Below are 102818 nucleotides of genomic sequence, written 5' to 3'. Positions count from 1 at the left end.
TGGCTAATATCCACTTATAAATGAGTATATACCACGTATGTGTTTCTTAGTCTGGGTTTTCTAGTTCCATCTATTTCATGATGTCCTTGTTTTTAATTTGAATCTCTTTCCCCTGGCTGGGCTGCCTTGTCTGACCTCAGTGGGAGAAGATTCACTTAGTCTGCTGGAGCAGTTGTGGGGGAAGAGGAGGGGTGAATGGAGTAAGGGGGTAAGAGAGGGTGGGACTGGGAGGAGAGGATGGAGGCCGGCTGTGATAGGGATGTAAAGTGAATAAATAAATAGATTAATTAATTAACTAATTATTTAAAAATAAAACAAAATCACCTAGGAACACTCTGTCAATAGCTATAGCCCTAGGCCTCAAAGTCCCTCTCTTTGTGTAGATGAAGGCAGGGGGACTTTTTAAAATCGTGTTGTGCTGGCTAGTTTTTATATTAACTTGTAACAAGCCAGAATCCTTTTAGAAGAGAAGCCTCAATTGAAAAAATGTCCCAATTAGATTGTCCCGTGGGCACGCCTGTGGTACCTTTTCTTGACTAATGTGATATGGGAGACCACAGCTCATTGTGGGCAGTGCCTACCACCCTGAGCTGGTGGTCCTGGCTGCTTATAATAAACAGACCAAGAAATCCATGAGGATCAAAGCAGTGATCAGTGTTTTCCATGTCTCATCCTTCAGTTCCTGCCTTGCGTTCCTCCCCTGGCTTCCTTCAGGGATGGACTGAGATGAGGAAATGTAACTCTTCTTCCTAAGTGGGTTTTTGTAATGGTGTCTTATCACAGTGTTGGAAACCTAAGAAACACCACCAGCTTGAGTTGACTTCAATTTCTATTGTTTGTCTTGAATTTCTTGTGTTTTTGAAAAGTATGTAAATGAACTCATAACTACCGCTTATCGGTATGGTACTGGCACAAGTCATACCAACCTGCTTTGGTGGTCGGGACTATGGAGTTTAGTATAGAAGCTGAATCTAAAAGAGTATCTATCCACTGTGTTGTTTAACACCCTCTTAGTTAGCACAGCCTCTCCTGTTCTTATACCATTCGCCTCTCTGAACTACCAGAAATAGGCACCAGGAAAGCTAGCAACAGTATCTAAGCACCTACACTCTGGCTCTCAGCTCCAAAAAAAAAAACCTAAGGAAGTGCAGATGACCTAAGGAAGTGTATATGCAAATACAATCAGTATGTTGTCATGAAGTATGTTGTCATGGGCTCTGAGAAATGCATCATGGGTTATCTCATTACTGTGTGCACAACACAAAGAATAACCAAGACTGAGGTGGTGCAGCATCACAGAGTAAGACAGGCTTACTTATCAGGTTCCCTGGTGTACACAAGCGTCCTATCACTGACTAACATACCGGATGATGCAGCACATGCCACTATTGTGGTTTGAGAGGCTAGTATCTCTCACAGGTCCATGTGTTTAAAATACCAGGTTCCCAGCTGGTAGCGTTGTCTGGGAGGGTATAGAACCTTTAAGAGCTGGAGGATCATGGGAAGAAGTAGGTCATTGGAAGCAGAACTTGAGGCTTTCTAGCCCAGCTCACTCCCTTCACTCCCAGCTTCCCACCAGTCACTGCAGTGTGACTAACCAGTGTGTGGCTTCTGCCTCCATGCATTCCCCACCTGCTGCCATGTCTTCCCTGCTATGCTGGAATGATCCTAAGTGTAAGCCACAGTAAACCTTCTTCATTTTAAATCACCTTTTCTCAGGTCTTTGGTCACAGCATCAAGAAAGTACTTAATGCAACCACTAATATTATAAAGCAATTTACTGTGTTTGAACTTTGAATGATATAAAGTGTCACTCTACTGTGTCTGACTTTTTCATGGTATATTTGGAATGTTTCCCATGCCCATTGCATACATGAATGTCTTTGTTTCATGGTCATCAGTTTGTACTATCCCATTGTCTATCTATCTGCTTATAGTTTCTACTGATGATGGGCAATTAAGACTTTGCTAGTTTGAGGTTGTTTTCACATTTCAATATGCATTCTACTATACACAAGCAAGTATTTTGTATGCTCTGTAATCATGGGCTACATAATGAGATTTCTAGTCAACAAAAGAGCATTCAAGGATGGTCCCATAAGAATATATCACCCTGTGCTATGATAGCTATTGTAAAGTATGTAAATTCCCCCTGTGATGGTCACACAATGATGAAGTCACCCAAGATCTAGTTCTCATGTGAAGGTTCATGGGTTCCTAAAACCAAGCATTCATTGAAACCAAGGAATAAACATATACAGATGCCAGGCAAAAATTAATTCCATTTTCATCTGTGTATATGTATATATGTGATATATTCAGATATATGAGGTAGGCTTGTTGAAGATGAATGTGCACACACATGTGTGCATATCAAGGACAGATGACAATATGGACAGTATTTCCTCAGGCACTGCCAACATTTAAAAAAATTTTTTTAAGTATTTTAAGTGTTCTTTGGGAATTTCTACCCAGTGTGTATTGGTCATATTTGCATTCCCACAACTCTTCCCAGATCCACTCCCACATTTCCTATCCAAATTACTACTGTATGTAAAAATGGTCTTCCAGTAGAGCATGGTTAACTTACCAGGGGACTACACTCTTAGAGAAAACTGTTCTTCCTTTTCCCAGATAATAACTGCTAATTGCTCCATGGAGAAAGTGGTGTTGTGTGCCCAACTCCCCTCTCCATGCTGGGATTTGGTCTGTCTTGGGCTTGCACAGAGTTTGTGTGCACAGTCATACCCACTGTGAATTCATGTGTGCAGCTGCTCTGTTGTGTCCAGATGTTTCATTGTAATCATCTGCTACCTCTGACCCTCACATTCTTCCTGACCATTTTCCACAATGATCTTTGAGCCTTGGGAAGGTGGCTCTGATATATGTGCTCCCTTTATAGCTCAGCATTCTGTAGTCACTCCTCTCTACATCTGGGCCAGTGGTAAGTCAACAGGTTAGTCACCAACTACTACAAATAGAAGTTTCTTAGATGAGGACTGAGAGGAGCACTGACCTATTGGTAAAATGATAAAATCATTAGGAGACATTTTAATATTGTCCATTTAGCAGAGGAATATTAGTAGGTTCCCCTGGGACCTAGCCATAGGTTTGAAGACTGATAATAGTGTCATGTGTGGGTTGTATCTTGTAAAGTAGACTTAAATTCAATCAGAAAGCAGTTGTTTGCTCCTGTGATGTTCAAGCCACTATTATTTCATTGGGCATGTCTTCTTGCCAGACCAGTCATTGTTGTAGCTTACACAGCACCCATCTGGGTATAATTAATAATTACTCTTCTCCTCTGATAGCTTGCATAGCATCTTTCAGTGCTATGAATGCTAGCTATCGAGAGGAAGCATCTAAGTCCATCACAATTTAAATTCTCCGTGTTCTATGACACAAGTATGTATATTGTCTCCAATTTTTTTCAGTGTCTTGAGATTTTCATTGTACAAGTCTTTTATCTCCTTGGTGGGATTTATTCCAAGATTAAAACACACACACACACACACACACACACACACACACACACACACAAGCAAGCTTGACCAGCATTGCTTCCTTGATTTCTCTACACACACCAGGGCTTACAGAGTACCAATCCTCATGAGGCAAGAAGGAAATCAAGTTCAATACAATTCAGTAGCTAGCAGTGATTCAAACTTCTAGAGTCTGACACTGGAAAGCCATATTTAAGCACAGCATACTTTTGGGAAAAGGGTTTTATGGTCATAATTAACTCAATCCTGTGTGTACAACAAAGTTTAAGACATGTTTACACTGAAACTCTACAAAGTACATATAGCCTCTTCCATTAAGATAGAGTCTATTTACTACAAAACGATGCTCAAGGTAAGGGTCTGGGGGAAATGGTTGAGATAAACATAAAAGTTTGTGTGAATCAGGAGCGGCCTGTCCTTACTGAAAGCACAGAGATTAGCTATGCTCTTGTGAAGTACATGGGACATTTCCCATGAGAATGGATTATGTTGATGGGGAATGCTCAAGATAAGAAAAGGCCTAGGGGAGAAGAGTCTGAGATAAACCTAACAGTCTGAGGGACTCATGTGAGGGCTGGTCCTACAGAGAGCACAGATCACCAGGCTATTAACTGCATCCATTCCCAGCTTCCCAGGTGGAAAACAGGTATACATCTCCTCCCATGAGGAGAAGCCCAATAGGCATTTTCTCTCCCTCAGTGATGCAGCTATAGGCCAGATTAGACCAGATTAAAAATAGATAAAAGCAGGTTTATCGTGAAGCAGCTCTTGCATGGGTTTACTAATCTCACAGACAGAGGTCAGTGAAGTCACACATCCAGGCTAAAGCAAGGGGGTTTTATAGAGCTTAGGAGAGGAGTGATGACACACCAGCTAGGAGCTGGGTTTGTGTTCATACATGGTCAAAAACCAAGCCCCTGGGTGTGCACTCTTGGGTGGGTTGCTGGAAACTGGGAGACAGGGAGTGATGACGTTAGCCCAGAGTTTTCTCTAAGCAGACAGGAGAGTTTTCTTTCTGTGGGTGGGGTTGGCGGAAGGATGGCAGAAGAGGTTTCCCAGTTTGTTCAGGGGATGAACAGGGGTTTCAGCCTAACCATGCCCCTGTGTGTTTAACATTCCTGGTTTTTCTAGTACTTATCTGTGAACACAGGACTTTGTGCCCTGCAGTGTCCCTTCTCAATGCATTTGTCATTTATATATATGAAAGCTATGATTTTCTGTATGTGGATGCTGTATCCTGGATGTATTTATCAGCTGTAGGGACTGTCTGGTAGAGTCTTTAATATATAAAATCATATCTGCAAGGAAAGATACTTTTCACTTCTTTCCCAATCTGTATTCCCTTTATCTCCTTTGCTTGTTTTATTGCTCTAGCTAAGTCTTCAAGTACTGTGTTGAACAGGAGCAAGGGGAGTAGACATCCTTGCCTTGCTCTTAATTTCAGTGGAAATGAATTCAGTGGAAATTTATTTAGAATGATGTTGGCTCTGAGATTTCTACATCTTGTCTTTTTTTATTGAGATAAGTTCCCTGTGTACCTAGTCTGCCAGAACTTTTACCAGGAATGGGTGTTGGATTTCACTAAAGGCCTTGCACTGGTTCGTTTTGTGTCAACTCGAGAAAAGCTGGAATTATCAAAAAAAGAAGGAGCATCGGTTGAGAAAATGTCTCCATAAGACCTGGCTGCAAATTTTCTAAATTAGTGATCAATGGGGAAGGCCCACACCAAACTTATCTTATTGTTACTGTTGCTGTGATGAAACACTGTGGTGAAAACAACTTGGGGGGAAATGGTATGTTTTTTTCACTGTTCCATGTAACAACAGTTCATCATCAAAAGTAGTGAGGGCAGGAACTCATGCAAGGTAGGAACCTGGAGGTAGGAGCTGATGTTGAAGCCATTTAGGAATGCTGCTTACTGACTTGTTCTCAATTGCTTGCTTAGCCTATATTTTTATAGATGCAGGACCACCAGCCCTGGGATGGCAATACCCACAAAATGCTACACATTCCACTATTAGCCACTAAATTAGAAAATGCCTATCAGTCAAATCTTATGGAGACATTTTCTCAACTGAGGCTCCCTCTATAATGACTTGAGTCAGAGACAGTAGAATTTTGGACCAAATTTATAGGACTCTTGAAATTTTTAGTTGGGAGATTTTTAACTACTTATTTTATTTGGGTGTTATTTATTTCATCTTGATTTAATTTTGGCAGATTGTATATTATATATATATTCATTTCTTTCTTTTAGATTTTCAACTTTAATAAAATATAGATTCTTTTGTAAACTATATCATTATGACTCTGAATTTCCTCAGTGTCTGTTGTAATATCTCCTTTTCTCATCTGTAATTTTATTAATTTGAATCATTTCTTTTTGGTTAATTTGGCTAAAGGCTTAATCTTTTCAAAGTATTAATTCTTTGTTTCATTGATATTTTTGTATTGGGCTTTTTTTTTCATTTCTATTTAATTTCAGCTCTGCATCCAATTATCTCTTCCCACTGGCTTTTGGATGTTTTAGAGCCTTAGTTTGCACCATTAAGTTAATTTGAGATATCACTATTTTAGACACATAATGCTATGAAATTTCTCTTATGACTGCTTTTATTGTTTCACTGAGGTTTTCGTATGTTGTGTCTTAATTTTTATTCAATTCTAGGAAGTTTTAATTTCCTTCTTATTTTCTTCCTTGCTCCAATTGTGGTCTAATGGTGTGGTTTTAGTTTCCATGAATATGTGTACTTTTTTCTTTTGTTGTTGCTATCCATCTTTAATGCATGGTGATCAGATAGAATGAAGGATATGATTTCAATTTTAATTGTTGAGACTTATTTTGTATCCTAATAAGTGTACTATTTTGAAGAATTTTCCATGGGCTGATAAGAATGTCTTTCTATAGTGTTTGGTGGGATATTCTGTAGATATCTGTTATGTCCCTTTGATTTATAATGTCATTTAACTCCAGAGTTGATCTAGTTAGCTTCTTTTCCACCTGATCTGTATGTTGGTAGAAATGGGGTATTGAAATCACCTGCTGTCTTAATCAATGTTCTATCGCTGTGAAGAGACACCGAACACAGCAACTCTTATAAAGTAAAGCATTTAATTGGGACTTACAGTTTCAGAGGTTTAGTCCACTGTCATGAGGATGAGAAGCATAGTAGATACAGTGTTGGAGACATAGCTGCAAGCTCTGCATCCAGATTCACAAGCAACAGGAAGAGAGAAACTTTGGGCTTAGAATGGGCTTAGTGAAACCTCAAAGCCCACCCACCCCCAATGGCACACTTCCTCCAGCAAGGCCATGCCTCCTAATCTTTTCAGCTGGTACCACTGCCTGGTAACCAAGTATTCAAATCCATAGGCCTTTGAAGGCCAGTCTCATTTAAACCACCACATTCCACTCCCTGAGCCACATAGGCTTATATACATATCATAATGCAAAATGTATTTTGTACAACTTCAAAAGTCCCCATCGTCTGTCACAATCTCAACACTGTTTAAAAGTCCAAAGTTGAAAGTCTCTTCTGACACCTAAGACAATCTTTTCACTGTAACCCTAAGTAAAACTAAAATAAAAAAGCCAGTCACACACTTACAACACACAATGGCATAGAATATACTTTACTATTCCAAAAGGGAAGAAAGGGAGCATAATGAGGAGACACTGAACCAAAGCAAGACTGAAACCCAGCAGGACATTTCAAATTTCAACTCTAAATTCTGAATCTCCATGCCTGACATCAAACATTGTTCAGATCCCCAGTGCCTGTTACCTTCGTTGACTGCAGCACACTTCTCTCTCTCGGGCTAGTTCCACATCCTGTTAGAAGCTTTCCTTGTCAGGTATCTCATGACTCTGGCATCCCCAACATTTTGGAGTTCCCAAAGTAATTCAGGCTTGACCTTTGCAGCTTCACAAAATGGCCTCTCTGGACCTCCATGCATATAACACTACACACACACACACACACACACACACACACACACACACCTGGCCTCTGCAAATTTCTTTAGCCATGGAGGGAGAGTTCTCAACCCTTTCCTTGACTCTAAAGCCAGAACCACTTAGCTGAGGATTCCGAGTTCTGCTGTTTGCTGGGTGTGGAACGTGCCCCTCCCCCTTCAATTATATATTCATCAAATTTCTATTGTTGATGGTTTCCTTTGCTTAAAACTTTAATTCCTTTATAAGTTAGAAGTTTAGCTGGGTGGGGTCTTGGCCTGAGTTTACCACTCCCTTTATTCCATTTAGCCTAAGATATTTCCTTAAAAACCTTTAATCTCTTTGAACACTGTACTTAACTCTGTTACATTTTCTGATGCTCCTTTTCTTCTCACACTGTACATTCTGTATTTTCCTTGCTCAGCTTGTTCCTTTTATAGAGCTACATAGGAGTGCCCACTGATAACAACATGGCAGAGTCAATCCTAGACTGTCTTGAAATCTCTTCTGCCAATGACATTAATCAGAAACTCTTCAATTTAGCTTGAATCAGATATTTTGGATAATGGCAAAAGGAGACACATTCTTCATCAAATATCACAATAGTCTTTTGGCCACTTATTAATCTTATCCTTTTCTGAAATCTTTCAAACCAGGTATCATAATCTACATTGCTCTTAGCACCACTGTTTCCATAATCTATGAGAATGCCCTGTTAAGCCCCACTTGAAGCATTCAACTGCTTTCCTAATCCAAAGTCCCAAAGTCCATATTCTGCCAACAAGCAGTATGGTCGGACCTGTCACAGCGATACCTCACTCCTGGTACCACCTTCTGTTTTAGTGTTCTATTGGTGTAAAGAAACACCATGACCACAGCAATCTATATAGAAGAAAAGCATTCAAAACACCACACCTGCTATCATTATGTTAGTGTGGTTTTACGTCTAATAGTGTGTCTTTGTGAAGTTGCCTGCTCCTATTTTTGGTACATATATACCTTTAGGATTGGACTATCCTTTTGGTATATTTTTCCATTTTGGTTTGATCTACTTTGTCGGATATTAGACTAACTATACCTGATTGTTCTGTTTGCTTGGAAGATCTTTTCCTATCCATTTACCTTACATGGTAACTCTCAGCTATGAGGTATCTTTCTTTGAGGCAACACAAAGATGGATCCTGTTTTCTGATATGATTTGTTAGACAAAGTTCCCTTTATTATAAGATTGGCACAATTAATATTGAGAATTATGATTGAACAAGGTGGGCTAATTCCTGTCATGTTGTTCCTTTTTGTGGTTATTTTATTCAATGTCTTCTGATTCAGTGTTTGGCCACTACTTATTTGTTCCTTGTGTCTTCTTGAGTGTGTTTTGCCATTTTTTTCATACCTAAGTTTTTTTCCAGTATCTTTTGTAGTGAGGAACACAGGCAATGGAAGAAACTCAGATTTACAAGCTGACTCCATCTTGAGCCTGCTTGTTCCCAGTTTGAACTATGGTTAATAGAAATACCACAAAAAATTCCAGGAAGAAACTGCCCTGGGCCTGAGCCAAACAGGAAATAGAGGGAAAGTGCCTAAAATTCCAGAGGTTATAGACAAATTGCTCAAGCCAGCTGAAGTCATCACTGAACAATCTCTGTACACCAAGATACCCCTTGCCGAATAAGGTGAGTTCCAGGCTGGAGACCCCAGTTTCCTTCTCAACCCTTGCCAAATAGGGCAACTGCTAGGTTAGAGACCCCTATTCCCTACTCAAACTGGTATAAAAACCCTGCCTAATTGAGGCTTTGGGATCTCACCATGAGTCTGCTGCATCAGAGTCTGAGGTTCTTAGCTTAAGCTTGAATAAAGTCTCTTTGCTTTTTCATCCAGATTTGTTTGGGGGACCCTGGAATCTGGACTCAACAGTAGAGCTGGTTTAGTATTTATAAATTCCTTTAATCTGTTTCTGTCATAATGTTTCCTTTCGCTTTCAAATATGACTAACAGTTTTGCTGGGTTATAGTAGTCTGGGCTGACATCTGACCTTCTATAACTTGTAGACTATCAGTCCAGTTTCTGGCTTTCATGGTCTCCACTGAAAAATCTGTTATTCTTATAGATCTTCCTTTATATCTTACTTGATCTTTCTTGCTGTTTTCAGTACCCTTTTTTGTTCTCTACAGTTACTCTTTTGACTTTTATAAAACATGGAGAATTTCGTTACTAATCCTATTTGATGGTCTTACTCCACTTTGATTTCTTTTTTTTTTTTCTTTTTTTTTTATGGTTTATTTAGAGCTTTATTGTAGAAAAGCAGGGAGAAAGGAGAGAAGGTAGAAAGAGAGAGAGAGGCCAGCCATGGTCGTGTGGAGAGAAGGGGGAAGAAAGAGAGAAGGAAGAAAGGCTAGAGAGTAAGAGAGGTAAAAGCTTTCCACTTTGATTTCTTACAAGCAATTCTTTCCTTAGATTAGAGAAGCTTTCTTCTATGATTTCATTGAAAATATTTCTCTGCCTTTGACCTGTATGCTGTTATCACTGCCAGCTTTGTTTCATTTTGGTTTTTTCTTCTCTTTACCCAATTCTATTTTTATATCTTGAACTGTTTCTGTTATTTCATTCATTTATATTTTCACAGTCTTCATTCTAGCATCTATTAATATTCCTATTGAGTTATTTGATTATGTTTATTATTACACTTTTGAAATCATCTTGTAAGTTATCTTAGTGTGTTTGCTTGGGGACAACTAATGGGAATACAAAATTTTAGTGGAAACTTATAATTTTAATTATTCACAATTTGTGTATTTAGAATTGGACAAAGACAAAGAGATAGGTTGTTAATACTATTTTTTGGTATGGAAATCCTGCCTCTCTTTTGTTAGGTATTTGGAATAGGTATTTGGAACTGTTTCCTGATACCTTAATTTGTCAGGTGGTTGACCAACTATATGGGACTTAGGATTGATTTTTTTGGGCTCTTCAGTGTTGATGCTCAAATAGTCCTGGCTCAGTTTTCTAGTTTTCAGGTTTCTAGTATAGGAGCAAACCTTCTGTAGTTACAAAAGTGATTACTCAGAGTCAATCTTCAGCAAACTGGGGAAGATACTGAGAACTTAAGTAAAGAGTGTTGGTGGAGTTGATGTTATGAGTCTAATCATCTACTAAAAGATGAGGGTCAGGGAAGAAGCAGAAGGCAAGTGTGGGGCAAGTAAGATTGGGAGTAAGTGGAGTTACTGGTTTGGATTTAGTGCCCTTCGATGGAAAATTTTAATCCTCAAGTGTGTGTGTGTGTGTGTGTGTGTGTGTGTGTGTGTGTGTGTACATGAATACTCACATGCACATGGTTGAGTGTGAGAATCTAGTGTCTGCCTGTAGAAGGAACCAAGTGTGTACAACTGGAATAGGTGCAGTTGTCATGAGTGAATGGAGTCTATATTCCCCACCTAGGCATGCGGGAAGGGCACTCCACTATGTGTATTAGTGGCATGGACTGAGCTCTTTATCTGATAGATGGACATGGAAAGGGACACAGAAGAGTAGATGGGATATATGAGTGGGTAAATTACTGGTGTGAGTCTAATGAGCCTCCCTGGAGCTTCAAATCTATACTACCTTGATTTTTGAGTCAGGGTCTCTCACCAAACAGGAACTCACCAAATAGGCTAGACTGGCTGGCCACAGAATCTTGAAATTCATTTAACTCCACCTCTCTACCACTGTGATTGTGAGTTTGCACCACCACACCTGCTTTTTTTTTTTTTTTTTCACATGGGATCTGGGAATCTAACTCAACTCCCCAAGCTTTCAAAGCAAACATTTTACAGCTGAGCCATCCACCACATCACTCAGGTTAGCAACACCAGGTATTAACCACAGCAGAGAAATAGCTTAGACTTCTGAGTGTTCTGCCTGTTTCTCCATTACCCAGACTTACTACATGTGAGGAGCAGGTGTGGCAGCAGTCCCAAGATGGCGCCAGGGACTGCAGCCAAGTCTTACGACTTGCACCTGACTTCCTCATACACCTGAAAATAAGCCGCATCCATCGTGAGAAGTGCGCGGGTGCACCATGATGTAGGATCAGACCATATGACGAGTGATGATTCTGGCCAATGGACTGCTGTTACGTGGACTGGGCTGATGGGACGTGGTTGAGGGGTTATATAAGGGATTGCGATTGGGGGCGGGATAGAATAAGGATTACGAGAGAGATTTCTGGAGAAAGATTCCTGCATGCATGTTGAAAGGTTCCTGAATAAACTGAGAAGAACGTAGTGTCGTCGTTCCTTTCTGCTGGTCAGAATCGGAGGCGACAACTACATTTATGTTTCTGTGTGTATAGATGTAGGCATGTTTGTATGGGGGCTAGTATACACATGTGTGCAGCAGGCACATATGCACATGCATGTGCATGAAGTTAACCTCTGGATATCTTTTTATTCATCTTGTTTTTTTGAGATAGAGTCTCCCACTTTGCCTGGAACTTGTCCTTTCAGGTAGGCTTGCTGGCCAACAAACCCTAGAGATCAGCAGGTCTCCCATGGGACCATAAGCACATGTCACCATGCCCAGTTTTATTTTCACATGGGCTCTGGGGGTGGAATGTGGGTCCCTGTGGTTGTTCATCAGGCAGTTTACTGATTGAGGCATCTCCAAAGCCTCTGCACATGTCTTCTGGTCATGCATATCACCCTAAATATGGCACCATTATTCACTACATTCTTCCCATCATTGAAGGCCTCAGCAGAGCATCCTTTCCTGTCATCCACTGTTGATCTCATGCATGAGGAGTGACTACAGGGCTCTTGGAACATGCACAAGCCACAGAGAGTCATTTCTGGGGAAGAAACTGGCATGAAGTTGATAACTCATCCCACAGTGGAACCAATGGCAGTATTAAAAACTTCTCCTTCTACTGAGTCTGAGCCAAGTCGTCACTGGCCCAAAATGACTCAGTCAAGAAAAAGAATGAAGAACTCGTATGCTGTGTGGCAACTGCTATTTCTGAGCCAGCATGGAAAACAGTAATTAGGAAACCCGATCCGCGGAAATGAATGTTTGTTATTCCTGTAATGGAAAAGGACAAGACACATCTGATTCATCTGATTCCAACAATCATTAATAGTCACTGAAGTCTTTTTAAAAATATTTAGTGTGTGTGTTTGTTTGTTTGTGTGTGTGTGTGTGTGTGTGTGTGTGTGTGTGTGTGTGTGTGTGTGTGTGTGTTTAAGGGGCAGTGTATACTTGAGTGTATGTGCCACAAAGGCCAGAAGAGAGTGGTGACATTCCCTGGAGCCAGAGCTACTAGCTTGTGAGCTGCCAGACATGGGCTGGGCGTTAGAATCAAACTTGCATCCTCTGTAAGAGCAGCAATCTGAGCCCTCATCCAGTCCCACAGCGTCTTCATCCAGTCCCACAGCGTCTTCATCCAGTCCCACAGCGTCTTCATGAAACAGTCCCATAGGATGTTTATGTCGATGCTGCTTTTTTAAGGGGAACTTCAGCGTATAGAAATCATTCTTTGCTGTTGTTCTTTTGAGGCATGCCTTGCTCCCTGCTCTGTGCTAGCATTGGAAGCACCCAACTTCTGAGACCGCTCCGTAAACCACATGAAGAACCTTTTCTACATGAAGAAACTTTTGTTCTACTGAGGGGCCCTGGGAGTTCTCTGAAAAGACGTTTTATGAGGCTGGCTGTTCCTTGTGAAGCTTTTACTGTTTTTGGATTAGCTCAAGATGGGAAACTTACTTTGTAAGGCAGAAGGTGCCAGAACCTCTGGACTCTACACACACACTTTCCATTGTTCACAAGCTGGATATTTCTTTTCTTTATATTCCTTACTCGTGACAGAGGAAATAGAGCTGAGTCCACAAAGGCACAGAGGGCTAAGGGCCCTGGCGGCATGTTTTCAGACCAGCTCTACATGTGACTTCCATGTAAGCACGAAGTCCTCACACATCAGAGCTCTGAGATGTAATATATACTGAGGATGAAGCCAAATCTTGCTAAACAAAGAAGGGAGGGAGAGAGGCAGGAGAGAGGAGAGTGAGGAGTAGGAGAGAGGATAGGAAGGAGAAGAGAGGAGAGAGGGGTGGGAAAAGAAAAGAGGAGAGAAGAGAAGAGAAAAGGAGGAAGAAGGGAGGGAGAGAGAGAAGAGGAGGAGAAGGGCGAGGGGAGAAGAGGAGAGGGAAAAGGGGAGAGAAGGAAAAAAGAGGGGGGCATGGAAAATGGACAAAATCTATGCACAAACTTCTTAGATCTGAGATGGCTTTGAGTCAATCTTAGCTCAGTGTGAGTGTACATCTCCTTTGAAAAGAGCTATAGAGTTAGTTTGTGTTTTCTGAGTCTGGGTCACTTCGATAAATGGGTTTTCAGACCCATCCAGTTTCCTGAAAAGTCCATAGCTTCATTCCCAGATCTCACATTTAAAAAGCAGTTGTACTTACTGAGGATGCAGAGATGGGGTCCTGGGACCTGAATGGTAGCTTACCAGCTGAATAGTCAACATCAAGGTTGAGTGAGAGACTGTCAAAAAATAAAATGGAGAGCAGCTGAAAAAGACACCTGCCATCATTCTCTGGCCTCTACAGGCATATGCACCATCATATACATAGGAAGAAACTGAGGAGAAAGGAGAGGTGGGGGGGCAATATTTAGATCCTTGAAAGTTTTCTGTGAAGGAAGAATAACCCATTGGTCTAACACAGCAAGGCTCCCAAGCCATGTAGAGCTTTCCCTGGGCCTGCAGTCCACTCACAAAAGCACTGTTCCTTTTAAACTTCTCTGGTACAGAAAAAAAAAATAATAAAAGCAAAAGAAAACGAACAAACAAAAAATGACAACTCCTGGCTTTCCAGAGAACAGCTAGGAAAGGGGGGCTCGATTCCAGGGAATATTCACTAAATCCTAAGAGAAGTTAGTGTGGACATAACTTCTCTTATGTAGAGAAGCAAAAGTGCATTCCAGTGGCAGTCTCCTAAGTCAGGGCCTGGTCTTTTGTTAATGGCACTGACCACCCCTCCCCCAGGTAGCCAGCACTTCCCACGGGGAAGTCACAAGTAAAACAGCATAAACTGGGCTCTCTGTAGAGGAATTTTAATCCAGCAACATAACTGCCCTGGCAGGGGATCATATACAAAGATCTTCTATGTCTATGTGAGCCAGCTGGAATACAGACATACCTTTAATCCTAGAAGACAGAGGCCACCTTGTCATAAAGCAAGTTTCAGGTGAAGAAAAGCTATGGTCCAGTACAAGCCTTTAATCCCAGCACTCAGGAGACAGAGGCATGGAGATCTCTGAGTTCTAGCCAGTCAGCTCTAGTCAATCGGTTGAGTTCAGTGCAGTGGAGTTCAGTTTGGACAACTGGGAGTCAGTGAGTGCAGTGCAGTGCAGTGGAGTCTGTTCATGAGTTCGTGCAGGTCACTGTAAGTCAGTCAAGGCTGTCGAAGCCAGAGAGCAAGAAGCAGTCAAAGGATTGGACCAGATCGCCAGTTAGAGGCCAAGCAGAGCAATTCAGTAAGAAACTGAAAGAAGCCAGATCGAATCAGTCAGCTTGGAGAGGAGTTTGAGCCAGAATAGCTGAGTTGAACCAGCCAGCCACAGTTAGAAAGAAGGGGTAAACTTATTCAGGGCTCTTTACTGAGTCCGCTGCGCTGCACTTTTTTCTAGGTCTAGCTGTGGTCACAACACCTCTTTCTTGTAATGCGACATCTCTCTCCCTATCCCCAGTAAAGAGGCAGTAGGGGGAAGAAAAGATTAAGGCTGTTGTCAGGCAGCAGCTGTCTGAAACCCAAACACAAGTCAGCGGATGAAAAGAAACTCTTCAAACCCTGATCTCCGGGCAGCTTCCAGCTCCCTTCGTGTCTGCTGCCAGCAGCAACAACAGTGAGGAGGTGAGAGGACAGCTGGCGGCATCCTGGTGCTGTAGGACTTGGGTCTGCAGATCGTTTGGTCAACAGGTGTTAGCCTATGAACAGTGTGTAAGCTTAGGAAGGCCAATGCTTTAGCCCTTGGCTACAGCTGCCTTTGCAACTTCCAGGCAAGCCTGGGTTTCAGGATTCCTAGGAAACCAGAGTTCCTTAGACCTTGTTTGAGGCTCACAGGCAAGCTTCAGCATCGAGATTCCTCAGCCCTTAGCACTGGGCTGTGTGACAGCCCAGAACCCAGGATGTATGAGACCTTTGGTCCTGAGGACTTCACCATTCTCTAGCCTCAAGTTTCTCTTCCCATTCTCCCCAGAAGCATCCTGAAGCACAACTCTCTGCCTCTTTTTGCCCCCAAGCCCCACCTCTGCTACCTACCTCCCTGTCCTGGCCAGATAGCTGCCTCTACTCAGCTGTCAGCAGGCAGCGACCTTAGCGCTCACCACTGGACCTGCCAATGGCTCAGCTGCTGCTGACCAGGACTGGGCTGGGCTCCTTCCTGTTCTTTTCCTTCCCATTCCCCACTCAGCTCACTACTAAAAGTGGTCAAGGAGAAACTACCTAAGAGAGATAGAACTGTTGTAACCTCGGGGAAGTCACCACTGAGGGTTTCTCCCAGGGGACTCATTCACGGAGCCTCAGCAGCCTGATTTTGTAGCCTGAGAAGTGGTGTTTGGATTCATCTTTTCTCTTAGCACCAGCCAAGGCCTCAGAAGCTTCTGTTTGATCCAGTTGTAGTAATTCCTCATCTGGACCACAAGAGGGCGCATGTGAGAGTTCATCAACCCTTCCTGAGCCAGTGCTTGCAGGACTCAACTGCCAGTGCTGACAGAAGGGTAGTCTGACAATCCTTTTACTCAGTTCAGCAAATGTACTGAGAGAGTTCAGTGGCGACTATTAGGGAATCGAATTACCGTATCCTTTAATATCTTTGCTTGTTGACAGGAAAGTGAGTATCAGCCATGCTTAAAATACAACTCAATAAATCGAGCGTAACCCTGATCTCTTTCATACATGTGTATGTGTGCATGCATGTTTCTGTGCACGCAGGTGCACGTTCAGGTGTATGTGTGTGCATGTGGAGGCCAGCGGTTGCCCTCAGTGTTGTTTCTCAGGAGCTAGCCAACTTGTTTTTCTGAGACAGGGGCTTTCATTTTTACATGCAGTTTGCCAATTGGATTAAACCAGCTGGCGAGCAAGCCCCAGGAATTCATCTGTCTTTACCTCCCTGTGCTGGGAGTGCGGGAGTGGACCATACCTGACTTCTTTGTGTGTTCTCTGAACGCAGATCCTCATTATTGCACAGGAAGCACGGAATGGCGTCACCTAACAGTGAAGACTGTCAGAGTGCCCAAAAGCTGTCCAAAGTCCAGAGGCAGGGTCCCCCTGACCTGTGTCTGTTTATTTATCTCCAGGGCCCTTACCTGTCTCTTCCTTCTTTCCTTCCTTCCTTCCTTCCTTCCTTCCTTCCTTCCTTTCTTTAGCATATGTATATTCATGTGTTCATGTTCACTTGTGTGACAGCACACATGTAAGGTGAACATGCATGCTTATATACATGCATGTGGAAACCCAAGGTTGAACTGAGAATTTTTCATGATTCTTCACCACCTTACTGACTGAGTCAGTGTGCTGGACAGTTTTTGGTCAACTTGACACAGCTAAAGTCATCTGAGAAGAAGGAACCTCAATTAAGAAAACACCTCTGTAAGATCAGGCTGTGGGTAAGCCTGTGTGGCACTTTATTAGTTAATGGTTAATAGGGGAGGGTTCAGCCCACTGTGGGTGGGGCCATCCCTAGCCTGGTGGTCGTGGGTTCTATAAGAAAGCAGACTAAACAAACCATTAAGAACAAGGTAGTAAACAGCACTCCTCCATGGCCTCTGCACTAGCTCCTGCCTCCAAGTTGATGTCCTGTTCGAGTTCCTGCCGTGACTTCCTTCAGTGATGAACAGCAATATGAAAGTGTAAGCCAAATAAATTCTATTCCTTCCCAACTTGCTTTTGGTCATGGTGTTTCATTGCAGCAATAGTAGGTGTTTCATTGCAACAAAGACAGGCAGGGTCTTAACAAACCCAGAGCACAACAATCCAGGCCAGACTGCCTAGCCAGCTGCCTCAAGGGATTCCTCTTGTCCCGCTTTCAATTATAGGCAGGGTGCCATGGTCACCTGGCATTACATGGGTCCTGGAGATCTCAACTCTGGGTCTCCAGTTTATGCAGCCATCTCCCAAGCAGACATTTGTAAAGGGATTTTACTCCAGCAATATGGTTACTCTGGCTGGAATACAAACACATGCTTAATACACACTTGTAATCCCAAACGATGAAGGTGAAGTTGGTTTGTAGAAGAAAGCATCCATGTTTGAAAGTGATGTGTACTTGAGTGGCAGACAAAGTGACAAGTCAGAGAAAGAATAGACAGAATAGGATATGACCAACTCTCACTAACACACACACACTCAGAGAGAGAGAGAGAGAGAGAGAGAGAGAGAGAGAGAGAGAGAGAGAGAGAGAGAGAGAGAGAGAGAGAGAAAGAGGATATTTAAGGGAGAAGCAGTGCAGACAGGGAGGAGAGAGGAGGATAGTTAAATAGACATGGGTTGCAGAGAGAGAAAAAAATTAGACACAGATGAAGACAGAACAAGCCAAAGAACGAGAAGGAGCCAGAAGGTTAGAACATATTGCTAGTGTTAGTTTGAGGCCAAGCAGAGCGATTCAGTCAGAAGCTGAAAGAAGCTAGTTTGACTCAGTCAACATAGAGAGGAGTTTTGAGCAAAAACAGTTGAGTTGACCGGCTAGCCAGAAGCCAGAAAGAGCTAGAAAAGGTAAGCTTACTCAGCAGTAAGTCTCAGAGGCTGAAAACATTCTAGGCCAGGATAAGATTGTACGGAGGCTAGAAGCTTCAAGGACTAGGCCTAGGTTAGTAGATGGAGGCAGTAAGCTTTGGAGACAATTACTTCAAGCAAATAAAAGTTACTTTTACCATCATTTCTATAATGCTTGTCATGGAACTATGCTGCTGCTTCATTGACTGCAAAGTGCTATCAGGACATCCACAGAGACAGGAGACCGGGCCACACTGAATCCTGCACACGGGTGGAAGGGTTTTAAGGATCTCTACAAGTTTGCTAGAGACTCTGACAGACCTCGGCCACATCCTGTGCTCCATCAGTTAACCAACAGTTCATGCTGTCCAGACACCCAGGCTGGTTTTCTTCAGGATGCTCATGGTCAGAAACTATGTCTACATGTAGAACAGGAATCCTTGGTGCTGTGTGGGATATGGTCACGTATTAAGCTCTTCTTCTTGCTGCATGGGTTTCTTGGTTCTGGGATGGTTTGGGGTCAGCCTTCGCTCACTGTGTTTTTCTTTCTGTTTCCCGAGTCTGGGTTACCTTAGTCAATAGACTTTGTAGGTCCATCCTATTTCCTGTATATTTTGTTATTTTAATTTTTTACAGCTGAATAAAATTTCACTGTGTGCACGTATAGTGAACTTTGATTATCTGTTCCTCTGTTGATGGATATCCAAGCTGCTTCTGTTTCCTAACCACTATGAAGAACCCAACATCAACCAGGGATGTTACACCCAGGCAGTACAGAAACAAATCACATATTTGTTAATTTTTTTAAAAAGAAATATTTTTAAAGATTTATTTATTTATTTTGTGTATATGAGTACGCTATAGCTATACAAATGGTTGTGAGCCATCATGTGGTTGCTGGGAATTGAACTCAGGACCTTCAGAAGAGCAGTCATTGCTCTTACTCACTGAGCCATCTCACCAGCCCAATTGATAATTTTTTGAGAAAGCTTCCCGCTGGTATCCATAATGGCCACCCCAGTTCCCACACCCACCACAGGTGACTCGGAGTACTTCTTCCCACACCCCCTCACTAAGTACTTGTTGTCATCTGTTTTCTTGATCTTAATGGTCCTGACTAGGGTACAATGATGTATGAAGGTGGAGGGTCATGTGTCACAGTGCATTCAGAGGTCAGAGGACAGTTCACAGGGTCTGGTTCTCCTTCTAGAGGATCAAACCCAAGTCTTCAGGCTCTGTGGCCTAAACCACTCAGCCATCCAGCCCGCAAGCTCAGCCATGAAATATTAAAGAAGTTTCCGTTTCTGTTTCCATAGTCGATAAGGATATTTCATACTTTTTAAAAGTCCACGTTGGCCATTTGTTTTCTTTTAGGAACTGTCATTAGCACATATCCCACCCCCTTTTAGGAACTGACAGTCATTAGCACATACCCCGCCCCCTTTTCATTCCTCACTGGCTTGGTTGGGTTGTCTTTATGTTTGTTTTTCTTCAGTGTTGGCTTTGTGGTTTTGATATTTAATTTTTACAGTCCTTTATACATTCCAGACATCATCCCCCTATCTGAGGTTTAGCTATCAGAGACATCTTCTTATAATATAGATTATTTACTCTGTCAATAGTTCCACTTGGTGAGTAGAAACTTTTTAACTTTTTTTATTTTATTTTTCACGTGTGTGTGTGTGTGTGTGTGTGTGTATTTAAGTGCAGACAGCAGCTGGAGTTACAGGCAGTTTGAGCTCCCATATGTGTGCTCAGAACTCAACTCAGATCCTCTGAAAGACTCTGAAGGGCGCTCAACCACCAAGCTGTCCCTCCAGCCCCGTAAGCAGAAAAGCTTCCATTTCCATAGCCCTGTTTCTTGCTTCTTCGGTATCTTGAAGTACTTCCTATATTTTCCTCCAGCAGTTTCAGCATTCTGGGTTTTAAGTTAAGGTCTTTGGCCCACTTTTCTAGAGTAGATTAACTAAGTAGAAAGACTTGCTCCTATGGTGGCGGCTCCATTCCACAGGCTGGGGTCCCAGACTGAATAAAGAGATTCCAAGCTTGGCACCAGCGTCCCTCTTACTCAGCACCCTGACTAGGGATGTAAGATGACCTGACACTTCCTACTTCTGCCGCCACGCCCTCCCTGCCGCGACAGGCTGTAACCCCTGGAACTGTGATTTTCATCAGGTAGTTTGTTACATAAATGAGACATGTAATCGTCCTGGTTGCCTGACTCTGAATCTCCTGGTTGACAGGGGCCCTGCAATGCCCAGCTCCTGGGTACATGGCCACCATCAGGAATAGTGGGACAGGCCTATAATTTCACGATCAGAAGGCTGAGGCAGGAGGATTACAGTCAGCCTGGACTATATAAATAGATCTTGTTTATTCTGTTTTTTGTTGGTTTTTTTTAAGATGAAGTGGGGGGTTGGGCAGGTGGGGGTAGTAAGGACAAGAAGCCCTTTTGACGTATCTTTGAATCTTGAAGTACAGTAAAACCTAATGTAAACATTCTAATTGCACTAGTTTTTAGTGAAAATGACTGAAAATCTTCCACACTGAAGACCCTGGCTGCAAACCCCCATAGAGCAGAGGTACCCTGGATTCTCAGCTCAGATCTGGGCTCCAAACCCAAGTCCCCCAAGGGAAAGGACCAGGGGAAAGGAAGGAGAGGAAAGCTATAGCTTTCTAAGCAAGTGACTAGAAACGATGATCTACAGCTGTGTCCAACCATCTGACATCAGGGCAAGAAAGAAGTCTTCTATGACGTTCACACCTCCGAAACCATGAATTGAACTACCACACAAGACTGCACAAGCAATCTTACACCACTTTAAATAAGCTGTATACTTTTGTATCAGGCCACATTTATAGCTATCCTGGGGTTTTAGTAGCCCACAGGCTGCATGCTCCCACCTAAACGGTTACTTTGATATAGCTGGTTCTATTTGTCACCCAAAGAAGGCTGGGGTTGGAGCCCACAGCAAAGCAGTCCAGTCCCCTGTAGCAAGGCACGGGACTTCATGCTAAAGCCAAATCCCGATGATGCCAATTCATCCTTCTCTAGAGGTCTGGGTGTTTCTGCAGTCCTGGGTACTGAACTACTCCTCCATTTAGTCATGAGGCAAACAGCAGTAGCTGTGTCCAGAGGAGCCACAGGGAGAGAGCGGAGAGGGGAAATCACACAGCCGGTTCACCTTCCGGTATACCCTGGCCCTTCCCCAGCAGGACTCAGGCTCCGCATGGGGTTTGAAGTTCCCTTTATAGCCCTTGCAGGTTCCTTCTATTCCTTAGTCCTTGGGGCTAGCGTTCACTGAGTGGTATCCATCTATCTGCCCATCCCACAAAGCTGACGTGTGTTAAAAAGTGACCTAGGACTGTACCCAGAGTATCCACTACTTGGCCTCTAACCCACCATCAGTGGAAACCCCAGGGAGCTTGCACCATGAGTCCAGGGGAGGCTATCCACACAAATTTCCCCAGCCCCAGTACCTCAGGGGCACCAGCAATCAAAAAGCCTCAGTTGGCCTAGATCCCACGCACACAATAGAAGCAAAGAAAGACACGCCTCGTTCTGGGTGGTTTTGTCAGGTTTTTCTTTTTTGTTTGTTTCGCTGCATTTTGAACACTAGGGCTTATTTTCAAACAGCACACGGTTGGTCTGCAGAGCGGAACCAGGCTGGGCCAGTGTGCAGGCCCTGCCCAGGGCAGCTGCCAGAAGAGGACCCAAGCCCTGCTCGGTGGCGCAGCCAAGCGTCAGGCAAGTGTGGCGGTGGCTCTGCACCCCCGGCCCGCCCTGAACATGCGGGCATCGGGAACTCAACTAGGGGGGGACACAGCAGCTTCAGGAACACTGGAGAAGTCCACTGAACGGGGTCGGACGGCTCTTTGGAAAACCACCTCATCTTTGGGGGTATACCTCTTGGCTTAGGTTTCCGCCCCCCAGTTTCCCGACACTTTTCAAGAATTTCAAAACAAAACAAAAACAGAAAAGAGAGGAAGAAAAACAAAGAAAAGAAAAGCACACATCTTTGGGGGAAAGGTTCTTCACACTCGGGAAGGCTCCTCCGTCACTGCACCCGCTCTGTAAAATTCTCCGGGAAGACGCCGCGGCATTTCTCCAGTTCCTTGTGCTGATTCCAGTCGCTCTCCTTCACACCCATGAGCCAGCCTTCATCCTGGGGCCAACAGAGCATGGCTAACACAGGCGCACCACACAGCACTCACCAGTACACTAGGACCTAAGCAGACCTCAGAGGAGCCAGCCCGCCTGCTATTCGGACTCCCCTGCACCTGAGCATTGCACTGACCTAAGCCTGAACTGTGTCCCTCAGCCCTGGCCCACAACCATCTGCTGCTTGCAGATGCGTCCCTCTTAGAATCCAGACCCTCTAGATACTACAAACGACCAGGACCTGCCACATGCAGCTGCCGCCACTGCTCACCGATGCTCTCACAGCTCTGACAAGAGCCAAGTCTCTTTCACCTACCTGTTCTGGGATGGGGTCCACAGTGAAGCCAGGCAGTGACAAGTGATAGCTGTCACACTAACTACTCCACTATTCTTCTAGACAGTCCTTGGGACCTAAAATACCTGCCTCAGTCAGAAATACAGGCTGAGCTAGCATCTCATAGTCTAGTTTGGTGGCAGATGATCCTGGACACATTCCCTTGTTCCACCCTCTCCTCCCTCTTTTTGTCCCTGTGCCCACCCCATCACTCCCCAACTCCCTCCACCCCACCCCCCTGCTGAATCTTCCTTCAGAGCCCACTGCTTTGTCAACTAAGAAATCTGGAGGGCCTTCTGACTCCTGTGTGTCTCTCTGCACCGGGTTTCTCAAATCCTAACAACTTCCCCCTCAAGTCTTCAGACTTCTAGAAACATCTGGAAAGTTCCTTAAGTACTAGCAGTTAAGAACATCTAGTCAGACCTGTTAGCATAGGCTTGCATTCCTAGCTATTCTGAAGGATGATTGCAAACTCAAGGCCAGCCTGAACTAGAGTGAGTCCAAGGTCACTTCTGGACAATTTAGTGAGATTCTGACCCAAAATTAAAAATTAAAAGAGAAGGCCGAGGATATAGCATGGTGGTATAACATGCATGTGGCCCTTGATTCAATACCCAGCACTGAAAAAAAGAAAAGAAAAGAAAAGAAAAGGAAAGGAAACGGGAAAGGGAAAAAGGGAAAAAGGAAAAGGGAAAGGGAAAGGGAAAGGGAAAGGGAAGGGGAAGGAAAGGAAAGGAAAAAAGAAAGTGAGGTGACCCCCGTGGCTTGCTGCCAAGTCTAAAACCCTAAATTAGATCCCTGGATCCTATGTAGAGGAAAGACTGAAGACTCCTGTAAGTTATTCTCTGACTGCCACACATAGTCCATGTCACATGCACATACACGCATGCACACACACACACACACACACACACACACACACAAAACGTGATAAAAAATTTAAAACCTCTAACAGACGCATTCAGACACTGTGACAGCTGCTGCCAGCTACAAAGTTTATGCCTGAGAACTGTGCAACCAAGTCGAAAACATAAAGAACAAAAGCAAGCAAACAAACAAATCCCATCCCACTAGGGACTGGGATGTGGGTGGGTTGGCAGCATGCCAGCCTGACATGCACCAGGTTCAATTCCCAGCACTACAAGAACCACGCATGGTAGAGCACGTCAGTGACCCCAGAACTCCGGAGGCAAAGGCAGGAAGAGCAGGATTCCAAGACTATTCTCAGCTGCATGGTAAGTTCAAGGCTAGCCCTAGACACATGAGACCTTGTCTCAAAACAAACAAACAGAATCTCATAACTTTCTAAATAAGGTTGCTGTTTTATGTTAGGTTTGCATTCATAGCTATCCCAGGACACATAAGGACCATAGGCTACAGGCCAGACATGCCTGCCACAAGGTCCTGGATCCATTCTATTATGGACTCCGATTCCATCCTACTCTTCCTTCTGACACTAACCCTCAGGGATTGTCTGTGTAGGCCCTCACTGCTGGAGTTACAGTGACTGTCCCAAAGCTGCACCATACCTGGCACCTCCCTGGACCTTTGCAATTTTATTCTAACATTATCAGTGCTCTTATATTTCTGTGCATTTTTATCAATCTCCTCTATATACCCTCTTTCAACCCCTCCAGTACCCATACACAATCACCCTGTTGGCTGGTGACCAGGGTTTATGCTTCTCAAAATCTCACCCAGCCAGCTAGGAAAGACCAACCGAAGTGGCCAGTAGATACGCAGGGCTTTGGGAGCAGCAGGAGATGGGGCTAGAGAATTGGCTCAGTTAGCAGTGTCCTTGCCACTTATGCATGAGGATCTGAGTTCCAACCCCAAAACCCAGGTAAAAAGCCAGATGTAGGGGGATGTATTGGAACCCAGCACTGAAGAAGTAGAGACAGGCTGACCCTATCTTAAAAAGTTTAAGGTAGATGGCTTCTAAGGAACAAAAACTAAGGTTGTCTTCTAGCCCCCCCCCCCCCCCACACACACACACACACACTGCAACAGTAGATTCAAGCCTGGACACTCCCCATAGCTCAGCCCATACCTCCTCAGGGCAAGAGGTCAGCCATACAGAGTGGAGCCAGCCTAGAAGGCCAATGTGAGCCTAGTGCTCCGTCACAGCAGGCCTCATGGCCAAGAGCATGGCAAAGACAAGAAAGGAACTCAGATGCAAAATCTTGCAGGGCATCGGGAAGAGATGGAATGCACTAGCACAGACGGGGACAGGGCGAGGAATATAAATAAGGTTAAAGAAAAGTGATGCAGGTAATTGGCAACCTAGACATGCCCTGCGCCATTGGGCCTTTGCTGCCCCCTGCTGGCCATGCCCACCATTGCATCAGCAGCCAGGGGATTCCCCACACCCTTGCTCACCTGCTCCTCTGGGTTCTGGAAAGGAATCACCAACACCACATCGCCAGCTTTGAGTTGCAGCTCATCAGTGTCAGTGGCCGTGTAATCATGCTGGGCTTGAACCTGTAGAAATTAGGAGGGCATGTCAGGGGGCTATGCCCCCCATCTAGCCAGCAAAAGACAGAGCCCCGCGCGCGCGCGTACACCAGCTACAGCATAAAAGAGACTTAGAGGCTGCGTTCTGAGTGGGCCACAGGGCTCCTGGGCTAAGTGTCTTATCCTGTAAACAAGGGTGACCCCCCCCCCCAAGGCACCGGAGACAAAGGCTACAGAGTTGGCTAGCCTACGCTCACCTTGAACATGAATCCCGGGGGCAGGTCCAAGCGTCCAGTCCCAGCGCTGCCCTCCACCGCCCCATTCACAGTTGCGGAGAAGGTCTCCACCACCACAGCCGGAAGAGAGCTCTGAGGGATAGGGGATGAGTCAGCTGGACCAATGGCCATGTAGGAAAAGCCACAGGAAGGAAGGGGTTGTGTTCGTGTGTCTTGTGCCAAACTACCCTGCCCTGTGCTCTTCCAGAGAACAGTGCCCTGCACCAGCCTGGGTGAGGAACACAGGGAAGCTGCAGACAGGCAGAAGACAGACAGCACTGGGCAGACAGACAACAGGGAAGAAAAAACAGGGCCCGGCCCCTGCCGTCTTACGGAGGTTGCTTCACTGGCTGCTGTCTCCCCTGGCTCCTGGGCTCCACCCACCACCTCGGAGGCCTCTGCTGGCTGCAACATAAAATGCCAGCAAGGGATCAGATACAGAGCAGGATGCATCCACAACACACCACAGGAGGGCAGCGTGCAAGTGGGAGGGCCACAGGTATTGACCCGGCTGGCCTAGAAATGTGTCTCATACAATCCTTAGAGCATCCGGCAGGACACGCAGGTATAGAGAAAATGCTGGCTGACACAGATGAGTGTGCAGTGAACAGGCTACATCTTAGTGAATAGCATACCCCTACCTTTGCCTTACAAGCCCTTTCCTTTAAATACCCCTCTTTGTCCTGCCCACTCTGCCAGCCCCTGGCAGGCTAGCCAGAGCCTGGTGGATAGCCTGGACCCACCAAGCATGCTTAGGATATCAAGCAGGACCTCCAGTCCGGGATGCTGTCTTCTTCACAGAACACTACAGTGGACCATGACAAAGGCTCTACTGTGGGCTAACCTCTACCAACACCCAGACTCAGCCACTTCTGAGCACTGGACCCTAATTATTCAACCTTCCAGCCCTCCACTTCCTCAAATGTAGCAAAGACAAAAGTTATGATGAAGACAAGAAAATTCTGGGAAATGTCTAGAATAACCTGTTAGGTCATCTAAAATGTCCCCCCACTTTCCACCCTGCAGGAGTTACTTTGAGGTAAAAGAGTAGAAGAAAGATGTGACTTGAGCCACGATCACCCACCTTAGGGACCCTCTAGCGACACCGTCCCAGGGCCACCAGGCCCTGTCCATACTGTGCATTTCCTCTGGCTCTCTGACCATGCTACACCCAAGATGGGAAGCCGCCGGATGGGAACAGGAGGAGGGAGCACTTACTTGGGCGGGCCCTGGCTCGGCTGTCTGGCTGGGCCAGGCCACAGCAAAGCTGCCCTCAGCAGAACTGGGCTCCCCGGAAGGCAGGATGCCAGCTTGACTCTCTGTGGGCTAGTGACAGGCCACCAAGATGGGGTAGGGGTTGGGGTGAGAAGGCCAGGTGGGAAAGGTATATTGGACAAAGGCAGGAGACAAGAGAGGGTGGTCTTCAGTGCCCGGCATTAACAAGGGATGTGGCTTGAGGTAGCATTTTGTGGGGTCAACTGCCTCCCATTCCTCTTGTCCTGCCACTACCAGGGAGTCAGGAAGGTGTGACATCACCACACAGCATAGCATCTACCAAAATGGCCAAAATGGCCCTGCCAGCCCACTCCAGTCTTATTTCTCTGGTGATGGCAGAAAAGATTCTGTGTGTGTGTGTGTGTGTGTGTGTGTGTGTGTGTGTGTTTAAGTGTATCTGTACCACATGTGTGCAGAGGCCTGTAGAGCCTAGAAGGAACTGAGATTATAGGCAATTGTGCACCACCTGATATGGGTTACTAGGACTAGAACCCAGACCTCTGTAAGAACAGTAAGTGCTTTTAACCACTGAGCCATCTTTCCAGCCCAATGCCTGGGATTTTTTTTTTTTTCAAACTCAGCTAGCACTTTACAGAATGAAGCTCTTTTATAGAAACTCTTGAGTCCCCAGAGTCCTGGCTGCGGTTGGCCCTTCCCAGATTTTGTCCTGGAGCCCTGATTTTGTTATTCCCCAATCGTGAGCACATTCCAAGTGTGAGTCTCTGAATCTCCAGAGATCCCAGGGATGGGTTCCCAGAAAAACAGCTTTCTAACCCTTCACTGTAGTCAGGACTCCTTGACCAAATAGCCACGTTAGATGATCAGCTGGCTACTTGATGAGGTGAACACCAGCAAGTCCTGAAAGCTAACCAATGTAAGTCCCAGGCATGAGCTACCAAGGAGCCCCATTACCAAGGTCCTGATAACGAGATGCAGTCTCCCTGCACCCTGTGCATATGAGCACAGATAAGCAAGTGTGCTGTGGGGAGACTGGGTAGAGGAGTGAGTAGGGCTTCGCACAAAGAGAGGCAGCCCCCAGGGGTGCAGGCAGCGGTGCAGAACAAGTGTGTGGCTTACCTCCCAGAGGTCCCATGGGATTGACTGAGGCAGCAGTAACAGCAAAAGGACAGAGTCAGTACACAGGTTAGAGACAGGCGAGCACACCAAGGGACCCCACTCACACCCCAACCCTGCAGGCTCCAAGCTTGGCTCCAAGGGCTTCAGACCCCAGCTCAGGGAGGCCCACAGGGTAGCTAACGAAGGGACAGGATGCTGGAATGGCCAGAGGTTATGACATGTGCCCTGAGGAAGAGCAGCCCAGCTAGCCCACCTCTGTTCTCCATCCGAAGGAAGTCAAGCAGGCTAAGGACTGGGCTAAGGGCTAGGTCACTGGGCAAAAGGCCTCATCCCCCAAAGACTTGAGCCTATGTGGTTCATACAAGCACAAGGCTTAGTCCTGAGGCTGATGAGCCATGGGCACTGCTGGGCACAACCAACCTGACCAGAGGGTGTGGGTGCCTTCACGGGGCTCGCCACTGGTGGAAGGGGCTCGAAGTCCAGGTCTAGTAGACTGGCCTGCTCTGAGAAAGGCCCAGGGGCCTCAAACTTGGTGACAGCACAGCAGAGGAAGGAAGCAGTTAGTAACAGATTGGGCCTATGCCTTGTGCACACAGAGAAAAACACACACACACACACACACAAGTACCGGCTACAACTACACAAACTAGTACAGGCCCTCACCTATGTGAAGATATCTGATTGCCATTAGGACATCCAACTACTGCCCAGATTTGGTTTTGTTTTGCTTTTACTGTTGTTTTGGGGTTTGGGGGGTTTTATTTTTTTATTTTTTGTTCCTCCCAGCCAAGATGAGATCACCTCTATCTCTTCTCTGCCCTTTGCCTCACAAGCTCACCTGACCTTGCTCCCAGTCAAGAGCAGCACAAGGCTGTGGCCTGGTCTGGACACGCCCACCTCAGTCTCCCAACCAAGAGACTCCCCGGGCCAAGGGCCTGGTACCCAGCCAAGCCACCCTCAGGATGCCCCAACCTGTTATTCAGGTCTAGGGATGAGGAAAGACTTAGCAGCACACATGCCCCAAGGGTGTCTTCAGTATGGGATCCCAGTGTCAGCGAGCCTTGGGGTGCCTGAATTACAGCTACAGACAACACCACCTCCAGATTCCCTTTTAGGGAGCCCAGCTGCAGCTCAGCAGTATACATGAAGCTAGTATCCCAGCAACAAGATAAAGCTCCAATGTATCTCAGACAAACACATCATGGGAGGTATCTCTCCCCAGGCCTATGAGGGAGACCTCTGGATAAGTTGATGGCAGCTGACTAGGGTAAGTGTTCAAGGCTGGGAGGATGTTGGACAACATCAGTGTGTGAGGACAGGCTGACATAAAGAAGTTGCCATCTTGCTTTGCTTGTGGGCTTTCTTCTCAGAGCTATGGAAGGCTCCACGCCAGTCTAAGCAGGAAGATGGTTCAGGATGCCTCTTCTGACCTCCGCCTGCTTCCCATGGGAGCCCAACTCTCAGAGAGGGCATGCCAGGCCCGTGCCTATCCTGAGGCTCCCACCAAGAAAGGCTGGAAAGTTTGTAATGTGGCCTGTGGCTCTTCAGAGGAGCCTCTACAGTCCTGAGGACACTAAGGGCCAGCTGGTGCACAACTGGGCCAGGCCAAGTGGCCTCAGGCCAACCTTAGAAGTTTTCCTGCTTTCCTTCTGGTCCAACCTCGTCCAAAAGCTGGGCTAGAGATGCCGTGGCCTTAGGACTTTGAAGTGCATCTCATTCATGGGGGGCAGGCACCTCTGTCATTTAGCCACCGACCTTACCCCTTCCACACTTCTTAGAAGTCACCCAAGCCCAGACAGCAATACACCTGAAGTGCTATAAGCAGAAGACCCCAATCTTCTCTCAAACCTGCCTGTGGCAAATGACTGTTTCTCACACAGGACCAAGAGTCTGAAGGGATGCAGATTACGCACCACATCACACCAAACAGCCTGTTGGCACCATGGACAACATGAGCCCACCTCCCACTCATGCAATACCAACCCAACGCTCTCTTCCACCCCCTAACAGACCGGTAGCCCCGGCTCCCTGCAGATGAACATAAAAACCAGCAAGCAAAGCATGCAATGACATGAAGGAAAGGGAACACGTGATGGAGCCTGGTGGGCCACTGCATGTTACACATGACCATGGAACAAGCTGTAGATCAGGTCCCTCGACAGATAAATGGGTATGTCCCCTCACAGGAAGAGTTTGAAAATCAAACAAGACAGTGTAAATACCATCTCCCCTCAGCATACGCTAGCTCCCGTGGTATCCCATCTCTCTCATCTTAAACACATGCTGGTCAGCTGCCCAGGTACCCTCAAGCCACAGGCATGCACATAAAAAAAAGGGAAGGGTGCCAGCAACAACCTAGCCTGAAGATTACCAGCTTCTGTTATTTGCGTGTTATTACCAGACAGACTATTCCTACCTGCCTCTGTACCACCTTTCTGCACAGGGGCTGAAGGCCCACCCACTCTAGGTGCCTGTTGGAGTGGCCACTGTTCTCCCTTCCAAGTTGTTTCTTCCACACTCCCACCCTCAGCCTCTGTCCCCCTTCTCCGGGAACCTGGGGAAGAGCCCTGGGAGGGAAGGGCTCTCACTAAGTCCCCTAGGGTCTGGGCTAGCCACCTCCATGAAAGGGAATCCCTACACAGCACAGGAGGCTAGGAGGCTTAAGGTCACCTTGAAGCAGGGAACTGATCTCCCTAGGCAGGTCTGACTGTGTGTCAGCCTACTCCGATCTTAACAAGATGCTCTTCCTCCACAAAAGGCATGACTCTATCACCATTTGAGGGTGGGCATTTCATGACACAAACAGCCTCCTGACACGTCGCTGCATCTTGGTCATTATGGTATCCAACGGGGCTCCACTTGATTCCTAGCATCGCCAGCCACCTGTACCAAGCAGTGAGCCTGTCTCTTAGCCCTTCTGGCCTAATCCGGCTATCTCTAGTCAAACCAATGTCTCTGTGAGTCCTTCTCAGGCAAATGTCACCTGCACAAGGAAACACCCCATGTCTGCCCAACCATTCCATGTTCCCCATTACAGCATCAATCACTGTGATTGATCAGCACCATCAAGAAACGGGAAGACCTGTCACAATCATGACCTCTTATCTAGCCATGGTGCATGCTTTGATGGGGGGGGGGGAGGGGTGATGGAGATGACAATGATGATGATGATGGTAATGGTGATGATGATGATAAAAGAATGATGGAAAGGGGAGATGGATGGATCAAAAATGGAGGCTCCAGCCTGTCTCTCCAGCCTTGGCTCTTGAGAGAAGCCCAGAGTTTCAGGGTGGAGGATGAAAGACCATGCATGCTCTGAGAGAAAGAGTAATATCAGGGGAGAAGGCTGGGCCGCGGTGGACACAGCTGACCTGGGAGGGGGTGGTCACGCTGATCTCAGGGACAAATGCGTCATCAAAAAGGCTGAGAATCTGCTCCTGCTTCATCTCCTTGGATGGGGTGTGTTTGGGAGGCGGAGGGACAGGTGGGCCTTTCCGGAGCTGTGGGCCAGCAAGGGGGAAGCGCGGGAGGCGGATCAGAGCACGGCACAGGGAGATAGAGACAAAGCCAAGGTTAAGTTAGTCACTCCTGGGCCACGGCCCCACCCAGGCCACTGGGAAGAATAAATGAGTTACCGCTCCCCTTAACAGACATCAAGATGATAGGACACCCCTAGGGGAGACCCCAAGACAGGCGGTTCAAAACCACTGTGCAAAAAAAGAAGGAGAAAGAGGAAGTGGATAGAAGCAGAGGAGGTAAACAGAGACAGAGCAAGACCTATCTGGTCCTGACCCTGACAAGCTCCCATAACCTACAGGAGAAAGTTTTCCCTGCCTATCTAGGAAGGAACTTTGAGTGAAAGGCCAACTCCCCTGCTAACCTCTGCCCTCCCACAGACCTTCCTTCCACCTCCCTAGGCTGAGACTTCCCAAAAAGAGCCTAGAGAAGTCAGCCTGAACTAGGTCCCCACGAGGACTACCCATAAGTAGACCAGGTGAAGGACTGCCTTAATCTTCGTTTCTATCCACTTGCCCCCAGGGCAGTTGAAAAGAGTCAGTGAGCAGAAGTGTGGCCAGCACTTCCTGGGATCCAACCTCAGCAATGGCAGCGCATTGCTCAGATTGGGCTCTTCCTGCCGCTCTTGGCATCACTGGCCTCATTTCCCATGAACAGAGGCTAGAGGACTCATTCCTTTCAACCCCACCCAGCCGCCGGTTCCTGGGACCTCTGCAGGAGCCCAGAGGGCTTGGTGAAATGGGACAGGACAGAGAGGATTGAGGCTCTGCACCTGAAGGCTGCCCCCACCTCTCCTCACTGAGATCAGACTCTGTTCCTTTGATGATCTTGTGAGACCAACTGATAGGGTTCCTCCCTCAGCCCCTGCCAGAGAAAGGGCTAGGGCTCCAGAGTCTGGAGAGAGACTGGATACTCAGGGTCTGGACACCCAGGGCAACTATCTAGGGAGAAGAGGTGCCAAGTCAAGGAAACAGGAGAGAGAAACAGGGAGACATGTAAGGGGAAGTCCTGCACTTCTGTGGATGGGAACGTTTACAAATACCATTGTGAAGTAGACCGGGGCCATAGGATCCGTGTAGCCCGCGCAGACTGAGGTCAGAACTGGTCCTCCAGGGAGAAGAGCCTCAGGCTCAAAACCCATTCAGGCCCAGGTAGGGGATTATAGAGAAAGAGGGGAGGATAACAGCAAGGAAAGAGAAAGAGAAGAAAACCAGGACATAGAGATAACAGTCGTGCCTACCTGAGATGGGGACTTGGGGATGGTAGCCCCGGGTGAGGCCCCACTGGCCGGCTCTGGCTCATGGTTCACTCTGATCTCAGGGGTAGCAGCAGGGGAGCCATCTGGAGGAGGTGACGGGCTCTTGTTCCCTTTCTCAGGGGCATTGTCACTGTAAAAGAAGGACAGACCGAGAGTGGTATCAACAGAACAAAGAGCCAGAAGGCACGATGGAGCAGTCTATGAGCACCTGGTGGGTGCCCACAGGGAGTTACATGTATGTATGCATGAATCCACATGTAGAGCTCTGTATGCATGTATGAGCTCCAATGGATCCACAAGAGGACGTGTGTGTACCACATGTGTGAGGCCCAGGGATCCACATGTGAAGCTGTGTGCACATGTGAGGACAATGGCCCCATGTGTAAACCCATGCATGTGTGCATGTATGAACCCCACAGACCTACATGTGAAGAAAGTCATATGCTGAAGCATTGTGTCCAAAGAATGTATTCATAAGCATATGTCCTATAAGTCCATATATATAACCTACGTTTGCATGTGAGCCCTTAGGAATCCCTTTATGGAATTCCATGTCCGTATGCATGGGCAGAGTAGAAGTGTGAAGACCAGAGCATGCTTCTGTATGGTTCATAGGGGGCTTGTCTTGGAAGCAAGGGTGCAGCAGCGAGAACCAATCTCCTCCCCACCTGGGCCTCATAGCACAAGCAAGCCAGACATCCTAGAGGCAAAGTGAGTCTCTTACATCAGACAGGAGCCTCTTCACTCAGCCTACTCCCTAGTCTGCTCCGCAGACCTCTGTAGCATCTCCCACCTGTCCCTTCCCAACTGCACAGATGTGACCACAACCCAGGAGCCCACCCGCCCGCCCGTTACACTTTCCTTCCCATAGTTCCTCAGCTTAGTGCACACCCTGGAGAAACATCCAAACATAGCAAAGCTGGCATGGATGGACCGGTGGCTTCACTGCAGAGAGGTGATAGTTGACAGAGCGCCAAGCCCTGAGCAGCAGGGTCTCCTTGGGAACACGCGGGTCAGGGATGCACACCTCAGCCACTGGATATGCAGGGGGAGGGGATTCATCCGTGCGGGCAAAAGGCAGCAGCCAACAGTTATCATAGGCCTACTTAATTTAAATAAACTAGCATTGCCAGCTCAGCTTCCAGGATTGCAATGGACACATTTCAGCTGCTCAAGAGCTACATGAAGCAATCAGCTATGGTGTTGACATGTGAAGATCTACAACATTCTAGAAGGACCACTAGAACTGTTACCCCAGACTCCTGATCTGGAGCAGTCTTGTTTTATGAGGGTATACTTGCCTCCCTAAAGAATACATAGCAATATAAAATACAGTGTGTATGGGGAAGGTTTAAGCAAGTGCGGCTCCGTGTCTCCACTCAGTACCTTTTGCACGCCTATACTCATGGTCGATCAGCAGCAGCCCAGGGCTGGCTTTAGCGTATGCAAAGGACAAGGCTAGACTAATCCTCAAACCACATGCCAGTACCTTCTACCTCCCTAGTATCCCAAGTCCGCCATGCCCTCCTGACACATGTCCCCAAGCAACAGGACACACGGGCAGGTTAGGGGTTAGTGGGCCCTTCAACAGGGCACAGTCACAAGGCGCATGCGCAGTCAGGGCGGGGCCCAGAGGCCCGTGGCACTGCACTCAAGGCGGTACCTGTTCTTCTTTCTGCGCAGCCGTGAGAACAGTTTAGTTTTCTTTCTGTGGGGATGGTGGAGTGTGGATGCTTCATTTGGAGAAGCTAGGAGAACTAGGCTTTCCTCCGCCACCTTCTCCTTCCTTCCTGCTCAGGGGCCTCTAACAAATGGCCACTACCTGCCCTTAGTCTGCCCTTCAGCCTGCTTCTGACCTTTTCCACCCAGCCCATTCTGGACCTTCCCACACTAACCTCAGCCTGCACATCCTCTACCTGTTCCCAGCCCTCCTCCCACTGCTCCTCCCCGGAGATTTCCCATCTATCCCCAGCCTGCCCTGATGTCTCCTGCCTTTACCTCTGTCTTCTAGTCTCCCCTCTAGGACCTGCCCTCAATCTGCACTGCATGTCCCTGTCTGCCCTGTGTCCCTGTCTGTCTGCAGGAGGCCAGGGTGGGGCACAAACAGGTAACCTTAGCGGAGAGTATGATGAAGAACCTGCCCATCCAGCCTGGGCCTGACAATCTTTCCAACTGGGCCAGGTCTTTCTAAGGTGACCACAGCCTAGCCTCATCTCCCCTTCCCCTCCCCCAGGCTCCCCAGAACACCTGCAGGCTCCGCTCTGTCCATTCCACATTCCATTTTCAGAGGAGAGAAAGGAATAAGGCTGTTCACTGAAGCCTTCCAAAGTTCTGGCCAGCAGACCAGTTACCCAAGAAGCAGAGACTTTGCAGAGCAATGGAAAGATGCTGACAGCACTGTCTACATGTGTGCACTCACTCACACTTACACAAACATACACAATCAATACCACACACCCCAACTCTTACACACACACACACACACACACACACACACACACACACACACACACACACACACGGAGTAAGAAGGGAGAGACAGAGAGGGAGGGAGGGGGAAGGCGTGCAATCCCAGACTCCAGGTTGTTTCTATTCCTTCCCCCTCATGACCTCCCTCAGGTGACAGGAGCTCCTGGCAGCTGCCCAGGAAAGGCAGCAAAGGACAAAGTACCAAGGCACTGCTGCCATTCTTGGACCTTACCTTGAGCAAGAGGCAGGAAGGCCTGCATGCCAGGAGCCACAGCCTTGTGTCAACAATAGAGCCCCATCTCCATCTTGACCTCTATTCTACTAAGGCTCTGGGATCTACAGGCTCCCTGGCCACAGACCAAGACTATAGGAGCTATTTCCCTGATGCCAGGAGGCAGAGTCTGGAAGATTTCCAGAGGCCCGCGAGAAGAACAAGGAAGGGTCTCCAGAAGCTGCTTCTGTGGCGCTGACCATCATGCCACAGGGCCCCACTGACCTCACCCTCCCTGCCCTAACCTACCTGGGTTGGGCCTTGACTGTGAAGGTGTTGCTCCCGTGCTGCTTCTCTAGGCTGACCAGGACATCATTGAGGTTCTGATTGAGCTGCAGGAGGAAGAGTGAAGAGAAGCAGGCTTGGACGAGCATCTTCGTCAGGAATAGTTCCTCGCTCCTTCCCCTGCCTCTCCCAGGAGCAGCTTCCCCTGACTCCACCAACGGAAGATGATACCAGCACAGTGAACCCAGAAAGCCAACTGATGGCATAGAAACCAGGGGATGTGAGCCGTATTGCTCACAGCTACTGACTCTGGGGTCATCTTTTCTCTCTTGCTATTTAAAGGGATATCCTAAATGCCACACAAGAGTCTACTGTTTGGGGCAGGGGGAAGTAGAATACCTAACATATTCAAAGCCTTTGGCTGAGCCAAAGGCTTTACATGTTAGGCAAGTACTCTACTACTGGCCCACAGCCCCAGCTCTTTTTGTTTATTTTAGTTTGAGATAATCTCTCAGAAAGCTGCCCTGGCCTCAGACTCACAATTCTTTACCTTAGTCTTCCTACTTGCTGGATTTAAAGCATAAGGCATGTCGACATTTTATTTCTTAAACCTTGTTTTTGAAGATTGCAGGATTTCATGTTAATCCTGGTTATTAAGGTCATTTTGCCAAGACGCCTCCAAACCTAACTACGACTTCCAGAAATCCCTCCAAAAGCACAAGGTAACAGAAGAAAGGGGTTGTCCCATGCAAATGGTGGGGCTCATCACTGAAAATGTTCCTCTTTTTACTTCGGCCACTAGAAAGTACAGAGATTAATTTTTCTCCTACTTATACATAATTCTGTCTTTGGTGTCTTGAACAAATTTTGCATGAAGGTTTCCTTCCCTAAAATACCTGTTTGATTTTTTTTATTTACATATTTCTTATTGGGGGAACACAATTCTGTAGAGTTACGTCTCTCCTTTCACCATTATTTAAGTTCCAGGAACTAAACCTGAATCCCTAACCAGGCTTGTGTGGCACCTTTACCCATCTCAACGGTCTTTTTTTTTTATAAGATTTATTTATTTTATGTATGAGTACACTGTAGCTGCATCAGATCCCATTACAGATGGTTGTGAGGCACCATGTGGTTGCTGGGATTTGAACTCAGGACCTCTAGAAGAGCAGGCAGTGCTCTTAACCGCTGAGCCATCTCGCCAGCCCCATCTCATCAGTCTTAACTGTTGTATGATTTGCCTCAAATCTTCAAGAAGAGGAAACACGGGAAGAAAAGAGAGGCCTTAAACGGGAGGGTGGCAGTCAGGAAAAGGCCCCAAACCAGCTCTTTCTCTTCAGCCCCAAAACCTGGAATCATCATTCACTTCATTCCTCTGGGTCCAAGGGACAAAGTCAGAACAGCCACCATATGGAGTGGGAGAGCTGTCACACCAGGTATCTCCGACCGCCATGTTACACAGCTTCCATTCTAATACAACATAAAAGTGTGAGCTTTATCGCGCCCCCTATGCCAGATGCGGGAAGAGAAATATCCCATTTCCCTACCTTAAGAAACACGGGAGACTGTTTTTTAATTACAAAAATTCTGGTAACTTCTTTATTATTTATTTTTACTGCGGAAAATATCCATCACTATTTCTAGCCCTGAGCTAGATCATAGTCTGAGAAGGGGCTGATCACATTTCCAAAATGTGGTCCAGGGAAGACATACAGGACAGGGCACGGCAGGCTAGGGCTGGACTGAACCACCCACAGCTGCCCCAGGTCACCATAGTACCCAAGCTCCCCCATCCCTGCCTCTGACTGATCCTCTGCACAGCCCAGTCCCCCTGGCCTACCTTACTCATCTCTTTATGGAAGTTTTCCTCCAGACCCGCGATGCTCTGGAACGTGTTGACATAGAAACCTACACGGCTGCCAGAGAGATAGGAGGTGACATGGTGAGAACCATATGCGACGGGATGCTGCATCCTCAGAGACACAGAGCCCTGAAGTCAGTAGACAGACACAGGGCCAGGCTGAACGCCAGGTTCCTGGGCCCCTCCTGACTTTACCTGTTCCACAGGGATGGCAGCTCCTCCTGCAGATCCACGTTCATCTCCTCGAACACCTTCTGGGCTTTGATGAGCTCCTCTTCTGCCTGGGATGGAGAGGCAGTGGGGTACGTCAGCGTCTGTGTGGAACTCTACCCTGGGGAGATGAGCCAGACCTACCCCCCACAGCTGGTACCCTCTCCAGTCTGGATGCGGGACCCAGGGCCTGAGCAGGATAGAGGCAAGACTGAATGTGGATACCCACCCCAGAACTTCCCATTGGAGCCCTAAGGGGACACTCTGGGAATGGGAAGGTTGAGCTGCCATTACAAAGAGAGGGTTTGTCGAGATGGCCAGTAAGAAGGCTGGGGAGATGGTTCGGTTGATAAAGTGCTTTCAGGATGAGCAGGCGGACCTGAGTTTGCTCCCCAGCGACCCACGTGAGAAGCCAGATGTGGTGGAACACCCTAGAAATCCCAGTTCTGGGGAGATGTGCACAGGAAGATCCCCAGAGCTCACTGGGTAGCCTGCCAAACTAAACCAATGTGCCTCAGGTCCCAAAGAGAGATTCTGTCTCAAAATATTAATTCAGACAGCTTCCTAGGGACAATACCAGAACTTGACTCTTAACCTAAACACACAGAGACACACACAGTGGGGGGAGGGGAGCTTGAAAACAAACAACCTAGAGAGTTGGAGTGCAGAGGCAGGCCCCAGACTCAGGCAAACCCTTCCTATCCCCACATCAGTTCCCTTGAGTCAACTGTCAGCCCTGAGATTCAGCTACCGGCTACTGCTTTCTATGGCCCTTCCTGGAGCTCCTGCTTGCTCTCTTGGGGCCAGAGCCTGCTTCCCTTTGGTGTCCAGTTTCTCATTACTTTCATGGGAAAGTTTTTTTTTCCCCACACGTCCCTCTCCTATGATCTGTCCCAACCAAGGACAAGAGGCAATGGGTCAGCACCTCTAAGATGAGGCTGAGAGGACCCAAGTGGCCTGAGATGCCCCTGCTCAGTGGCCATGGCTCTTCCTACATCTCTTACTCTACCAAGAGGTGGCACTAGACCCCAGCACCATGCAGATCTGAGTTACACAGGCAGGGTTGGCTCATATTCAGTTCTGACTCACAACCCAGGCTCCCTGGGGCATCAGGCTCAGGGAAAATGTGAGGCCAGCAGCCTCCCGTTCTAAGGCTGGCGTTGGGACCACAGCCGGCCAGAACACCACTCAGACAGAAGCACACCTTTTTCTTTCTCTCCCAGGCCACGCTGGCCACTTCACCCAGCTTAAGGCACACCAGGACCAGTCCACCGAGCACCCAGCCCTAGTGCACCCCAAGCTGGAGCCTTGGATGGGATATGAGAGCTCTGTGACATCTGACCACCATATACGTCAGGCAACACATGGGCTCCTGAGCAGCCTTTTTTGTCTAATTTTAAAATGGGGGAAAACACACACACACACACACACACAAAATAAAATAAAATAAAATAAAATAAAATAAAATAAAATAAAATAAAAATCAATAACAAGCAAAACCCTTTAAAGGTGAGGCTGGAAAACAGCTCTATGTACAAGGACTTCCGTTTGACCCCCTAGAACCCCACTTTAAATTTGGGGTCTGGGGTCAGAGAGATGGCTTAGTAGTTAGGTTAAAGGCTGCTTCCTGCTCATCCAAAGGACCAGATTCTGTTCTAGCACCCACATCAGGAAGGTCACAACCCCTTTTAATTCCAGTTTCAGGTGACCTGACACCCTCTTCTAGCCTCTGAGGGTACCCTTCCAAAGGTGGCATACACATAGACAGACATACACATAGACAGACATACACACACACACACACACACACACACACACACACACACACACAGAGCAGGACCTGGTGGTATGTGTTGTCCAGCAAAGAGTCAGATGAATACCCTCCCCATTCCCCCTCCCGCCCCCCCCACCCCCCAGCCAGTCAGCCCAGCCTATTTGGTAAGTCTTGGGCCAGTGAGGAAGCCTGTCTCATGTGGTACAGAAACTCACCAAGAAAAAGCACTTGCTACAGGAGCCTGGCAACCTGAATTCAATCCCTGAGGCCGATGTAAAGGTAGAAGAAAAAATGGCTCCACAAAACCTTGCATTTGAACTTTAAGTCTAAAGTGGGTCCTGGGGGTCAAACAGAAGTCCTTCCACATGCAGAGTTAGGTTAAAGGTGCTTCCTGCCCATGTCTTCCCAGCCTCACCCTTAGAGGCTTTTGTTGGATTCTTCTGTGTTTTAATTTGATTCTAAACTGACCTCCACATATGCATGCCCTGCACACTAAGTAATAATAGCAATAATTAAATAATAACAATAATAAAGGTCGACAGTACCTGGCTGGATAGTTTTATGTCAAACTGACACACGAGCTAGAGTTATCTGGAGGGAGGGAACCTCAGCTGAGAAAAGTCCTCTATGAGCTCGAGCGGCAGGCAAGCCCACTAGGCATTATCTTATTAGCGATGGATAGGGAAGGGCCCAGCTCATTGTGAGTGGTTTTGTCCCTGGGCTGGTCATCCTGGATTCTATAAGAAAGCAAGCTGAGCAAACTATGAAGAGTAAACCAGTAAGCAGCACCCCCTCCCGGCATCTGTCAGCTCCCGCCTTCAGGTTCCTGCCCTGTTGGAGCTCCTGAGCTTTCTCCAATGATGGATAGCAATATGGAAGTGTAAAGCCAAATAAACCCTTTCTCCCCAGCCTGCTGTTTCATCAAAGCAATGAAACCCTAATTAAGACAGTATCCGAGGACCTACTCCTGTGGTCAGAGAACACGCCGCGCGCGTGCGCGTGTACACACACACACACTCACACATTCACCCGCACACAGTTAAAGGTGAATTGAGAGGGTGACCTAAAGACAAATGATTCCTTTTGGACAGGTCAGATCAAAGCTGTGAGCCTCTCAGCACAGATAGGTCCAGGGTCCCAGCAACACAGCATAGAACAAGGGCATGTCCACTTTAAATTCCCCGAAGTCAGGGCCTGTGTCTTTTGATGCGTGCCTCATATCCCTGCCTTTTAGGAAGTGCTTGGAAGGCAACTATGTACACCATACCACAAATACCACACCTTAGGAAGCACTCAGAAGTGACAGAGGAGGGAAGAGCTGTGGATAAAACAGACCTCCCAGGCCCCACACCACTCTCCATTCAAAGAAAACGAGCTGACTGGAGAGTCTAGACCTGTCTTGCAGGCAAACCCAACAGGCTGGAGCAAGTCTGCAGAGCTCCCAGGACCAGCCAGGGCCATAGGAAAGCCAGTCAGGTCTACAAGCACAGCCAGCAGAGGATACACTGTCCCTTAAAGTCAAATCTTCTCTCAGGGTGGATTAGGGTCCCAAGTTGAAGCTCACAGCTTGCTACTGGCGCCTACTAGTGACAAGGGTAGCTGTAAAGTTGCTCTAGTTTTCCAGTTAGGCATTAGGAGGGGAGAGACAAGAGGGAGGTGTCCCATGGGAAATGTGAATTGGCCCAGTATCTGAAAGGTGACCCTGTGGCTCAGCCTCCCCTGCTGCTCCCCCACGGTGACCTAAGAGGCCCTAAAGCATCAGGCAGACCCTGTCCCAGGGCCTAAAGTGTCCCTGGGGCCGCTCCAATTCATTCAAAGTACTCCACTTTGAAGGGGAAGGAACGCCCGAATGCCAGCTCCAGCTCTAGCCCCTCCCACCACGCATCCGTCCTCGTATTTCTCCTGCTCTACCTCCCAAGGCTCAGTGGGCGTTCCCAGAACTGTAAATCCACACCCACAGGCTCTGAAAAGCCAATCACCTTAATCCTAACCTCAGTGCCTCCAAAGTTAGCCCCAAGCCTTGGTCTTCAAGATATTAAGCAGTGGTTCATAACAGAAATTAGGCAGCTAGCCCTGTCAGGTCGGATCTCCTCCTCCTCCGTCCTGCATATTTGATCCGTGCGGTTGGAGAAGATGAAATCAATCGGGAGGTGGCCCCGGAAAAATGGGGCACTGTCCAGGAGAAATCCGACCTCTTCCTGGGTCAAGTCTTGGCTACCTGCCTCGTCCCCTCTACAAAGGGTTTCCTGAGTCTCAAGCAAGGTTGGAAGGAAAATCAAACGAACAAACAAACAAACAAAAATGTGGCCCATTTCTCTTGATCTACCTGCCTCATCTCTAGCTGACCCCAGCCAAACTTTAGCCAGTTCCAGGTTCAGGACACCAAGAAGACTGTAGGATCCCCTAGCAAGGTGGCAGTATAGCCCAATGATTAGTAGAAAGTCCTTTTCAACCTTTGCCCTTCATGTAATCTCCAAAGGATGACCCTCCTGGACCCCGGTCTCCCTGATAGGTCTTAGCATCCTGGCCAGGATACAGAGGCTTCCTGGAGTCTCCTCCAGTGGCCAGGCTCTGAGTCCTCTGTAGCAAGGACCACTTTGATGGAGCCCAGACCAAGGGCCAGGTTAACTACCCCAGGGCTTGACTCAGCTGCAGCCAGCTCTGGGATCCTGGGAATACGAGTGCCATTGGGAGCAGATAGGTTTCTTCGAAATAACGTTGGAACTTCCAAACAGCTTGAGGAACAGGGCAGGAGCCCCCAGAGACACTGGAATGCTCAAAGGTGTTCCTGGTACAGGATGCCAGTCATCTGAAAAGCGCACAGACCTGGGTAGGTGCCCGGGTCAGCCATAACTTCTAGACACTTGGTCAGGTGTCTCCTCTAAAATAGGAGTCTCAAAGGAATCTAAAAGCCCCACCGAACCCCGCCCCGTGACACACGCCTCCAGTTCAGACACTGGCCCTGCCTGCCTCCAAACCCCAGGAAGAAGATGAGCCCTCCCTTATCCCAGAGAAGCTTGTGGAGGCCAGGCAGATAGACACCCAGGAGAGGACAACAGACCGGAAGGCGCCAGCACGTGCAAGGTTAGAAGCCAGTATCACCTGATTTCGGAGCAGGTTAGTTTGAGCTACAAGATGAGCCTGTAGTTTGCCTTGGCACCACTGGGGGGCGGCTTTCTCAAGCAGCGAGACAGGCTGGGGGAAAGGAGGGGGGAGGGAAGGAGAGGTCATGGCAAAGGAGAATGGAGAGACAGGAGGGAGGTGGGAGAAAAAAAAACAGAGACATAGATAATTAAACACCAAGCCCACACTCCCATGCAGAGAAAGACAAGCCAGCCCCCATCTGGAGGCAGGCCTGCAGCAGGTGTGGCCTCTCCCCTCCCCAACCCCCAAGGCTGAGAAAATAAGGGGACTCCCACCCAAGTGGGTGTGGAGAGGGGGTGTCGAACTGCACAACAGCTATAAGAAAAGTAAGCAGGATAGAGGGGTTTAGCACATAGGGCTCCGCCACCCACCCATACGCGGCACAGGACTATGTGACCAGCCCACGGGCTTGTTCCAGCAAGATAGAGTCACATCGGATCCCATGACAGAATTCCGCTCAGTGCATTGAGCAAGATAGTGCCACACCAGGGAAACCCAAGCTGGGTCTATTCTCATTCTGGAAGACTGCCTCAGAGCAGGGCAAACGGGTAGAAAGAGGCCAGCAACAGTCCCCACCCGCCTGCCTAGGCACCCACCACAGGGTCTTCTATCTGGCCCTGGACTCAGCACCATCCCCACCCACAGCTGGGAACCTTGGAATTAACCTCTCTTGGATTCCCTGACCCTGTCGCAGCCCACCCTTACCTTGGCAATTTTGGCTTCATCCTTCTTTTTGGCGGTTTGAAGAGACTCATAGTGGTGCCGGGCACTGTCATAGTCCACCAGCTTCCGCCCCCGCTTGGCAATGCGCGACTAGGGAGCAGAGAGGAGGAGAGATCAGTGGGGCCTGGTGCCAAGATCCCCAGGCTGGGCCCAGAGAAAGGCAGGCAAGAGAAACACAGCAGGCCTGAAGTAGCATATCTGGATCCAGACTCCAATCTGGCCACAGAGCCTTCTGGAGGCAGGAAGTTCACTCTGCAGGGCACTCTGTCCTTTCTGTATCCCCCACTTCCCTGGCAACAGGGATTCACCTGTCAGACACTCTAGCCAGGACCATCTGAGCTGAACCTCTTCCTCAGCCAGGCCCCAGATTCTTGAACCACTCTTAGTGACTGTATATATCTGCACTGCCTGTAAGTGAGATAGCCCCTCCTAAACGCCCTAGGCTCCTTAGGCTCCTGAACATCCATGGACACAGCACCTAGGGGCCCAGAGGCATGAGTGGAAACCTTAGTATCCAAGGCTCCAAGCACAGATTCAGTTCCAACAGAAGTAGCCGGGTTTCTGAACATTGTATAATATAAACATAACCCACACTGTTAACGGGCAACACACACCCTACCAAACACACAGCACACGTGGGGGGGACCTTTGGCTTACATGTGCTTACACACATCACACCTATGCCCCTGCCTGAGATTGTATCAGTAGTAACTATCACTGAAAAGGAAATGCTCTCACTTGCCACACTGCCCAAAAGCTGTGCAGGGGCACCAGGGATGCAGCTTTGTAAGTTGTCACTCAAGCTAGGGTAGGCATAACCCCCAAGAAACTATGAGTATACTTGGGTAAAATGATTTCTTTGGGGTATTATCAGTGCCCTATATCTCCCCTGATATAGCCAGCTAGTGGCTGGTCACAGATAGACCAGTCCTGAAGAGACAAAGTGCCAGGCTAAGCACATACCTGGCCACAGGGCAGTCACCTCCTACCTGAGCCAGCCCTACATTGTAGGCTTCTCCCAGACTCCAGCTCCTTCCACAAGCTCCAACCCAAGCAAGACAATGGGCCCAGAGGTTTCTTACCTTGATATCAGGGAACTGGCCTAGGTAGGTGTCCATGGTCAGCAGAGCCTGGTCCACCAGCTTCTGGTGGTAGTCCATCCAGAGTAGGTCATTGTTCTGAAACATAGAAACAGGAGCGTTTGTAGAGCTAAGCCACACTGTCTGCAGCTCTCATCACAGAGCCCACCACTTCAAAGCTCTATGGACTCTCAGTGCCTTGGTTTCCTGAGGTCGTGGTGTCCCTGGGATGACAGCAAGGTATGGATACAGTAAAGACTATTAGGGTCTGCAAGGGAGACTGTATGACTTTCTCAAAGGTCAGTGTGACAAGTACCAGAAGCACAGACTGCAGAAGAGGAAGGCAACTTGGCTAGGTCTACGTTGTGTATGAGTGCCAGAGAATCAGCGTAGCTTGCATCAGAAGGTGAGACATTGCAGGGACAGGAGCTAAAGCCAAAAGGGCCTTGGGGGAAGAACCAAGGGCACCCACCCATGCTTACCTCTGCAATCTTGTTTGCTTCATCCCTGCCAGGCCACTCGGGCTCATACACCTCCTGAAGACACTCACTCAGCTTCTTGGAGGCTTCGTGCATCGCTGTGGGGTAGGGAGAGGTGCATGGGCTCCACATGCCATCCCCCACCCAGCCATTGCCACCACAAATGTGGCCCAGCTGACCCACACCTTGGCCCACCTCAGCTTGACAGCCCCAAATCCTTACAGAGAGACGTACCCTACCTTTAACAGAAGCCAGATAGGTCCGAAGATCCTTCTGCAGCCGGGTACCCTCTGTCTGCCAGAAAAGCCAAGAACAAGGTCAGGTCCTGGGGACCCTGTCACCAACCCTCCCCTTCCTACTACCAATTGCATGACAAACCAGTCTTCACTCTTGCCAACAGCCACCAACCTGTGTTCTCCCTACAAGGTGGAACCTCAGAGAGTTAGCAGCTGTGGCCCTCTGGCCATTGTTCCTGTCATTGTTACTCTCTTCATTGGGAGCCCCACAGCCTCACTTGTCAGCCACCACTCAGTAGTGTTAGAATGGCTAGAAGACAGACCCCTGCACAGTGATGCCACATTATGTATGTATGTATGTATGTATGTATGTATGTATGTATGTATGTGATACCATATAGAGTACACAAACGCAGCAGTTCCGATCTCGGATGACAGTGAACATGTGACAAATGAGCACAGAAGCATGTCCAGGTGGGTTCAAGGCCCATCAGGCACCTTGTTCTGCAATTTTAGGTAGCACCTAGGAACAGAGACTCTCACAGTGCCAAAGTAAGGACACAGTGCTCCTGTGAGTCTTCACGGGGACTATGGTGCTGATGGATAGAAGGTGGCAGACTCCAAGAAGAAGAAAAGCCCAGAGTTAGCGGAGAACAGAAGTATAGAGATACTGCCAAGAACTCCAAGGGCCTCCAGCCCAGGTGAGAGAGATCGTGGAGAAGGCTGTAGAGGAGTTGGCAGACTAGACTCTTTCTGAGCTAGCAGAGTAGCAGAACCCCAGAGGCAGCAGAGAGGATGGTACCATGGGCTAGACCTCACGTCCCTATGATATAGAAATGGACCAGGAATGCTGAGACCAGGGTACAGGGCGGGTTACAACAGGAGAGAGTCCTCAGACTATCGAAAGTGCGAAGCAGAACAAAGGAACAAACAAGTTTGAGGGTCATGCAATAAGCAAGTCAGTATACTTCCCTGAGCCTTGAGAACACAAAACAAGTAATGACCCTGCTTGGCATACCACAAGTGCTCGGGAACAGCTCAGATGAGACACTGGGCCCCAGAGCTGTGAAGTCAGGAGGTGGGTTTCATACTGGGAAGGGGTATGTGGCTGAGGCTGGTCTGTCTTGGCCCCTCCCGCTCTGGAGGAGAGGGATGCAGATATGGCACAGGAGACCTAGAGGGTGCAGCACTCCAGCCTGAAGATGATCTCTGCCCATACTGGTCCACCTCCAGGAAGGGCATTCAGGGACTGGCCGCTTTCCTGACTCAACCCAGCACGCTCTTACCTCTATTGCCTATCCCTCTTCCTCGGCTGGGACCTGCACGTCTCCCTGGTGCCCACAGCCCTGTGTACCATCTTCTTACCACCACTTGACAAAGATGCTGTGAGATCAGCAACATACTGAGCATCATACGAAGCCTGGGAGATTCAGGGAGCACCTCCAAGCAGAGGGAGGGCTCGGGCTAGCTGGGTAACTGCTAACAGTGTCTCCCGGGGAAGCTCCTGATCTGTGCAGAACTCTAAGCTCCCTCCCCAAGGTTATATAAACAGTAACAATTGCTGGGGGGCGGAGGGGAGGGTAGAGAAGACGCTCCAGCCAGCCACACTGCCTGCAAGTCAGGAAACGCTAGGGGTACAGCTTTGGTGAGTCATTACCCATGCTGGGTGGGCTTCTCAGTACACAGCTGCCTTTGACTCACCCGTGCGCACTCCAACAAACTCACTAGTTCACTACGCTTGACTTGGATAGAATCCAAGTTTTGCCGTCTGCACTCTGCTTCACAGCCAAGGACACTAGCCCCAGTGGTTTAAGAAAAACACACAAAATAAACCAGAGAGGGTGAAAGGATCAAAATCTCTCTCTAAAACTCTCTCTGTCCCCCTAGAGAATAGCTGTGCTTTGAGAAACACTGGAGGCCCATCCTGGAGCCCTGTCAGACACCCACACCCACAGATGCACAGGCCTGTTATATGAAATGTCAAAGAATACGCACAGACTCTGCATGTGTCCTCCTGTGTACTGTACGCCACCTATCTATACATTATTCATAATGCAAATGGCATATGAACAGCACACTGCGTTGCTTTTGTTTATATAATCTTGTTTGTTGTTGTTGTTTCTAGGAACATCTTCACTCTGCAGTTAGTTAGATCCACAGATGAGCATCATGCAGATAAGGGAGGCTGACCACCTGGCATGTAGCCCTGGCCAGATAGAATTCTGAAGACCCAAGTTCAAGGCTCACTGGGAACAAATTAAATGAGGAAACAAAAGCCTGACCTAGAAGTGTCCCAAGACAGGATGTGAGGCTTGCGGCACTGGACAGTTAGAATCCCGGTACTCCAAAGTGTCCCCACTTTAACACCTTAAATCCTTCACTGTTAGGGGTGAGGGTTAAAGTGCGCTCCTGCGGTGATGCTATTCTATTACCCAGTGCCATAGAACCTTCCAGACCCAGCTTCTCTTTCTGCTAAGCATCCCTCACCCCAGCCATACCTTCAGCCCCCTTCCTATCTCTTCCAAAGCATGTACCAAAGCAAGAGGCTCCCCATGGGCTATGCATTCACTCAACAGCTACAGGCTGTGCCAAGGCTCCTTGTGCCTCCCCAGACACTGAGCTGTGAGCAAGGGACTACCCAGAACTGCCTTCCTTGGTACCTAAATAGGATAGCTGGGCAGTAACTCTCTACAAGTTCTGAGTTCCAGTGCCATTAGAGTCCAGCTAGAGGAGAATGTTCTAGGCCATTGCTCAGCTGGGCCCATGAGTGTTAGTAAGGGTCTAACACGGAGCCAGAGGAGGCCGAGTCCAGCCAGCCTCCACACACCCCTGTTAGGCCTTCCTCTACTCAGTTCCACCCTAAGCCTGCAGACTCGGACTCCCAGCTCCTAGTGGTTCTAGGGACAGTTGACTTCAGCTCCAACTCTCGCTGCTAGGCATTCAGTGCCAGGGACAGGATTTTACTCTAAGCAGCCAAGAGTAGGGCTTTCACACCTCGGTGAGCCTTAGGACCCAGCAGTCTAGAGCAGTCCTATGAGTAATAGCTCAACCAACCTGGAATCCCATGATAGTTTCTAGAGGGTTGAATGGGGTATGCAGTACTGGAGGCTGAAAGCACATAGTCTCCCTAGGATACATATTAGGACACACTTGAAACTATTTTGCGTAACTTTGAATAAAGTAATCCCTACAAGATCTTTTTTATTAATCATTCCATTCATTTACATCTCAAATGATATCCTACTTCCTGGTTACCCCTCCACAACCCCCCCCCATCCCACATCCATCCTCTCTCCCCTCCCCTTTGCTTCCATGAGGGTGCTCCCCCACCCACCCACCCTCTCCCACCGCACTGCTCCAGCGTCCCTCTACACTGGGGCATCAAACCCCACAGGACCAAGGGCCTCCCCTCCCGTTGCTGTCAGGCAAGGCTATCCTCTGCTACCTATGTATCTGGAGCCATGGATCCCTCCCTGTAACACTCCTTGGTTGGTGGTCTAGTCTCTGGGAGCACTGGGTGGTCTGGCCAGCTAATGTTGTTCTTCCTATGGGGTTGCAATCCCCCTCCGCACCTCCAGTCCTTCTGCCAGTTCTCCCACGGGGTCCCTGAGCTCAGTCTGATGGCTGGCTCTAAGCATCCACATCTGCACTGTCAGTTAAGGAGCCAACCACAAGTCAACTCTGATATGAGCCAAGCCTAAGGCAGCTCCTCTATGTTAATGAAACAGCCCTAAGCTGAGAGCCCGGATGGCCCAGATCTCACACCCACTGAAACAATATGGAAAAGCTGAAATTTTGGAGGTGGCCCCATGATTGTACTGCTGTGCTCCTGAGATGGCAACTCAAGCCTCTGCACTGATCCCAACGGGCAAGGGGACTTTGAGCCTGGCCACTGTGTGACTCTGGCTCCAGTTTCCTACACCTTTGCTGCACCCATCAGCGCTGATCATGGCTCTCAAAGACAATCTGGAACTTCCAACAGCACCACCCTCCCAATCTGACACAGCTGAAGGACCTAACGCCATGGGTCAAACCTGCTCCAAAATGCCCTCCCTGGAGAGAAATCCCAGTAGAAGCCTGCATATTCTGCCCAACAGTTCACCACTTGGTCTGTTTAAATGAGACTACCATAATCTCTGTATAGAATTGTTGTAAAGAGTCTTTGTGTGAACAAACCAAGCATATTTGGAAGGTAAACCTGACTCTTAACTGCCAAGTACCTCAAAGCCTACTAGCTCTGCCCATTACGGTCACTCAGGACAAGGCAGAAGTCAAGGGTGACTGTGCTACCTGTGACTGGCACCAACTGGGCCAGAAGAGAGCCATCCACCTGGGTCACCTGAGGGTAAGTAACAGCAGGTCACCTCTGCCACCTCCAGAGGACACAGAAGGAGTCAGAGATCTACTGCCCTGAGACTGAATACATTGTCAGCTTTATACTAACAGAGTTGGGTTCACTACGCTGAAGACTCCATCCAGAGCCAGAGGAGGAAGTGGGGCTTCCAATAGCCTGCTCTGATCTCAGCTCTGTAGGCTGGCAGAGGACCATGCTCACTACAGCTCCTGGATTCTTTCCCTCAAGCATAGAGAACGGCCCCCATACCCTTTCCACACCCCACCCCCAGCCCTTTGCCAAGTTATCTCTCATATACACCAGGCTGCTCCAAACCTGTATAACCTCCAAGTGATGCAAAGGACACCCCAAAACAGCAATCACAAAACTACCCTTCACTTAGAAGAGTTCTCTGTTTCTATCACTATCCGTGTGCTGGTGGTTCAATTCCCTGTTCTGGAACACGAGAACTTAGACATCCCAGCAGGTGCCCTCCAGGCCCAGAGCCATGCCTGTAAACACTATGGGAAGAATAGGAAGTGCTACTCTGCTGGCCCAGGCCACGTGGACGTCAGCTTCTGTCTCTGTGCTTTCCTGTCCTCCCCCTACCAGCCCAGCCTGCCTTAAAGGGACATGAGCAGTCCCACTCCAAGCTCTCAGCATCCACTCAGGGCTGCGTGAACGTAGAGGAAGTGAAACAGCCCAGAGTCCAAATTTCAATCTCCACGCCCCACTAAACTAGCCATGTGGCTTTAACTGTTCCTCACCACAGTGCTTCCTCTGACAATAAAGAAAATACCAAAAGCTGAGGGTTTAGTTTAGCTCGGTTGGTAGAGTGCTTGCTATCAAACACAACGCCATCCCAAGTACTACATAAACTGTATGGTAGAACAAGCCTGTAAGGCAGACAAGGCTATGCATGGCCCACAGTGAGTACATACGTAATAGCAGTCTCCAAAGGGGCCTCAAAGCTGCCCACAGCCTGAAGAAAACAGCTAAGGTGGGGACATGCCTTGCCTCACAAGACACAGACTCGGAGGCTGGGGCTTCTGACTGCTTGTTCAAGCTTCCATTTGGCAGACAAAGAAGCTAAGGCAGAAGATGCCCCCCCCCCCCCGTCAGGGGACATACTCACCTCCCATTACTGGCCGAGGGACAAGTAGCCACAGTGGCTCCCACTGCTGCTATCTCTGGCAGGCCAGGTGCCATGTCCTTAAGCACTCTCCTGACACACTTCCCCATTCTCTCTTGCTGTTCACCAACCCTCTCCCAGCATCCTCTTTGACCTTCCCAGCATGCTCCAGCTTTCTCCCAGCATGCTGTCACTCCCAGATCCTAGGCCAAGCTAATGAGACGCTTCCCCTGGGTTCCAGACCAGCTACAGAGGCATCCAAGGCCCATCATAGACTAGGAGTAGCATGAAGCTGGAGTCTTACAGCCTGGTCCTACCCCATTCTAGCAGAGCTCTAACCTCACCTCCCATTCCCTGCCCCTTTCTTTGTGGCCTCAGATTCTCAGGGGTCTATGCTGAAGAAGCCATTGGCTATGGCCTAGCTGGCTCAGCCTCCCTCAGCTGCCTTGCCTTTCACCAACCCTCAACTAGGGAATGGTGAAGGTCATTTGCATTTGGGATATTCAGGGTTTTCCCTTCGGAAAAGTCCTTCCTTGTATCTGTTTCCTCCACACTGTCTACATAATTAAGCCTAGAATGTATCCTGGTAAGGATGCCCTAAGAGTGTTTCCAGGCTTTAGAGTCAGACACCTTGGATCTGGATCTACTTCCAAAGCTGGATGGCCTTGAATAATTGACCCTACATCTCTGAGATTTGCTGCTTGATCTATGAAAGGGTCCTCCACAACCTCGCCGACCCACACTATTCCCTCCTCTGAGCTTTCCTACTCCACAAATATGGTCCTCACCATCTCCTACCTAGCAAACGCTGTCCCACCTCCATAAACACTCACCAGCTGCTTATTGAAGTTCTGGACACACTGCTCAAACTGCTCGTCCTTCGTCTCGTCCGCCTTCCCCAGTTTCTGCAGGACCTGCCGCACAGAGAGAAGGGGCAACATCAGCTTGAGAAGCCAGGGGCCGGAACAAGGGTGCTCAGTCAAGAAAGACTGGGGCCCGAAGATCATGAGGACTGTCCCTTGTGCAATGGGCAGAATGGTTGTATACCCACACTTCCTGTGTTGGAAGGTTTATCCTAACAACACAGTGTGGGCAGAAGACCAAATGGAAGGTAACCAGGCCAAGAGGGCTTTTTCATCACAGGTGGAAAAATGGGCGCCATTATCAAGAGAATAGGTCAGTTCTTACAAGTGACTTACTTGGGCGGTGCGCCTCAGTACTGACACATGATTGGTTCCAGGACTCTGATCCAATACCAAGTCCCACCAGTGTTCATTCCTTGTATAAAACTGAGTAGTATACCATAGTGATGCACACACCCTCCCTTGTACATATTAACTTGGATAAGCATTTCTCCAACTATCTGCCAAATGCGATACAGTAAAGACCTGGTTACAAGACTTGGTGCCACTGGGATATGGAAGGACATGGGAGAGAGTTAAGTCATTGAGGACAGGCCCTTGAAGACACTCCTGGGGCTCCACCCCCTTCTCCTTCTCTCATTCGCTTCCTGTCTGCTATAAGAAAAGGAACTTCTCCAACCATGTACACTTCCCAGAAATGACACGCTGGCTCACACTGGGCCCAAAGCTATGAGCAAAACCAACTGAAGATTTTAACTTCTAACTTGGGCACCAAACAGACCTATCCTCTTTTGTTCTGATTTGGTTTTGTGTTTTGGGTTTTTTGTTTGTTTGTTTGTTTTTGTTTTTTTAAGGGGCTGCCTTTTTTAAAATTGGAGAACAATATAATACAGTATATTTCAATCAGTCTTTTTCCCTCTTCCAACTCCTCCCAGAACCTCCCACCTTCCTACCCACTCAATTTCACACATTCTTTTTCTGCCTTTCAAAAACAAACAAATAAAGCCAAGAAATACACATGCATACACACAAATCAGTAATATAAATATATAATCAAAGACCAATAAGTCAAAAAATAAAAAATCCAAACAAAACAATATGGGACAAAAGGACCACTGAGTTTGCTTTCTGTTGGCCACCTACTGCTGGGCATGGAGCCTGCCCTGAAGTATAGTTAGTATTCCCAGTGAGACGCCATTGGAGAAAACGAACTTTTCCTTTGCAAATGGATACCAATTGCAGAGAGCTTCTTGTTAGGAGTGGCCACCTCTCCTTCTCAGCACTGAGACCCCTTCTGGCTTAAACCTGTGCAAGGCCTTTGCATGCTACCACATTACTGAGGGGTTCCTCTGTGCATCAGACTTGTGGTGTCTAAGAACACTATTTTGGTAGAGTCATCCATCACCTTTGGCTCTTACAATCTTTCTGCCTCCTGTTCCCAAAAGATCCCTGATCCCTGAGAGAGAGGTTGATGGAAACTTCCCATTGAGGGCTGAGTACTCCAGAGTCTCTTCCTCTCTGCACACTGTTCAGCTGTGGGTCTCTGTGTTAGCTCCCATCTCTGATGATGGCTGAGCAAAGCAACTGACCTATGACTATTACAGAATGTCATTAGGCGTCATTTTATTGCTACATTCTTTTACTAGATTAGTAGTGTTTGATTTTTTTTCCCCCTGGGCCCATGGTTCATAAGAGAAATTTGTTGGTAATTTTCTTTTTCTTTATTGAGACTTTGGTTTAGGTATCAGGATAATTGTGACCTCATAAGAAGAATTAGGGAATGCTCCTTCTGTTTCTACGTTGTGGAATGAATGGTTTGAGGTATACTGATGTTAATTCTTCTTTGGAGGTCTGATAGAATTCTATGCTGAGTCCATTCTTGCCCTGGGCTTCTTTTTCATTTGGACTATTTTAATTACAACTTCTTTTTCACTGGGGCTGATGAGTCTATTTAGATTGCTTATCTGATCTTCATTTAACTTCAGTGGGTCATATATATCAAGGAATTTATTCATTTCCTTTAGGTTTTTCAGTTTGATGGGGTACAGATATTTAAAGTTTGTCCTTATGAGTCAGGCTCTGGATTTCTTTGGTGTCTGTTGTTATGCTCCCTTCTCATCTCTAATTTGTCAGTCTTCTCTCTCCACCTTTTAGTTAATTTAAATAAGCATCTATCAATCTTATTGATGCTCTCGAAGAACCAACTCATTTCATTGATTCTTCATATTGATTTTATTTGTTTCCATTTTATTGATCTCTATACCTGAGTTTGATTATTTCTTGCCATTTAATCCATTGAGAGGATAAGTTCTTCATTTTGTTCTAGATCTTTCAGGTGTTTTTTAAAGATGTTAATATGGGGTCTCTCTCGTGTGTGTGTGTGTGTGTGTGTGTGTGTGTGTGTGTGTGTGTGCGTGTGTACAGACACACACGTCATGCTATAAACCTGCCTCTTAGAACCTGCCTTCACTGTGTCCCATAGTTTTGGGGTATATTCTATTTTCATACTCATTTCATTCTAAAATATATTTTGATCTCCTCCTTAATTTCTGTCTTGACTCATTTTTTCATTTAGTAGAGTTGTTCAATGTCCATGAGTTTGTAAGCACTCCATTGTTTTTCTTGTTACTGATACTCAGCTTTCTTTATTCTGCGGTGATTGAATAGAATGCATGATGCTTTTTTAATCTTCTTGTGCCTGTTGAGACTTGCTTTGTGTCCAAGTAAGTGGTCAATTTTGGACAAAGTTCCATGAGGTTCAGAGAAGAAAAATTTTTGTGCTTGTGTGAAATGTTCTGTAAATATCTGTTAAGTCCCTTTAGTGTATAACGTCTATTAGCTCCAGTATTTCTCTGTTTAGTGTCTGTCTGGTCGACCTGTCTATTGGTAAGAGTGGGATACTGAAGTCACTCACTATCACTGTGAGTCACTATTTGATTTTAGCTGTTGTAGTGTTTCTTTTTATGAGTTTGCATGCCCTTGTATTTGATGTACAAATGTTTAGGATTGCACTATCCTCTTGGTGGATGTTTTGTTTGATGAGTATATAGTATCCTTCCCTATCTCCTCTGATCAGTTTTGGTTTAAAGTCTGATTTGTAAGATATTAAAATGGCTAGATATATTTGCTTCATAGATTCATTTGCAAGGAATAACATTTGTTTTCTTTTACCATGAGATAATGGTTACATGTATTTCTCTGATGCAGCAGAAAGGAAGATCTTCCTTTCTAATCCAATCTGTTAATCTGTGTCTTACTGGGGAATTTAATGGTTAATACTGAGAGTTACTGTATTAGTCAGGGTTCTCTTGACTCACAGAACTTATGAAATGAGTCTATATATAAAGGGAATTTATTGGAATGACTTACAGGCTGCAGTCCAACTAACTTAACAATGGCCAGCTGTGAATGGGAAGTCCAAGAGTCTAGTAGTTGCTCAGTCCCATGAGGCTGGGTGTTTCAGCTGGCCTTCTGTATAAGCTGGAACCCTGAAGAAGCCAAGCTCCAACAGTTGTGCTGGCAAGTTAAGTGCAAGCAGAGAAAGAAGAACAAACCCTTCCTTGTTCCATTGTCCTTATGTAGACCTCCAGCAGAAGGATTAGCCCAGACACAGATTAACAGATTGGATTAGAAAACCAGATCCATCTTTCTGCTGCATTTGAGAAACATAACTCACATTATCTCAAGGTAAAAGGATGGGAAAAGTTATTAAAGGTGTGCCTCGAGATCTAGATTAAAGGCATGTGGTTTCCAGTCTCAAGATCTGGGTCACATGTGTGTGCTCCATTTCTGGATTGTAGTTCATTCCAGATAGTCAAGTTGACAACCAAGAATAGCCATTACAGTTACCAATGAACAGTGTTTAGTGACTCTGTTAGTTTGTTGTTATGGTATGGGTTTTTCTCCCTCTTTAATCGACTGTTCTGGTACTATTTAGTCCCTGTGACTCCTTGGGTGTAGTTCGCCTCTTCAGACTGAAGTTTTTCTTCTAGTGCCTTCTATAGAACTGGATTGGTAGATAGAAAATATATAAATAGGTTTCATCATGGAATGTTTTTCTTTCTCCATCAATTATGATCAATAGTTTTGCTGGGTATAATAGTCTGGGTTACCATTTGTGGTCTCTCAGACTTTGTAGAACACCAGCCTGGTCATTCTGGCTTTCAGAGTCTCCACTGAGAGACCAGGTGTTGTTCTAATGGGCCTTCCTTTTATGTTATTTCATCTTCTTCACTTGCAGCTTTTAATATCCTTTCTGTGTTCTATATGTTTAGTGTTTTGATTATTATGTGTAGGAATTTTTTTCTAGTCCTATTTATTTGGTGTTCTGTATGCTTCTTGGGTCTTGATAAGTACTTCCTTCTTTAGGTTGGGGAAATTTTCTTCTATGATTTTGTTGGAAATATTTTCTGTGTCTCTGACCCGAGTTTCTTCTCCTTTCTATATCCCTATTATACTTAGATTTGATCTTTCCATAGTGTCCTTGGATGTTTTGTGCCTGGGAGATTTTTTACATTCAACATTTTTTGACTTAAGTATCTATTTTTTTCCTACCTTGTCTTCAATGCCTGAGGTTGTCTTTTTCCTCTCTTGTATTCTGTTGGTGAGGCTTACCTCTGAGGTTTTTGTTTGACATTATAAATTAATTTCCTGTTTTGTTTCCATCTTGTTTTGGTGGTAGTGGTGGTAGTGGTGGGTTTTTTTTTAGTGATTCTATTTCTACATTCATGTCTTTAACTGTTTTTAATAGTTCATTCAACTATTTCTTTATGTTCATGGGATTTATTCATAGCCTCTTTAATATCCTTGAACATATTCATAACTGCTGTTCTGGGGTCCTTGATTTGTGCTTTAACTATACTTGCATTTCTCAAGGCCCACTGTAATAGGCCCTTGGTTCTGGTGAAGGTATGCTGTCATGGCTATTCATGCTGTGTTTTTGCACTGGAGTCTAGGCATCTGAAGTTATGATGATAGGGGTGTTTCTAGGTGTCAATATATTTAGCCTTATCTTTGTTGGGTAGGTGTTTTGTTCTTTGGTTTCTGTTGCCCTCTCTAGATCCTAGGTAAATGTGGCTTCAGGGACCCTGGTAGTGGGTGGCAGAAAGGAATGGGGTGGACTAGTAGGAATGGCTGGCCGGTGCTATGTGAAAGACCTAGGGAGATTTGGTCCACACCAAGAGGTTAGTCCCCAGGGAGTAGAGACTTGGTGAGAGGAAGGGCTCCTGCAAGTAAGCTATAGTAGAACAAAGAATAAGCCTGGTAAGACAGGGATGAAGGGGGATTCTGGGTCAGTACCAAGAGATGGCATCTCTAGTGAACAGAGTTGGGATGGGAGGAGGGGCTCCTGAAAGCAGGCTGCTACAGGAAGGACTCAGAGTAAGTCTGGACAGAACACAATGGAAGACCAGAAGGATAGTGAAAATGGCCTACCCACGTGCTCAGTGTGGCCACTATGGGGCTCTAGTAGCACTGAGGGTGTTTCTGGATATCTGTGGCTGACACAAAGGAATATAGATAGGCTAGAAGGGATGGCTGGGAGAGTCCAGGGGAAAGAGCTAACCAAGAGACAGAATCTCCAGCAAACGGAGGCAGGGTGGGGAAAAGGGTATTTGCAAGCAGGCTGTTACAGAACTAAGGGGACGACTCCTTTTCCTTACTTTTAGGTCGTCTGAAGTATTTTTTACAATGACAGCAAACTGACTAAAATACTTTTCTTCCTCCCTTCTTTCTTTTATGTGGGTGCTGGGGATGTGAACTCAGACCCTTGTGGCTACACAGCATGTACTTCACCAATTGTGCCCAACTCCAAAGCATTCTCTTTATAAATTACCCTGCCTGTGTTATACCACCAAGAAATAGACGAAGACAGTGAGACCGGAGCAGCCAAGACTCCTCCTCACCTTCTATCCAAAGCTCTATTAACAACCAAGAAGGGAGTTTCCAACGGGCTGTCATGATGTCACCAAGAAGAAAGCTTCAGAAACAGCCTAAGAGACCAAACACCCCTCCCCACTGATCTCACTGCACTGCTGGGAGCCCCACCCACTCAACATGGGCTGAGCAGGAAAGGGGCCAAACAGGGTGTCCTCACATACTCAGAGGATTCTGCTGCCTCGGCCAAGGCCCGTGACACTGCAGGGAAGCCCAGAGTAAACACAGAACAGACCACCACAGATCACAGACCGGAGAGGGTAGCAAGGGCTGCTAGACCTGGCTGAAGTCACTTATCATCAGCTTCCTACTTGAGTAGACCATTAGAGTAACATAGGTATAGCCACTGTTTCTTCCTCCATGGCCTATATTCACATACACACACACACACACACACACACACACACACACACCTCTTCCCACAGACAGAGTCATCTCTCTCATTGGAGTCTCTTGTGCTGAGCTCACAGACACAGAGAAATGGGGAAGCAGGGGCCCTCAGTATCTGGTGCAGCCTGGACCAGGAGAAGCTGAGAGCACAGACATTACACTAAGGTTTGAAGGATGAGAAGGGTGGAGTGATGGTGGCTGCAGTGGTACCCAGGTATCCCGAGTTATAGACAGAACTGGAAAGGCAGAGCAAGAGATCCCAGAAGCATCAGACTGACAATGTGAGAGGCTGGGGAATTGACTCAGTGGGTAAGCCATTTGCCCTGCAAGGCATATAGAGCTGACCTTATGCCACGTTTCAATGCCAGACTACCCCCTCAAGCTTCCAGGGATTTTCCCCTATCTAACCATAGATTAGTGGCATCACAGACACTGGGCTTTACATAGCTTCCAGAGGTCTGACCTCAGGTCACCTGCTTGAGTAGTGAGCCACCTCCCTAGCCCCATCTCTCTCGTCTTTCATGAGCTGTCTATTTGTATCGCCATGTGTTCCTGGTTCAACTCCTTGTTGTAGGACACACCTGGAAATCCCAGTGGGTGTCATGTAGATTCTAATTCACACACATGGCAAAAGGAAACCCCAGTCACTTACAACTCCACACACTCACCCTGCATGCGGCACTTAGTAAGGAACAAAGAGGAGCTTTCACATGGGACAAAGGATAAGACTCAGACTGGCCACACCTCCACGTGTATGTGCTTGCCAGCACAGGAGGTCACTTAACAGGCCCAGAGCCAGCAGTCCAGGAAGCCTTATCAGTGCCACTCAATGTCACCTCCTATCAGGGTTTCCTCTCCTCACATCCTCAGCCCTTGGCCAGATGTGAGTGGAGCTGAAGTGTCTGTCAACGGCTGCCGGAACACCTCAGTGATGGCTCCAGGCCTCCTTCCACAAACATCCAGCTGTACAGCCCCTCTGCAGCAGCAAAAGGAGACGGCCCACTTTCCCTGGGAGGGCTGAGAGGAGCTGTTGGGCAAAGGCCAGTGACTGCTTGAGCCACCTGTGCCTCTGGGAAGGAAGGAAGTCCTCTCTAAGTCCCCCAGTGCCTAGTGTGGCTTTCCTCTTGGCCTAGAGTAAGAACAGAGGCTCTGGGCTCAGCATTCTCCTTGAGTGTATGAGACACCCTGCCAAACCCTCCAGCAACTCCATAACAGCCTCTCTCTCTCTTCCTCTTATTCTTCCTCTCTCTCCCTCTGTGGGTGTGTGTCTGTCTGTCTGACTGTCTCTCTCTCCCTCCATCTCTCCCTGTGTGCTTGTGTCTGTATGTATGTATGTATGTATGTATGTATGTATGTCTCCCTCCCTCACTTCCACCCCCTCCTCTCCCTCTCCCTCTGTGGGTGTGTGTCTGTCTGTCTGTCTGTCTGACTGTCTCTCTCCCTCGTTCTCTCCTTGTGCACTTGTGTCTGTCTGTATGTATGTCTCTCTCCCTCCCTCCCTCCCTCACTTCCTCTCTCTCTCTCCGCCCCCCCCCGTGCGTGTGTGTCTGTCTGTCTGTCTGCCTGACTATCTCTTTCTTTCCCTCCCTATCTCCCTGTGTGCTTGTATCTGTCTGTCTATCTGTATGTATGTATGTATGTATGTATGTATGTATGTATATATGTATGTATGCATTATGTATCTCTCTCTCTCTCTCTCTGTGTATGTGTGTGTGTGTCTGTGTGTGTCTGTGTCTGTCTACCTGTCTGACTGTCTCTCTCTTTCACACAAACACACACACAGAGAGAGAGAGAGAGAGAGAGAGAGAGAGAGAGAGAGAGAGAGTCTAGTGGTAGAAGATAGGCAGGAATAAGGACTTTTCCAGAACCCAGGGTCAAATCCAGGAGCCCAGGAGGAAAACTAAAGGGAACCGGAAAGCCCAAGCCAGGCAGGAAAGCTGATGGACTCTGCTGTCTGTCCCACCTGCTGTAGGAAGCAGAGAGTGAACTCCACCCACCACTCACTCCATTTTGCCAACACTGGCAAACCTACTCACAGACATGAGCGCATGCACTCGCCAGCCTCCCTCCTGGGACCCATTGCTGAGACCCTCAAAAGAGTCCCCAGGTCTTCACCTTCCTCATCATCTTCTCCCGGCGGCCAGCTGTAGCTTCAGCAAGAAACTGTCTCCGAGTGAATTTCATCCAGGCAGTAGGGCGTCTCCCCCACCCTCCCCACTGAACTTCTTCACACAGCAGAGGCTGTGGTTGGGGACCTCAGAGACAGGATGCACGCTCTAACGCCCTCACAAACTCATACTGGGGCAGACAGGAAGGCAGGCAGAAGGCTCTGTGAGAAATCAGACAGGTTTCTCCCATGGGAAGCAAAAATGAGCAAAGGACCCCAGAATCAGGCCAAAGGTCTGTCCATCCGCCCAGGTACCCCTGAGTTTTACACTGATTCTCTGATTCTCTAGGGTATTCCTCTAATGGGTCCCTCCTCACCCCTACACCCCGCTCATACAGAGCTAGGATCAGCCAAGCTAGGTGCTCTGATTCAGAGCTAGTAAGGGCTGCCCCTGGATCCCCTGCCCCAAACTTAAAGGGCCTCCCAGGTTGGCAGAGGCAGATTGGTCAGCTGCAAGCCTTATAGGGAAATACAGGGATATGAAAAGATAGACCAAGGGATGTGGGAGTGGCCAGAGGTGGGTACCCAGGAGGAGAAGTGGTGCAGGACCCTCCCACCGCCCCTATTTTGTCCCAGAGGGCTCTCTTGTGTCAAGCCTTCAGAGGGGTTAGCAGTGACAAAGGGGAGCAGTGACAGTTTCCATGGGATTCATTCTCTATTCCAAGGACCCTCAGTGTCAAAGTTCCTTTCCAGCCTGTCTCTTACACCCATACCCTTCTGGCTCTGCACTAGAGATGAGGGGTTCGTCTCTCCATCTCTGCTAGGACACTGGAGCTACCTGTGCTGGCTCTCACAAGGACTGGGTGAAAATATGGGCAGCCACCAAGCATCCAGGCTCCTAAGAGTAAGAAGGCGGGACGTCTGAAGAGGGGAATCAAGGCCCCTGCTTCACACCAGCCTCCACAGGTCCCCCCTCAAAGCCTCATTCTGAAAGACTAGAGCTTGTAAAATGACCATGTAACACAACACTCCACTGTACACTCTCCTCCTCCATACCCACTAGGCAACTCTTGGCATCTGCCACCTTTGATCTTTTTCTTGTGTTGTTTGTTTGCCTGTCTGTTTGTTGTTTGTTGTTTGTTTTGAGACAGTGTCTCATGAAGCCCAGGCTAGCCTCAAATTCACTATGTAACCAAGAGTAACTTTGAACCTCTGATCTTCTTACCTCTACCTCCCAAGTGCTAAGATTACAGCTGTGGCCAATACACCCCGTTTTATGGAAACAAACACAAGTTCAGATCCACAGCAACCACATAGAAAAGTAGAGTGTAAAAGAACATGTCTGTGATTCCAGCACTGGGGAGGCAGGGACAATGGATTCCTGGAGTTTGCTGGCCAGCTGGAGAGCTGGCATAGCAGAATCAGTGAGCCCCAAGTTCAGTGAGTCACCCTGACTAAGCAAATCAGATGGAAGGCAACTGAAAAAATATTGGTGTGGGCCTACATGCACATATACACATACACCCAAACACATACATACACATGCATGTGGGGGGGGGGGTGCGCGCACACACACAGGTTTGCTAATCAAAGGGAGGTATCTCAGAGTTTTTAATGTTGCAATACAATACCATAACCAAAACCAACTTAGGGTTGGACTTATTTCAACTATAGTTCCACACCACAGTCCATCACTGAAGAAAGTCAGGGCAAGAACTCAAGGCAGGAACTAAAGCAGAAGCCATGAAGGAGTGCTGCTTATTGGCTTGTTCCTCGAGGCTTGCTCAGTCTGCTTTCTTATAGCATCTGGGACTACTTGCTCAGGGGTAATACCACCCACAGGGAGCTGGGACCTCCCACACCAATCACCAATCAGAAAATCCTACAGCGTTGCCAATGTGGTGGGAGCATTTCCTCAGTTGAGGTTCCCTCTTTCCAAATGACCCTATCTGGTGTCAGGCTGACATTAAACCAGTCAGCACAGGAAGTCTATGGACCAGCTGCATAACTATTAGCCAAGAGCTTGGTGAAGAGAAGGAATTCCAGGCTCCAGCCTGTCCTGCTGAATCAGGTGCCCCTCCTCCATGCAGCCCCTCCTCCACCCTGAGTCCTGAGTATCCACAGAAGCCTGTGAAGCCCCGTTAAGTGTGGCCCAGCCTCCTCCATGTGCCCTGGCCTTCTATGAAGAGCCTCCCTGCTTACCTCTGCACGTAGGAAGGCTACTGCCAAGAACTCATTCTTTCATTCTGCATTCACTGTGGCACAAATCAGTTCCTATCATTATTCTTTTTGGTCCCAAATGTGACCAGTGGGAGCCTCCTGACTTATCCCCATTTATCGTCCTAACCTTCTTTTCTAGCATTGCAAAATGTTCCAGACTCCTCCTCTCCTGTCCTGCCTCCACCCTAGAATCAGTCCTTTCTTCCCATTGGGTATCACTGCACTGGGAACCCTTGCTCCCAGGCATTTAGCCTTCACTTCATGTCTGAGGCTCCTGAGTATAGCCCTCTGTAGCAGTTAATCCTGTCAACCTGACCAGAGATAGAATAACCTGGAAGAAGAACCTCTGGGTGTGTCTGTGAGAGAGTTTCTAAACTGGGCTCACTGAGGTGGGAACACCCACCCTAAATGTGGGCGGCACCATCCCCTAGGCCGGGGTGATGAACTTAAGAGAAAATAAGATAAGCACCGGCATTCATCTCTCCTTGCTTCCTGACTGCAGATGCAATGGGACCAGCTGCCTCAGGCTCCTGCTATGACGAACGGTATCTCCTCAAACTATAAGGTGAAATAAACCTCTCCTTTCTTAAGCAGTGAAAGAAGAAACTAAACCAAAGATAAGAAAAGCAAGATGGGTGGACCAGATAGCTTGATGGGAAAGAACCTCTTGTAGCATTTGCCCATGAACTGGAAAGCTGATCCCCAGAACCCATGGTAGAAGGAGAGAAAGACACACACACACACACACACACACACACACACACACACACACACACACACATACACACACACATACACACACACACACATACATACACACACACACACATACATACACACACACACACACACACACACACACACACACCATTATTTTTTTTTTAAGCAAGAAAAGGGAACCAAAGCAAAAGACACTCCTGGCCACATTGCTACACAGAACAGGGCCAGGAGACTGTGGTCTTGAAGCAGTCATGGGTCAGCGCAGCTCAGATCTGTCAATGTGGGAAGACAGACAGACTAGGACCAGCAGTTACTCAGCCCATCACCTATTGGGGCTGAGACCAAGCAGCCCCTTCTGCAGGCTTCTCTGGCCAGTGCTTAGTGTGGTTATAGTCCAATAGAGATCATTTTCCTCCACAGGGGGCTCTGGCTGAGGTATGCTCACAGGCCTGGCCAGACCTTTTTCTTGGTCTAAGCCGCCATCTGAGCCAACCTCCAACCGTGGCTTCCGCTCTTCTTTTCTAGAACAAGCAGGCTTATAGTAGCCATTTTGTGAGAGAGTAGGCAGAGGCTCACCAAGCAGGGTGACCTAGGACTGCAGCTTCATCACCAGGTGGCCCCTGGAGGTGGCTCTTGCCTCATGCGCTGGTGACTGCTTGAGGGGCAGCTTATCATCTCACCAAGCTCTGCCAGTGTCTCCCCGGAGCTTGAGTTCAGACACTGAGGTCTGAGCCTTCTGTGGTGATTTATATTGACTGACAAGTTGACAGGCTCTAGCATCACCAGCAGCAAGCCTCTGGGTGCATCTGTGAAGGGTTTTCTAGACTGGGCCAATTAAGGTAGGAAGATCCACCTTGAATGCAGGCAGCGCCATTCCGTAAGCTGCAGTCCTGGGGGGACTAAACAGGACAAGGAGAGCTAAGCTCCAGCATTCCCTTCTCTGCTTCCTGACCTCAGATGCAGTGTGACCTGCTGCCTCACGCTATTGAAGTCCTGCCTTTCCTGTAATGATGGACCACACAAGCCCTCCCTGCCTGCCTGCCTGCCTTCTTTCCTTCCTTCCTTCCTTCCTTCCTTCCTTCCTTCCTTCCTTCCTTCAAGTTGCTTTTGTCAGTATATAACAAATGCATGCTCCATTACTTCAGTGTAGCCCCAGCGAAAGCCTGTTAGCCTGTAACTGACAGCTTAGGCCTGAGGGGCCCATGCAAACAGAGCTGTTGCTGGGCCTAATCCCCACCTCCAGGAAGGAAGGGAAAGCAACCAAAGAGAAAGGCTTGGGCCCAGGGCCTTACACCTGCCCCAGCTGTGGTCTTAGTAGAGAGAATCAAGTTCCCACGCAGGAGGTCAGTGTCTGAAAGCACATCCAGGATGGAGAAGACCCTGGCCAGGAACAACCCTTGACGCTTCCTGCAGTGCAGCACCGGCTGGCCAGCCACCAGCTCTGCCTTCCGTCTTCAAAGTTAACACAAGTGTCTGTGATGCCAGTCTTAGGAAGAAGCCAGAGACAAAGTTCCATCCATAGAAGACTAGAATGTTCGCCAGCCCTCAGACATCCCCTACCCCCTCTGGATGGACCCAAAGTAATAGAAAGCCACAGGGTAGAGACCACATATTTTCCCCTGAGGTAAAGGGGTCTCCCCCCACCCACAGGCTCAGGGATACCCTAAGGGATAGACCTGAATCCTCTCAGCTCAGCTCCTGAATCTCTTTAAGTCACCATCCTTGAGCCTCTGTTTCCTGCTCTGTAGTGCTGGGATTACCATTACAGGTGTGTGCTGCCAGCCCTGGTTTGTGTGGTACTAGGGAAAAAAAAAAAAAACCCAAGGGCCTTTGCACAGGCAAATACTCTACCAACTGAGCCACATCCCCAGCCCTCCAGCAACATTTTCTGTGCTTACTGACATTCACAACTGGTGAATAACTGGGGAAGTGACAAGGAGCTTGCTAGCCCGGCAGTCTAGCGAAATCAATGAGCACTAAGTTCTGAAGGATGGAACTCAGGTCCCCAGGTCTGTATAGTAAACGCTGTACCAATTGGGCCAGCCTCCCACCCATCAAGCCCGGTGTTGACTGACTTCCATTCTATCAGGTTTTGCTACATAGGGATATCCTTCAAAAGGGTAGGTCAGGGAATCGCTTCAGGTGAGATTACAGTGGCCAGAACATGGGCAGGCAATAGTGAGAATAGCCAAATGGGAAATGAAAAATGGGAAGAAGGGGATTCCGGTTTGAACAATTAGAGAAAGGATGTCATTCCCCAAGATGGTGGTACATGGGGAAGAGAGGTACCCAGTACGGGGGGGGGGGGGGAGGGGCATAAAGATCAGGCCCCACCCTAGGAGTCACGGCTGGGTCTATTCCTGTCATCTCTGCTTTATGCTAACCTAAGTAGGATTGCTTTTTCCCAAGCCAGCCCACTCCACCTAGCCCCCACCCTACCCAGCTCTCCGCATGGACCCACACATGCCTCTGTGACTCTCTTGAGTTCGTGCTTAGCCTTCCCCAGGGATAGACAGCAGCTAAGCCTACAACTCATAGGCCAAGCTCCCCCAGCAGCAGACTTTTTGGCTGCAGTTCTTCAGGGTCCTGTAAGCACCCCAGCCTCTTGCCCCTTGCTTCTTGGTTAGAGAGGTAAAGAGGTTGGAGATACAGCTCAGTTAGTAAGCTGGTTCCCTTGTAAGCCTGAGGATCCAAGTCTTAGAACCCACATAAAAAGACAAGCACGGTGGAACACTTGTAATCCAAGCACTGGAAGGCCAGACTCAGAGTATCCCGTTAGCCCAGCCTATCGGCGCAATGAGAGACTCCCAAAAAACAGACATGGGCCAGTGCTCAAAGAGATAGTTATGAACGCAAGAAGGCTGCAAATTCAGGGTCTCAGAACCCATGTATCTGTTGGGTGGGCATGGCAGCTTTCTGTAACTCCAGCCCTAGAAAGCAGACACAGGGGATCCCCCACAGCAAGTTGGCTAGTAAGATGGGTGAGCCCTGGGTTTAATTGAGACCCTGCCTTAGAAGAGTAAGGTGGAAGAGAGAGCAACGTCAGCTTGAGGCCACTACACATGTGCCATACACAAGAATAAGACAGTACAGTCCCCAAAAATCAGTGAAAGGGAAACTCAAAGTCCCTACACGGACAGTCTCGCAGAACCAGCAGCAGCCACTATGTGGAGCCCTGTCTGGGCCTCAATAGTCTGGCCCTAGAGCTGGGCCAAAAGGCTGGCGACCAGGCATGGCCAGTGAAATGTGAATAGCACAGGGTGACCCCAGGGCTGTCATTGGGTGGGGCACAGTCCCCACAGGCACATGCCTTACCCCTGGCTGCAGTCCTGTACCCACCTCTCCAGATATGTCACCAGAGCCACCACTCCTTGCCCCAACATGAGTGTGGCGTTATTCTCAGCCCAGGCATGGGGGTGGATCTGCCTCTTCAGCCACCATCTCCCACCCCCTCAACACCTGCTGCCTGGGCTGGGGAAGAAAACAAATGGCCCAGTGTACCAGCTGCCTTAGCAGGGAGAAGCCCTGGGTTCCACTCCCAGCATTACAAAGCAAAATCAGAAGCACTGAAAGTTTACGTTATTCCATAAAAGAATAAACTTGTTTATTTATGTGTTTTGTTTTGTTTTTTATTCCTGCTTCCTCTCTGAGGAACAAGAGTGGATCATGGGGAGATGGCTCAGTCAGTAAAGTGCTTTCCTTGCAAACATGAAGACCTGAGTTCAATCCCCTCCCCTAAAACTATCCAGCATGCTAGGACATGCCAGGAGTTCTAGCATGGGGAGGGGGCAGAAGAGGGAGCTCTGTGGAGTTTACTAATTAGCCAGCCTAGGTGAATCAGAAAGCTCCGGGACAGTGAAAACCTCTGTCTCAAAGAAACAGAGCACCTCAGAAATGACACCTGAGGTTGACTTCTGACCAATACACGCATGCACACACATGTGAACTTACACAAATCCAAGGGAAAGGAAAAAAAGCCATGGGAATTCATACTTTCCTTACAACTTTCCATAATTTCTTCCTCTAAGGAGATAATCAATCAGTGATGTAGGGGTGCATGTCTGTAGACCCAGCACTTGGAAGGCTCAGACAGGAGGACTATGAGTTCAAGACTAGCCTGGGCTGTATAACCAGACCCCTATTGTTCCTGTCTAGGCAAAGACAGTGGCTTAGAAAGCACAGAAGGCAAAGAGAAAACTGAAGAGAGGGTGCAGAGGCCAGAGAAGCCACTGACCTCCTAAGTCTAGATGCAAGTCAAGGGCAGGGGGGTGGGGGTGTGGGGAGGAAAAGGCTCTGATCACTTGTGTGGTCTTCCCATGACCTCACACTCCAGGTCCTACTGAGCACACCAGCAGTGTGTGAAGAAGCTCAGAGAGGTTGAGCATTGCCTGGCAAGTAACACAAACTGAATGAATGCCTTAAATGATTTCTGCCTAGAGCCCTGAGCACCACTGAGATCAACACTTTAGGGGTCCACCAGTTCGGAGAAACTGAACGAGGAGCAACCAAGACGGTCACTGTACTGCAGCCTTGGGCAAGTCACCCTGGTCCCCTCTCCTCTGCAGCAGATACTTCCTTCTATGATGTCAGAACTCTTGTAGAGAATTTGCCAAGAGCTGGGTTCTACCATCCGGTCTTCACTGCCTTCTGTGGGAGAAGGGTTTAGGTGCTGAGCCCAGGGAGGGTGGCATGGAAACCCCAGCAGAAGAGAGGGCAGAGGTCCCAGAACCCAACCCAACTGTCACATAACCCCTCGTCAGACTGTCCCACTGGCCCCTAGCTGCCCCTGCCCACTGGGGCTGGGGCTTAAATGCAACAGTTTCCAGTGTAAGAAGGAGCCCACGCAGAAGGCAGAAGAAAGGCCTGAGGCTGGAAGTAGACCACAACTCAGCAGATTCCACAAGCTGGCCCTTGGCCAACAGCTGATAGGGGCAGTGTGGCCTAGAGGTGGCTCCCTGCAAGAAGTGACTTACTTCCTCCTTCCCCACTGAGCCTCAGGCCCCACCAGCTGGATCCCAAGCTGGGGCTGCACTTAGCATGAAGGCCAAGAGCGGGTGAAGGCCAGAGAGCAGCCTCACACACCCATGCTGGTCTAAGGTGCCACCACACACCTTGTAAAAGGCTGCCTGACCTACAGTGTCCTGGACTGACAAAAAATGACACCTCCGCTCTACCATGGAGGATATTGTCCTCCACAAGTAACCTTCCCAATGTCAAAGGGATTAAAAGGAGGGTCTGCCCCTCAGTTGGGGACAAGACTCAGTCTATATTGATGAAATTGATCCTTAAGTCTCCTGCCAGCCACTAATGGCTTCTAGAGTCCCCAACCTTTCTTTCATGGGAGATGGTGGGTATTTCTTGACCCAGCTGTTACCACCCCATTAGGGACCAGGTCAGCTTTATTCATTTTTATCCCTGAACCTCTGGGTACCCTTATTCATAAGAATATCTCGGTTTATTCACCCTGGAACATTTCTGGAGTCGATAGGAGGTCCAGGGTCATGGAGAGATCCCTTACACAGTTCAGGATACGGTTCACTTTCTCTGGAGCGCTAGCCTTCAAGGTAGCAAGACCCTGACCACATCAAGGTTCCATCTAAAAACATAGGCGCTCTGCCATTTGCTCTAGGGTAGACATTTCCCCCTCGCCCATCCTCTCACTCCCTGTATTCAAGAGGAGGACAGCACAAGATGGGCAGAGCCAGGACTGAGGGAATGGCTCAGTAGGAGACAACGTAAGGACCTGGGTTCCAATCCCTAACTCCAGCACTGGGTGAGTGGCTAGGGAGGACACAGCAGGACAGGCTGGCTGCCAACCCAGCTTCAAGTTCAGAGACCTTGTCTCAAGGGAATAACGCTGAGGACTCCCCCAATATCCTCCTGACCTCCATGTACGTATATACTACACTCCCAACTCTCTCTCTCTCTCTCTCTCTCTCTCTCTCTCTCTCTCTCTCTCTCTCTCTCGCTCTCGCTCTCGCTCTCGCTCTCTCTGGGCAAAGCCAGCCTAGACCCAGAATGAGACTCAGGAAGGAAGAAACCCCAGGGCTTCCCTACACAGTCCTAGCCTGGAGCCACATACAGCACAGGAGTTCAATTCCTAGAGACCTGCTACAACCACAGAGAAACACAAGGCTGCAGGGCTACAGAGGTGGTAACCTGCAGACCATCTCAGCCTTCCCAGGATCTTTGTGAGGTGGAGCAGATTAATCCTGTCAGGAGAAGAGGACAGGTTTTAAAGGAAAAGTGGACTCAGAGAACAAGCAAATCTGAAGGACAAATTCTCCTCCCTCTCTGAAAGTTAAATCTCAACTCTCCCTAAGATGTCAATAAATTTTCTTCCTCCCTTTCATCCTATCAGCTGCAGCTGTCTCCCGGGCTCCCTGCCCGTGGTCCCATCTAAATCAGAACCCCATCTACTCCACCATGCATGTCTGATCACTGGGCCGGTCCCATGGACAGTGGTACATGGAATAGTAGCACTGGAATAGCTCGTGCATTCTTGGACCTAAGAAATGGAGAGAACAGATTGATCCAGAAGCATGAAAATGGGGTCCACTGAAGACCCCTGGGTATCAGCCCAGGGCCCAGGGCTCAGCGGTGAGGCCCAGGTTCGCCAGAGCCCAGGCATCTTGGCTGATGTCCCAGGGAGAGGCTGAACTTAGAAAAAGGTCCAAAGAAAGAAGCTGCAGCTGTTAGAAGGGGGCTGAGCCAGCTAAGGCCACCCTGTCACCCTATCCCCCTTCCGGCCCTGTGAAGCCCCAGCAAAGCTCCTCTAACCAAGGCAGCCATGAAATCTCCACCCCCTCCCCAGCCAACCATGTTATAGTCCTCCATACGACAGAATTCATTATCATCTCCCACCCTGGGATCTGCTCCTACAGCCAGGTACAGACACAGCTGACAGGACCCAAGGGTGAGACAGCCTTGTGCCTTTCTGGGACAGTGGCTTAAGAGGGTGAGTGGGTCCTGACACGGCTGCTCAGCAGATCCACTTGTGCCACCTCCTCTTAATTCATCCCCTACCCCCTCATACCCCTCCAACGGGCCTTTAAGAAGGCATAAGCAGGGCCAAACATCACAGAGCCAGTATAGGAGGTTGTCTACTAGCCTCATCTAACCCATGGCCCTTAGGCTTCTTAGAAATAGCTTGTTTCTACTCTGGCCAGTTACTCCCCCTGGGAATGAAGAGCTCATGTTCTCCCCTCAACTCTCCTGAGATTCCCATGCCTGGAGTCAGATGCCCAAACACTGAATGTTTGGTTGAGCACAAGCTGGGGAGACAAAATGTTTCCAGATATGTCTGAGGAAGAGAGCTACAGGGCTCAACCCAGAAGGCCAGGAACACAGGTCAATGGGTGAGGTGTTTGCCACAGGAGCAAAAGGACCTGAATTTGACCCTCAAAACCCACATAAAAGAGTCAGGATGCAGTTGAACATACTGTCAACACTAGTTCTGGGAGGCAGAGACTGGCAGTTCCCTGGGGCTCATTAGGCAGCCAGCATGGCTTACTTGGCCAGTTCCAAATTATGAGAGACCCTATCTCACAAAACCAAGGTGAGAGCAAGCCAGGAATAGGGGCCAGTGGGTAAAGGCAATAGCCACCTGAAACCCTTGGATAGATAGGTAGGTAGATAGATAGATAGATAGATAGATAGATAGATAGATAGATAGAGTTATAGATAGATAGATAGATAGATAGATAGATAGATAGATAGATAGATAGATAGATGATAGATAGATAGATAGATAGAGTTATAGATAAATGATAGGTGATAGGGATAGCAATAGATAGATAGATAGATAGATAGATAGATAGATAGATAGATAGATAGATAGATAGGCTGGTGTAGTAATGTGTATTTGTAATCCCAGCATATCTACAGTGAAAGAGGAGAAAAGAACAGAGAATTATCTGGAAGGTCGCGGGCCAACTACCTGGAGGCACCCAGGAGCAACAGAAACTAGAGACCCATCTTCAACAAAGTGGAAGGTGAGAACTAACTCCCAAAAGTTATCTCCAAATCTCCACACACTCCACGACACAAACCTTCACTCACACAATATGCATTCTAGATTAATTCATTAATTTAAGAATTAATTAAAAAAAAAAAACAAAGATGAACAGAGTCCAGAAGTTGACCTCTGACCTCCTCACATGTGCACACACATGTAAACATTAGCTAGCCCTAGTCTGAGGCAAAGCCACAGTTAAATGCCCAACCTGGTCTCCATTTATCTTTTCTCAGCCTTAAGCCTTATCCTCGCAACTGCATCTCAAACAGGCCTTGAAAATTCTACTTCCGTGACTGCCCGAAACCTGCCACCTTGCCCTGGAACTCAGCTCAGGTCTACTTCCTCTCCGCAGCCTCCTCAGATCATCCAGGCCTGTGGGGGCACCTGTGTGGGAGGTGGGCAGCTCCTCCCTCTCAGCCTCCTGACCCAGTATGGCCAGGTGCTCAGTGAGAGAAACAACCTCAGCCCAAGTGAGCTACATTCTCCCCAGTGTTTAGCTCAGGTCAGATGTGATGCACACAACGTGAGGAACCCACAGAGGTTACCCTGACGTGGTGTCAAGGTATAAGGAATTGAGCCTGTGGTAGTAGGATCTGCAGCAGCTCTGACAGGGGGAATACCTCCCTAGCTAGGCCAGCCCATAGTAGCTGCTGTCTGTGGCCACCCACTCACTCCCATGATGACCTGGGGCTCAGCTTAGTGCAGAGTCCTCACGCTGCAGTGGGAAGATGATGCAGCTTAGGCACCCTTCCAAAGGACACTAGAGACACAAATGCCCTTTCCCCAGAAATACCCGGAGAGAGTCTGAGGCTCCCTCCAAACCCCATGTTGTGACCCCAATCCATCTGTTGTGAAACTTGGGATCTGGGGCAGAAAGTAAGACAAAAGTGCAGAGTCTGGGAGGAAAAACAAAAGGCCTAAGAACCACTTCTAAGGATGGAGACTCACCTGCGTAGCTGTGAGTGCCTAGCCATTCACACTGTCCCAGCCCTTGAGCCATACAGCCTGGTACTTCTGTCTCTTGGAAGTTCGCTCATATATGGCATTCCTCTGCTGAGGACCAAGGTCCTGTTTGTCATCTGACCTAAAAGCAAGCAGTGCCCCCACCCCAATACACATACACACACAGAGAGAGATACACACAGACACACAAACACACACGCACACACACACACCGCCCTGACCAGCCACAAGAACCATCTGACCAGGCAGCCCATCTGCAGCCACTTGCTGAGATTTGACTCCACCACATACCTAAGATATTTACTCATCCATCTGACCATGGGGAAAGGGAGGCCTAGATTACCCTAATGTGGCAAAGTCGGGTGGGATAGCATCCTCTCGTCTAAATAACCCCAGTCCTGCCGCAAGCATCCCTCCTCTCCACCATGAAACACAGCCTCCAGGCCTGTGAGGCATCAGCTCTGTCTCCTGATGTCAGAAGTCATGCATCCCTTGGCAATAAGTACACTGGCTCTCTGATTCTACAGCCCCAGATTCAACAAATTGAATATCAAAAAACATTTCAAAAGACAAAATGGTGTCTGAACACACACAGATGGATTTTCTTGCTGTTGTATCCTGAATGATATACAGTGTGGTACCGAATCATGTAGAGAGAGTTAGCAGCATATAGGATGATATGCATCGTTAGTTTCTATGCAAATATTACATTCATTTATGTAACACACTTGGCCGCCAGAAGACTTGGACATTTGCACCCTGGGTATCCTCAAATCCATTTTCTAAGGACCTTTAGGGATGATTTCATGCTTAGAATGCCTGCTGTGTGCTGAGCTGGAGGTCTAGACACCACAGAGGCAGGAGACAATACTTTGCCCTTGAGAGTAGACACAGGACTAACTCTCCAGGCAAGGCAGAGGGTACAGGGGGCCCAGTGCCAGGCCCAGAGCAGGGGCTGCACACTAAGAAAGATTTCGTAGCTCATATAGGAGCCACAGCATAGCTATTTCCTCCCCAGAACATTTTTAAAAACCTATTATCTCAGTGATTTTATAGAAGGAATGTTGTAGCAACAATAGGAACTAAAGTATATAGTATATAATTTAGAATAAAAAGAGTTTCTGAGCTGAAGAAATGACTCTGTCAGAAATACAAACGTAAGGACCAGAGTTTAGATCTCAAGCTCCCTCATAAATCCCAGGCACACCAGTAACTCCGACACCGGAGGAGGCAGATACAGGCGGCTCACTGACAGCAAGCTCCAGGTTTGAACAGGAGACATCTTGTTCCCAAAACTAAGGTCCTCTGGCCTCCAGCATCCATTGTGAGACTGAGCTGTCACCTTCAGCCTCACTCTGGAAACCCAGACCTCCCATCACCTAGTCTACCACACACAGTATAAACTTCTACCCCAAGTGGAATTAGGGGCACATCTTATTTAAGGGTCAAGTCTTTCAGGGGCCAAAGCCCACCTCCCCTCAGGAGCGGTGGCAATCCATAAGTCTGCTTGGACCAGAGAGAGAATCTGAAATGTCAACCACAGAACAAAGCTTCTTTTTCTTTCTTTTCTTTTCTTTTTTAAATTTATTCACCATTGCTCTCTTCAGACACACCAGAAGAGGGCATCAGATCCCATTGCAGATGGTTGTGAGCTACCATGTGGTTGCTGGGATTTGAACTCAGGACCTCTGGAAAAGCTCTTAATCATTGAATCATCTCTCCAGCCCTTCTTTCTTTTCAAGATAAATTCTACTACATCCAATTTTTTGTTCGATCGTTCATTCATCATTCATTCATTCATGTGTACCTACATGTGCATATGTACCATGGCACACATGTGGAAGTCAGCCCTCTTCTCCCATCACATGGAACCCCCAGGGATCTGGGGTAGAACGCTGGTGGTCAGTCTGGATGACAAGTGCCTTTTTATTTCCCAAGCCACCTTGTGGCTCCTCAGTTCCTTCACTGAGACTCAGAACACTGCAGCAATGATGATAAGACATAGGTGTTTATTATTCGTGGCTATTATTATTAATAATGATATTAGATGAAGCTTCTCTTGGGCAGGAAAAAGCAGCCTTTCTCTTCTCCATTCCCCAGCCCTGACCCCTTGATAGTTTAATGGCATATGCAGTTTGGAGGTGGTAGCCTCTTACAGGGGGCTTTAGAGGCTGGGGTACCACGCTTTCCCTCCAGGAATCCCCACTTTTAGAACAATGAGAGATTAAATCGGTCCTACTAGTGCCTCTCGACCCTGGTCTGGCCTAGCAGCATCTGTGCAGATTTCCATTTCAAAGTTCCAAGTACCTGAGGAAGCAGGTATCATTAATCCTGTTTCAGAAGGGGAGACTGAGGCTACAGAGACTAGCATGACTTGCCCAAGGACAGGAGATGACTCAGCCTGGGATCGTCCACTGCAGCATTGCTTGGGCGGAATCTTGCGAGTGGACCCCTGCAGTCCAGGCCATCTTTGACATCTTTGGTAGCATTCGTGAGGTGCCTCTCCCATGCTTCCCAAAGTCCACTCTGAACAGGCACCCCCACCCACCTTGCCCTGCACAAACACCCAAGCCAAGATATACATCTGTCCCAGCCTGTCCCTCTGTGGTATAAGATTTTAGGATTAGTATTCTTTTCTTTGCACTTGTTAGACCTAGTGAAAACTTGCCAAAGAGGCAGCTTTTAGGAAAACACAACACACCAGACATCCGACAGGAAGTCCCCACGACTAGAGGCGGCCTCTCACCTGGAGACTAGAAGCTCTCCCCGCCCCCAGTCTTCCCCACCTATCCAGCCACCCACATCTGCGGTGACATATAAAGACCCAAGCTCAGCCATAGGTCTTCACAAATGGAACATGCCCCTGCTGTGACCGCTTGGGTGATGACCAGGTATGTCTCCAGCTAGGACATCAGCTCCACTTCCTCAGAGCTTAGCACACAGTGGGTGCTACACCCGTCCTGTAGAATAGATATGCAAATCCATCACCACCCCAACAGTGTCAAGAAACAAAAGAGCAGAGAAGGGGGCCCAGGTTAGTTTATTTGTAGGAGCTGAGTTAACTCTAAAATATTCTGACTCCAAGTCCAAGTCTTCTGCCATCAAGGCTGCCTCGATACACAACACTTATTCATGTGCATATACACCACACACATAAACACAAAGTACACAGAATACGTGTATACACACACACACACACACACACACACACACACACACACACACACAGGCTGTTATCCTAAGCCCTAACTGGCTAACGGCTCAGCAGGGATTAGCTGTCTACAGAAGCCTATAATGGACACTCCCAGGGAGCGTTCTGAGTAGTGGGCCCTGTAGGGAAAGAGGGTCCCCAAGGAGGTTCTGTGACATCAGTCTACCTACTTAGCTGATATGTAGTGAGCGTGTACTATATAACATGCATCTGTCAAGAGCTTCCAGTTCTTCACAATCGTGCCTGTGAAGAGAACTAGCATTATCTCCAGTTTATCCGTGGCCTGGTGGTAGGGAAGTCTGGAAGGACCTGCCACCTGACTAGGTCCCCCTGCAGCCAGTCAGGGGGACCTAGAGGCCCCATGTTCTCGGCTACCACCCAGGGTGATATACAGGATAGAAAATCTACCTCAGGGGACAAGCTCTATGAGGTACATCCCTTACTTGCAGCAGTGGAGGACTGAAGCTTTCTTGGTATTGTCCCAGCCTCACAACTTGGGACAAAATGGACCCAAAGCCATCCAGGGCAGAAGCCAGAGCAGGAAGGCCACAAGGGAACCTCAAAGGATGAACAGTGAGGAGGTTCTGCCTCCGCAGCTGGGAAACTCTCTGGGGTGCATAGATTCCCGCCCCAGCATGCAACACTTAATTAAATCTGGCCTGTGTCTTTCACCCAGCCATACCTTCCCTCTCATGGAACTGAAATTCTCACCATCCTCACTGGCCTTTATACCTCCCACTATCCCTGTACCCTAGGCATCCAGCAGCCTCTCCCTTTTCTACCATCCCCCAATATACTAGTAATAGCCTGGCTTCCACCTGCTATGGCCAGTATAGTACTGAGGCCACCAGGCCTAAGGGGGTGGGGCTCAGGGACACCCCCATGAACGTGCCTATAGCTCGTCTATACCTTCCTGAGCCCAGTGTCTCCAGAACATCTCCCCTACCCCACACCCAGGTACCCAACACCCCATACAGGATACAGAATCTTGCAGGGAATAGAAACCACTTGCATATAGAATTTTCAGGAAGTCTGATCTAGGCTGGAAGGTTCAGCAGAACCTGTCCAAGCTCATGGAGAGAGGCCCAGTGCAGAGAGTTTCAGGAAGAGAGGAAAAGAGATGATGGTCCAGCCTGAGAGAGGGCCCTTGACAGAAACACAGAGATAGAAAGGTGATGTAGAAGATGCCTTTCATGAAGAACAGACTGGAGAGATGACTGTGTAAGTAAAACCAGGGGCCCAGACGACCTCAGTTGCAAGGGCTGTGTGTTTCTAGCAAGCAGTCAGCACCATGCAGCCAAAGCCCATTTGTTAAAGGGGACATCCACATATGCTCCTCCATTCTGTTAAAGGGGACATCCATATATGCTCCTCCATTCTGTTAAAGGGGACATCCATATATGCTCCTCCATTCTGTTAAAGGGGACATCCATATATGCTCCTCCATTCTGTTAAAGGGGACATCCATATATGCTCCTCCAGGTAGCCAAGCTACTCTTGGGGTCTCTACCAGAAGCTTTATATTCAAACCCAGCTCCTACTAAGAAGTCTGATGTACCTCCCACATGGGAAGACCGTGACCATGCAGAGGAACACAGTGCAGTTCTCAGCCATGTGTCAGGGTGGCATAACAGAGCATAATAATATGGCGCAGTTTACCTCCACGGGTCAAGGTCCTATAAATAACTGTGGCTGCCCCTTCCTTTGCTGAGCATCTGCTCCACATGCCAGAGTTGTGCACTGTGCACTGACAGCCCAGGACTTCCCACTCCCACTGGTGTTCCAAACACTCTCATTTGCACCCCTCCAAGCATGCCCAGGGACAGCAACAGCCATCAAGAAAACATTCTCTCTTTGCCTATTCCCACCAAAACCCAAGACCGTCTACCTATGCTCAACCACTGGCCCAATACTGTGAGGGCAAAGCCCAGCCTCCCTCATGCACTCTTCCCTGAGGACTCCTAGGCCTTGGACTAGGGAGGGCAAGATTCCACACCCCCACCCCAGCTGTCCTTTTCCCCAACCACCCCATCCCCCAAGGGCCCAGCTCGCCAACCTCTAATCCTCTTGTCATCTGACCCAGCCTCCACCCTGAACTGGCTTTGCCCAGCCACCCTTCTGAGGCCCAAAAATGGACACAGTCATTTATAGAGGGTCAGCTAAGCCAAATGCAATGGGAAGATGACCTCATGGCGTCCATGGGCCTAGGCTCCAGGCACACTCGCTCACCACAGGCACACAGCAGCAGAGCAGAAATAAGCACCGTGTAGGCCTGAATAATACGCTGTCTGCCTGAAGCAGCAATGCAGGGACTCAACCTAGGACAAGGCACTTGGCACATGTGCAACCAGGAACGTAGAAGAAAAGACAACCAGCTAACTCCCAGGTCTGGGCCAGCCAGGGCTCCCAGATCAAGCACCCAAGTCCCCACATTCATTCGAAAGCATCCACTAAACACCCACCAGAGCCAGACAGACACAAGAGGGGTACAAGCAAGCACAGATCTGCCCAGGGCAGTGAAGGAGGCAGATGAACCAAAGGTAGCAACCCAAGACCCATTAGGGAAGACTGCAGAAAGGGGGCTCTATGACCCACACAGGACCCCATGACACCAGAAGGCACACTGGCCTTTCTTGTCACTGAGTCTCCATAGGTGTCAGGGCTGAGAAGTTGGGGACGAAGGCCTTCTTCCTATGCAAATACACTGCAGGCTTCCTTTTATTGTTTCTGTGTGCACACACATGTAAAGGCCAGCGCTCAGGGTCTCACGCTGATCCTGGAGCTCACTTACATCACTAACTTGTGATCCCAGACCTGGGATCAGATGGTTACAACACTTCTGTTCCCAGCTTTACACATGGGTTCTGGGGGATGGAACTCAGACCTTCATATTTGTGTGGCAAACACTTCTCCACCTGAGCTATCTCCCCAACTTTCTCTTGCTTTCCACTATGGCAGATGCTATCCTTGCTCAGGAAATGCCCTTCTATGACAATACAAATAAAAAGATGAAAATCGCCCTGTGGCTAGTTTATTTGGCAAAGGAAGGTAGGTCCAGTGTCAGGACTGTTTGTAAGGCAATGGGACTGAGGTCCCATTAGCAGTGGGCATTGAAGAGGAAACGAACCACCGCTAGAAGATGCTGGGAAGTCAGCCCAATCAGTATACCCAAGCCGCGACAAATGTAGATTCCAAATGTCAGAAAGACAAATGGAAGAGGACAGTGTCTAGGTAAGGCACGGGGCTTCCTGAAGCCAAGGAGAGAGAGGATGGGAAGCAGGCTCCTGTCTCAGAATGCCTGTCAGACTGTCTTGGCTTCCCTGGGCAAATGGTCCCTAACTAATGCCCATGAGACAGAGAGCAAATGTGACTAAAGACGAGTGCAGGTCCACGAAGCCCAGGCTCAGCCAAGACCAGCTGTTGGCCATAGCCATGTTCCAAAGCCAACCAGCTGTCAGCCAACTGCCCAAAACCTCTGAGCAGGCACTGAGAAGAGAGATGGCTGCTCAGTTGCCCAGTGAATCAGGGCCATGTACAAGAAAGGAACATAGCCTATGCTTGAGGCCCCCAGAGTTGCATCAAGGAGGCTACTGCCAAAGAACAAATACACAAACAAATGCACCTGGGAAGAGCTGCAGGCTGGCTATAATGAGCAGCCATAATGAAGTTGGTCTTCGTGTGTTGGGGGTAGGGAACTTGTCTCAGCTTACTCCCAATATTTCCATTCATTTCCTTTAGGAGTGAGAAGCAGGCTCCAGGCACCTTAGATGAATTACTAGGTCACTGGGAGCCAGGGTGGCTCTGTCTGCCTACCGTTCCAGCTGGGTCACCCAGGTCTCCTCAGCCACCCGAAGACTACAGAGAGGGTCCTAATCTCTCTCTTCGCTTTCCTCCTGCATGGGGAAAGGAGAGCTGGCCAGATCAGGGGATTAGCAAGAGCCTCCCCAGACACAGTAACCCTCTTCTTAGCTAGCAACCACAAGGATGAGGAGTAGGGCTCTAAGGAAGATCTACCCGCCCCCCATCACGTGGCTGCATCCTTGGGGAGCTCACAGCTCTCAGCTGCAAAAGTCATTGTTTATAAACAGCCCAAGACGGACGGAAAAAGGCAAGCCTGTCCCTGTCCCCACCAGGCCCCAGCCCAGATAGAGCCATGAGGGGCTATCCCTGGCAGAAGCACAGATTGTACAATCTCAGATTTCATAGTCGGAATTGGCAGGGGAAGTGGCGTCAGCAGCTGGCGTGATCCAATTCAATAAGCCAGGGACGGCGTGGGGTAAAAGGCAGGCCAGCTAAGGACCCCCGCCCCCAATCCCTGCATTTCCTGCACAGTCAGGGTGTCCCAGGAAGCTCTGATCCCTTCCCCTGCAAAAACCCCAGAATACTCTCAAACAACAGGAATAGGGGCTTCTGTGGCGCCCTCCACACCCCTCTCTTGGCCACCGGAGAGCCTTGAGCTCCCACCACCACCACCACTCTCTCCAGCGGCTGGAACCGCCAAAGCCCGGTGTGGCGAGGGGTGCAGAATCTGCTGCCCGGCGGGTCTGGGCGGGACCTTCTAGGCCGCAGGCACCTCTTGGAAAAAGAAAAGCGATCCCTCCTTCAGGGACTAAGGTAGAGAGGCGGTAGGAAAAGGAGGGCAGTGGGCGTACGCACTAGCCAGCTGGAAAGAAAGTGTAGCCTTAGAAGTCTGGGACGCGTTCGGCCCCAGGGGTGGTAAGACAGGCTCCCTCCCCCGCCCCATACAAGCCCCGCCTGGATTGCCCGCCTGGGTCTGGAGTACTGGGGGTCACCTCCCAGCCTCCTGACCCTTGGACTCCACGGTAGGGCGAGAGTGGACCCCGCGTCCGAGGACCAAACCGGAGCGTGGGCCTCCACTTCTCTGCAGAAGAGCCACGAAGGTACAAAACGATTGGGGGAGGGGGGTACAAGGTGGACAGCTGCGCTCTCCCCTGCTGGCGCCCAGGTAGGGAGAAGGGGGGCACCTTAGCTGCAAGAAGATCAAACCCGGGGATTCCTTGGCGGTGATCCTCCGGAAGTGACCAGCTAGATCCCAGGGGTAGGGGCGAGAGGTGTGGCAGGTTTACCGTTCACTCACCTTCTCCTGCGCTCGGGTCAGCTTCTTCTGTACGTTGCTGGCGATCTTCCCCGCCGTCACCCCCTTGCTCCCCATCTCTGCCATCCTGGCGCCGGCCTCGCCCGAAGCGAGCGCGGATAATGGCGCGGGGAGGCCGTGCGCGCCGCACTCCCAGCCTCCAGCCCCGGCCGCTCCACCAGCCTGAGCCCTGGCTCCACGCCGCGCACTAGAACAGCTCAGGGGACTGACGGAGACGGAGCGTGCGCGGGGAGAGCGAGTGAGCAACGCGGGGATCCAGGGAGGGAGGGAGCCAAAGGAGGAGGGAAGGGCGGGGAGAAAGGACCAGCCGCGGGCGGGTCAGTGGCCCCCAGCCCGCCCCCTCCGGACACGACACTGCCTTTTAAAGGGCCATTCTGGGATCTGGATCTCACCGCCCAGGAGGAGGGATCCTGGAGGGCGGGCACTGGGGGCTGCAGGTCAGGGACTCCCCGGACGTGCTTACGACTTCGCCTGGGAATGGGAACTACCTATGCTGTCCCCAATTCAGTGTCACCGCGTAAGTTCTCCTTCCAAACAGATACCTCTGCAACTCTAGAAAGGTAACCAGGTGAAGGAGTCGAGTGCTTTCTAAAAATCAAAGACAATGTGCAGGGATAGACGCGTGCGTGGCCCTGGACTCCCTGAGTCCCCGCGGGCTGGGAAAGTGCCCTACCAGGGATTTCCCTCCTGCTAGCAGTCCAGCGTCCGCCTCCTGCTGCACCCTATGGCCTATGGCGTGTTTCTCTGTCCCTTTCTCTTTGCCTAGCCCCATGCTGACTAAGCACTCGGTTTTTCCAGTTTGGCCTTTAACTATCATCCTAACGATCACCTAACGTTAACTACATGCTTAATGTGTGCCCTGCACTGAGCTGCGTGATTTGATAAGCGTTATTTCTCCCAGTCTCCAGCAGTCCATTGAGGAAGAGGCTCCAATTTATTAGCATTTTGCAAATGAAACAACCAAGAAGCCAACTACATCCTAGTCTTGCCACCAATGGGTGGGGGAGGGGAGGATTGCCTAATCCTGTAGTAGGAAGATGATTAAGGGTCATTCAGTATTCATGAAGATAAGGTTGTCCTATGACACATAGGATGTAATCACTAGAACAGGAAGGACTTGCTATGACCTCTATGGATACCAAAATTCAGTATACAAGTCTTTTATGCAAAAGACCCCTGGGAAAGCAGAAACAGGCAGTTATTTGAGGCTTGCTGTCTAGCCAGACTACTGTACCTGGGAAGTTCCAGACCAATCAGAGACCCTGTGTCAAAATGACAGCTCAGGCTGTACTCTAGCCTTGAGTGGACACACACACACACTCACACACACACACACACACACTATTATGCAAACATACACACTTAGCAGAGTATTTACATGTAACCAACACCTGTGCCCCCACATACTTTAAATCATTTCTTATGATTCATAACATCTAATGCATGCAAATATTGTATAAATAGCTGTTTACTGTATTGTTTAGAGACTAAGGACAAGGAGTAAAAGGGAGTTCGATGCAGATATTCAGTGCAGATGAAAATTTTCTCTGAACGTTATCAGCCCCACAATGCAGAACTGCAAATAGGGAGAGCCAACTGTATGTATTTGTGCAGTATGCTGGTATCCACATTTTCTACCCTAAGCCAGACCCAAAGGGGGGTGTGGCAAGTTCTGGGCCACTTTGGTACCCTGGAAGTTTTTCACGAGCTATAGGTAGAGCTGAACAGAAATGAGTGCTCCTGGAAGCTTAGATGTGTCCAACATATGGATGGGAACCAGAGTGTGAGACGTATGGAACACTCACAGTAGACAGCTGGGGACAGTGTCTCAGAGAGAGTGGGATTCAGGAAGTACTCTTGCAAGCTCTCTACCAAGTCCTTCTACAAATGGAGAAGTGGTGACCTAAAAACAAAAAAGCTCAGCCAGCCTTCACAATGGCCCATCTTGATCCCTGGAGCCCTCCTGGATATCACCTGATTCTCCCATCCTGGACTTCTTCCTGGTCCATTAGTCTTCCTATTGTGGCCAGAAGAAGGGCTCAGCAGCTGGTCACCGACTAAATGACAAGCAAAGAACCAGCCCTCACAAGCACCAAACCCTGGGTATGGAAAAGATTGCTGAAATTATCAATATGCGACCTATGTTAGATCTCAGAACGCACACAAAGCTTGGCCCACGTATGACTCATGCCAGGGCTTGAGAAGCACCAACAGGAGAATCCCTGGAGCTTGCTGGCGAGCCAGACTGACCAAAGGTTGACCTTTGGTCTCCATGGGCAAACACATGTATGTACACCACACACTTAAATGCACAAACATATACACACAAGAACATGCAAATTATCATTATAAACCTATATCCCATTTGTGAGCCCAGCAAATATAATCTAGACAGCCTGGGTTTCTAAAACAGCATTCTCCTAAATACGTGTTTACCTCGGGGTCTCTTTCCTAATTTCACAGTTGTCTACTACCCTCCCACAGCAATTCTTTCTCTCTCCTCCCTCCCCTTACTCTCCTCCTCCCAAATCTTCTTTATCCCTTGACCTAAAACTTATTGTGTAGCTGAGGATGGCCTTGAACTTCTGGTCCTCCTGCCTCTGCCTCCCAAATGCTGGGGCTACAAGTTTGTGCAATGATGCTCAAATGCTATATACAGAGCTTCATGCATACTGGGCATGTACCCTACCAACTGATCCACATCCCCAGGCCTGTCAGAGCATTTTCTTCCAACACTCCTTGAGGAAAGAAATGAGCAGAAGTCAAATTCTATTACCGTCAGCCCCTGGGAATAGAAGATTCTGCTTCATTGGGCTTTTGGTGTTTCAAAATATGACAGAAAAATACAAAGCAAGAGTAATGCTCCTCCTTGGGAAAGGGTGGGCCGTGCTGGCACAGCAGCAAGAGAAGCCTTTGGAGAATCTCTCACAGTTGGGAAACAACAGGAAAGTGATGCTGCTGGTGTAATTATAAATGAAAAGACAACCAAATATATACATGTGTTATCCTCAAATCTATGTAGGAATTAATTAGATGCCCAGGATGAAAGGCTCAGAACAACCATACATCAAGGAAGAATGCTGAGGCTCCAGTCCCATCGGCAAAACACAAATAAAGAGGCAGGCTCACCAGCCAGCCAGCCTAATTGACAGTCGAGCCCAGGCCCGTGAGAGACCTTGTCCCAAAACAAGCTGAACAGCTCCTGAGGAGTTATAGCCAAGGTTAGCCTCTCACCACCCTTACACACACACACACACACACACACACACACACACACACACACACACACACACACACACCACAGCGGGAAGCAGTGGTCACTGTGCAGGTTAGGGCAGCCATCCTAAGCAAATTAGCAAATTCTAGGTAAAAAAGAGCAATCCTGTCTCAAAAAGCAAGGCAGACAGTATCTTGAAGAATGACATCCAACATTGTTGTCTGGTCTCCATGTGCAGTCATACATATGAACACACACATACAGAAATTTTGAACGCAAAAATTACAAGGAAACTATTTTAAGGGTAATATTTGGGAAGCAATGAATATGGAGGGAGGGAGGGAGGGAGGGAGGGAGAGAGAGAGAGAGAGAGAGAGAGAGAGAGAGAGAGAGAGAGAGAGAACAAAGACTTGGGAACAGAACAGCTTCTTAAATATTAATTTGTATTAAATTGTGTTCATGCACGCACTGGATATGTGCAAGTGATTGCAGGTGCCTACGGAGGGTTTCAGATCCCATGGAGGCCAGAAGAGGGTTTCAGATCCCACGGAGCTAGAGTTATGGGCAGTTTTGATCCACCCAACATAGGAACTAGGAATAAAACACAGGTCCTCTGCCAGAGCAGAATACAATTAACTGTTGAACCATCTTTCCAGCTCCTTTTAGAACAGTTTAGATTTACAATAAAACTGAGCCGAAGACACAGCCATTCCCCATATAACTGCCACTCACACTCAGGCATTGCATCCTGGTTTTGTTTCTGTTGCTGTGATAAATTACCCTGACAAAAACCAGTGTTGGGAGAGGGATTTATTTTATCTCACAATTCCAAGTTGCAGTCCACCATAATGGGAACACCACAGTTTCAAAAGCTTAAGGGGACTAGTCACATCAGAAGCAGAGAAAACGATGTCTACTTGGCACTCAGCTAGCTCTGTACACTCGCTCAGGACTCAACTGCAGGGAACGGTGCCACCCACATTCTCTTCACAGGTGATTCTAGGTTGTATCAGGTTGACAACACTAACCATGACATGTAGCCTTCCCCTCCATCAACATCTGCATCAGATTGGCCCTTCATTACAGTTGATTAGCCTGATAATCTCACTTTTCTACTAGGTTCACTCTTGGTGATGTACATTTTATGGTTTTGGACAAGTGTGCAGTAAGATGTTTACCATTATAGATAGCATCGTGCATACCATACATGGGGCAGTTCACTGTCTCCTGTGTTCCAGCTATTCACCCTTCTCATCCCCAGTTCCCATCAACACATGACCTGTTCACCCTCCGCACTGGTGTGCCTCTTCCTGAATGTTATAGAGCTGGAATTGCACAGTATATTGCCCTTATAGATTGGCGTCTTTCACTTAGTAATATGTATTTGGGATTCCTCCTTCACTTCTGTCACACAGCTAGCGGAATGGCTCAGTGGTTAAAGCGCTTGCCACGCAAGACAGGGAGCAAAAGTTTGGCAAAAGCAGAACCCATATAAATGCTGGGCAGGTGTGGCAGTCTTCCTGTAATTCCAGCCTTAAAAAGTAGAGACAGTGTCCCTAGAGCTAGTTGGCTGGTGATATCACCAAGATCTGGATTTGACTGAGAGACCCTGCCTCAGTGACCAAGGTGCAAAAGCAATCAGGAGTGATTCTTGATGTCAACTTTAGCCCCCAACATGCACTGACTCTCATGCAAAAACATGCATAGTACACAGGTATAGCAGACACAGGGAATGGGGAAGGGTGGGGTTCCTGTATCTTTCCATGGCTTTCTAGCTCATGCCGTCAGCACTGTATAACATCCTGTTACCTGAAACTCCACAGCTGTTCCTCTCACCTAGTAAGGGACATCTTTCTGGCTTCTAATTTTGGATAATTGTAAATAAGGTAGCTGAAAGTATCTGTTACACAGACATTTATAAATATAAGGTATAGACTCCTTTGGAGAAGTATTAAGACAGGCAATTGCTGGACCAAATGGCAAGAATAAATTCACTGTTAAAAGAATTTCCCAAGCTATCTTCTAAAGCAGCTGAATCATTTTGCATTCCTACCAGCAAGGGCCAGATGCTACCACTCTATCCACACCCCTACTAGCTTCTGGGTGCTGTCAGTGTTCTGGATTTGGTTGTTTTGATAGATGTAGTGATGCCCATTGTATAGACATGCTAAAGATGGTAATTTGTTTCCTCTCAGAGAAACAGTATTCCTTATGATTCTTTTATTCTTGAGGTTGTAAATCTTTAATGGCTGAGCTGTTTTTCCAGCCCTCCTTGAGTTTCTTTTATAATTCACGAACTGAAGAATATTATTTACTTGAGCACCTTTTGTTATTACTTATATTATTTTTATTAAAAATATTGTTCTGGCCGGGTGTGGTGGCACACACCTTTAATCCCAGCACTTGGGAGGCAGAGGCAGGCGGATTTCTGAGTTCAAGGCTAGCCTGGTCTACAGAGTGAGTTCCAAGACAGCCAGGGCTACACAGAGAAACCCTGTCTTGAAAAAAATAATATATGTGTGTGTGTGTGTGTTTGTGTGTGTGTATACATATATACGTATATATGCATATATATACATATATATGTGTGTGTGTATATATGTGTGTGTGTATATATATATGTGTGTGTGTGTGTGTGTGTATATATATATATATATATTGTTCTGCTTTAGGTGTACAAGTGTTTCACTGCTGTGTACGGTGTGCACCACATGCGTGCCTGAGGCCTAAGGAGGCCAGAAGAGTGCATCACATTCCCTGAGACTGGAGTTATAGGTGGCTGTCTTAGTTAGGGTTTTACTGCTGTGAACAGACACCATGACCAAGGTAAGTCTTATAAAAAACACCATTTACTTGGGGCTGGCTTACAGGTTCAGAGGTTCAGTCCATTATCATCAAGGTAGGAGCATGGCAGTATCCAGGCAGGCATGGCACAGGCAGAGCTGAGAGTTCTACATCTTCATCCAAAGGCTGCTAGTGGAAGACCGACTTCCAGGCACCTAGGGTGAGAGTATTAAGCCCACACCCACAGTGACACACCTACTCCAACCAGATCACACCTATTCTAACAAGGCCACACCTCCAAATGGTGCCACTCCCTGGTGTAAGAATATACAAACCATCACAGTGGCCATGAGCCAAATCAGAATCAAACCTGGGTTGTCTGAAATTGCACCCAGTGCTGCATCATCTCTTAAGCATCAATACTCCTTTGATTATCAGAATCTAACCATAGCCAGTATATAACCTCTTCAGCTTCTTTTGCTAAGTAATGTGCATCTAAGAATCTGTGGTTGTGCTGTCAGGACATGCCGTGAAAGTTTTCAAGAAAAGGAAGCAACCTACCCATCTTTGCTGCCTATAAATGAAACAATGAGACCACCGTGTCACAGAATCCCTAAGGGAACAGGAGAGGCACACACACCTTTGCAGAATCAGCATCTCTCTAATTGACCTTAGAATCCAGTCAACAAGAGGGAAGTCATGCCTGGTACTAGAAACCAAGTAGCCAGCTACCTGATGCTAATGAAGATGTGGATCTTGAGGAAGAGCCTACAACTGCCATTCACCAAAACACATTGATTCCCTCTTACATTCTAAATAGCTATGCCCACATGTAAATATAGTTTCCACACACACACACACACACACACACACACACCCGTCTAAGAAACGTCTCTTTGTAACAGGCAGAGATGATACAGAAAACCAGAACCAACTAAAATACAAAGAACAAGTTACCATATGGTGCCCAGCCCCATCAATAACACAACTCCTACATCAAAGGTCAAGGACTGTAAGGAGAGGAAAAGAAAAACAGGAAGTTTATTGTGGGAGTTCATCTAGAAATATCAGAGAATCTATACCCAGGAAGTCTTATCAACATGGCTGCATAAACAGGACAGAACAAGGATTGCACAGATGGAGACACTACCTTATATGGAAAAGGAAAGTCTATAGGGTTTCACCAATAGGTAAAGAACCTCAGGCAACTGAGGAATGCTGAGAGCAATAGAAATAAGTCTTCTTTAGATAAAAGCCCCACCCATAAATGACTATCCAATAACAGGTGGCCAGCCCTAAAATCATATACATATGAGTAACATTATATGAACTGAGAAGGTTATATTTCTATAGTGTTTAACATAGGATCGAATCAAAAACGCAGGCTATGAATTTAAGAGAGCACAAGGGCGGGACGGGGGGGGGGGTGTACAAGAGAAGGGCTGGGGGAGGAAAGGGAAGTGGGAGATGATGTCATATTTAATTTCAGAAAAAGAAACCTTTGTGTCTTTTCATGCTGTACTATTATCCTTTTAAAGATGGGAACTCAGAAATGAGTTTAACAAGGACACTTGGATAGAAGATCCTGTGTGAGCTTTGTCAGCACCCCACAATCTCTGGGACAGATCAGCTTTATGCATTCACGCTAGAATGGTAGGCTTTACCTCTTAATATATGGAAAGAGTTATCTTGCCCAGAATCTAGGATAATCTACAAGCAGAACCAATTGTTTCAGAGAATCAAAAGTAGGATAATGTGTCCAAGAACTCATGAACTCAAATGACTCTCATCCTCTTGTTTGTAAAATACCACCAGCCTAAAGGTATTGTGGAAGGAGTAGACAGACAAAGGTTTAGAAATTAGCTCCCTGTGCACTACTGTTCCATTCATAAGCATTCCACTTAAACTGTTCAAATCCCGTCTGTAATATAGAACTAATGTCCCTTTTAGTTTACAGTGGGAAACAGAATAAATGGTCACTATAAATAGCAGATGCCAGATATTATCAAGTCCATCTTCTCTTTCAATCCTCCCGCTTCTTTTTAACTCCTTTGGGCTAGAAACATGCTTAACACAATGCTTTTAAGAAAGAAGTATGGCTCATTAAGGGGACAGGGCTGAGGAAAAGGTGACTAACTCATGGAGCACTGTCCTCAGAAAGCATTAGTGTAGCACTCTCATGATTTGGTCAGTTCTCATGAGAATAGGTTGATATAAAAAGACTCTGTGCCATGTATCTATATGGCTTCTAGCCACATAGCATGGCTACAAAGCCCTCACCAGTGGACAATTCAGGCAGGGCCACCCAATCTTACATAGTCACCATCTCAAACTGTGAACTGCATAAACTTCTTCTCCGTGTGTGTGTGTGTGTGTGTGTGTGTGTGTTTCCCAGCATCAGACATTCTATTACAGCAGTGTAACATATTGCTGTGTGTTGCTATGTTGCTATGTAACAACTAAGATAGTATGACTTAGGGAAAAGGTTTCTTTTGCACTTGATATGTGCATACCTTGCTTCAAGGGACTCATGTGATCCAAACAGAGAGTTTAAGAATTTTTTTGGGAGGGTGGGAGCCCTGGGGAGATAGCTCAGTCAATAAGGAGCTTGCCACATGAGCAAGAGGACCTGACTTAAAATGTGCACCTGCAACTCTAGTGCTGCTGCAGTTGAGTGGAAACAGGATAATTTCTAGGGCTTGCTGGCGAGCCAGCCTCCCTCAATTAAATGAGTTCTGGGTTCAGTGACAGACACTATCTCAAAGAAATTAGATGGAACATGATTGAGGAAGACATCCAAAGATCTAAAGTTGACCCCTGGCCTACACACACACACACACATACACACACACACACACTGAGAGAAAGAAGAGAGAGAGAGAGAGAGAGAGAGAGAGAGAGAGAGAGAGAGATCCTGAAGGTGAAGACAGAAAGATAAGAAATTCAGAGTCATCCTCAGCCACATACTGAATTCTCGGCCAGTCTGCGATGCATGAGACCCAGTCTCAATAAAAGAAATGGATAGATAAATAAATCCAGTCAGAGATCACTTGTAATGAAAAGAGACATCGTATGCCATTACTATGTGGTCTATCCTTCTGACAGACAGCTCCAGCACGTGCCTAGTCCTACAGCTACTTCCAAGCTACTCTCTCCTGTATGCCTCTACCTCACCCTCTTTGTTTGGAATGTCAAACATGGGACAGATTTTAGTAATAAGAAAAATAACTGTACCCAAGAAATACACATCAACTCTGATTATCCTAAGCAAACAGGATGCGTTGATTATCAAGATTGACAAGATGTGGAGTCACCGAGAAGGCAGTTCTCTGGATAAGTCCATGAGAGAGATTGAATTAGTTGATCTGGGAAGACCCACCCTATATATGAGTGGCACTATTTCATCAGGCTGAGTCCTAGACGGAACAAAACAGAGAAAACACCCCTCCATTGCTCTCTGCTTTCTGACTGTGGACTGTGACCAGCCACCTCAAGCTCCTGCCTTCATGCCTTCCCCCACCATAATGGACTATACCTTCAAACTTCGAGCAAACTAAATCCTTTCCCCTTGAGGTTGCTTTTGTCGAGTATTTTGTTGCATTAATAAGAAAAGTAATGAATACACTGGGTCGTGTTTATGCCCCCACACCCAGGTCAGATGCTTAGAGGGGAGAAAGGTGCTCAGGACAAGCCCTTCAGAGTTTGTGCTGAACACTGCTGTCCACACAGCGTTCCCTGGGTCTGTCCAGTTTCTTTGTGACATCCGTACAGATCAGGGAAGATGAATATCCTTAGAGTTCTCCAGAAGAGCCTCTCTCCTTGCACCCCAGGTTCCAAACCCATTGACATGGATGTTTTGAGGGGTCTCAGCAGTGGGTCAGTTACTTAGTCACCTGCTGGCTCCAGAAGAGCAACAAAGTTGGAAGGAGTTACAGAGACAAAGTTTGGAGCTGAGATGAAAGGATGGTCCATGTAGAGACTTCCATATCCAGGGATCCACCCCATAATCAGGATCCAAACGCTGACACCATTGCATACACTAGCAAGATTTTATCGAAAGGACCCAGATGTAGCTGTCTCTTGTGAGACTATGCCGGGGCCTTGCAAACACAGAAGTGGATGCTCACAGTCAGCTAATGGATGGATCACAGGGCTCCCAATGGAGGAGCTAGAGAAAGTAACCAAGGAGCTAAAGGGATCTGCAACCCTATAGGTGGAACAACATTATGAACTAACCAGTACCCCGGAGCTCTTGACTCTAGCTGCATATGTATCAAAAGATGGCCTAGTCGGCCATCACTGGAAAGAGAGGCCCATTGGACTTGCAAACTTTATATGCCCCAGTACAGGGGAACACCAGGGCCAAAAAGGGGGAGTGGGTGGGTAGGGGATTGGGGGTGGGTGGGTATGGGGGACTTTTGGTATAGCATTGGAAATGTAAATGAGCTAAATACCTAATAAAAAATGGAAAAAAAAAAAAAAGAAGAGCAACAAAGCTTCTGGCAGCATATAAACCAGTTCTGTCCTTTTGCCACCAGAAAAAGCACATGGGCATGGGGCGGGGAAGCAGGGGGTGGGGGAGGTCGTGCCTGGGCTGAGTATGTTGCTCGATGATTAAAGCTATGCAAGCCGGAGAATTCAGACCCTTCCCCCCCCCCTCCCCCCATCCATGTAAACCGTTCACATGCAACTCTAGCCTTGGAAGACAGGGAAAACCCAGAGCAAACTGTTTAGTCAGAGAAGCCCGATCAGTGAGCTCTGGGTTTGATTGAGAAAGCCTGTCTCAAAGGCTAAGATGTAAGAAGATTGATGAGATCAACCACAGGCACACAATCTTGAAAAGGAAAACTTTTCAAGATGACCGTTTCCTCGTTACTCCTCTGTGTCTTTGTTGACCTCTCAGTCCGTGATGAGCCTAAAAGGTAGTGGATTGAGAAGACCACCCAACAACAGTGCTTAGTGACACTGAATGGCTCTTCTAACCACTTTGGTTATGTGGCCCTGGGCTCTTTTTTCCTACTTGCTCTTTTCAAAGAAAGTAATCCCACTGGTCTGGCCAGGCTGTTGTTAGGAGATGGAAGTGACCTAACATCCCTGGCCCTGCACTTCGGGGACTCGTAGACGGGTGATTTTTACCACGATTGATACTCAGATATCCAGTGTAGTGTGTGGCCTGCATCTCAGGTAAGGCAGGAGTCTGACCTTTGCCAGCTTTACCAGTGTGTAAACAGAAGTACAGAAAAGCAAACGGCCCTTTGCCCAGCACTCCTGCAACAAATTACTGCTGAGATCCCGTCGAGACCAGAGCCCATCCTGGGAGATGCTTTCCAGAAGTTTACTATAATTATTCTTGTCTTAGCTACCAAACAAACAAAACACAGAGACAAGACTACCCCTGCCCCTTTTAAGCATTGCTAAAGCTTCACTAATCTATAAACACATCAATAAGCTATAGGGTATCTAAGAGGATTGCTCACTTCCTTGATTCATATTTACAGGGTACAAGGCACTGCACCCTTTAGCAGCAGTGTCAGGGTCTATAACAAATGCATTCGTCCTGGGTTGCTGTGCTAAAACATGGTGTAAGTACCATGGTGAAAAGTGAGGCCCATATAAATGTCTAAGTTGCAGTTGTCTGTGTCTAAGTTTGGCGTACTTATAACTTGAATATTAAGCTACCGTTAAAAATAGCTAAATGTGCCCGGCAAAATGGCTCATTGGCTAAAAGCACTTTCCAGGCAAACCCGATGACACAAGTTTAATCTCTGAAATCATGGAATCTCCCAGTGCGGTGGTATTCTTCTGTGGTCTCACCACGCCTACAGCAGATGACAGGCTAACACAGGAGAACTGCCCAGAAACCTGAGGGCCAGCTGATATGGAGCATGAGGCAGGACAGACAAAGGAGAAACCCTGCCTCAAAAGAAGGAAAAGAAGAAAACTGACTCCGGAAAGTTTCTTGCTGACTTTCACAAGCCATAGCACATCTGAACTCACACGCGCACATCATAAGTAAATCTTTTAAAAGAAGCTCAAGGTCACAAAAGATTGTTAAAGGGAACTTGAAAATCCTGAAAGCTTTCTCTCCCCAAGGCACTCTTGTGAAGATGGCGACTTAATCCACACAGATAAGCTTGCCTATGACATGCAGATCTGATTTGTATACAGATTCACTCTCTGCTTCTCGAGTGCAGATTCAGTGTGACCGGCTCCTCCCACTACCCCTATGATGGGCTGTACTCTTTAACCAAGAGCTGAAAACACCCTTTCTTCCTTAGGTTAGTTTTGTCAAGTGTTTTTTTATGGTGATAAACAATATCTTATACATAAAGTAAGAGGCTCATTTTCCCTCATGTTAGGAAAGTCAAACTGAGCCTCAGATGGGCTAACACTGAGCATGTACAGAAAGAAGTAACTCAGGTTAAAAAGACTGATGCCATCAAATGTTGGTGAGAACCCGGATCAACTGAAATTCCACCATAGCTGGCCTCCCCTCTCCCATGCTCCTCCTGCTTCCTTCGGGACAGATCTTTCCTTATTCTTACCTGTTTTTCCTGTCTCTTCTTCTATCCAAATGCATCATATATACCCAAAATCCAATTATGAAGCCATTGAGTCTTTAAGTCCCAAGTGACTGTGTGTCAGGACTTGGGTAGAGGTGGTTCCCCAACTTCACACATCACAGCATTGCCCAGACAGTGCTCCCACATCACAGCTTTGCCCAGACAGTGCTCCCACATCACAGCTTTGCCCAGGCTGTACACTGTTGCGACTCTGAATATATCTTTTCTGAAGATAGGTGTGGGCACACACACACATAAGCAGGAACACAGAGAGACCCAGCTACTTGGCATGACATCTTTGGCTTTGGTATCGGCTCCCCCAGCGTACAGAGATCATTTTGTGTATTGTATGGATGCCTCCTCACCTATCAGTTTAAAAGGCTATGGCCTATGGCTTAGGCAGAAAATAGAGGTGGGGCACTGAGAGGAAAAATATTCTGGGAGAGAAGGAGGCAGGAGAGGAGCCCAAAAAGAGGGGAGGAGACAGATGCATGGGCGCATGGTACCTGAGCACAGCTAACCAGCCAGGGGGCAAAATGTAGGTTAAAATAAATATTTAGTTATGATCTAGTCAGAGTAGAGCCTAGCTGTATGAACAGGGTATTTGTAAATAGAATTTAAGCCTGAGCTCTGTTTCTGGGAGCGAGGGACTGGGAGGCAAAACTGGAACTTAACTCAATATCCCAGAGTTCCTTCTTGGACTCACATAACTTAAGACAAGTGACTCTTGGCCATACCCCCTAGAATGCTATGCTTGCCTATCTTATACACCTAGTACCCCTGCCACACACTAGAAAGGTGTTCTGTCCAAATGGAAGAATGAGGCTCTCCACCATTCTTTTAAGATTTCTGAGAATCCAGCTCCAAGGATCCCCTGGTCTCCACCCAGCCCCAGCCCTTCCTCCTAGCACCTAGGCTGTAGGTGTGCACATCCACACCTTAGCAACTAAGGATCCTTGTGTTTGAACAGCAAGTACCTTAAGTGACTGAGCCACTTCCCCAGCTCTGGCCCCAGTTCTTAACCTGACAGCGATTGAGGACGTGTGTTCTTCTCCAAAGGATGACTAAAGTTGTAGAGGAAATGACACTTGTAGAGGGGGAAAAATCACTTTCTGTTCAGATGCCACATTGAAAACTTCTAACATACTTTGCAAAATATTGCTTTTTCCTTGAGTAGAGGTGAATCCATTAGAGAGACACGGCCTTCAACTCTGCCATTGGGAGATAGAGACTGGGTCTGGTTAACAGCAGTACCCAGTACTATCCTTTGGGCTGGGCACAGACCAAGCATTCAGGAAGTGTGCCATGAAAAGGGCTGTAGGAACCATTCACCCAAGGTCAGATATGGCCCTCAGCACTGCAAAGAAAATGAGGAGACCTTGGCCTCCCTAGAGCTTGGCTCTCGTCCTTGGCAAGTGCATTTGTCTAACCTTGTCTTCTTAGCCATCTTCACACTCATGGCTGCTCTTTATGCCTCCTGTCTTATGCTTATGTATATGGGCATGTGTGTGTGTGTGTGTGTGTGTGTGTGTGTGTGTGTGTGTGTGTATGTGTATGTACATGTGTGTGTGTGTGTGTGTGTGTATGTGTATGTGTATGTACATGTGTGTGTGCGTGTGCGTGTCCCTGTGGATGCTGTGTGTCAGAGGACAGCCACAAGTATCATTCTTCGAGTACTGTCCATTTTGGTTTTAGATATAGGGTCTCTCATTGCTCTAAACTTATCAAATAAACTAGCCTGACTGGAAGTCAACCCCAAGGGTTAGATCTGGGGTTTTAAGCATGAGCCACTGGGCCCAGAGTTTCTTTAATGTGGGCTCTTGGTGGTAAATTCAGGTCCTCGGGCTTGCAAGGTATACAACTAAGCAGTCTGCCCCAACCATTCCTCCTTCCCTGTGAACATTGGCCAGGACGTGGGAGTTAAAGTCATATCTAGCTCACGTTTTTCCTGATGCTCTGCCTTGCTTCTGAAGTCAACATCTACTAATCCTGCCTGGCTACACAACGCCAGAAGCTGGGGAAAGCTCTGGGGACACAGCTGGGCTTGGCCTGGCTGGACCTTGAGGACAGGCTCGCTGGGACAGACAGACGCACATTCACCGAAGTGCAGGTGGCCAGCATTACTCTTGCAATGAAATCATGGGTTTTGCATTTTGCATTTTACAGAAGAGGACACAACATAATCATGGTTTTTGTTCACTCCGAGTAAACATCTCTGACAATGTCCAATTCAACGGGCTCTGCGCTCGCTCACAGCGATGTTATCAGTCAGATGTAGCTCATTCCACGGTCCTCCCTGCCCACGAAGTGCTTGCCTCCTTTTAAGGCTTCCTTTTCTTTCTGGTGTGTGTGTGTGTGTGTGTGTGTGTGTGTGTGTGTATGTGCGTGCGCATGCCTGCCTGTGTTTGTGTGTGCGTGTGCCTGTGTGTGTGTATGTTTTGAACTTATGGAAGCCAGATGTCATTCTTCAGAGTCATATACCGCGTTTCTAAGACAAGGAATATCCTGGAACTCCCAATTTAATGAGGGGATTCTGCAATCCCCAGGAATAGAGCTGCCTCCGCCTCTCTGATGCACCTCTGAGCTTGGCTGTGGTTTTGGTGTTGTTGTGTTTTTGTTGTTTGTTTGTTTGTTTTGTTTTGTTTTAACATACACAGAGAAGGAAAGACTGAGACAGACACACACAGAGTGGGGTGGGATGGAAAGAAGGGGGAGTGAGAGGGGGAAGGAGGGGGCTAGTTACCTACAGAGTAGCCTATATTCTGAACATGACACAACTGTTTTCCCAGAGGATTGATTTGTTCTGTAGCCTTGGTTTGGCATAATCACGCCATAGGAAATATGTCTGTCTTCGTAAAGGCACTTGTCTTAAGCCCGACAACCTGAATTCAATCCCCAGGACCAACGTGGCAGAAGAAGAAAACAAGTTTCTTGAAAGTTGTCCTCTGACTGGCACACACGTGCCACAGCACAGACTTGCCCCCATAATGCACACAAATCAATAAAGCTAGTGATCAACTTTTGAATTGCCACACTGAACACTTGACCGTGCCATCATGAGAAGTGTCTGATGCTGGCTGGACCGGTTGCTAAGGTGATGATGTTTCATGGCTCCATCACAACAAGTCGTTTTCACATCGCAGTGAGCAGTGGAGTTGCGGGGAAGTCATTGGTCACTCTGCACAGAATCTGACCCCCAGTGACTCTCTAATAGGAATGTTCCGTGTCTAGAAAGACACATTCGGTGACCTGATTTCTCACTGGGAACCACAAGGAGAGATTTTTCCAACTCTAACATCTTTCTACATTTCCTGTTTTTTTAAAAAAAGACAAAAACAAATGCACAATTGTGCTTCCTTACTCCTAGAATGAGGAAATGGTAACAGTAGTGACAGATGAAGTGGACTGTCATCAGTGGTGACAGATGAAGTGGGTGTCCCCACTTTTGCTTTCTTTTTAAGCATTGCTGTAAATGCACTGAGGTAGTTTTAATTATTACTTTTTAGTAAGCTTTCAAAGTGTCTGGTTTCTTTCCGGCATTTTCATGCTTAGTTTCCGTTGACCTTTCTGCTGCTCCCTCGTTCCTGTTAAAGCTCTCTGCCCAGCGTTCTCTCTCCCGTATTCATATCACGTGTGTTACATTATCACCTCCCCAGCTTCTCCCTCAGAGCCTGTTTGCCCCTCTTGGCTGCTTTTAGCTTCCCAGCCTCAACACACTTACATCTCACAAGTACATACACATAGGAGACTTAGAACCTGCAACCTGCATCAAGAGAGAGCATGCTGTGGTCTTCCCAGCCTGGCTGCCTCACTTAATAGAGTTTCCAGTACCGTTTATTTTCCTTCGGACATTTTGTTTTGTTTATTTGTTTGTTTGTTTTCTTTGATTGACTAGTTGGATTTGCTTTGGGCTTTTTGTTTGTTTTGAGGTTTTTGTTTTGCTTTTTAGATAGGGTCTCCTGATATAGCCCAGGCTATCCTGACATAGCCCAGGCTATCCTAGTGCCTGTTATAGCCCAGTCTGATCTGACACAGCCTCAGGAGTACTAGGATTACAGGCCTGCACCACCTAACTTTCTCTCTCTCTCTCTCTCTCTCTCTCTCTCTCTCTCTCTCTCTTTCACATTTTCTATCAATTTAGTTCTTTATCTTTTTGATACTTAAATTATCTTAGATTTGGCCAGGTCTGAGATCTGAAGAGCAGGCCAGCAGACTGGAAACTCCTTTGAGATTTCTGGTCACAATCCGGCTAATACTTTCTATTCTAGAAGACTATAGTTTTGGCTAGCCCTGCCTTGACCTGATAGCAGGAGACTCACCCACATTACAAAGGGCTGCCTTTGTCATTGACATCAACTGACTATGTATGTCAGTCATAGCTACACAATTTTCTCCTCCAGCAACAGTTCTACTAGTGTTTAACAAAGCAGCGGGCCCAACCACCCCAATACATAAAGCCCACCAACACAGTTGCTTCCTTTTTTTCCACGAACATTTCAAGCTCATTGCTACATATTGAATGCTTGTGCCTCTCTCCCAAATTAATATGTTGAATGAGAATGTTTTACTGAACATAAGTAACAAATTAGGTCATACCTGGAAGGCACAAGGATTTAATTTTGTTTGTTTGTCTTTGTTCTGCCTTCTGTCTTGGTTTGGTGACAGTGGTGGTCATCTTCCCTCTCCCCTTTCCCTCTCCCTCTCCCACTCCTTCTACCCTCCCCCTCCCTATCTCCTCCCCTCCCCCCTCCCTCCCTCCTCCTCCTCCTCCTCCTCCTCCTCCTCCTCCTCCTCCTCCTCCTCCTCCTCCTCCTCTTCTTCTTCTTCTTCTTCTTCTTCCTCCTCCTCCTCCTCCTCCTCCTCCTGTGGTAAAATAGTCTGATAGATGCAATATAAGAAGAAATATCTTATTCTGGCTCACAGTTCAAAGGGACAGTCCATCATGGCGATGAAATCAAGTCAGCAAGAGCTAGGAGCAGCTAGTAGCATAACATCACTCCCACAATCAGAAGGACGGATGCTTGTGCTCAGTTCACTTTCTCATTTTTATACAGCCCAGGGCTGTAGCCCAGAGGATGGTGCTACTCACAATTAACCTCAATTAACCTAATAAATACTCCCCAACAGAAGCCATATTCTCAGGTGATCCTAGACCTCAAGGTGACAAGAGAAACCATGCCTCCTCATCAGCTCTTCCTGTGAGCTTTGTCAGAGTCAGAGTTGAGGAGAATGAGCAAGTGGATCTGCAGACACAAGGAAAAACTGGAGCACAGCAATCCTGTCCTGCCCCTGGGCCCGGAGCTGGCAGGACAGGAGGACTTTGTGGACTTCAGGCTCAGCGCTGATCTCCACTTAAACAGTCTTTCTCTATGCTGACCTCTTAAAGCTGGGGCTTTAGCGTTAAATAGAATACGCTTTTGAGCACACATTCCAGTTCTGCTTTTTAGGTTCCCTTTCTCCCTTTTACTTTCAGCAGAACCAGAGAGGACCGGTTAGAGATCTGCACAGCTCAGAAGAAGAAAGGGAGGAAAGAAAGGTGGAATCTCCATATACTGTCTGGCCCTATAGCCTCAGGCTGGCTGGGGATGCTCCTGCCATGGCACACTGGCCTTGGATAAACTGACCCCTGGGCCACCATGAAACAGCAGCAAGTGCCACCTCTGAGCACATGCCCTAAGTGTCTACCTATGTCCTGATGAGTCACCCAGACTGCTCACCCACTACCCCTGAAGCTCATCTGCTGGGTCCCCAGCAACTTGGTATGATTCACCCTTGTTCTGCAGTTTCTGTCTGAGCCTACTGTGGGGAAAGACTGTTGCTTGGCCTTTGTAAGTAAAGAGCTTGCACGTCTCACTCATGCATACTGTTTGGTTAAAGAGGGAAATGGGGAAGACAACTGGTTGGCTCTGTCATTCCTATCTTAACATCCCAACACATTACCCTGTCGGTTACACACACACACACACACACCCTGCCCATCAATCATTTCACCTGCAAAACCACATATCTCAGATTTGCAATGGTCCTACCCTCCAATACCACCTCTCTTTAAAACAAGAGATTCATCAAAGCTTCGGGACTGGGGCACTTTCTCAATGCTAAAGGGCTTACTTGTACAAGCATGTGAACGAGGATTTAACCCCCAACACCCACATAAAAAGCTGATCAGCTGACCTGGAAAGGTGGCCCGAGGGTTAAGAGCATGTATTGCTCTTCTACAGGACCCAGGTTTCGTTCCCAGCACCCACGTGGTAACTCATAACCGTCTTTAACTCCTGTTCCAACGTTCTTTCTCTGGCCTCTGTAAGCACCAGGCACACAGACAAAGGTGCAGGCAGAACACATATATAAATAAAGTAAATCTTAGAAAAAAAAAAAAGCTGAGCATGATGGAACACCTTTATTCCCAACACTGGGGAAGCAGAAACAGTTTGGAGTTTGCTGGTCAGCCAGCCTAACCTACCTGGTTAGTTCCAGGCCAATGAGAAATCCTGTCTCAAAACACCAAGATAGGCCAAGCATGGTGGCACATGCCTTTAATCCCAGCACTCGAGAAGCAGAGGCAAGCAGATCTCAGAGTTAGAGGCCAGCCTGATCTACATAGCAAATTCCAAGCCAGCCAGGTCTACATAGTGAATACTCTGCCTCTGAAAAACAAAACCCAAACAAAACAAGTTGTGTACCAGCTGAGCTCACCCCCTTCTTGTTCTCTACAATACAGATTTGTGGTGTGTGCATATTTTTTTTCTAACAGTTGTAAGGATTTTGGGTAGGAAAAGACAATTGAAATTCAAACTACCATTTTGAGCTAGTTTTAAAGAGATTGTTTGAATGCTCATAGCAACCCTATGAACTAAATATTAATAATCACTTTCATTTTACCAATGAGAAAACAAGGTTAAAGCTAAAGGTGTATTATGTGTTTAAGATGTCATGGCTGGAAAAAAAAACAAAAACAAAAACTCAGGGGCATGATGGTGTATGCCTTTTTAATTACAATACTTGGGAAACAGGCAGGAGGATCTCTATGAGTCTGAAGCCAGCCTGGTCTACATAGTGAGTTCAGGACATAGCTTGGACTGTGTAGAAAACTCCGTCTGAAAAAAAAAAGAAAAGAAGGAAGGAAGGAAGGAAGGAAGGGAGGGAGGGAGGGAGGGAGGGAGGGAGGGAGGAAGGAAGGAAGGAAGGAAGGAAGGAAGGAAGGAAGGAAGGAAGGAAGGAAGGAAAAAAGAACAAATATCATGGCTAACAAAGAATAACATTGCATTGCTGCTAAGTACAGAACCTGAGCCATGTCCCACACTGGTGGGTGAAGCACAGTCTCATCTAACTCTGTAGGTCCCTGTAAACTCTGGATCCTCTGCCCCAGGACACACATGAGGACTCCGACTGTATGCCAAGCTTCCAAAGACCTTCCAACACTGCCGCTCCATTTCTGTTCATCCATTCATTCATTCACTCATCCATTCATTCATTTACCTGCACATGACATTCTACACTGAGAATATCTCATGCGTTCGTTCACCTGCTCATGACGTCATACACTGAGACTAGCAATCTTGCAGACTCTGTAAGAGCAAACGGGACCTGGCCCCAGTCCTGTGCACCTCTCTGCTGCTAAGTGCTCCATCTTTCAGATGGAGATGCTGAGAACGGAAGGGAAAAGACTTCCCAAGATCACATAGTGAGAGGGGCTGGAGCGACAGTGTGGCTGAAGAAGATTTTGCCAATCCTCAGAGCTCACAGTTTAGGGGGAGAGAGAGCTGAGTGTGTTGGTGCACACTTGAAAGCCCAGTGTTGAGGAGAGAGGGATGCAGAGACCCCTGGGATTTCTGGCCAGTCAGCTACTCTACCTGGCAGTCCCAGACCCTGTCTCAAAAAGCTAAGGTAGATGGTACCTGGGCAGTGATCCCCAAGGTGCCCTCTGGCACAGACGACCCCCCCCCCCCCATGCAAAATCTCATAGTCACTGCAGGACTGACAGAATCTCTTCTTTTTAGCTTGGCACAAACATAGACATATCTGAGAAGATAAGATTGACTTGGGAGGGGCCAGCCCACTATGGGCAGTGCCCCTCCTGGGCAGGCATTTCTGGGTTGTATAGAAGAAAAGCTGAGTTACACCACAGGGAGCAAGCCAGTTAGCATGGTCAGTCCCCCATAGCTTCCGCTTCAGTTCCTGCTTCAAGACCCTGTTTTTGTTTCTCCCAGTAGACTGTGACCCAGGATAAGCAGTCAAATGCCTCCTCCACCACATACGATTTGCCTTTGGTTGAGATCTTTATCACAGCAATATAAAGCAAACTGAGATTGTGTGTTTATTTCCATTGCAGCATCAAAATACCCGAAAAAATTAAATTAAAAAGAAAAAAGGTTTGTTTGAGTCCACAGTTTCAGTCTCCGGTCGGTTGATCCCATTGACTCAGGACTGCCCTGAGGCAGAGCATCAGATGGAAAGATATGATGGAGCACTCACCCCGGGGGCAGATGTGGTCAAGAAACTCAAAAGAGAGAAGAGAGAAGCCAGGCATCCTACAGTCCCACACCCCCTGAGTAACTCCCCACTAGGTCCCACCTCTCAAAGGTTCACCACTCCCCAGTAGAGCCAATCTGGGAGCTAGACTCTATTACCTAGGACACTGGGAGACATTCTACCTCCAAGTTTTCAGACATGGTGCTTCCCTGACAAATGCCTGGATGATGGTGAGCTTAGGGACCCCACCAATCGAAAAGGAGAGAGAAGTTAAAAACTCATGAATACTTGACTCTGATGATGATAGAACAAACTCCCAAGCAGCCCCCGGCTGAGTGGAACCTCAGGTCCCTGGCCTCTTAAGGAGCCACCCCTCTGCTCCACCAAAATGCCTATCACTATTAAAAGATTGCCCGGGTATGATGTTTAATATTGATTGTCAATTTGTCACTTAGGAGACAATTCTCTGGGTGTGTCAGTGAAGAAGTTTTTGCATTGGGTTGAAGTGGGTAGACCCATCGTAAAAGTGATTGACATTACCCCACGGGCTTCGACCGTGAGCTGCACTAACACATGTCCCCCTCTGCATCCCAACTACAGGTGCGATGTGACCAACTTGCTGTCACTCCTGCCATCATGCCAACCCTGGCACTGTGGACTGTACCTTTAAACTGTGAGCCAAGCAAAACTCTCTGTCAAATATCTTGTCACAGCCATGAAAAATGTAACTAATGGTGTAAGGACTGGTGGAATTTGCAAGCTAGAGCACTCGGCGCTTATTTGCAAAGCACTTGCAAGCATGGCCACCGTTGGTGACCTCTGACTTTAGAGTAGCCAGCATCAGTATCTTGTAAGGGTCGGTTCATCCCATCCCATGCTTTACTGGCCAAGAAATTCTACACAGAACTCTCAGGAAAGCCTCATGAAACCCTCCAGGAACCCAAACCTAAGATCACCAGTGGTTGTTGAGGGAGCCCAGCAGGAGACACTCTAATTTAAATGAAAAGGCCTGCAGTGTTGTGGGTGTTTATTGCTCCATAAACTAAATGATGCTGTGACAAACTGGTCTCTAAGCCAGCCTGGGCAGACACTGATTTATTTCATCTTAGAGGTCACTGTCTATCACAAAGGGAAGTCCAGACAGGAACTTAGGAAGCACCTGGAGGCAGGAGCTAAAGCAGAGGCCATGGAGGGTTGCTGCTTATTGTATTGCTGTCTGACACACATTCAGCTACCTCCCAGGACCATCTGTCAGGGTTGGAACCCCCCACAGTAGGCTGGGTCCTGCCACCTCAATTAGAAGTCAAGAAAATGTTCCTCAGAAATACCCACAGGATGATCTGATGAAGGCAGGTCATCCATTGAGAGTCTCGTGGCATCTACAGTCATATCTTGGAAGACATATCAGATGTCTAGGTTTGGGTCAAGTTGACAAAAATTGACCAACACACTCGTGTTGGAACATAATTCCTCAAGTCACATGCCAATGGAATGTGGGAGTGATATATCTGGCAGGTGTGGAGTCATGGGTCTATCCTCAAGAGTAAAATGAGCTATTAATGAATCAGTGAACTAATGAGTTAGAAAAGAAGCAAGTCTGTTATAAAAGTCAGTTCAGCACAGGGCATGGTAGCGCATGCCTGCAACTCCAGTGCTCCTGAGGTAGAGACAGGAGGATCAGAGGTTCAAGGTCACCCGCGGCTATGTAATGAATGTGAAGCCTTCGTGGCCACATGAAAACTGGTATCAAAAAC

General features: G+C 47.7%; 1 protein-coding gene and 1 long non-coding RNA gene across 31 annotated transcripts; one reads left to right on the top strand and one right to left on the bottom strand.

The window, feature by feature from the left end:
* Positions 1–21760: 21760 nt before the first annotated feature.
* Bin1 (bridging integrator 1) lies at positions 21761–80883 on the bottom strand. 30 transcript variants are annotated; one of them, XM_006525978.4, is made up of 20 exons: positions 80011–80292; positions 51321–51401; positions 45026–45080; positions 44790–44884; positions 44311–44406; positions 43211–43318; positions 42464–42556; positions 37573–37658; positions 37357–37432; positions 35541–35623; positions 34215–34259; positions 32534–32681; positions 31149–31277; positions 28198–28305; positions 27778–27801; positions 26644–26751; positions 25759–25830; positions 25408–25518; positions 25076–25177; positions 21761–22366 (listed from the first exon to the last, which is right to left on the bottom strand). In XM_006525978.4, the coding sequence occupies exons 1-20, from the start codon at positions 80092–80094 to the stop codon at positions 22259–22261; spliced, it is 1812 nt and encodes a 603-aa protein (XP_006526041.1). In that variant the 5' UTR covers positions 80095–80292; the 3' UTR covers positions 21761–22258. The 30 variants fall into 30 exon arrangements, with proteins under 30 accessions (XP_006526041.1, XP_006526042.1, XP_030106351.1 ...); XM_006525979.2 differs by lacking the exon at positions 80011–80292 and adding an exon at positions 59790–59914; XM_030250491.1 differs by lacking the exons at positions 26644–26751; positions 34215–34259 and adding an exon at positions 80702–80883 and having other exon boundaries at positions 80011–80616.
* On the top strand, positions 79217–98444 carry A830052D11Rik (RIKEN cDNA A830052D11 gene). The gene is made up of 3 exons (NR_045403.1): positions 79217–79813; positions 85918–86071; positions 98066–98444. It is a non-coding gene; the product is annotated as an RIKEN cDNA A830052D11 gene (long non-coding RNA).
* Positions 98445–102818: the final 4374 nt, after the last annotated feature.

Source organism: Mus musculus, chromosome 18 (genome assembly GCF_000001635.26).
Source record: "Mus musculus strain C57BL/6J chromosome 18, GRCm38.p6 C57BL/6J".
Taxonomy (NCBI): Eukaryota; Metazoa; Chordata; class Mammalia; order Rodentia; family Muridae; genus Mus; species Mus musculus.
The sequence above is the reverse complement of the archived record's forward strand: the minus strand, read 5'-3'. Positions and strand labels throughout refer to the sequence as shown.

Coding starts and splice junctions, on each gene's coding strand:
- Bin1 (XM_006525978.4), bottom strand. CDS start 80,094: ATGGCAGAGATGGGGAGCAAGGGGGTGACGGCGGGGAAGATCGCCAGC. Junction 51,402..80,010: donor TGACCCGAGCGCAGGAGAAG/GTGAGTGAACGG, acceptor TCTGTGCGGCAG/GTCCTGCAGAAACTGGGGAA. Junction 34,260..35,540: donor ACAGTCAAGGCCCAACCCAG/GTAGGTTAGGGC, acceptor CCATCCCCACAG/AAAGAAAACTAAACTGTTCT.